The sequence below is a fragment of the Dipodomys merriami genome, unplaced genomic scaffold, assembly GCF_024711535.1.
Source record: "Dipodomys merriami isolate MVZ:Mamm:240054 unplaced genomic scaffold, mDipMer1.0.p SCAF_153, whole genome shotgun sequence".
NCBI classification, from domain to species: Eukaryota; Metazoa; Chordata; class Mammalia; order Rodentia; family Heteromyidae; genus Dipodomys; species Dipodomys merriami.
The window spans coordinates 2,640,905-2,760,747 of NW_027202860.1; the positions used below are offsets into that span (position 1 = coordinate 2,640,905).

The following is a 119,843-nucleotide window of genomic DNA, read 5'->3' on the forward strand; positions in this document are numbered from 1 at the left end:
CTTAGATATGAAATGATGAACGTTACACTATGAATGTAGTGATCTCTTAGGCTTCCAGATTACCAGGCCCACTACTCCACCCAAAATGTAATCCTTGTGTAGTCTGATTTCTTTTGCTTTATTTCCCTTACCCAATTATACTGATCTTTTGCATTTAGCTGACTTGCCTCAATCTTTATCCAAAGGAAAGAAGGTAGAGACTTACAGGAAAATGGCTTCTTTTGTGTCCTCCTCCCCTTGCCCTTTGTTTTATCCCCCTCCTAAGCTAAGAGTTAGGTCCTCTGGAAGGAGAGGGCTTCTGCTGTATCCAGGGGCACTATCTGTAACCTCTCAGAGGCTGGCTCAGTCTTTGGACCTACCAGTAACACAAATCCCCACTCCGCCTTTTACTTTTAATATCCCTCAAAACACCCATTTCAGACCTCTCTATGGATCTAGGACCCTTCAGAGAAGATGCCACAATCCTTCTAGATATCACTGTTGCTCTAGTTTGGATCTTGAATTCTTCCCATAGTCTTGTGTGTCAAAGGCTTGGGCCCCCAGTTAAAGGCTATTAGGAGATGACAGAAACGTTAAGAAGCAGGGCCTAGTGAGAGGTCATTAGGTTATTAGGCAGATGCCCATCTCTTTATCCTTTCTTTTCACTCCTGGCCATGAAATGAGTGGCTTTGCTCCTAACACATACTCCTACCATGTTGTATTAACTCACCACAGGCCCAAAAGCAACAGAGCCGATTAATTATGGGCTAAAACTTCCACTATCATGAGGAGAAATAAACCATTTCTCTTTATAAGTTGACTGTTTCAGATACTCACTATAATGAGAAAAAGCTGACTACTACAAACATCTAGCTTTAAAGCCTCTGCAGGAAGCCAGGGTCTGACCTTCCTCCTCTTCTCCAGCCTTCTCCTTTTCTTTTACCTGGCTTAAGCTTCCCTCTCCTCCCTTAGCTTTCATTAACTTGCAGGCTCTTGGCCATTCCTAGCAGACCACAATTATCTAATCAACAAAAAAGATTTGCCACTAACTCTGTTACTTGTGCAGAGACTCCAGACACAGGTGTTACGATTGGCATGTGTGTGGGAGATGGCTTTCTAATCTCCCTTTCTGAGATGCCTTTGTAAGGGCACTATACAACAAGTATCATTGTACAAGCACAGACTGCTGGCATGAGGTAGGTGTACTGTGGGACTGAAGCTGGGAGAAACACACACACCCGGTCCTCATGGCAAGTAGGTCATGGTTTCAGTTCTTCCTTGGCTCCAGTTTTAGTGCGCAGATACAAACAGCACCTACAGACCCAGAATCAAACTGAATGGAGAGGGAGGGATTTGCCTTTGAAAATGAGCAGCATAATCAGACCATCTGCCAAGCAGAGAGGTGAGAAAATAAATCCCCGTGGGATTGGACACAGAAATCACAGTGAGACAGCTCAAAACCTCAGTCATATGGCGGCTTCCTTCTGGCTGTGTGTGCAGAGCCTGCTTCTTGGTGACATAAGATGACCCTGATAACACTTGCATGCTTAGACCACCACCTCTGGCCCATGATTATTATCAGGCACATTTTAGATGGGGGAGAGTGGAGGAGAAAACTGAGCTAGGAGAGCAGGCTTTGGAGGAACCTCCCCGCACTGCGTGGGGACTCCCCCCTGCAATGTCAACCTGTCTCCCATCTTGACAGACCTAACCATGCTACTCTTGAAGGTTCTAGTTTCTTGTAATAGAAATTGAACTCCATTGTCTGGGAAGTGTCAGGCCTGTCCTTCTCCCACCTCTCCCGTTCGTTCTTACCATGGACCTCTAGGAGACTCCCAAGTATGTCACCTAAGCACTCAAGACCTCTCCTTAACCTGCCCCTCTTCAGACAGCTCCTTCTTTGCCTTCTTTGCCTCTTGTCCCTGGCTACTTGCCACCTATTCTTCTACATGCCCCAGTTAGTCTCTCTTCTCCCCTGTGCCAGGCTTCTGGGACTTCACCCCAAACCCTCATGAGCCACTTCCATTGCTTTAAGCTCCCCTTATCTGTCTCCTTCTCTCCAGGGTGAGCTCTGGGAGGCAGGGCTGTGACTCCTCCATTGTATCTCTAAGGTCTGCTCCAGTTAGGAATCCTCAAGGAGCAACCTACTTTTCTTCACTTCATACCCAAACAGAGAGAGAGAGATATGATTTGGCTAAGGTGTGTGTGTGTGTGTGTGTGTGTGTGTGTGTGTGTGTGTGTGTGTGTGTGTGTGTGTGTGTGTGTGTGTGTGTGTGTGTGTATGTGTAAATTGTTTAGAACAGTATCTGACACATAGGAAGTTTTATGCAAGCCTTTGATATCATTCTTAAGAGACTATTTAACCCCTTGAAGATATGGACTCTACATTCCCAGATCTCTACACAGTTCCTGGCACACAAGAGCAAAACAATCTCATGGAAAGACTCAGGAGTGATACAAAGCTGATCTCAAATCCTGGCTGTGTGATTTTGAATGAGTTACATGTTAACCATGAAGCTCAATCTCATTATCTGACAAGCTTACAAGTTGGATGTGAGATTTGGAATCCCTTATTAGGGATAAAGGATTTGTTTGTAAAGCCCTTATTAGCATCGTGTCTGGTCCCTGGTGGACACTGGATAAATGCAAACTCCAGTATTATTGCTGAATGAATGAGGTGACAGGGAGTGGTAGACAATTTGGGGCTGGAATTACATGAGTAAATCTTCAGGCACCCCATATCCCCAAGGCCAGGTCTAGTTATATAAACTACAGAGTCTAAGGAAAGATGAAAATGTGATTCCTTGTCTAAAAATTACCTAGAATTTCAGGACAGAACCAGTGGGATGTTAATCTTAGTCCAGACTCTCCTCCTCCTGCCTTTGAGTATGAACCATCTAGATTCCTAGCACAGTAGGAGAGTTACTGGGTCTGCTGTTGGAGACTGGCTGTCATGAGAACAAACTTGGCATGAGGGTTTCTGAGTTCTTGGCCTACTCTGAGGAGTGATTTTTAACAAAAGTGACATTAGGCACCAAAACTCTCTGGGCAGGGGCTCTTGTTTGAAACCAACACATCTCATATCCATGGCAAAAGTTTTGAGAGGTCTTCTAATGAAATTTTGGAAACTGCTGGACAAAGTGCCTGATACCTGTAATCCTAGCTACTCAGCAGGCTGAGATATGAGGACTGCAGTTCAAAGCCAGCTCAGGCAGCAAAGACCCTAAGACTCTTATCTCCAATTAGGCAGCAAAAAGGTAGAAGTGGAATTGTGACTCCAGTTGTAGAGTGCTAGCCCAAGGACAAAACTCAGGCCATGTGTTCAAGCCCTAGATCCTGCACAGGGAAGAGAGAGAGAGAGAGAGAGAGAGAGAGAGAGAGAGAGAGAGAGAGAGAGAGAGAGAGAGAGAGAGAGAGAGAGAGAGAGAGAGAGAGAGAGAGAGAGAGAGAGAGAGAGAGAGAGAGAGAGAGAGAGAGAGAGAGAGAGAGAGAGAGAGAGAAGAAAGAAAGAAAGAAAGAAAGAAAGAAAGAAAGAAAGAAAGAAAGAAAGAAAGAAAGAAAGAAAGAAAGGAAGGAAGGAAGGAAGGAAGGAGGTAGGGAGTGAGAAAGGAAGGAAAGAGAGGAAGGAAGAGAGAGAGAGGAAGGAAGGGAGACAGAGAAAGAAAAAAAAAACAGAAAGAATGTAGACTCTAATAATTTGGGGAATTTTGGAAACCTCATTGCAATTGATACCAGAGCAAGGACAACCTGGTACACTGGCCTCCGTGGTTTTGCAGTTAGCTGATTCACTCAGGAATTAGATGCTGAATAAATTTTTGGAAGACCCACAGAGCATAGACTCAGGCCTGCCACCCCTGACCCACCCCAGCACCTCAGGTTTATCCCTGTGGTACTGGTTCTAAAAAGCCTGGCGTTCCTGTTGTTGCCCAAAGACTGAAATTTGAAGAAACCACAGGAGGCTTTACAGCTGCCCAGCAGCCCTGAGGCAGGAAACTAGCTTCAAAATAGAGAATCCTCTGGAAACATTGGCTAGAGCTCAAGACCCTGCCACTATGCAAAGGACAAAGAACAGCTCCCATCTCCATGATGGCTTCCAAATCAAACACCAGGACATCTCATTGGCAGATTTGATCTATTCCCTAGTGCTCTACAGGCAAGGGAGTTCAGGAACAAGCTGCCAAACAAATTCCTGAACAAAAGAGCCAATCAGTGAACCAGTCAGGCTCATCAGAAACTCTCCCTAAAATCTTCTAATGTTTAACTCCCAAGTCTTTAATGCCCTCACTAAAGGTCAGCTCTCACATGACTGGATTTCAGAAAACTCCATGGCAAATTTTTCAGGTAGTCTTCTTCCTTTGAATGATGCAAGCATGCTCTAGGAATCCCAGCCACAAGCACCATTTTAACATGCCAACATATCAACAACAACCAAGGCTACCTGGAATAATGAGGAGGCAATTCAATTCCACAATGTCCTCCACCCTTGTCTTTGGGAATACTAGATAGATCACAGAGCCTGAGACTCAGGTATGAGGTATCTTGCTTCACAATGCTTATTTCCAAAATCTAAATGACTAAAAATAAAGGATAAATATTCACTTGGTTAAAAAAAAAACTTGTCTACAAAATAACACTGTAATGATAGGAATTTCTAGACATTTACCACTTGTAGAAACAAAAGAAACTCCAATGGGTTAGGACCTATTTTTAGCTGAGCTGTGAAAGCCAAGAAAGAATCTCAGGAATATTTGTGAAATTACTAGAGAATTCATTTGCACCACACACTGTTTTTAGGCAAGCATTTTTTAAAAATAAATGACTCATATGGCATGGGATGATAAATTCCCTCCAGGAACCTGACAGGTACATTTTCTGTCTCTCTGGATGATAATCTTGTAAGGAAGATAATTCTGGGGGTTTCTATCAATTAGAATACTTTTGGCTATATTTACAGACCGTTATAACTGAAAAGACTTAGACAATAAAGACATTACCTCTTACATCAAGAAGTCTGGAGACAGCAAGTTCTCAGCTTTGTTAATTCCATGCAATGAAGTCAATGAGGAGCTATTCTTCCTATTGTCCCACTCTTCTATCTCTGTGTCACCTGATCTTCTCAAGGTGACAAGATGGCTACTCATCACCAGTCTTCACTCACTGGCATCAGAAAGAAAGACAACTCCTCTTCTTATTTCTCTTTTTCTCAGAGGGAAAATCTTTCCCAGAAGTTCCCTAGAAGACTTTCTTTGCTAGATCTTTCATCAAGACCAAGCCACATAAGCACTCCTAGCCATGAGGAAGCCTAATGGCATTTTCTACCCCCATTGTGTATGATGTGCTCAACTAGAGACGAAACAGGTTGGGTAAGGCTTCTGGCTGAGCAAAGAAGCATTACTCCTGTATTTCACAGCTCTATCCTATAGTCACAAGTCAATGCTATGCATGCAAAAGGAGCTCAGCAGATACAAAGCTAAGAAATAAAGTATCCAAGAGCCAGTAAGGGCCAGTGCTCATTCAGCTCACTCTGTTTCCTTTGGTATCAATACAGTAAACTCCTGTAAAGGCACCATGAACCAGTTGCTATTCTCCTTTCATGGCCAGAAAACAGCTAGTGAGGCTAACGTGGAAAACAAGTAAGGGAACATTTCAGGTCTATCATCCTCTTGTTCATGGGAACATGAGGACTTGTCCAGGGAGCGGAAGCTTGGAGAAACCTGCAGAAGAACAGCTACCAACAAGCCAAAGCTGTCCCTACAGAGATGTGAGCCTTTCCTGTGCTTGACCTCAGATATGGAAATAGGAGAGCTTTGATCATGTTGCTGAGGAAATCAAGGAGAACACTCTTATTTAAAACAGGCACTTCAGGGGCTGGGAAGGTGGTTCAATGGTAGAGCGCTTGCCTTGCATGCCTGAGGCCCTGGGTTTGATTCCTCAGCACCACATAAGCAAGAAGAAAAAAGCCGGAAGTGGTGCTGTGGCTCAAGTGGTAGAGTGTTAGTCTTGAGCTGAAGAGCTGAGGGACAGCGCCCAGGCCCAGAGTTCAAGCCCCACGACCGACCAAAAACAAAAACAAAAAACAAAAAAAACAAAACAACAACAACAAAAAAAAAAAAACAGGCACTTCACACAGGTCCTTTCAGGGAACTAAAGCAAATGACTTTCAAGAGAAGAGAGCAATAGTTCAGAGCCACCAGGAGTCACCCTAAGAGCTCTATCCCCAGCATGGACTTATGCATATAATGTGGATAAGGAAGGACTTACTAAAATGTCACAGTTTCTTCAACTAGCAGTAAGGACAGATCCCTTCAAGGGTCCCAGTGGCCTGGTGGCCCCTGACTAGCATCCTTTCTGTATACCCCTTGCTTCTTCCAAGAAACCAGAGTGAAGTTGGAGACTTCACCAGAGAACAATCCACACAAGGAGACCAGAAATGGGCTTTACCACAGGTAGTTTTGAGGTGAATGCTGGGTGCTTCCATGAAGGCTTTCAGACCATTTGAGTTAGAAGGAATTCAAAGACTGTCTAAGTGAAACCGTGGCCCCTGAGAGAGACACACAGGTACTCTGGCTCATTGGAGAGGCTAATGAACCCATGCTCTATTCCTAATTAGTTGTATAATCATGGACAAGTTAATAACCTCCTGGAATGTTGGTTTCTTCATTGGTTCTCCTTCACTCAATAGAGTTAATAGCATTTACCACAGTGCTATGGAGGAGAGCATCAGCCAAGATGAGCAATGTGGGGGTGGGGCTTCCTAGTCCTGTGACCACACCCCTGTCCTACCTCCTCCCTCGGCCTGAGGAAAGCTGTGGTCTGGGCACTAGTACTGCATGGACACTTCTCCTCAATTCTGAGGCTGCTGGCTCAAAGCGAATAGGGGAACACCCTTAGGAGTGCCCATCTTGGCAGTGTGGCATCAGCCAAGAGCTGGATAATATGGGCTGGTGGTGAGTTAGAGTCCTTGAGGAACTCACTCCTATTCAGATGCACACATGTTTGGGGTTATCTCTTCTTTGTCCCCATTATAAATGGCAGACCCAGAGCCTTGGGAAAGATGACAGTCAGTGCTGCAAAACCTATGGTTTGCTTCTCCTGCCGCTTCCAACCCCACCCTGAGCCTTTATAAAGGAATCTGTACCTTCCAGATTCTATCACTCTGGAGCAGTTCTGTCCCTCAGGGATGAGGGAAACCATCCTCATCTGTCTCTTGCCTACTTCTAAAAGGTCCTGAACAAGGTATACCTGTATTCCAATTATGATGCCTAACTTCTTTTTTTTTTGGGGGGGGGGTCCAGTCATAAGCCTGAACTCTGGGCCTGGGCACTGTCCCTCAGCTCTTCAGCTCAAGGCTAGCACTCTACCACTTGAGCCACAGCACCACTTCCGGCTTTTTTCTTTTTGCTTATATTGTGCTGAGGAATCGAACCCAGGGCCTCACACATGCAAGGCAAGCGCTCTACTACTGAGCCACCTTCCCAGCCCCATGATGCCTAACTTCTATGAAGTTAATAGTATTCAAATAGACCAATAGAGCTGGAGGCATAACCCAGGAATGGAGCACATTTTTAGCATGCACAAGACCCTGAGTTCAGCCCAGCACTATTGACTGTAGAAAGAGAGAAGAAAGAAAGAAAGAAAGAAAGAAAAAGAAAGAAAGAAAGAAAGAAAGAAAGAAAGAAAGAAAGAAAGAAAGAAAGAAAGAAAGAAAGAAAGAAAGAAAGAGAGAGAAAGAGAGAGAGAAAGAAAGAAAGGAAGGAAGGAAGGAAGAGAGAAAGAGAGAGAGAAAGAAAGAAAGAAAGAAAGAGAGAGAGAGAAGAGAAAGAGGAAGGAAAGAAGGAAGAGACGAGAAGGAAGGAAGGAAGGAAGGAAGGAAAGGAAGGTCAGTCATGTGGGGAAGGACAAATAGCCCACATGGCCCTTCTGGAAGAGCATCCTAATGCAAATTATTGTTCATAGGGATGAGCTTTTCTGCCATATAGCTTCTGCACCAATGCGTAGGGCTCTTACATGTCCTAAGCATGGTACACTAATCAATACTAGCTACCCTACTTTTAGTTATCTGTTCCCTGCACATTTCTCATTTGAATTGGAAATAACTCCTGCAGAAGAAGCTTCCAGAACAAATAGAGATATGCAGAGCCTGTGGGGGAGCCCTGGGGTAGCAGCCAGGATTCCTGTTTATGCCTCCTCATGGGACCTCAGTGGGCAGCATGATGCCTCCAGACCCTCCCGAGCTGGATATGCAGACTGGATCTCCTCACAAGGGACTTGTGAAAAAATTACTTGAACCGCAGACGTAAATTCAAAGCCCTTTGTAAAGGGCCACATAAATAACTCCTCACTTAGGTGATTGTCATACGTATATGAAATGCTATAGATGGCAGAAAAGAAATGTTCACTTCAAGCAGACACCCATCTCCATGGCAGAAGCAGGTCACAAGGTGAGGCACCTGCCATGTACTGAGAATGAGTCAGTAGAGACCCTCTCTTTGTTCTTCATTTCCCTGTCATCTCAGATAAGACAGCAGGGGATAGGAGCATTCCTGGAGTACTAAGGATCTCCAGCAGCAAATCCCTTTAAAATATTTAAAATAGCATTGATACGGGATGTTTAGGTGGCTCTGATCTACTGATTACTGTCTTCAATTCTTTGAAAAGTGCAAGAGTATAAGACATATGCATTATTTTGTGTTGTCAGTTTTTTTTTTAACTCCTTTCATTGAGCACCTCTAGAGACTTCTGAAGAGGGAGTCATCTTCCACTAATAAGCTTGGTGCGTTAGTGAGATACCATTTAGTGAAATGGCTCAAGGCCAAATTCCCCCTTCCTACCCCTTCCTACTCCTCCCCTCTCTCTAAGATACAATATAAGATACACCTGGCACTGGTGATTCATGCCTGTAATCCTAGCTACTCAGGAGGCTGAGATCTGAGGATCAGGGTTCAAAGCTAGCCCAGGCAGGAAAGTCCATGAGACTCTCATCTCCAATAAACTATTCAGAAAAAGCCAGAAGTGGTGCTGTGGTTGAAGTGGTAGAGTGTCAGCCTTGAGCAAAAAGGAGTTCAGGGACAGTACTCATGCCCTAAGTTCAAGCCCCAGGACTGGAAAAAAAATGAGATTATATATCTTTCCTCCATTTTGATAGAGCAGTGTAGCTAGTCTTATTGTTGTTAGCATGTATAGATAGCTTTTATTCTTATTGCTATTAGAAATAGCTGGGGATGTTGGAGCATCACATAGGAATAAGGACACCAAATGGAAAGGAAAATTTTCAAAGGGTGTGCTGTCAGCCAAAAATCTGGCAGGCAAGCACACAGAGCAGGCAGGCTGCTCCCTTTTTTCCCTAACCCAGCAGACCATACCCCTCTACTCACATTGGCTGAGCTGTTCACAACCTATAGAACAATGAAGTGTAATTAACAGGATGTAACTAAAATTCAAGGAGCTTCTAACAAGATGTCTGCACTAAAGTCCTCAGAAAAAAAGGATATGTGTAACCAAAATGTAATTAACAAGGGCCCAGCCACCTGACTAAAGCAGGAATCCGACAGAAAAACCATTCTCTAAAGATTATCAGAAAGGAAACAAACTACTTTAATAGAAAAGGCACTTTATCTCACATTGTGAAAATATTTTTTTTCAGAAGTGCAATATGATTGTATAAAAGCACGCCGTCCTTAGGAATGAATTCTGGCTCTAAGCTGAAAGCAAACACTAAGTGCCATCTTGGTGACCTGCCAACTCTATTCCAAAGTGAGACAAACAATTCAGTCAGACCAAAGCTTTGACACAGTGATGACAAAATACACAAGAACCTAACAACATTTGATCCAAAGGTAAGTATTATGGGAATGAAACACAGCATAACTGCAAATACAGGAGAGATTTAAATCTGGTAAGAAAATATATGAACAAATTTTGTGCCAACAAAGCTAGAAATTTAGATAAGTGGAACTACTTCCTAAACAACTCACTTCACTGATTTAGAAAGAAATAGAAGGCAGACTTTCAGGTTTGAATAGTATATTGAACACAGGCATCTAATTTTCTTTTCCTCCCTAAGCCCTGCTAAAGCTATCATAAAGGATTATTTTTTTGAAGTTAAAAAGAAAACGTTGGAAATCAGGTATCCACATGGTGACTATAGTTAGCAGTCCTATAAAGAATGAGTGTGACTAAATACTAGTGGCTCATGCCTACAATCTTAACTACTCAGGAGGCTGAAATCTGAGGATAGCAGTTTAAAGTCAGCCAGGGCAGAAAAGTCTGTATTTTGATTTTGATGAATATTTCATTTTCATCAGGTTTCAGAAACATAAACTTCGGCTCAAATTGAGAAAGAATTTGCTACCTCTTCAAATGCCCACTTGTCTACTGAGTTAAATGTAGAATTAGAATTCAGAATAAGGCCTCTGCCAAGGTGAGACATGATCCCAAGGACTCAGGGCTGTTTGTCAAAAGGCATCAGAACTAAAGGACTATAGCAGTCTAACATTTATTAGTCAAGAATGATATAGACAAGAACTCTCCTCAACTAGATTAAGCTGATCTCTGGACTCTGTCCACAGGAAGTCCTTCATTGACCTACAGGGTGTAAGTGATCCATCCAGACTCAGATACTCTAAGATACCCTTTTCTCCTCCTTTCTGGGCCCATATATACTTCTTAGATGTCTGTGTACCAAATGGAATCACAGTTGACATCTTTGAAGCACCCATATCCCCCATTAAAAGCCACCATAGTTTTCAGTACTTTGGCTCAAGACCTAGAGCAGCCGGTGCTGCTTTAGCCACATCCACCCACTTTGACTCCCCTTATCACCAGTTCCCCTAGACCCCCCAGCTCTCCACTTTGGATGGACTCTGCTTTTTTAGCTGACCCCACAGTGATGGAGTTCCAGAACCACCTGCTCAAGTCAAGTCTTTGGCCTCCTCGAACCCAGTTTTCCTTGTTTTTTCCACACTGGCTCTCCTTCACTCCTAACACTTCCCCCCCCAACCCCGAAGCTGTACAGCCCTCCATGCGGCCCTCCCCCACTAAGAATGGGAAGCTGTCAGGGCATTCCATCAACAAGAGAGGGAGGGAGCAGCCTTGAAGGGAGACTGTCTCTGCCGTTGTCATTTCGTCCTCACAACTTGTAACTTATTTATCTTCCACTTTATTCCAGAAATGGGTTAAGAAGCCCTGGGAGACTACATAAAAGACCAAATAGCTTGAATGAGGCGCAGAAGTGAAAGAAGAAAGAGAAGTAACGGGGCACATAAAACCAGATTAAAGTGCAAAAAATGTGCTACGTAAATTCCTCCTTCTGTGTTGGGCTATAACTAGGTCTCTAAAACCTCTGCAGCCTGGCGGTTCTTGGAGGCTGCCCTTACCATGTCTGGTTCACAGGGTAGGGGAAGTAGATCAGAAGGGGAATAGTTCGTCCAGTGCTAAACAGCTGGATGGTGGAGGGTATGATTTGAAGCTCAGTTTGCCCGTATGGAAGATCAACCCCAAATCTTACATTTAGAGCAACCCCAGTGTCTCCAGTGTTGTCTAGGACCAGAGTTTCTTCCTGCCAGAGTTATCCATCAGCTTACCACGGCCCTCCTCCAGTAACAGTGATGTCACCTAGATGAGGAAGAAAGAGAACCCTTGGCTATTTTGACCTTGTCTCTCCCGGGAATGGAGGGAGAGGTCATGGCAGCAAGGGAAGCAAGTTTCTCTCCTAGCTCTGTCCTTAGTGAGAAGCAGAAACCAATCAACGTCTGGGATCAGGGGAGAAAAGGGGAAGCCCTTCAAGATGTCATACTCTTCTATGAGACTGCCTTGTTCCCTGTTTCACCCTGAAGGCAGCATGCAACTAATAGGCTTGTCATCTGGGGAGATAACATTAGCCTCATCATTACGTTTTCCTAAATAAGTCATTTTGAATTAATTACACTGCACTCTGAAAGAATTAGCTCTGGTTGACTTTTCCGTTCCTGCTGATTATTGACTTGGCAGAATTCATTAGGCCTGTAGATACACCGGAGTGTTTGTGTGTGCACTGGGTAGAGACGAGCTTGTCTTTCCTGACATGTTGGTGCTGGAGGTCCACATGCATCCTGGAAGGCTCTATTCTACAGTTGAGCAGCATGGCCTTGGGGCCATCTGTGGCTGCTCATGGGCCATGGCCTCTTAATACTAGACACTGGCCTTGATAATTACACGCCAGGTTATTAAGAGCCTGGTCACTGGTTGGTTTTGTACTTTGCTTCCCTCTTGAGGTCTGTTGGGAAATCATGTGAATTAGCATGTCAACTGCTTTCCTCTAGATTTGAAAGTGGTGCTGGTGGCTCACACCTATAACCCTAGCTATTCAAGAAGCTGAGATCTGAGCATCAAGATTCAAAGCCAGTTTGGTCAGGAAAGTCCATAAGACTCTAATCTCCAATTAATCACAGAAAAAGCCAGAAGTGAAGCTATAGCTCAAGTGATAGAGCTCTAGCCTTGAGTAAAAGGAGTTCAGTGATAGCACCCAGGCCCTGAGATCAAGTCACAGGACTGGCAGGGAAAGAAAGAAAAATAAAAGATAAAGAAATAATGAAAGAAAGAGAGAAAGGAAGGAAGGAAAGAAGGAAGGAAGGAAGGAAGGAGAGAAGGAAGGAAGGAGATAAGAAAGGAAGGAAGCAAGTAAGGAAAGAGAAGTGGGGAGTCATGTTTTAAGGAGAGGGCAGAAGAATCAAATTTTTGGGCCTGGCAGGAATGGGAAGTAAAAGAATCACATGGACAGTTACAAGCCTGGGGTCCACCCCATCCATCTCTCCAAACTTCAGATTTTTTCTGTGGCAAATGGGAATGCTGATACCTCTTTCTAGGGTCCATAGATAAATTTTAATGGAGTATTCACCACATGTCAGGACACTGTTCTAGACACATGAACCCATTCATTTAACCATGATCTATGAGCAACATACAATAATTATTATCTTTCTCAGATACAAAATCTTACAGACAGAAAGGTCAAATAACCAATTGTCCCCAAACCATACACACAGCTAGGAAGAGGCAGAGATAGATTCCGAAGCCACATGGTCACCTCCACAATCTTAGCTCTTCCTTTCCTTCTTGATTAAATGAGATAGCACATCAAACACATGGAGACAATTCTGACACTTAGAAAAACATTCAACAGTCATTAGCTCATATTATCATGAAGTATGCACTTTGCTGGGATGGAAAGACCAAATTTGATTGGATGGGACTCTGCTACCCAAGATCCTCACCCAAGATCATGGTCATGAACACTACTTCAGAGCCACACCTGCCATCAACACGACTAATCTTCCCAATGAATATGAGGTCTAGTGTACTGGAAAGGAAATCAGATATGATTTTCTAACTCAAATCCCTCCTGTTACAGCTGAGGAAACGAAGTCTTGCCAAAGTCATTGAACCAGTGAGAACAGAGACTGACAGTTTATAATTGTTCCTTCTAAGTAAACTCAATGTCCCACATATTTTTTAGAGATGGGAAATTCAGCCTGGGGCCCTCATGTAGGCTTGGCAGGTGCTCTCCCATGGAGCCACACACACATCCCAGTGTCTTATGCTCTTACTGCATATTGCTTTCCATACATTTGTATGTTGGTCTCCAAGGGTTCTGAATGAACAACAAAACAAAAGCATTTGTGGATGATAAATTGAACTTAGTAATCAGCATTCTTTAAATGTAGAAAAGAGCTCTGGATTCTATGCCTCCATCAGAAAGAATGACATTTCCCCATTTGTTAGGAAATGGAAAGGTTTGGAAAAAATTATATTAAGTGAAGTAAGCCAGGCCCAAAGAAGCATAGGTCCCATGGTTTCCCTTATTTGCAATATCTAGTATAGGTATGAGTCAAGCGGAAAAGGTCAGATAATGTGATGTTAGGAAAATGAACCCTTAAATATGTATTTTAATGTTTTCGTTTCTTTCATGCATGTGTTTCTAACGCATTTATAAGATTATTTCTTTGTTGCTTTGTATGTCCCTCCCCCACAGTGTAACCCCCGCTTTCACTATATTTGATGTCAGTATAACATGTGGAGGAGATGGGGACAAACAAGTCGTTTAAGGATTCAGGTGGACCTGTTGCAACAATGAGAAGTACAAAATGTCATGTCAAAACCAGCTTTACAATGTCGGTGTGGGGGGGGGAGGGGGGTATAATTGGGTGGGGGGAGGGGGGTAAAATTGGGTGGGGGGAGGGGGGAGGCGGGGAAGGGAAGTGAAGGGTAAACAAAGGAGGAGGCTGCAATGCTTGGTAAGAAATGTATGCATTATCCTGCCCATGTAATTGTAGCCCCTCTGTACAGTATGTTCTCAAATAAAATAAAATACAATTTAAAAAAAAAAAAAGAAAAGAAAAGAGCTCTGGGATGCAAAAAAAGGGTCACTGAGGACCTGGGGAAGGAGGGTAGGAGGATAGGAGAGTACTGAGACCTCTCAATTCACAGTCAGGTGAATCTCTGTGATTAAGGGAATAAGTCACTCTGTGTTCAGCATGGCCCAGTAGCTGCTACAAGGGGTCACTGGAAGAACCCTCCATGCAAGACCCACAACAGAAGTTCTCCTTCATGGGCACTGAGGTCCAGAGAATGTAAGAAACTTCCCTGACAATCCTGGACAGTCAATGGCAGAGCCGGGATGAGGTCCCATCATGACTCCAGCCCCTACAATTATGGTCATCTTTCCAGCCACTAAAGTGTAGTCTCTACCAGCCTTAGGACAGCCACTCAGCCTCTCTTATGGCTCAGAAGCTATCCCATGAAAAACCCAGAGACTCTAAGGCCAAGAGTCTATAGGCTGCTGGTCTCAAAGACACTAAGTTCAGGGGCATGAACACATCTTGAGTAGTTCCTGGAACATCTTTCAAGCCCCATTCAGCTTGGTCCCACCATATGGTTAGAAGTAGAACATAGAGAAGGATAACAAATTAAAGTTCTGCAGAATTCCAAATGGAGAATAGAAGTCAATAGAGCATCCTTACCCTGTCTAAGGGAAGAAGATCAGGCCTAAAGTCCTGGGGACGGCTGTGCTCTCTCTCTCTTCCAGAGTTCAAGGAAGACCAAGGATAAGTGAAAGATAAGAACAAGGCCAATGGAGTTCAGACTCTGCTGGTGGAAGAAACCTGGGGAAATGGGTCCATTAAAGAGAGACTGGCTTGACGACTCTGGGCACCAGGAACTCAGTGAAGGATTTCTCCCTCTGGAGAGTAATTACTGATGTTCGAGACAGCCTGCAAGACATGCCTTCCATGTGTGATTCCACACAAAGGTCTGCCCCATTCCAGAGTTTAAGGAAGTACCACCTTCTCCAGACACAGTAAGAAACAAAGGTAGAAAACCATCTTGTGCCTTGGACTGGAATGTGCCTAAGATAAACAGATGCGTTTAGTGGCTAAAGTCTAGTCCTTCAGACTTTTCTCTCTGGTCAGTCCTGGCCTTCTCTCTCTGCCAGACTAGAGGTTTTTGTTGTATAAGATATATGCACATTAGCATGTTGAGTTAATGGCTCAAGTGGTAGAGTACTTGCCTAGCAAGTGCATGGCCCTGAGTTCAATCTCCCCAAATATAATAACTTCTATATCCCAGGTCATTATGACTTTGCATTCCTCAGATTAATCCTCTTAATGAATTAGAATGAAATCCTTTCATCATTATATAATCATAGATGATTGAAATATTAACTACAATCAAGCAAACAAATGTCAGCTCCAGCCAAAAACATTGTCATCCTCCAGGATTCCTCCCTTCTGCTTGTATAGACCCTATGAACTCTCTTTTCAAAACATATCCAGAATCCAACCACTTCTTACTTTATTGCCTCCACAAATTTGTACTGGTCCATACTTGTCTTCCCAGGTTGTGCTGCTTCTCAATTCCATTCTCAACAGCCAGGCCTGTCCTTAAGAAAGTCCAGGCAAGTGCTTGTCACTCTAGTTTGATTTCCTCCAAAGACTTCTGTCCTACTCTATGCTGTTATTACAAAATATATGAAACTGAGTGGTTTATAAATAATAGGTGCTAGTGGCTCACACATATAATCCTAGCTACTCAAGAAGCTGAGATCTGAGGATCTTGGATGGAAGCCAGCCTGGGCAGGAAAGTCTGTGAGACTCTTTTCTCCAAGTAGCCACCAAAAAGCTAGAAGGAGAACTATGGCTCAAGTGGTAGAGCACTAACCTTGAGCAAAACAAACTCAGAGACAATGCCCAGACCCTGAATTCATGCCCCAGAACCAAGCACAGAAACACAACACACATTAATAATAATAATAATTTCAACTTATCCTTTTGCTTATAGGTGGTAGATTCCTGGGTTGCTACCCCCATGATACTCTGAAGTACTCTACCCACTCATCTCCTAGTTATAACTTTGTATCTAGTTAAGTCTGTTACATTAAATTCTTTCTGCTTGAATAACTAGTACAATTTCTGTCTACCCATAGATATGGCAAACATCCACATTCAGGATGAACACATACAGCCAACCTTACCTAACTAATCTGCCTGTAACCCAAGTACTGAGGAGTGGTCAGGGCTCCTCAACCTTCACAGCCTGGGTCAGTAACTCCTATTTCATACTCTTCTGTCCTACCTCACCTCAATGTCAAGATGGAGCACATGACTCCTGTGTCCTGACAGCTCTCTACCTGGCTCTGTCACTGCTCTGGTCACCTCTCAGTGATACCACACATTTTCCCACTTATCTCCCTCTTCAGATTGTGCTAATAGAGACAAGGTTCTTATTTTACTCTTCTTTGTTGCCCTACTACCTTGCATACCTCCCAGCACATAGTAGGTGCTTGATAAGGTTCAATGGGCTTAATAAGCATTTGATAACTCGGATATTCCAACATGCTTATGAAAGCCCTCATTTTATTTTAATTTTTTTATTTTTTGGTCTTGGGACTTGAACTCTGGCCCTGGGTGCAGTCCCTGAGCTTTTCAGTTCAAGGTGAGCACCCTACCACTTGAGCCACAGCACCACTTCCAGTTTTCTGGTGGTTAATTGGAAATAAGAGTCTTACAGATTTTCCTGCCCAGGCTGGCTATGAACCATGATCCTCAGATCTCAGCCTCCTAAGTAGCTAAGATTACAGGTGTGAGCCACCAATGCCCAGCCCATTTTCTTTTTTTAATTTAACTTAATTTTATTGTAAGGGTGATGTACAGAAAAAGCCCTCATTTTAACCTAACCTGTTATAATTTTAATAACTCTTTAATCATATGCACATATGGGGAATGAAGAGTAACACCAGGCTGACTGGGCAAAAGGAGCCAAGTATTCTCCATTTGCCCCAATGTCTGCTTGGCACAGTTCTGCAATCACACACACAAGTGGGGTAGGTTGGGAAGTAGAGTACGGGGTAGGACTGAAGAGACAAAGGCAAGGGGGAGAGGCAGGGCTTGCAGTGGTCTCAATCAGTGGACTCTAACACAGATTCACTAAGTGCGAGGTCCCAGTAGTGTTCAGCCCCATGCTTTTTGAAATGCTCAAGAGCCATGTTCTCTGTGGGGCACTGTTAAACTTCATCTCTCCAAAGCTCTGGTCCTTAGCTGTACCCTCCCAAACCAGTAGTCATTTGTTGGTTTTCTTCACAGCTTTCGGTATCCGGCTCTTCCTCATCTGCTCCCTTTGTGTTAGATGTCGGTTCTTCCTGCTTTATCTTATGCAGCATGAGATGTTTAAATGTCTTCTGGGCAATTGGGTCCCCTTCCACGACTACCATGTTGACATCCTTGTGCAGTACCAGCACCCCTGTCAGGTACAGTTGCCCAGCATTGGCCTCAATCTTGAACTTTTTGGATAGATTGCTCAGATTTTGAACTCTCTATACAAATATGTGTACCTTCTGTGAAATGTCTTCTTTTAAGCTTTTGAATTTTCACAACCTTCCTTTGTTGTGCAATAGGTTTTCAGACAGTATTGGCCTCTTCATGAGCTTTCTGTCTTTTTGACATCTGAGCTCTAACATGGGTTTCTACCTCTATGAGATCTTGAACAGTTTCTATTCTTAAGACTTGCATCAAATTAGAAATTCTCACATCAGGCCCAGCCTGATTCTCTCCTGGAGTTCCTTCTGTGCTTCCCTCCCCTCCTTGTTTGTCTCAGAAGTTTCTTCTGTTCCTTCTTGGTAAGATACACTCCCAGAGTAACTGGTGTATCATTGTCAACTGGAAGATTTAATTGGACAAGATGTTCAACAAGATTTGTGATTCCAAAATGATCCTCTCTCTTGGGATTTTCTTCTGTAAGGTCAAAGCCACTGGGGTTTATGTAAAAGTCCCACCACTCAATTTCAGGAATCTCTCCTTCCTTTAATTCTTTCTTAGGAGCAATGAAGATAAGTCTAGTTGAAGTAGTTGAAGTATACATTTTTTTTTAATCCAGGTGGCAGTAAGACAGAGAGAGAAAGAGAGAGAGAGAGAGAGAGAGAGAGAGAGAGAGAGAGAGAGAGAGAGAGTGAGTCAGAGAGAGTCTTTGCTTTAATCACAACCATGCAAATTGGAACTTGCAGATGTGCAGATGAGCTGGTCCCCGTGTGTCTCCCTCCCCATAATGTTGGGCTATAATTACGTTTGCAGGAAGTGTGCACGTTCTTATTTACATTTCGAAGTCAGTGTTGGCACAGTTGGCACAGTTCCCAAGGAAGCTTTCCTAGCTGAACCCGATGGAGACTGTGGTTCCCAGAAAGCAACTTTGCTCTGACACAAGGATCTTGTCAGCTGAGCTTGCTTTCTCCATCTCAACCTGTCCATTGCTTTTTCCCCTCTTCCTTCCCCTCTCTTCCTTCCTCTGCTCTCTCCTTTACCCTTCCCTCCCTAACTGCTAGTAGGGCATCCATTAGAATCGCTTGTGCAATAGATAACAACCCCATTATGGCTGCTAGAGCTTCCCCTGTGTAATTAGGAAGTGCATTGTTGTGTAATTCAGAAATTAATTAGCAGTAAATGCTCAGGAATGCAGGTGGAAGTGGGAACCTACTGTGCTCCATCAGCCATGCAGCTGGATTGCTTTCAAGAGCCTAGGGAGCATTTCTGGGCTCACAAAGAACACAGCCTGGACCTCTGAGATGCTAGGAGGCTGGTACTCTTCTTCACTGTTCATGATGACAATTCAGCTTCAAAGACCACATATGGGCCACATGTGAAAACTCATTAGTGCTGGACAGCAGTCACAAGAAATATCTCTCAGCTCCCCAAAGAGCTCTTTGGCTTCCAGCCCACAGAATGGGTGGGATCTGTGTTTCTAAGCGTGGAGTTGCAGGATCTCACCTTTGTGGAAAGAAGCCTGAAATTACTACCCATTAAAGTACCATTTTATTTAACCTAGAGAGAATCATGGATTGAAGGTAAGAATAAGCAAGGAAGCAGGCTGATCCCTGGGCCAAGCTGCTCTGAAACGTCCAGAAAGCTCAGGCCCTGCCCTTCCCAGTCCTCTTGCCTTCTCTCATGCTGTTCTCTCCCTTTCTCTCATTTATCAGGGCTCAAATAATATCTACACTATGCTTGATAACGAATATTTCCTGAACAAAACAAATGGATGAATATGCTTCCATCTGTCACAAGTAATGGGAGAAGTGAATTGAATAAAAATTCATTATATTCATGTATCAAAATAACCACAACAAGACACCTTTGTTCACATCATATACACTAATCAAAAAGAGAAATTCCACCCATCAAATTCCTCCCTACCCTACTTGAAACTTGTGTTTCCTGAGGTGACATTAACTTCTCTCTCTCTTCTTGGCTGGCCCTTTTTGTGCCTCTCTTACTTCACTTCTGTGATTGCTGGTTTACTATTGGTACTCAAGTATGAATCTGTCTCTCCCACTGGATGGCAAAGACTTACTTATTTGTTCCTCTTGCAACTCTCTGGGCAAGTGCTGAGTCTGACCTGTCGGCGGGGGGGTGGGGGGGTTAAGAAATGGTTATTGGTTGAATTATTGAGCAGAATTGAGAGGATAAGTTCATGCCTTGAGAGACCAACCCACTCTCCCTCCCTCCCTGTCCCCCCCACACACATTGGTGAGGAGCTTTACTCACAGTGGCTAGGAGGAGCCTGGGGATCAGGGTGGAGGGTCCTATGACCACTGGGCAAGACTACTATGCAAATCTATGCAGGAGCATCTGTAGTGTTCTGGAACAGACTCCCTAGTAATCCCTTGCAGAGCATAAGCAGGATTATTTCAGCTACAGGATGGTTTTGGCTTGAATTTCATTACCAGATCATTGCTCTCATCTCATTCCATTCAACAAGCCTAAATTGAAGGCTTACAATATGCACAGAACCATGTACAATCCTGGAGTGTTCCCATCTGCCTTGCTCGGCTTTTGCTAATGGAGCCATTCTCTCCAGCTGAAACTCAGAAGGAGAATCACTTTAGCTGGGTCCCTCTTCCCTGGGCCTGGTCCTTTAGGATCTAGGAAGACCAGAGGAGCACAACCCCACCCACACTGGGAAAAAGGAACATTTGGTGAGAAGGTTCTGAGAATGATAGTGAAACTAGGCTCCTCTGTCTTGAAACTGACCAGGATGGAAAGGAAGCCCAGAGGCAAACTTCAAACTACAAAAGGGACACTAACTCTGCCTCTAACAATAACTACAAAAAAACCCAATAATAACAACTGATCCTTATGGGACATGCGACACTGTTCTGTGTACTTTCTGGTATCTGCTGATCTTCACAACAATTCTGTAAGGTGTGAATTTATTATTATCCATTTTACAAATAAGGAAGCTGAGGCAGGGAAACCGGCAGACATGGCCTAAAACGTGTATAAGAAATCTGTTTTAAAGTGGAGACAGTGATTACGTATGAGCAAGGGAGTGAGTGAACGAGTGAGTGAATTAATGATGTGACATTCCAGCCCAGGGAGTCTAGACTGCAACCTTTGTCTTCTCTTCACTGTTTAGCTGTTCTTTTGATGTGTAAGATAATTTACTAAAGGTCTGCAGAGTAGTCTAGTGTTCTCTCTTGTGATTTTTCCATCGCAGTCAGCAGGTGGCTAAGTGTGAGCTGTCTGGCCTCCAGGGATGGCTATGACAGAGGCAGTCCTAGGGGAGTGGTCCTTGGGTTTCTCCTTTAAAGTGGTGCTGGGGCTGGAACCCAAGGCCTGATATACGATAGACAAACACTCTACCAATGAACTACATCTGAGCACAGGGCTTTTCTTGTTTTGCAAGCTGGGACTACAGGAGGGAACAAGAAGTAGTTGAGGAAGAAGGTTCAGGAGGGATTTCTGGAGCCAGGAAGGACATGCTTTCACCTAGAGAAAGGCTCAAGGAAATAAAAGACCTCGTGTGGGGGCTAGGTCAGGGGGTTTTCAATCCAGACAGTCCTGAGCCAATAGGTCCATCTAAGGATGGGCAGGCTTGGGTAGCAACTGAAGCAGAGTGAAAATTAGACACCCTTTTCTCATTTTCCAGTGTCCTGTAAACCATTCTGCATGGCCCTGGAGACAAGGGAGTAAGCTGAATAGAATGGGAACTCTGCGTGACATTTAATTAGACTGAGAAACAAGTAGAACAAATTCACAGTCAGTGTTCTTTTGAAAAAGTGCAAGTATTAATTATTAGATGGCATGGAAAAAGAGGAAGATTATTGTAGATTATGAAGTGCAAGGTGTTTTGATCTCCATTCTAATAAACCAACTGTAAGAAAAATAGATGTTTAAGTCACTCAATGAAGTTTGAATAAAGACTGGCTATTAGATGTGATTAAAGAATTACTGTTAACTAGGTTCTATAACAGTGCTGTAGCTATGTAACAAAATGTCCTTTCATAGGGAAGCATAAAATAAATAGATATCTGTGATTCACGCCAGCAAAAACTTCAACATTAAAAAATAAGGCAAAATAGTAAACATTGCTCAATCTATAGTAATATATAGAGTCCAGCATACTGTTGTTTTATTTATATCAGATTTAAATAAATATGAAATATATAAATTTATACAAAATTTAATTTCTTCATCCAAACATGGTGGCATGCACCTATAATCCCATCCCTTGGGAGATAGTGGCAGGAGGATCATGTGTTCAAGGCCAACTTAGGCTATATAGAAAGTTCCAGTCCATTCTGGAATATACTGCAAGCCCCTTTCTAAAACAAATTAAAATGGTGATAATAATAATACTGTCTATAGAAATGAATATCTATAGAATTTTGGGAATCCCAACATTAGGGAAGCTGAGGCAGGAAGATCAGCAGTTCAGCCTTAACTACTTAGGCAGACCTTATCTCAAAAGAGAGAGAGTGAGTGAGAGAGAAGAGAGAGAGACAGAGAGACACAGAGAGAGAGACGGGGATTATTGTTCAGTGATAGAACACTTCCCTAGCCTGTGCAAGGTCCTGTCTTCAATTCCCAGCACTTAAAAAAGTGACATTAAATTATAGGTGCTGCTGGATGGTAAAAGACAAAAAAAAATACTTGGATATGAAAAATTATACAGGACTCATGATATTCACACAGTGAGACCAGAGGAGGATATTCTTAGGAGAGGATCACAAAGGCTTAGTAACTAGGTGCATATGATCATATAAAATGGTATTTATTCAACTGAACTCCAAGAAATGGAAACAAGAGGGTTGTTTGTTGTTGTTATTTTGCTTTACTTTCTCCTTTGTCACTCTTTTTTATTTCTGTACCTTTGGTCTTCTATGTAAGTTTGTCTGCTTGGAGGAGGGTAAAGGGGAACACGGAAGTGGTGGGACAAGGGGTGAACCAATGCAGCGGTGATATCACTAGGTACTATATTGAAAATGAACTAGACAACTTGTCGGGGAGGAGGGTTGAGAGGTAAAACCTGGGAGAAAATGAGCAAAGAGGTGCCACTGTTCAAAAAGAAATGTAATCATTCCCTGACTTAGGTAACAGTAACTCCTCTATACACCAATAAAAGTAACAATAGAAAACAAATGAAAGTTTAAAAAAATAGCTGCTACAGGTATAACTCATTGGAAAGACCCTCACTCAGCATAAAGAGGCTCTGTGTTTGATTCCCAGCATCATAAAATAACTGAATTTATAATATGCAAGCATAAAAATAAGAAAAAGTGTCAGTGTAATCCAGGCTCTCTCCTGCTCTGCTCCAGAGTGTAAAGGCAGGGAGACACCATCAGCTTTCAGAATGGCTTAAGTAACTCTGTGGCTGGGACAACTTCACCTTATTTCCATCCCCCAGAGGGCCCCTCTATACTTAGTCAACTAGTGAACTACACGCAGACATCTTGCAACCTCCCAATGGTCACCCTGCCTCCCCTTCCCCCCACTGGTAAGCTCTTCATCTTGGTGGTTACCATGATCCTTCCCCAAGACTAGAGGCTCTGAGATGGAACGCACGCACGGCATGCTGCCCATCAGACACGACTGATGTGCAGAGTCTAGGATGCATTCTGCCTTCCTGCTTTGTGCTCATGAGATGATGCTGTAGATGGGGTTGCTTACTAAGAACAGACATTCTTCCCTACAAGTTTTTCAACCTGGAAAATTCCAAGATCAAACAGATTTGGTGTATGGTGAGGACCCATCTCCTAGCTCCCAGACATCTGTTTTTTTCTCTGGGCCCTCACATGGTAGAAAGGAAGCAGGAGCTTTCTGGGGCACTAGCCCTATTGCTGAGGTTCCACTCTCATGACCTAATCACTTCCCAAGGCTGCATCCCAAGGTTGAAGCATCACATTTAATAAATTAACTTGGAGAAGAGGACACAGACTTCATCTATAACACCTACTTTGCCTACTTTGTGACTTCACAGTCACAAAAAAAAACTAAGACTAGAGGAAAGGTAGCAGGTAAGTCCCCTTAAGTGGGTCTTTCTAATACTACCTTTTCTGAGGTTCAAAGGGAAGTAGGTGGTAATTTCCCCGCTATTATGTGAACTCTTGAGCCATACCTGTGACTTAAATGACATGGTTCATGCACAACAGGGAGAGTGTGTAATGACTGGGGGTTTCCAGGGGGAGAAGAACATTAAAGAAGTGGGGAATTGGAGAGACAGCCATGTCCTGGGGCCAGAGCTCAGAGTAGCTGAGGCTCACCTAAAACAGATATCTAAAGCTAGAAAGAAAGAAAGCAAGGAAAGAAGGAAAGAGGAAGGAAAGAAGGAAGGAAGAAAGGAAGGAAGGAAGGAAGGAAGGAAGGGAAAAGAAAGGAAAGGAAGGAAGGAAGGAAGGAAGGAAGGAAGGAAAGAAGGAAGGAAGGAAGGAAGGAAGGAAGGAAGGAAGGAAAGAAGAAAGGAAGGAAGGAAGGAACAAAGGAAGGAAGGAAGGAAGCCAAGCCATGCAGGACATCTAAGAAGCTGGGTCAGTTGGGCTCAAAGCACAAAGAAAGTCTGAGTGATTAAGTCTAGTGAAGCAAGGAAAGCCTGGCTGATGAAGGAGAAAGACTCTGTTCCTGAGGCCTGCTGCTCCAACTCACAAGAGCAGCTGGCATGGAGAGGAGCCAGGAGCCAGAGCAAGACCGCCCAGGTGGGGCGGGGGAGCCTCACTGCCAATTGACAGGGTGTGATGCATGCACAACCCTGCAGAGGCAGCCTGGTATATCCTCCTTCCAGAGCCTGTGGATGGGCTGTCTGCCTGATCCTCCCAGCCCAGTTCCAAGCTGCTTCTGTGATTGTGCATAATTACAAAAAGCTCTGCCTGGGCAGGTGGATGTGAGGAGAAAACGAATCCACAATTCTCAGCAGGCAAGGGAAACTCACCAAAATGGTTCTGTTGCTGTGGAAGTACACAGAATAGTAGGTACACACTCCAACTGCTTCTCATCTAAAGCAGATAGGTGCTTCGCTGTTACACATCTCAAAGGAGTCTAGGAGTTGCCTGGTGACCTGTGTTTCTTCACATTCTCTGATGAAGAAACAACAGATGCCCCCCTCCCCCCACCCTAGGGAGGACCAGAGTACAAGAGAAAGAATAACCCAGCCCTCAGGGATGTCTCTCCGTGCTGACCTAAGCTCCCCACTGAGCTGCTTTATTCTCACAAAAGTAGGGGAAATCTAGGGAGTTCCCAAGACTGTGCACAAATCAAACCTACTGACATGGGGTCAGCACACTGGGCCTTTGCTTCCTCTGCCCCTGGCATTGTGGAGTCCTGGCTTCAATGTGTCTACATAACAACAATGTCCCCACTGGATTCCTTACTTTCATACACTGCTGTGTTATCTGTGAGGAAACAGTGTAAACCATCCTCTACTGGAAAAACAAAGTGAAGCACCTGCTGTACAGAGCCTCTTGAGAGAAAACAGTGCTTACGGGTGTTATTGTTTGAATATGAGTGTGACTCCCAAAGGCACATCCATTAAAGGCTTGGTCCCAGGATGGTGTTATTAGGAGGTTGGGTGAGGCCTCATGGGAGATCTTTAAGTTATTGAGTTTGTGCCTCAGAAAGGATTGTGGCATAGTGGTACAAGCCTGTAGTCACAGTACCCAAGAGGCTGAGGCAAAAGGATCATAAACCAGCCTGGGCTACATAAAAAGACCTATGTAAAAAAAGTATGGGAGGGGCTGGGAAGGTGGCTCAGTGGTAGAGCGCTTGCCTTGCATGCATGAGGCCCTGGGTTCGATTCCTCAGCACCACATAAGCAAAAAGAAAAAAGCCAGAAGTGGCGCTGTGGCTCAAGTGGTAGAGCGCTAGCCTTGAGCTGAAGAGCTGAGGGACAGCGCCCAGGCCCAGATTTCAGGCCCCATGACCAGACCCCCCCCCAAAAAGTATGGGAATATCCCAAATAAACCCTTTACATTGTACAGTTAATGTATGCTTAAAATAGAAATGGAAATTCTTTTTTATTAGTATATATATTATATATATTATGATTAGCTCATGACTATAATCCTAGCTACTCAGGAAGCTGAGATCTGAGGATCACTGTTTGAAGTTAGTGTGGGCAGGAAAGTCTGTAAGCCTCTTAAAAATTTTTTTATTGGTGATATACAGAGGGATTACAGTTACATGTTTCAGGTAATGAATACATTTCCTTTTGAACAGTGTCACCTCCTCCCTCATTAAGACTTTTATCTCTAATGAATCACCAAGAAGCCAAAAGTAGCACTAAAGTGACAAAGCACTAGGCTTGAGCAAAAATGCTCAGGTACAGTGCCCACGGCCTGAGTTCAAACCCCAGGATTGCGCACACACACACACACACACACACACACACACACACTCACACACACACACACACAAACTTATAAAGAAAAGGATTGTGGGATTCCCCTCTCCCATACACACACCCATCCTCTCTGTGTCCTGGCTCAGATGTAATTGGTTTGCTCTATCACGTACCTCCACCAAAGATAATGGGAGACTCTCTGGTCTTTTTTTTTTTTTTTTTTTTTTGGGTCCGTCGTGGGGCTTGAACTCTGGGCCTGGGCGCTGTCCCTCAGCTCTTCAGCTCAAGGCTAGCGCTCTACCACTTGAGCCACAGTGCCACTTCCGGCTTTTTTCTTATATGGTGCTGAGGAATCGAACCCAGGGCCTCAGGCATGCAAGGCAAGCGCTCTACCACTGAGCCAACTTCCCAGCCGACTCTCTGGTCTTTACAACCTCTAGACTCGTGATCTAAATGAACGTCTCATCTTTCTAAATGTATTGTCTCATGCATTTCATTGCAGTGACAGGAAGTTGACAATACAAGGGGTAAGGAATAAACTGTGCCTAAAAGCACCATCTCTTAATGTGGGAAAAGAACAGGAAAAGGAAGTAAAAGCAAACTAGGATTGTTTAAGGGGAACCCTGTAGTTCTGGGGTCTTCAGCCTACTCTATGGTTCTATTGGAAAGGAGTGTGCAGAACAATTTTCCCCTGGATTCTAAGACATCCCCTCTCCCCCCCCCACACACACACACAAAGCAATGCTATTTCTGTAATAAGATATTTTATCATTAAATTATTACCTAAAGTAGATTTAAAATAACACAAAACTACAGGTTGTATATTGATTCTAATACAGGGGGCTCCCCCGTTAGGATGGTTCCTTTTACATTTTTGACTTACTAATATTGTGAAAGCAACACATGCAATAGGAAGCATACCTCGTCTTGGATTTGGATCTTTTCCTCAGCTAGCTGTAATAGTCTCTAGTGTCACTGAGCAACAGGGATGAGCCTCAACTTCTTCTCAGTCACCCAATCACAGCCAAGACTCCACAATACACTGTGTTGCCTGTGGTTCTTGGACACAAGCATTCAATAAGTTCCATGAGATATTCACTGCCACTCTCAAATAGGTTTGTGTCAGGTGACTTTGCCTGACTATATACTAATGTAAGCACTCTGAACATATTTAAGATATGCTGGAGAGACTGCACTGTTTCCTGAGTTAGGTCTTCTCAATGCATTTTTCTCTCTCGCTTTTTAAAATTTACTTTATTGTTATTAAGGTGATGAACAGAGGAATTACAATTACATGAGTCGGGCTTCCTAGCCTGCTTGCACAAACCAGGCCAGTGTCTCTGGGAACACTGATAGGCTGGAACCATATGAATAATCAGTCATTGCCAATTGAGAATCATTGCTCATAAGACTATCAAGAAAGGGGGGAAAGAGTCAAGCGAGGTGGTGGAGAATGTTGTCAATGTCCAAAACATTGGTCAGACCAACACGCAGCACAGCCACTGGAAAAGAGAGACAAGCGAGTTGGTGGTAGCTTCTAGACCGCAGGGATGCTGTCCCCATACACAGCCTCCTGTCCTGTGGTATCACTTTTCATATTTCCATCCTCCAGTAAGTGCCTTGCTTCACCATAGCAAGTCACATACATGACTGAAGTCACTAGTTCCTAAGCCAGAGCAACACTGAAATGTGACTTAGAAAAACATCAAGACCCAAAAGGGGTTTCCAAAATTAGATGCGTGTATACAGTTGACCCCAAACACCCACAAGTCCCTCATCTGTGCATGTAGACTGTCACAGGTTGAAAACATTCCGTGAAATAATTGCATCTGTACTGAATTGGAACAGGTCTTTTTTCTTGTCATTTATTCACCAAACAATACAGTGTAACAACTATTTGCATAGCATTAACATTGTATTAGGTATTATAAATAAGCCACAGGAGGATGTATGTAGGTTATATGCAAATACTATGTCATTTTATATAAGGGACTTGAGTATCTGTGGATTTTGATGTCTGAGGAAAGTCCTGGAAACCATTCTATGTAGATACTGAAGGACAATTGTATTCATATACATATATATTCATATCTATATGCATATGTAGTCTTATATTCTAATATATTATATCTTTGCCTGTATTCTCATATACATCTTATATGTGTATATATTCTTATAGACAATCAACATTTCATGTAGATGCATATATATATTCCTAGATATGTATATATTCTACATATACACTAATTTTAGGTTCCACACTATTGTTGAGATGTCTGCAGTAGCCCACAGATAGGATCCTAGAAAAGTATTTCTTAGATCACAGAAAGGGGATCAATAACACCACCATTCAAGAGAAAGAAAGAAAATGGTTGAGTTCAGACAGCCTGGTAGGGCTAGCAATAATCTGGTCCTCTAGCTCCCTTGCTTCAGAAGTAAATCAAAGGCCAATGCCTCTTCCCTGAGCTGGACCCATGGGACATGTCCCTGCCTCCTGCTGCCCCCTCCAGTCACTGTGGCCTCTACTGTCTAGAGCTACAGCCCTCCACAGAGAAATGACTGTGTATGTACAGCATTATGTGACTGTACACAGTCAAAACACTCCTTCCCTTTGTATCTTCATTCTACTTATTGCAATTTCATTATTTTGTTTCCTACATTCATCTACACGTCAACCCAAGACACCTGCTCCTAGAAGTCAGACATTTCAAATCACACTGACTCCCTGCAATTCCATCCAAATGAACGGAGGCTTGCATCTTTGATATTATTTCAAACATAGCTATAGCCTAGCTTACGATAGTAATAAATAAAATGTTCGACAGGCTGCCTGAAAGACAATCACATAATCCCTTCCCACCCCAGCCTACCTACAAGCATGGTATTTACACTGAAATAAGATAGTTAATAGGAAAAATCAAGGCTTAGCACCTATACATTCCAAGAATCTTGAAGCAATTTATCAAACTTCTGGTCATTTACCTCAGCTAGAGAGAGCTGAACAATGCCATCCTGGTCCTTGTCCAAAAGCTTGAACAGTTCTGAAACACCAGAGAAGGAAAGAAATTAATCAGATAAGTTCCTGGACTTTGGAACAATCGGGAAGCTACCTCTGCCTACCCATCCCCACCTGGGACTCTCCCATTTCTCCTAATGTGCCCTTCCTCACTCCAGCTCTTTCTTGGCCCCAGGGGCCTAAGACAGCAAGATCTAGATCTAGCAGCCAGGGTGAGGTTTTGTGGCAGCTGACATTGCCTCCCTGAACTCCTACCCCCTACAACATACACTTAAATGGAACAATCCAGTTGTCAGCACATATGGTCCCTTTGGCCTCTCCACCTCCACCGGTTTCCTGGGCAAAACTTGCAACTATTTTGATGGAGGATGGAGTAAGGATAATCCAGTCCCTAGCTCTGTCTCTTCCTACCTGATATTTTCCCTCCCATGAAATGAAACTTCTTCCCTCAATAAGCTATTGTTGATTCATTTCACTAATAAAAATAAGGAAAAGGTGAATAAAGATGAGCAGATTTAAAGAAGGAAATGAAACCCCTTCCCTCAATAAGCTATTGTTTATTCTAAGCATCCTAAGATGGAAGGTGATCACCTATTGCTTTCCAGACAATGTCCTAGCCCTTCCCTAAGCATGGATAAGTTCTAAATAGAGGTTCATGGCAGCACCGATGCAAATAGACACTAACAGCATGCAAGGACAGCATGGGGCTCATTCAACCTGGCCTAGTAACTGCACACAGCCAGTGCTCTGTAATCTGCTCAGCTGTGTTCCAAATCTCAAACACAAAGCAGCCTCAGTTTTCCTCAGCCTCCCACTGCCCCAACTTGCCCCCAGAGTCCCATCTATTGTTCTTTGGACTCTGGGTCTCCCAAAGGCAATGTCTGGTCCAGTCTGCTGGCCCTACCCCCTACCACTCCGACATTTTGCAGGGTGAGGATAAAGAAAACATTGGCTTACTGAAGAGGGTCTCCAGACGGATCATGCAAGCAATGAAGCCATCAAAGTCGATGAGGAGCTTGCTGCATGCATAGCGCATGGCAATGGTCTGCTGCACCTCGTTGTTGAGGGTGAAACCTGAGGCAAAGAGGACCAGGGTCACAGGCAGTGTAGAGGACTCAGCACTGTCCCCAATGACACCTCAAGGGAGTCATAGCAGGGGACTTCTGTGGCTCTATATAAATTTATAAACAGGGCCTAGCTATGGGGTTCGCAGAAGGTGTCCTGTCTTCTGGTCCCTCTTCTTATCTATGCCCCACCAGCTTATCTCTGACCCAGCACCAGCCCTGATTCAGCCCTGGCCACAGTGGCCACAGCAAGTAAAAGTAGAGAAAGCAAAGGCCTATGTGTTCATTGGGCCTTGCTTGGCCCCTTCAGAACCCCACCTCTGTAACTGCTGTCACCTTCTCAGTAAGGCAGAGTGCTTATCCTAAAATACTATGTTACAGAGGATCCAGTAGCTTCCTATCTTTCCTGAGTAGATACAGAGCTCAATAAAGCTCGCCCTTCTTTCCTTCCTTCCTTCCCTCTTTCCTTCCCTCCTTTCTTCCTTCCTTTCCTCCTTCCTTCCTTCTTTCCCTTCCTCCTTCCATCCTTCCATCTTTCTTTCCCTTTCCTTCTTTAAATCTGCTCATCTTTACTCACCTTTTCCTTATTTTTATTAGTGCTAATTTGCAGAAATAATAGATTTTATTATGACATTTTTATACATGTATATAATGTACTTTGATCATAGTCACCTTCTTATTATCCTCTCTTATTTACCTTCTTCCTGAAAGTCATTTCCTTCTTTTTCCCTTATAGACCCCCTTCCATTTTCATGTATTAAAAAAAATCTTGTTTCTGCATATAGGAGAAAGAACACAACATTTGTCTTTCTGTGTCTGGCTTATTTCTCTTAATATAATGATCTTCTCCAATTCCATCCATTTTCCTGTAATGACATAATTTTGCTGCTATTTATAGCTGAATAATACTCTATTATGTATATATGGACAATTGAGTATAAATGTGTATAATATGGATACACACACACACACACACACATATACAATTGAGTGTGTGTGTATGTGTGTCACAACTTTTTATCCACTCATCTCAATAAAATGTTGTTGCTAACTCACTGGTATCCAATATGAGGGAACTCCCACTGACAATCATTAGCAGTCATCATCATGAGAAGAACTATGTTAATTGGGCACTTCTGGGTCCTGACACTTTGACAACACGACATGTCCTCACCTGACATCTTGAGGGCTGTCCTCATCTCATGGGCATTGATGGTCCCTAAGTGGTTGTAATCCATTTCCTTATAGATCTCCTAAAGCCAGAGAGAAATTCTAGATGAGAAACAGTAGCTTGTAGCCCCCAGACACTATTTCTCTCCACTTTGCTTCCCTCAGAAGTCCAGGGATAAACTCAAAGTAGACTTCACTGACACTTTCCAGATATATTCCATAATAAAGAAGAGAGCTTGGGCTGAGATTTTCTGTGATTCCTTTGCCCTCTGAATGGGGCTTTCAGTGCAGGAGCTGGCAACAGTATCTCTCATTACCTTCTTGTTCCTCCCTGAGCAATGTATACAGGTTTTGATGGGGTTGACTATAATTAAAGGTCTGATTAGATTAGTGACTGAAATAGGCTATGAATGAGTGTCATAGAGAATTAGAATGGAAGAGAGGGGCCAAGGCTTGATGGATGCACATGGGGGAAAATACAATTACCAGATACTTCTGAATCTTCAGCCAGAGTGTCTTGAATTCCACAGGTCCCAAGGTACCTGTCCCATTGCTCTAAGTACGTTAAGGATCAGTATGATGGAGCCCAAAATCTACACAAGTTTCATGGACGTCTTTCTCTTGTGAGTTTTCATGAGTCCCTTAAGGTCTTAGTAAACATTCGATGCCTGTAGCAAGCAGGGTATTAGGAGTGGATGGTGGGAAACAAATTCAAATAAAGGTAAAAAGTCAAATGCTCAATAAGACTCTCCTTTGGAAGCCAAGCACAGGAGTAGGGACTAAAAGACAAGTTACCAGCCTAAAGACTGAGCAATACCATTAATTCATATTGAATGCCTTCATTGTCTTGGGTGATAGAATGGCTGGAGCTACATGACCTGTAAATTCATTTTTGTTTCTGTGACTGACTATTCAATAATGACACTTTGTTGGAAGGTCCACTGTTACCAGGAAAATCAACAGGAGGAAGCAAGAGAGATTGTCAGCCACATGGCCTACTCATAGGACATAATAAAACCAAAACTTATGGAAGGGTCATGTTGAATTTTCCATGTCCTGCTTGTTTTCTGCATGAATATTTATTCTTCTCTGGGATAACTGTAGGGATTTGGTTTTGAACTATCCTTACCCTCATAAAGCTAAGTCACTTTGAAATGCTACCCTTTTCTCAGCCATCAACTAATCAATAAAGGCAAGCATGATACAGCACATTAAATAATTCAATGTCAAATTCCAGCATCTCATTTTCATGAAAGTCACACAGGGTAGATATTGTTATTCCATTCCAGGAGAAGAAGTATATTCGAAGCATTGATTAGCTTCCCCTAATTTATACACTTAATAAGTAATGGAGTCAGTATTTGGACCTCTGTGTGTTCCAAAGTCTTCATGTCAGAATACCTGTGGTCTTCATTTCTAGATAATATTGCCCACAGAGAACAGACCTGTTGGATCAGAGTCTTTAGGACAGAAATATAGGCAAATGTACTTTCAGTCTCCATGGGTGAGGAATAATTGATGCATGCCATAGTACTTGCAACATCATTCATGAAAGAATCCAGTCATAAAGGACCACTTGTAATAGGAGTCTACTTATATGGTGTTCACAATAGAAAAGTATATAGAGGCCAGGCACTGGTGGCTCATACCTGTAATCCTAGCTATTCAAAAAGCTGAGATCTGAGGATTGAGGTTCAAAACCAGCCAGGGAGTAAAGTCTATGAGATTCTTATCTTCATTAATCTACCAAAAAAGCCAGAAATAGAGTTGTGGTAGTATGCTAGACTTGAGCAAAGGAATCTCAGGAATAGCACCCAGGCCCTGAATTCAAGACCTAGAACCTGCAAAAAAGAAAATAAAAGAAAAATATAGAGAAATAGAAAGTAGTTTCCAAGGGATGGGGAAGATGAAGGAAGATTGGTAATATAAATACAGGGTTTCTTTCTGGGATGATGAAAATGTCCTTACCAAGAAAAGCAATGAATTGTACACTTCAGGTGGGTACATTACTTGGTATAGGAATTATATCTTAAGGAAATTTGTTCTGCTGCTATATTATGACTCTGAGCCACTGTCCCTTACTATCTCCACTGTGAAACAAAATCTCCTTAGAGGTATCATCACAACCCTCTTGGAGCCATGAGAGACACAAATTCCTCCAGGTCCCCACTCATGAGTAGGGTGATAGCAAGGTTCTTCATTCCTCTCAAAAACTCTTACCCATTGCTACAGACTGTTTCTATCTTCCTACTTTCATATGTTGACCCCTAATCACAATGTGAGAGTGTTAAGGGTTGGACCCCTTGAGAAGTAATTGGGTCAAGAGTGAAATCTTTGTGGATGGAATTGTGTCCTTATAAAAGGGACCCCAGAGAACTCCCTTGACCCTTTCACCTTGGGAAGTTGTAGCCATGAACGAGGAAGCAGGTACAAAATATGCCCATGCCTTGATTCTAGACATCCTAGTCTCTAAAACTGTAAAGAATAAATTTTTTGCTACATGCAAGCCATGTATTTAATGGTACTCTGTTATAGAAAGCAGAGCAAACTAAATGGCCATGTTTCGGCAGGAAAGAAGAATTAAATTAGATCAGAAAGAATGTATATGTTTTATCATGTGTAGTCATTCTGAACTATTGGTGATACTTGTCCAAGGTCCATGCTAAGATTCTGAAACAAAGGCCAGACAGCAGAGGAGAGTCAGAAGGGGCTGAGGGAAAAGGGTGGAGGTGAGGGTGGTTCTTAGCAGGAGGATCACTGGGACTAACAGTGTAGAGGAGAAGGAAGAATACAAAGGCTGCATGCTTGCTTTCTCAAAATGATTTGACTTTAGACAAGCCACTTAAACATGGTAGGCCTCTTTTCTCTCCTGCAAAATAAGGGTATGATTCCTGATGTATGCTCAATAATTGTTTCTTTCCCTTCTCACATTCTCCCCCTTTTCTCAGGTACCAGAGGCTCATGCCTGAAATCCTAGCTACTCAGGAGGCTGAGATCTGAGGATCACAGTTCAAAGCCAGCCCAGGCAGAAAAGTCCATGAGACTCTTATCACCAATTAACCACCAGAAAACCTAAGTAGTACTGTGGCTCAAGTAGTATAGCACTTGCCTTGAGCTGAAGAGCTCAGGGACAGCGCCCAGGCCCAGAATTCAAACCCCATGACTCACACATACACACACACACACACACACCACACACACACACACACACACACACACACACACACACACACACACACACACACACACACACACATTTAAAGGATACATCCAACAGACTGATCATTTCCCAGCAAGTGTTGATACTGAATCCATCAAATTTTATGTCTGTTCCTGGACATTCAAGTACAAAAGAACATGTGAATCAGAATTGTTTGAAGATAGAGGAAATAGATGATTTCTACAATAGGAAAGCATCTAAGAGAACATGACTCCACTCAAAAGGAAGAGCACCATGGCAAGCTCAGGGCAGACATTACCAGTTTCCTGGTGCCCCAGATATGGTATGGACAAGTACCAGCATAGCAGTGCAACCTCTGAGCCTTCACTTTGCTGCTTAGGAACACAGCCTTGGAGAATTAATATTTCTGAACCTTAGTTTCCATTTCTATCTAAATGAGAATAAAAATAACAACAGTGTCAATATTTTCCCTAAGGACTGACTGATTGGGATTTAATTGAGACAATACACATGAAGTCTTAGCCCAGTACATGATAAAGTCTTTATAAAACGGCCAACTTGTATTGAACAAAGCAGTGTCCTAAGCTTTGTATATCTACTTTTCAGAATAACTTCATTTGACAGATGCTACTAGTATCCCCATTTTAAAGATAGAGAAATCAAAATCCAAGGATGTCACCTTATTAGCTCAAGGTCACATCACCAGTAATGGACAAAGCTGGGATTCAGACATAAGCCATGAGCCTCCACATCTGTGCTTTTCACAACACACAATAGCTCTATGACAGCTGTCATCCTTATTTGCTAAATTTCAGGTATCTCCCTGGAATTCTAGTCACCCCTGGCCTCAACCCTTACCTTCGGTACACCTAGGAACCAAGGTAGGTACCAAAGATACTGCGGCCTCTCCCATTTGCTCTGTTCTTCTTGTCAACAAGGACCAAGTCAGGTCCAAGACTCAGAACTCCCGAGGGCTACCCAACCATGTGTCCAGCTCCAAAGAGGGGAAATTAGGCCATGCCCATTTCCCCTATTGTCACTCCAGGACCTGCTGCAGTAGGTGAATGACAGCCTGAGGAACTGGAGGACTTAACCTGGCCCATCCCTGTACTAGAAGCAAGAGCAGCTTGGCACTAAGGCTTGAAGAGGAAGTATAAAGCCTTCCTCATGGGGCAGTTTGACCCCCAGGTAGCCCCTGAGGCTTGCTGGAGTCTGAAGACTTTGGGAGCCAAGTACAAGCTAAGACAGTCAATCATCCCTCCCACCTCACCTCCCTAAAGAAGAACTACAGACCTGCGACCTGCAGAGGTTCCTTCACAACTGACACTAGTCCTTTTGTACTAGTCCTTACACAAGTCATCTTTAGCCTAGCTTCATTACTCCCCTAAGAGGGCTACATTTTAAATCATGGTTTCTTGGTAGTGGGCAGTCTGGCTTATCTCCAGTGCCACCCTAACTTCTGCCCAGTACCCCCTTTCATAGCCTCTCCTGCTTTGCAGGCCAGAATGAGGACTCTTGGTGTCAGAGGCCAAAGCTACTTCTCACCTGAGTGCTTTTGACAACTTCAGTTGCCCCCCTGTTCAGCTTCACCCCATCATCTCTCAAAGATGCCCGTCAGCTTTCTGAGAGGCCCTCGGGGGACTTACGTTTGGATAACATGTCATTCAGAACTCTCTTGAGCTGATTGGCACCGATTTCAGACTCCTAGAAAAAGGAACCCAAATGCAAACATGTCAGGACTTAACCTTGCCTGTCCCTGGCCACACAGCTACTTCAAGACATTAATACAGTACTTCCTCCACGCTCAGATACCATGCCCACTGGCCCTGTGACTTTAAAGGCATGCGACATCTTGGGCTGGGGGTATGACTCAAGGGGTAAAGTGTTTGCCTAGTGTGCACATGACCCTGGGTTCAATTCCTAGTATCATGGGAAGGGAAAGAGAGAAAGCAGAAAGAGAGAAAGGGAAGGAAGGAGGGAGGGAGAGAGAGAGATGGAGAAAGGAAAGGAAAGGAAAGGAAAGGAAAGGAAAGGAAAGGAAAGGAAAGGAAAGGAAAGGAAAGGAAAGGAAAGGAAAGGAAAGGAAAGGAAAGGAAAGGAGGGAAGAAGGCAGACAAAAGGAGTAAAAAGAAAAGAGAGTGGGAGGGAAGGAGATGGAGATGGGGTAGGGAAAAGGAAGGAAGGAAAAGGCATATGGCACCTTGAAAAATTCAAATTCTCTGTTTCTTCTGAGGTCCGTAGTGCCCTGATGCCATGAATGCAGTGCCCAGCAGCACAGGAGCCTGCCCCGGGCTTTCTCTCAAGGGATTTTGCTCAGAGAACAAATTTCAACAAATAGCAATAATTGGAGCCACCCAGGTATGCCACACATTCAGTGTAAATCCTTCATACACCTCTGCATGCGAGCTACTGCAGATGAAGGATGGTGGGCAAACTGGGAAACACTTCATACCTTTGCCGTGTCACCTGCCATTTCCCTGATATGATGACTCGGGGTTCCTAGCTACCAAGTGCAGATCTGTGACGATCTCACTCCAGAATGCCAGATTTTCCCAGTGCACCTGTGGGGGTTGCTATTCCGTACAGGAGCCTACTCCGGACTGGGGTGGAGGCTTGGAGAGGGGTAGGAGAGCCCATATGTATTGGGGATAAACACCCACCCCAACCCTGAGAAAACATCCAGGCCCTGCCCCTAAACAGAAGATGGCCTTCAGGCCAAATGGCGAATGAGGTACAGAGAAGGAGCACTGGATTGAGCTGGGCTCCAATCTGCACTCCACCCCTTACTCACCCTTGGCCTTGGTCTAGTCTCTCCCCATTCTCTCATCCTGCCAGGACCCAGCACTGACAGAGGAGACCAGAGCTGCACCCAGACCCATCTCTCGCAAGGACCCCTGGCCTCATTCGGGCACAGGTTGGTCATAAAACCTATCATAACAGCCAAGGTCCCTCTGGGAAACCTCTGGTACAGGGTATTTGTGTCTTCCAGGAAAGAAGTTGAGATAGTAAGGGGACATCTGTACCTTAGCCCTGACCCTCTCAAGGCTGGGTGCCCTTGGCCAGCTCTTCAACTTCTCAGTGCCCTGTCACTTCAAGAGCAGAGCTCCAAGGTGACCGGTGCTGTCTCCTCCACAGTGAGGAGCAATAGAAAAGCAAGGTGAGCTTCAGCCACAGGCCACCAATAGGAACTTTACTTTTCTATCATTGGGGAGTGCTAAATAAAATACAGTCCCTTGTTCAGCTGAGGAGACAAGGCTTTATTAGCAAAAACACTGGCCTGCACCTTCACCTAAAACACACTGACTCACGTTTTCGGGTGCTCTCTCAACTGACTGGTAGTGCAGAAGAATTGTTCAAGGGCTCTCTTTTCTGCAAGGGTTTCTGATAGATCTGCTTCTATTGCTCTCCTTTTATTTTTCTTTTTGATCAAGGTCTTATCATATTAGCTAGGCTGGCCTTGAGGTTCAAGTAAGCTTTCTGCCTCAATCTCTCCAGTAGTGGGAACTATAGATATACACCACTATACCCGCTTCTATGTCAGCCTTAAGTCTAGAAAGTTCCCCAGAGCTTCCCTGGGGAGTAGACCCTCTTCAGGGTCCTTTTTGGCTCTTTATCAACCTCTATCTCCCCGGCCCAAAAGCAACACCAGTCAATATTTCTGGGGCCAGAAGAGTTATATTGAGTCCTGGGTGAACTCTGGCACATGGCTACCAAAATGAAACGCAATCAGCAGGCCAGGGGATGGAGGAGCAACAGGCAGCTCCCAGTACCCAGGTTGTGGGCTTATACCCAGGCCTAGGATTCCTCAGGATGAGCTACACAGGCACGTATCCAGCCCAGGTGCCTTTCCAATCCCTTGCCAGGTTAACTGAGCTGCCGTCCGCTAACGCTGGGCAATTCCACCTCTGAAGGATATCGATTTAGAGAGCTTTCTCTGCCCTGGCTTTCTAGTCAGAGGCTCCATCTATCAGGGCCAATTTACAAACAGAAAGGCTTCTGGCAGGATCCAGAAATTCAGCTTTTCTATTTTCTCAAGTCAGTCAACGCAGCAAGAAAAGTGGCTTCAGGGTGATGATTACTGTCTCCCAGAGGGGCAGGAAAGGCCCGCTATCTTCAGACAGGATGCAGTGACAAATGGCAGGCACCGACGTGGGGAAGGTAGAGAAAGCAGCCTCCCCCTCAGTAGTCCATGAGATGGAAGGGAACACAGGCGGCCACGGCCTAAGTGTGCTCTGGCCCAGTATGGAAGCTGCAGCTGTCCACCCTCCGCTCACCTTCCCTGCCAACTCCTCAAACAGGCTCCAGAACTGCTCATCTTGATCCACCTCACTGGCATGTGGCTAGGAGAAAGGGCAGTGACAAAGTTAAAATAGGAATTGTTAAATGAAAGACTCACACTTCATCCAACCATCCATTAGTATCTATTGGGCCCTGTACTATAGGCTACACGGAGGCTTAGGCGGGAAGGCAAGAGCTACCCAAGGTCCCAGCCTGGAGTCTTATAATCCATCAGGGATGCAGTTCCAGGGCTGGGTTCCTCTATGAATGTGAGGGGAAATAAGCCCTACCACCTCCATGTTTCTAATTTCAACCCTGAATCACTTTCAGAGAACAACAGAAACACCAACACAAAGGTGTCTCAAGTCTGGCTCCATAGACTTCCTACCAATGACCTTCACAAAGTCCATGAGCTCCAGAAATTGCATGAGAATCTGGGGTCATGTTTATATGCGTTCCCCTAGCTTGTATCAAATTCTCAAAGAACCACATGATTTTAAAAAGTAGCTAAGAATACAGATGCATAACTAGAATCAGGGCCGATATAGCAGAGTAGCCACTCATTGGATTCCCAAGGACTCTGAATATCCATTGCCTTAAATCTAATATTAAAATTAACTAGACCTATTTCGTTGGGTCATTTTGAACATCAAATGAGAGCAAATCTGTGTCAAAGTCTTTAGAAAATTATAAACCATTACACAGGTGCTTTTAGCCAGAGGCTTGTTGATATAACAAGGGACTTCAGCCAAAACAAAGCCATTTCTCCCCCCACCCCTGCAACTGTCACCACCAGAGAGGACAAAAAAGTCACAGCTTCCCAGATGGCTCAAAGAGTTTCCAGAAACCTGGATCAAGTTCTTCCAAAATCATCCCTAAGAGAAATCTGAAAGGCACAAGATTGCCCGAGGCTGCTTACTAACATAAGCAACTATTTAATGTAACTATAAGCTCAGCCACTGGGGTGCTTTGTGTGGCGTCTTCATCCAGAGATACACCAGTCTATTTGGGTGGACAGTAGAGGGATCTCAGGCCTGAACTCCATAAAAAGATAGTCCTTCCATATTCCTGAGTCCTGTGCCACAGCCTGCTGTCTAGACACAGTGTGGCAACAATATGCAGAAGCTTCACACAACACCAGAAGAAAAAGACACTACACACACACACACAGGCTTAGGAAATGTGTGGCTTTCCTCTTTTTTTCTCATATGCTCTTATTGTTTGTTTTCCAAAAGACTGGAGATCAATCCAAATACTGTATCTATTTCCCCCACTGATTATCCTGCCCTGGACACTCAAGCACACAGTGAGTGCTTTCTATGTGGGTTTCCTGACTAGCAGTAGGAGATGCTAAGTTCTCTTCTCCTCCAGGGGTGAGGATGCATTACACAAGTTGCATTCCAGTACTGATTCTAGCTCATCTTCATCAGGAAGAGCCAAGGCCTAGAAAATAATGTGGTCTAACAGATATAATGTTACCATCCCTTAATATATAAAGACCTCAAATACATTAAAAAAGAAACCCAAAAGAGCTACCATACAACAGTGTCAGAGCTGGACATACTAAAAGACTGCATACCTCATGTGGGTTTCCAGCTACAACATTTCCAATTTCCCTGAAATGTGAAGAAAGAAATAAACCAGACATGAAGCAATAAAAAGTTCAGCCAATGGCATAGTGTTTCTGGAAGTTTTTGACCATACTAGGAACTGACCTACTCACCCAAGATGTTCAGTTCCTAAAACCTGCATGAACGGACTCCCTCCCTTCACTCCCCAATTCTCACCTCGATCTGAATTTTTCATCAGAGACAAAAGCTTCAAGGGCAATAGAGTTCCAGTGAGTTCTAGAATGTTTAGCTTGCTAAACTCTGGGGAATCTTCTCACCACTTACCTCAGTTGCCACTTCTCTTTCCCTGAGAACCTTACTACAAGAACCCCTGTGGAAATGGCCTTCTAGAGAATAAGCCAGCACACAACTTAGCTCTTAAACACGTGGATGTATAGTGTGTGCTGCTGCGCATATGCAGTGTGCAGTGTGTGTAGAATGGGAGATAGGATATATGGTGGGGTAGATGATATTCTAGAACCTACATGGCAACTGGGTAGTGTGTGATGCATCTAGTGTATGTGTTTGTGTGGTATGGAGGTATATAAAACATTTATGAGTATGTATAGGTATACTATGTAAGGTATGTGGTGTGTATTACAGTATGTTTGTGGTATATATGTATATATATATGTATGGAGTGTAGTATGTGGTATGTGTGGTATGTGGTAGTGTGTGGGACATGTAATATCTGTGCATGATGTACATTGGATATGTATATTGTGTGGTGTGTGTATATTGCTTATATGTGGTTACACAGTATATATTGTATATGAGTTTGTTGCATGTGGTGTGTGTTGTATGTGTAGTGTGTTCCACGGATGGTATGTATGATGTGTGTGGTGTGCATGATGTGTGTGGTATGGTGTGTTCCTGGTGTGCAGTGTATGTGACAGTACTAATGGGGTGTGTGTGAGGGAAGGTGGTCAGTACCTCCCCCAGACCCTGTTTTCTGGCTCTTGTGCCCCCTGCTGGATGGTGGACCTCTTCTAACCAAGTGCATCTCCATGCCTTTTCTCCCAGCCTTGGCTTTTTATGTAAGGAACTTCCTTAATGAACTACAGAACAAAGTGAAGGGGGTAGCAGGGAAGGGATGGGGGACCTGTGGTGTTTCATAAGCTTCCCCTGGACAAATCAGCTACAAGCCAGGGGCCAGTCACTCAGGGACAGGGCCTAGTACCTCCATCTGGCCATTTCCCTCTGCTCTCTTTGAACTCAACAACCATCCCTAATAACAGAGTGAAAGTTGACGCACAGGGCCTTCGCCTTCTTCTCCGAGAAGACCCTCAAGCAGAAGTCACCATCCTTGAAGGGTTCAAAAGTAGATGGCACCACCAGATACTGCCCAGGTGGCAGCTGGGCCCTGCCCGATACCTCCCGCAGGTTGATGTAGGTGCTGGAACGGGTAGAGGGCTGGTGGCCCAGGAAGAAGTCCCAGCCCAGGTGAACATCTGTGTGACTCTCCAGCTGCACAAAGGAAAAGGCAGATCAATTTCTCCCCACACCCCAAATGGTAAAAGCCAAGCATTCCTATTTTTTCCTGTTTATTTAGGGATCTTCATTGTTACCACCATGCCGACAATCAAGAGGCCTTGGCTTCTCCTATGAAATCACTGTGTCAGTTATCAAGTGTCTTTTGAGCATTTTTGAGGCACTGACCTTGACATGTAACTTTGGCCAGATCCTTTGCCTTCCCAGTTAAATGAAGGGTTGAGCCCAGAGCTCTAATATGGGTTGTTTCTCTTTAGACATTTTCCTCATGATTCCAACAGACTCTTAAGCTGCAGCTGTCCCTACAGTTGTGACATTGACCTTCTCAGTACAGACCTAAGCCTGGTGAAATGACTGTCAATCTCCTGCAAAGGCTTCAGAAAGGTAACTTGCTCCGAAAGGTAACCAAAGTGGTTAAGCTGCTCTGAAGGAGGCAGGCAGCAGCTCAGAAGGAGATAAGCAAAGGAGGAAGCCATAGTCAGGTCCAGATCAAGGCCTCTCTTAGGGCCTTGACTCCGCTCTGAAAAAGGGGGAAGATGACCCCATCACTCATCTACTTGTGGGAAAAGAGGAAGCTATTGGTGTGGGACACAGGCTAATTAGTGATTGCAGCAGGCTTTAAAAACACAGGTGCCCACATTGTTATGGCTATAATGAGGCCTCCCTGTAGTACAATATCCCTACCATCCATCTCCATCACGATGCCTATGACAGGTGCTGCCAAGCTGTCAAGCCATGACTTCTGTGGGGCCTGGAGATAAAATTCCCATCCTAAAGTATTCACTGTCCACAAGTGGTCACCAGACCCTCTTTGGCTCATAGTTCTACTGATGAGAGAAAGAAAGCAAGACCATCTTTCTCCTCCCACTCCTCCCAGCCCTGATGATAGCAAAACAGAACCTATAGGGACACACTGAGGGCACCATGAAGTGCTTTTTGGAGTTCCACTGTGTGTGCATATAACCCCTCATATAAATGGAGTCTTTGTAATGGAAGCCACCATGGACTGGACTGAATCCAGGTTTTGCTTAAAATACTTTCTTATATTCTCTCAATAATAACATCCACTTGAGAGATAAGGGCAAGGTAGACCAGTTGCCTACAGCCTTGGCATACTGTACAGACTTAAGTCTGTAAATGGGTTGATTAACATATGCTATACCACTGACCAAGCCCGGAAACCTGGAAAAGTAGGGAAAAGCTACAGTTGGACAGATGCATGACTAAATGTTTAGTGCAATTGATTCCAGTTGCTGGAAGCCCCACAGAGTACAATGTTCTCAACCCTGGCCACAACTACAGTCATCTGGGTTGTTTATAGACCTATGATACCTGGGTCCTCCTACTCTGATGGTTCTGTTACAGTGAAACAGGGATACAGACTGGATTTGATATTCATTTTAAATACCCCCCAGGTTGCAGCCAAGAAGATAGCCACAGGGCTGGCATACACTGGGGCTTTACTTTCTGCTGGCTGTGCACTTATGGCCAGCCATGCAGCTCCCTACTCAGGAGAGCCAGAGAGGCTCCATTTTTAGTCAACTGAGATACAGGTAAGTGTGACCATGTAAGTGGGATAGTGATCCTATGACTCCCTAACCCAGTCAAACATTACTGAGGAGCACAAGAAAAATCAGGAGCCAAGAAGAGAAAACTGGTACTTCCTTTCCTAATCAGAACATCTTTTCTGATTTTAATCACCTTGTTCAGATCAGACCACTAGGAATATAGGTAGGGGAAACAATGGAACATGCTCCTCTCCTTTGGGGCCTGATAGATGAAACTTGGGCTGGTCTTCATCAATTGTCAGAGCTTCCAGCTCACCAGACTATGCAGCGTCCATAGGAAAACCAGCTTCCATCACAGGAAGCAGACGGTGCTGAGAGCCTGTCCCAAAGACCATCAACTTCTTTCTTACCAAGGGAAGACATCTTTCAGTGCAGGACTCACATACCTCTTTGGGAACCTGCAGGTAAGAAGGCAAAAGCAGGTTACCCAAGAGCTTTAGGTCCCCCGTTTGTGCTTGTGCATCCCTCCATGCCTAGCAGACAGATTGCAATCAAGTGTGAAGAGAAAGTTCATGCTAAGGAGAGAAAATAACATTTGTGAAACTAGGAGGTCACTGATGAGTTACAAGGCCATCTACAGGCCTGCTGAGTCCCGGTGATCCAGGAGTGGAAGACTCTACTTTTTTTCTTTATTTTCTAATTGGATAATCTTCCAAAATCCAAAATCCCTTCAGAGTGGGAGTTTAATTAAGAGCTAATGTCTTCTTATAAATCAATAAACTCCCAGATGGAGGACTTAGCAGAGGAAGGGATTTCACTTAACACGAGCCAATAATTGATTCTACCTTTGACCATGGTAAGTGATCAGAAAACAGGCATGTGACCCAAGCTGGGCCTATTAGGTGCTTCTCTAACATTGAAAAAAAAATTGAAACTCAGGAAAAGAGGCCCATCTTTCATGCTAGTGATATTAGGAGGTCAATCAATTTAGACTAGCAAAGTAGCATTGACAATTGTGATGAAATGTGGGAGAAAGTCCAAGTAGCAAGTGAGACCTCTGTCCCAATCATCCCTCTCCTGACCTTAAATTTGGTTACCTAAGATAGTCAGTTCTTCTTCACTAGCTTAGCTTGAGTAAGGCTCTCTTATTATAAGTAGAGATGTTGCCTCCTATAAGAGGTGAGCTCATACATGCCGAGTGGCAGCCCTACCATACCCACTATGTCCTTCTCCCTCCTCTGATCTGTCACAGAGCCTGTTTGAACCTGAAAAACAGGAAAGGCACGCTGGTAGTTTAAGTCAGTGGAAAACTGCCTATAACCCCAAGAAACAACTAAATTCAGGGAAGTTAAGATCCACTGGAATCCTTGTACCAGAGACAGAACAGTCCAGGATCACTGCCACTCCTCTAAATTTTGAGTTTAAATCAAATTTACCCATGCAGAGGACCTGGCTGGCTGGGTAAGCAAAGACTTGGCAGGAACCTTCCTCTCTGTGCAGGCCTAAAAGCCTTCCCTAGCTCAGCAGCTACTTACCTAACTACCTTGGCTGTCTTTCCATCAACAGCACAACCACCATCCTGTGGTCAATATGTTCTGAGTACACCCTTACCAAGAGTCACCAAGGAACCAGACAAGAGCAGAGTGGCAGGAAAGCAGGCCTTAGCGACTGCCCATGGAGAGATGGGAAGGGCAGTCAAGTACGAAATGTAGGATCCTAAGTGCAAATGACAGGCTGCCTGCCGGACAGAAGTCTGCTGTCACTACAGGAAGATAAAGGGGAGAGAAGGGAGGCCAGACAAAGAGAACACTTGAGCTTTCCGAGGTCATGGCTGCTTCTCAGTCAGTGACAGATTTTCAGTTTCCAACTGGACTCCAAGTCCAGACAGGTAGCGCTGAGGAGGGAGACATAGGGATATGAATGTGATAATGCAACTTCTTAGCTGCTTTCTATACCCTAGCTGTCCCCTATAACTTGTTATACTCTGGCTGCTGTCTGTATCCCACCTGTTTCCTACAGCTCAGATGTTCTCTATAGTCCTGTTGACTACAATCCCAGCTACTCCTCACATCCCAGCTTCTCCACCACTGTTCCAGCTACTCCCTACACCCCAGCTTCTCCCTAAAATTCCTGCTCTTCCATAGACTCCAGTGCTAGCTATTCCCTATACTCCCACGTCTCCTTACTACCCTAGCTACTCCCTATACCCAAGCTGCTCCTCATACCGTCAACTACTCTTGACAGCCCCAGCTACTGGCTACCTTCATTTCCTCAATTTAACTTTAAAACAGCTAGTATTCACAGATGTCATGTTCTGAATTATAAGCTCCTGGCCATCAGAAGAAGGACCACAGATCACACACACACACTGGAGTATTTTATAAGTAACTACAGTTTGATGCCTGTAAATCTAATACATTTTAGATATTATTTATGAACTCAAATACCATGCCACACAAAAGCTATCTCAAAAGAACGCTTTGTTGATCTGTCTATATAAGGTAGAACTCATGAATGAAGAACTGGTGCACTGCCCCTGAGCCAGCTGCACAGCTACCATGCCAGCCCACTGCCTCACTCCAAAACTGTCGCCTACTCTCAAGTGTCAAGAAACACATGGAACCCCCTTGGGATGGACTGCTTCCTTCCTCCACTTTTGAAATCTTGGTCATCTTCTGAATCTCTGGTCAAAGTCTCTCCCACATGGATCTGAGATACCCAGCCCCTATATCTGTCTCATCATGGCCTTCCTTGTGGTCAGGTGAGTGTGTCTAATGTCCCCATCTTGATCATGAGCACTCTGAGAACTGTGACTGTGGGACATTTATCTGTCCCGCTAACTCCCAGAGTCACACCTAGCACATAGTAGGTGCTGAGTAAAATTGATTGTAGTAATATCTATACACAAAAGTCTACCTCAGGTTTTTATGCCTGTAAGCTATGAGTCTATGTTGGACTAGATAGAATTGGAATTACTAAGCTGGACAATTGGGCCTTATTTATTTTGTTATTTTTTTCCTACCATAGAGTAGAAATTCCTTACCAATTTCTATTCTTGTTTATTTTTGTGCCGGTCTTGAGACTTGAACACAGGGCCTGGGCACTGTCCCTGAGTTTTTTAACTTAAGGCTAGTGCTCTCCCACTTGAGCCACAGCTCCATTTCCAGCTTTTATTGGTAGTTAGAGAGAAGACTCTCATAGATTTTTCTACTCAGGCTGACTCTGAAACATGATTCTCAGATATCAGCCTCCTGAGTAACTACAATTACAGGTGTGAGCTACCAGTGCCTGGTCCCCAACTCCTATTCTTTAACATAACACACACACACACACATGTGCACATGCGCACATGCACACACACTCACTTACTCTTTCCTCTCAAGCCCTAAGTTCAAGTCTATGATAAGCAAAGGAGCAGAAGGAAGATGGCAGAAGCTTGTCTTGATTTCTTTTTACAATGCTTCCTTTTCAGGGATTAATTTACACTGAAATGTTAAACCTCCAGCCAGCTTCCTGATTAAAACTGTATTTTTGCCTCAAGAAATTCATTCTTAATAAACTTTAAAAAAAAAAACCTCACCATGAAACCCTCTGTTATGAGTATTTGCCTGTAGAAAGAAGTAGACTCAAATATATTCCTGGCTAGGCTGTAAAGACCTGAAGGTCTCACTTTAACTCATAACTTACTTGTGAGACAAGTCATTGAGTGGGAACTTACTAGGAACAACTACCATATTGAGCCAGGGGCTTAAACCTGAGAGCAGAATTACTTGTGTTCCCCAATCCAGAGACACCAGGACCAAAAATGACTATGTAGCTTCCCTCACCCCATCTGATGCCCTGTGTATGCCAAGGGCCTCAAGGTTGTTCATGGAGACATGTATATTTGGTTCCCATATCCAGTCCCAGTCCCCTTGCCCACTCTGTATTGCCACAAATCACTCAAAGCTCCTGTCCCCCTGAGACACCTCTGTTTGAAAAGTCATCTATTCCATGCATTTGCATGGAGCTCTTGATGACAGGTAAAATGCAATGAATTGTACATATCTCACTGTTAACAGCAGAAACTCACATCAAAGGAATGACTCTCTAATTGTGGAATTCAGACCTCAGGATGGCCATTAGGAGAGGAATTTAGAGGAGCAAGGATAATGCTTGATCAGGAGTATTCAAGCAACAGGAAAGATGCACCCCAATAACGAGCCAAAGCCTTCAGACATGAGTACACGCTAGAGGAGGAACACAGCTCAGCAGTACCTGATAGACAGCATAGCCGATGCTGAGCATGCCCTGCCCCAGCCTCTTCTGTCGTCTGCGGTTCTTCTGCATCAGACCAAGTACCACTGTGCAGCGGGGTTCACCAATGCCCTCTTCTTGGTCCTCATCCACCTCATCCAAATGGATTTTGAACTGAGGATTGGTCCAGTATGTGGCTGGAAGTCCCCCGGTGATGCATTTCCCCATAGGGGAAAGAGAGGATGGGGAAGAACAAAAATAGAAGGGAAGAACCTCAATCATCCTAATAAAAGCATCTCTGGCTAGACTGTGCCTGCTGAGCAGACCTTGGAAAATGATCTACCTGTCTCCCTGTCACTCATACACACACACACACACACACACACACACACACACACACACACACACACACACACACACACACACACACACACACAGCCCATAGCACTTGGAAAGTTAGCACTTGCCCACCAAATGACCAATCAGGAGCCCAGACGTGCTCGACTGGAGCTTTTCAAGATCCCATAAGCCCAGGTATACCCTAGGCTGTGATAAGGAGTAACCTCTGAGACCTCCCAGACAAATGGGGCATTTGTTCCTGTTCTCAGCTGGACAGCACCAAGGAGGAAGAGGGCAATTGCATGTCCTGGGGACACAATCTCAAGAGAGTTTAGCTACCAAGGAAACCTCTGGTTGACAGGCTAGAAAGCTACGTGATTGGCATATGTTCTCTTTCAGAGAGTCTTCAGCTGGGATCCCAACCCCAGCATCCCTGAGAACAAATCCTCTGTCCACTACCCCAGGGCCTCACACAAGGATGTCAGTGTTTGACACTCAGGAGGAGATGCATTTCCTTTAAGACAAGTCATTTAATAATGCATGAGAAATCAGAATGATCGTGAAGCAGCATTCCTGCTGCACCACCTTTGGAAAGGCTCCTTTATTTCATGCCATCCTTTGAAAGACAATCTCTCCAAAGAGCAGAAACACAGAGATGTCAGAAGGAAGAGCTGAAGGCACACAGCAATTCTGACAGAGATGAGGAGCAAAGCCTGATGGAAGAAGATAGGCCTAACAGGTTGTTCCCTTCCAGAGCCTCAACAATTTCAATAATGATGTGCCCAGGTGGGGAGTGGGGGGGCTGAGGATGGGGAGGGAGGCGGGTAGAAAAGGTTGGGAAAGGGAATTGAAATTTTCATTTTGGGAGGGAGGAGAGTTGTTTTTGTTGTTATTTTATTTTGTTATTTTTTTTTTTACATCTTCTAAATAAGGGTTCCACTCTATGCAATAACCATCGCATTTACAGGTGACCAAGGGCAGTTGGTGGTTAACAATAAGATTGCTTATTCAATTTTACCTTCCCAGAATCTTCACTTCCAGATTTCTTTTTTTAAGTGTAAGGCTCAAGTATAGGATTTTAAAGCCAAATGTCTACAGATTCCAGGAGAGACAAGAGAATGTGGTAATCTTCTGTACTTACATCGTTACCCAAAGGCAAGAGCGTTCCATTTCTTCCTGACAGCTACTTGGCAGCACAGATGGGATTATGATTTGGTACATACAGGTACCTTGGCCTCCTCCCCCTACCGTTTTGAGCTCCCAGAATGATCCATGCAAATTTCCTCTGCATTTTCCAAGAGCTTGCTAATGATGAGCATATTTTAATTTCTCCCAAATGCCGCATTACAGCAATCCCTACATTTTTTTTGTTTATTTCTTAACAGTACCAGAGGAAGAGAATGGGCCATAAAGATAATACAACCCATTTGTATAACTCTGCACAGTTTACCAAGTGCTTCCCTGTGTGCTTCATATTACAATGCTCACTGAGACCCCATGAGCTGTAAGGTAGGAATTAAGTACCTTGTGTTGACGACCGGGAAACTGAAGCTTGGGCAAGGGAAATGTCTCTTGGGTCTCACAGCCTGCTAATCTAAGTATCAGGGCAGGACACAGGCTCCCCATTTCTGTCTGTCACAATCTGCTCCCTGCTGCTGGATAGGGGTGGAGAGGGACCTCATCCTGCACCCACACAGGATTTCAGGATGATTCAACTTCCGCAGTGCTGAGCACAGCCCTGCCATGAACGAGCGCTAAGAAGAGCATGGTAGGCCCTGCCCTTTGCCTATACACAAGTCTGAAACACAACTCTACAACAGAAAGCAAGCATAGCCCACACCTGAGAGTGTGGAGACGGGGAGGTGGAAAGTGGAGAGAGCAGATTTTACTTCCTCCTGAGAGACGTGGGGTCGTGCAACTGCTTCTTCAGGTGTTGTCTCAGTAGAGTCAACCTAGGAGGAGCCTATTGGGGTACATATTAGTGAACTTTCATGACCTCTACTCGCCTTTGATAAGGTGATGAGCTAAGGTTAGCACAGAGGCCAAGGCTTGCACCCAGGACTGAGCCCTGTGTGTGCCATCCCACCCCCCTCCCTCCTTGGCTCAGGTATGCACACAACGTAAAAGGGCTGCCATGCTGGGTGCAGTCTGTAGAAATAGCCAACCTTGTCCTCTAGCCCTCGATTTGCCCGCCACTCTGCCCCCAAGCTCAGCAGGATGATGTCAGCCAGGTGGGTCAGACAGGCCAAGGGAAGAACAGGAGCCGTTAGCCGGGTTAGTAAGACGCATGTCTCTTGGGAGTAGGGATGAAGTAGGTAGGTGAAGAAGGGGAGATTTGAACACAGGAGCTGAGATCAGGACTTAAGCGGTTAACTGCAATGCCACCGTCCTCCTTGTCCTTCCTCCTAGCCAGGGGAGGGAGGGAAAGCGGGGCCTCAAAAGTAGCATACAATGTCCCCCAGATCAAAAAGGACATGCCAGGCAGCCCTTCACTCACCTGGGTAGTTCTGGCAGCCCCCAGCAGTGGAGCCCCTAGTCCAGCGGCCATTGAAAAGCACCAGGTTCCATTTGTGCGCTTCCTCGCTGCTCAGAGAGTCTGGAGACAGGTTGCAGATCTCCAGGCGAGAGAATTGCTTCAAGAAGTCTGAAAATGACATCCTGGGGGTGAAAGGAAAGGGGCAGAGGAACCAGAAGCTGTCAGTCAAGGGAACTGGGCCAGAAGGATGACTCAAAGCACACCCGTGAGACATGGGAACAAACCCTGTGAGGAGCCTCAAAGCTGACTTGAATGAATCTTTTCTCACCCAATGACGCAAGCAGGCAGAAACTATCATCCAAATCCCACTCTATGATTAGCTTCTCAGATCCTCCAGAAACCTCCTCACATCTCTGAACTGTAACCTGAAGAAGACCCCAGGAGGTGATATGCATACAGCCCCTTCCTCTAGGCTGGGTTAAATCTAAGCCCAAAGAAGATCCTGGTCCTGGGATTCTCAAACATGTCCAGCTTAGAGAGGTCTAAGCTTTCCTATGTTCAAGATGTACCATGAATCTTCTTCCTGAGCACCTTTAGTACAAGAAGGTAACCTGGGTAGATGGTAAGGTAAATTTCAGGCCTAAAGTAATGGAAGTAGTATTCTGGGCTCATTAGAAAGGCATGTAGGTAGATGATTAGGCCACCATAAGTGCTCAGAAACTTGGTTTTCAGTATTGTAGACATAAATAGAAGGGTAGAATTATACCAGGACAAGAAAAGATGTAAGAGATCCTGTCACAAGAAGGGCAAAAGAGAAAGAGAGAGGGGGGGGGGGAACAGGGGAGAGAAGAATGGAAGTCCTCATGCCTGGGACTTGTTACATTTTTGGATGTCCCAGAGTCTGGCCACACACACACACACACACACACACACACACACACACACACACACACACACACACACACACACACACACACACACACACACACACACACACACACACACACACACACACACACACACACACAGCACCCAGACCAGTCTTGGCATGAAGCAGCATTAGCATCTCACCAGAACTCGCCATCCTCAGCCTTCTTGTCCAGCTCTTCCTTTCTCCTGGGATCTATGTAATTCCACTCAGGGGCACTGGGAAAATGAAGTCGAAGGTGGTCATTCCTGAGGAACAAGCTAAATGTCCCCCCTATACCCACAAAAAAAGCCAGAAATAAGATGCCTCCAAACCAGCAGTGGAAAGCAGGCTAGGCTGGGCATGTGGAACTTCCCAGGGGGATGAAGGGATGAGGCTGAGAACATGGGCACTGCAGGGTAACCCTGGATACGCAACAGAGACATCACAGACAGATCTCATTTTCACTTTGGGGGCAAGCTTTCCATTTCCAATTAAGATTCCCTGGCCCCTGACCACAGGAATGAGGAAGTTGAAAAGAGAAGACATAAGAGATCCTGTCACAAGAAGGGCAGGTACTCCAGCGCCAATTAGTAAGTTGTCATTTCTATTGGTTTGTTGGTGTGGGGAATATATTATGAGAGATTCTGACAAGCACTAGGTACTTGGACACAGTCCACCTCCTGAGCCTGCAAGAAAAACCACGAGGTTCAGTTTGATGGCAATTTCCTTGTGATAATGCCACCTGTAAGGCCTCCTGCTAGTAGCCTTTCCGTTGCAGTAGCCATGTCCATTGTTTAAATGCCATCTTGAGCTACCTGACCTTTGCGACATTAGCGTTTCCTGAAATACATGTACAGTGTCTAAATAATGGAGCTGTATTAAGCTTCCATCTTTAGAAAACTAAAAAGGCAAACCTTTCTCTGAACACTTTCAGTAAAGCCAAACCCTCCTTCCTCATCATAGAAGCTGGCACACCCAAATCCAGATTACCCAGCTAGAGCTGGCTTCTAAGAGCCCAAGGTTTAATGAAAATGTTCTTCGGGCTTTTTTTTAAAGTCATTGAAACATTGGTTTAATCAGAACTGAATCAGCATAAGCTTGTTCTAAACAAGGATTAGGGGACATTAGAGAATTTGAGCTCTAACCTAATCTTGGGTTTGATTGTTTTCAAAATAAACACCCTCCCTACCCCCCCACAAACACACCACATAATAGCTACTTGGGATGAGGATCATAGTTCAAGGTTAGCCCAGGCAAAAGTTAGTGAGATCCTAGCCTCAAAAAACAACCTGAGTATGGTGGTTCATGTATACAATCCCAGATCATACAAAGGCAGAGGTAGCTGACAAAGGTAAAAGGGCAAGACACTATCTGAATGATAAATAACAGTAAAAGGACTAAGAGCATGGCTAAAGTGACAAAGCACCTTGTCTGGTATGTGTGAGGAGTGTGTGGTCCTGAGTTTAATTCCCAATAGTTAAAAAAAACAATCTAGCCAGACATTAGCTGAACTTCCAGATTTGCATCTCAGACATTAAACACATTGCTTCTTCAGTATCCAGGATGTAAAAATCCTAGACTTCACTCTGTCTCCCCCACCAGGCTTTGTTTCCACACCTAAATTCTTCCCAGTCTATGAGGACCCTGCGTGGTCTCATCACAGAGAGGAGATAAAGCCCAACAAATCCTTTTGACAGTTGCACACATTGCTATCGGTGAAAAATAATGGCCAAAACCTGGGGTTTAAACTTTATTTGGCCATTTTATCCTTTTAGGAAAGTTTGCTGAATTGAGGTTTGGGGTTTTGCTCAATCTTAGGCAGTGGACTGAAAAGTCTTTCATACAGGTTCCATATCCACAGGTTCCAATGGCACAGCTTTTTTCTGACACAGACCAGAAGGTTTATGCAGGAGTTCCAGGCAGTAACAAGCAGTAATGATGCCATCACTCAATGTGATCAAGTTCTCTTCTGAGGCCTTGGTGATGTCACAGGATATGGATGAACAGAGCTTAAGCTTTTGACTGTTGAAAGCTAAAAGACTGGGAGAGAAGCAGTATTCCGGCCATTTTCATTAGGTGCCTGTTGGCCAATAAAACTAGTGCATTGCAACTTCAACCATGGTACCATGAACCTCCTCTGGGCCAGCTGTAGTAATTGGATGGAAACTACTTCATGCCCTCTCCATCCTCCCACATCTGGGCCCATCATTTCCAAGGTATAGGTGTCTCAGAACATCACCTCTGATTGAGTTAACCTCACCAGCACAGAAGGTATCCAATAATTTCCTCTATAGCAAATGATCAATAACCACCAGTCATGAGCTCATGGAGTGAGCTCCCATTCATGGCTGCCTACTGGAGTCCCAACCCATGATCTCAGTATCATGGAGAAGTTTGGTTTTTGTCAGAGGAAGCACTTTTGTCCAATGGGAGGAGAAGAGCCTGCGTAATGGGTTTGACCTTTGGACTACCACTGTGTGATTGATGGAAAAACAGGTGAACCCTCTGTGCTAAACAAAATTCAAAGAAATTGTCACATTTTCAAAGGCCAAAGAAAGCCAAAATTAAAGAGTATAACTAAATGGTTTTATTTTGCTTTGGAAGCATTTAATAACCTTTCCAGAATAGGCTGTGTAACCTGTGAACAGAAAGTACTGCAGAATCCACTGGATTGTAGTCCTCATCACCTCTCAGGAGCAGGGAGAACTGGGAAGGTAAAGAAAAACATACTCATCACTCCAGGCTCCCGACCACTCCACTTCACCCCATGGGTTCCTGAGTCTGATCAGCTTCTCCAGACGGCCATGGAAATCCACCTGCAAGTTCCACACACACACACACACAAAAAGCATCTGCCTTACATTCATGTCTCACCTGACAATATATGCACTCTATGTGTCTATAGAATTCTAGGAATTCTAGGTCCCTAAATGATAATACTTCTACTTTCTTTTTCCTTTTTTGCTTTTTTTGCTTGAACTCAGGGCCTGGGCACTATCCTTGTGTTCTGCTAAAGACTAGTGCTCTACCACTTTGAACCAGAGTTCTACTTCTGGTTTTTGAGTGGTTAATTAGAGATAAGAGTCTCGTCAGGAGCCAAGCATCAGTGGCTCACACCTGTAATCCTAGTTACTCAAGAGGCTGAGATCTGAGGATCATAGTTCAAAGCCAGCCTGGGCACAACAGTCCATGACATTCTTATCTCCAATAAACCACTCAGAAAACTGGAAGTGGAGCTGTGGCTCAAGTGGTAGAGGGCTTGCCTTGAGCCAAAGAGCTGAGGGACAGCGCCCAGGCCCAGAGTTCAAGCCCCATGAGCAACCAAAACAAAACAAAACAAAACAAAACGGGGTCTCACAGGGACTTTTCTGCCTGGGATGGCTTCAAACCTCAGATCTCAGATCTCAGCCTCCTGAATTACAGCATGAGCAACTGGTGCCCAGCTCACTTCTATTTTCTTTTAACCTATTTTTTTTCAGATTTTTATCCAGTGCTCTATTTTTCATAATTAGTTTGATTAACTGAAGAGTAAATCTAGTACAAAAACAAGTTTGTCAGCTTTAACTAGTATTTAGATTTCATACCCAACCATGTTTGACTTAATATTTTCCCCTGCTTAAGGCTGTTGCTTTACCATCTGAGCCACAACTCCACTTTCCAGCTTCTGGCTGATTAATTGAAGATGAGTGTCTTGCAAATTTTTCTTCCTGGGCTGGCTTTGAACCACAATTCTCAGACTTTAGCTTCCTGAGTAGCTACAATTACAGGCATGAGCCACTGATGTTCAGCAAGACTCAATTCTTAATGTCTGAGACAGTGTAATAAAAAACAAATGCCAGTATCCCAGCAATAAGCATGTATTGAGGATAGACTGAAGCCCAAGCATGTGCTAAGCACTTCGAATGCATTATTGCCTCATTTAAACCTCCTCATGCTGGGCGTTATTATTATCTTTATTTTACAGATCAAAAGTCAAGAGACTCTGGAACTTTCCTGATCATTCCACAATTACCTAGTGAGTACATGGTGAGTGCAGGATGGGAATCCAGACAGCTTAAACCTGTAAGGACCTACGCTGACTGCTACAGCTTAAATACAGCTTGTCCCTTCCCGGACTCATGTTGACATTTGCTCCCCACTGTGGCAGTGTTTGGAGGCAGAGCCTTCAAGACATCATTAGACTATAATGAAGAAATGAGGCCTTTCTAAGGGACTGGGTTAATTCTCATGGTAGTGAGTTCTCACTCTCTCAGAACTTGTTTCTCTTCCGAATGTGCCCACCTATCCTTCCAATTTTTGCCACATTATAAAATAGCATAAATCTTTCACAACCACTGAGGCTGGGAAGTCCAAGACTTAGTCTTGGACTTCCCAGCCTCCATACCCATGTGTTCAATAAACCTCTTTTCTTTGTAAACTACCCAGTCTTAGGTATTCTTTTATAGAAACAGAAAACAGGCTAGGATTTTTACCTTACCCTACAATTTATTGAACACCCAAGTATGAGCTGCCATCTACCTCTGTATACCTCTATACACATGCTTGCATTTCTATACACACCCAAACACAATGGTCTATTAGGATATTATCATCTTAATTTCCTTTATATAGTTCCCTATGACCTAGCTCAATGTTTTCACATGTATATTCGAGTTATATTTCTGGAACTGAATTGATTTTAAAACCACATTCATGAAACAGAGGTACATGAAATGAGTATTTCTGTCATTACAATAAACAGTAAGAGCTGGAATATCCATTGCATGTCTCTTCTCATTGGCCATTGGGAAACCCAAAGTAAAATCAATTTCCCAGTTGTAGCACTGCCTTTATCCCACTTGGATAAATTTTACCTTAGTTGTATGCTTTTATTGTATCTGTGCTTTTGATTGTAAACAACCTTAAATCCATTTGACTGAATATAGGAGATTAAAAATAATGAAAATATAGGGCATGCTTTTACTTGGGCTAAATAATTATCTACATACTTCTCATTATTGTATCTTATCCTGAAATTTGGAGAAGGAATTTACCATTCATTTTGGAGAGACTCCTATTAGTTTCTACTGCTTTCTCTGTACAGCATAATTTTACTGGGATATGTATAAAATGTAACCAACAAACTTTCCTGGCCATACCGTGGAAAAGACCTTGCACTTTATTAGACTCAGAGAGCTAGAGCTCAGAGGGGTTAGGTAACCCATCTCTGAGAAGCTGAGAATGAGCCCCATATCTGTCCATGGCTCTGTGCATTCAGAGACTGAACTCTGAACCTCTTAGTGATGATCTCCTCAGGAGTGCCCTGAATTTGTGGCATTAGCCCTTCCCCCTTCTCCTGCTAAATTTTACCTCTTCAATTCCAGTGACAGAGTATGCGTGACTTTTAACCAGCTTCTGGCTGGTGATAGCTTCTGCTTCCGCTGCACTGGAGACCTGGGTCAAAAAGGAAGTTCACTTAGCACAGCTGAACCTGACCTCGTTGGAACCAGCTCTATGATGCTTTACAAAGACATCACATGGGGCACCGGTGGCTCACACCTGTATTCCTAGCTACTCAAGAGGCTGAGATCTGAGGATCTCAGTTCAAAGCCAGTTAAGGCAGGAAAGCTAGTGAGACTCTTATCTTCAATTAACCACCAGAAAACTGGAAGTGACGCTGTGGCTCAAGTGGTAGAGCGCTCGCCTTGAGCTGAAGCATTTAGGCCGAATTCAAGCCCATGGCCAGCAGCAACAACAACAAAAAGACACATCACACAGAGTGGAGGGAGGGCTTTGCAAAGACACACTGCAGAGGTAAAGCAATAAACTACAAACAAACAGAGCCTTCTCCATTCAACCCTCTTTAATAGGCCAGACAGGTGCTAAGTGATTGCCAAGCCTGGAACATGGCTCAACCAACCAACCTTTAAAAAGGCCACCAGACATTTATTCTCTGAGCCTGGCCCCTGATACCTACTCAATGGAAGGAGATTATCTGAAATGACAGTAAGAGAAGAAAAGAGAGCAGTCAGAGGGACAGATAACAATAGACTTGTGGAGATGGTGGCCTCTGGCCTCTGGTCTCCACAACCACATTAGAGTTCCATCCCTTCCTATCAGGCCATGACTCTACCTGGTTTCAGAACCTCTTCCTTTTCTTTCAGGAAACTCTATATCCACTGAGTATTGTCAAACATCATGTTGGGTTTCCAAAAATCTCAAGATTATTTAGCAAAAAGAGGTATATTCTCAGAGCTGTATTCTCAGGGCAATTCTAGCTATACATTAGGAACTCTAACAGAAGGAAATTGGGACTCCTACAATGCAACTAATCCCAATCCCTACCCACTTGTGAGATCTTCACCAGCTCCCACATGCTGTAGACCATTATGTCACCCGATTTGCCTATCAAGTCTTAGACTGTGCTTACCAAAAGCCTTCTCAGGCCTGTTAATTCTGTCCCATCCCTCCCCTATCACACCTGAAAAGAGGGGACAAAGAATAATGTCCTGGCTCACATCGATGGAGCAGCCGAGCAGAGATCCTGCATGAAGGGCTTTGCGGATGATATGGTACAGATTGCCCGGTGCCTTCTTCAGATCATAAAACTCAGAGATGCCACCTGTGAAATCTTCGAACCCTTCTATTGTGGAGCCTCCAGCAAGAGCTTCATAAGAACCATTGAGCCTGTTGGAAAAGAAAGAAATATGCACTGCTCTCTGCCATTAGCAACCAAGGGACAATCCTACAATCTTATGGTCCAGAAGGTTGAGGAGAGCTTTTTGCTGATTTTGACTCTAAGCCTGGAACATGCTCAGGCTACTATTTTACATATCCAGCTCAGTATCTTACTAGATCAATTGCAGACACCCTTACACAACTGGCTTGGATTTCTGAGGGGTTACAGGCACAAGTAGGGATGAAGGGGCCTTCCCTCAAGGCTGAGAGACCTTGGCTGAGGCTTGCTTTAGAAACAGGACTAGAAAGGACCTGAATTACAGGGAAGAGATTCATAAACAACACTAATTCAAAGAATCAGAAAGTGCATCTTTGGATATTAAATGTCAAAAGGAAGAGACTTTGTTAAGTTTGGGATCGAAGCACATTTATTTTCTTCTTCATCATCAGTTTTTTTTATTTAATTTTATTTTATTTGTGAACATACTGTACAGAGGAGTTACAATTACATGGGCAGGATAATGCGTACATTTCTTACCAAGCATTGCAGCCTCCTCCTTTGTTTACCCTTCACATCCCTTCCCAGCCTCCCCCCCAATCCCAATCCTTCTCCTTCCCCCCCTTCCCCCCCCGCACCGACGTTGTAAAGCTCATTTTGGACATGACAATTTGTACTTCTCATTGTTGCAACAGGTCCACCTGTATCCTTAAACAACTGGTTTTTCCCCATCTCCTCCACAAGTTATACTGACATCAAATATAGTGAAAGCAGGGGTTATACTGTGGGGGAGGGACATACAAAGCAACAAAGAGATAATCTTATAAATGCGTTAGAAACACTGCATCCCCCTCTTTTGTGATTCTCAAAGCAGATCACCCTCCCATTAAGCTAACCAGGGAGGGGGATCTCAAAATCTTGGGTAAAGCAGAGCATTTTTCTGCCTGTTCGAACAAACTGACTTAAGAAACCAATCACCAGTTTTAAGAATTCACAATGTCCTAAGAATTGAGGCTGTGCTTTGAAAGGGGAAAAAGCTATGGCCTAGCGAGGCAGGTGAACTGCCTGCCATCCACGTATTCATTCACATAGCTAAGATCTTAAACTCCTAGCGTGGATTTTGCTATCTCTTCTTCTTGAAGGATGCTTTCTCTCCAACCTGTCCAGTAGTGAAAAATCTTGGTTATACCACCCTGAGTTGGGGTAGGGAGCCAGGTGTGGAAAGGGGCAAGGGAAAGCTTTCGGGGGGACCCTCAGTCACATAGCTCCCATCTTGCCCCCACTTACTTGGCATAGGCTTTCTCCAGCAGAGCGCTCCAAAATTCATTGCCCTCTTCAGAGTGGAGGAAGAGCAACTGTCCATTCTTGGTGGGCAACCTGTCATCAATGACCACCTCCACCCATTCTCCAAACTGCCAGAACTAGAGATGAGAAAGCACAGGGCTGTTCACCTGAGGAAAGATGGGGAAGCTCTTCACTGGCCCTCAGTGGGGTCTGTGTTGTCAGTGGCCACGTATTGGGTCTTTCGCAAACTTCAGGCTCCTTAGGGAAAGGATCTATGTCTCCTCGTCTGTGAACACAGAGCTGCCCCATGTACCAAGAAACAACTGATCCACTCTTTTTAGTTTATGGGTAAGAGAATATTCTCCCACATCACCCCCAAGGCAACACTGGGTGACTCAGACTCCCTCTTCTAATCCTAAAGTACAAAGTGTTTTCCTCACGGCCGTGTAGCCTGGAGGATACAGGAAAGGGATAGACACAAGGATGATGGGATGGATGTACTCCAGTGTGCAACAAAATCTCCTGGAGGGGTTGTTGAACACAGATTATCTGAAGTTTCAGATTCAGTAGACCTTAGGGTAGGCCTTAAGATAGGGAATGTAGTAACAAAGACCATAAACAAAGCCCAATACCTGGAAATGAAAGATGCCTGCATAGTTCTTTTGGAAGCTCTGGTCCTTGGGGACTACTCGATACAGCAGCTTCTCGTTCAGGGTGAGGGAGGCAATGGCTGCCAGAAGCCAACAGTCACCTGCAGAGCAGCACAGGGCACACACATTGGTCAGATCGGGCCTTCACTGTCTTGGTTCCTCCATGTCTGACTTCATCTTTTCTTGTTGCTATAACAAAATTCCTGAGGCTGAGTTACTTATAAAGAACACAAATTTACTTCTCACATCTCTAGAAATCAAGGTCAAGGCAACAACAGATTCGGTGTCTGGTGAAAACGTCTTTCTCTTTCCAAAGACTTCCCTATCTCTTGAAGCCTCTTTATAAGGGCACTAATCCCATTCAGGAAGGTAGAAGCTTTATGACTTACTCAGACCCTAAGGCCTCATCTCTTAATGCTATTGTATTGCATCTTGGTTTCTAACATATGGATCCAATACATGCATTCACACTATAGCAACACTGTTAATCAAGTGGGCAGATTCTCTTCCTCTTATGTATGAAATGCACAGGTAGCAATCATCTCCTGAGGATGCACATTTTTGCTGGGTTATTTGTGGGGGAGGGTCATTGTTGGTTGTTATTGTTGTTTATTTGATTAAGAAGTACAAATTCTCTACTCCTCCACTCCTTCCTGGCATGTCTGCTAGGCACTCAATCAATGGGGTCAAAATGGAGAAATTAGTCTCTTTGGTCTCTGCATTGGCAACTAATAAATCTGATTGAAGGAGCATGTGTGTTTGTGTGTGTTCCTTGCTCCTATGGCCTTAGATAAAAGTCATGGACTCAGTGTGATTTTCTTAGTGTATGGCTCCTTTGTGTTTCAGAGTTCACTGTGAGATCACAGTAAGAGTCTCTATGCTTTGTTGCTTATAATGCCCTGGAGGTACTCATTAACATCAAATCATCATAATATGAAGTGGAAGAAATAAAAGTCAAGAGAGGTTAAAACTCCTCAGTGTTGATCACTTTGAATATTCAACTAAATTCAGAAACAAACAGAAGATCTTCATCTGTGTGAATCAGACCTCACAGACCACTGCCACTGGATGCTGTTTCCTGGGATGTCATCGTCACGTGTTAGTGTCCATATGAATGAGTGACACAGGTACCAAGCACCACTGGCTTTAACCTCTGCTTAGGGGGTGCCATCTTAGACATGATATGACTTTGCTCACATTCAGGTCAGTGTTCTTGGCACAGCATCATCAAGGACCCAATGTCCTTGAGTGACCTTTACATCACATGAAGGAATATTTCCTCTTCCTGCCTAACATTGCCTCTTTCCAGTTTCACAGCATATCTCTCACCCTGAATCTACTAGGGTGTGGTGAAATCCCTGTTTCTCTTATTCATTTGCTTTGTATAACTCCAGAATCATGCCTGTGCATCCCCGCCTTCATCTTTCCCATTAAGAAGTCTGAACATTTTCCATGTGTCTTCAGATGGAAAGTCCTTTCAACATTTTACAGGCCACCCAAGGTCCTTATTTAACTCTATTTTCTTTTTGCCTTCTGGACAAAGTTGCATATATAATCCAGGTGTGAGCATATTATATTTTTCATTGGCCCAGTTGAGCAAATAGCAAACTAAGACCCAGGACCAACCTCTGAGGAATGCCATCACCTCCAATAGCTCTATCACCTTATCTTTCTCAACAAAGAGGCCCATGCTTTGGTCTCAAACTAATTTCTTTCTCCAACCATCACTGCCTCTCAAACACACACACACACACACACACACACACACACACACACTACAAATTTACTTTTTGAAAAATTTTTCTGATCCAGAAAGCATCTTGTTCAAGCTTAGCGGTGTGGCCCATGCCTGTCATCCTAGCTATTTAAGAGACTGAGGTCAGGAGGATCATCGTCCAAGGCCAGCCTCGATCCTTTAATTCATATTTGTCATCCCAGCTCTGTAGGAAGAGTGTCCAATATCATGATCCAGGTTGGCTTGGGCAAAACAAAAAAAAATCATTTTTCAAATGATGAAAACAAAAAGAGCTGGGGGAATGGGAATGATTCAAGCCCTTCCCAGAAAGGGCTAGGCCCTGAGATTAAACCCCAGGACCAATTACTCAATCAAAAAAAAGGAAAAGAAAGCAGACTATTCCTCACCTCCCTGGTCACCAGGCCCACATCACCAGTGAACACCATCCTTGGGTCACATCAGGTCTTCAACATGAGGTTCAAGATGACATAGAGCTAGGTGGTATAGATGGCAGCAAGCATAGACTAAGCTATTCCCAAAGAATGGGTAAAATAAGAGCTCCTGCTTCCTATTGGCTTCTCTCACCCCAGTTTTCCTATGAACACCTGTAATGACATGCGTTGCTTAGAAATGAAATAAAAACCCTTTGCAGGCAGGGCATCAAGATCCTTCATAATATGGCACCAACCTACATCTATCTCTTTCTCCTGCAATACCCCCAACATAAGTCTAATCCTCCAGTCAAAACTGAGTATGCACAACATGAGCCCTCACATTGTTTACTGTCACTCTTCGGGTGTTTGCAGAATCCTTGCTTCAGTATTGCCACCAACCTTCCCCTCCTCCATAAAGCTATCCAGACAATCACCCTTCCATCAGAAGTCACCTCTTATTTTGTGTGTCTGTCCTAAAGACCTCCTTTAACCTCTCTTACATACTTTTCACAAGCTTCCACAGACCACAGTCAGCACACAGCCTAGACTCTAAACTCCATTCACATTTCCACTCCTCTGTAGTACCTTCCTGGAGCCTCTCCCGGCCTGCCTCCCATCCTCAAGACTTCTCTTCCCTGAGGGAAGGGGGACAGTACTTCTCCAGGCCATTTGATAGAATCTGTCTCTCCTCTCCATTTCTCTGATTGATTCCTGCAGAGCAGAGATGTGGAATCCCTCATTTCAGTATCCTCAGTAGATGGCAGGCAAATGTCTAGGGCAGTACATTTTTTATAAATAGAAACAAATAAGCCAATGATGAAACAAATTAATGAGTCATTTTGTTCTTTCTCAAAACTCCAATACCACATTATCTATATTTTATGCCTAAATCTTCCAGGTCTAGGCCAAAGTAGGGTCCCATGAGGGCATGCAGTGGACCTGCTAGAGTCCTCCTCTGCCAACATCAGGGTCTTTGCTGTCTAAAGCTCTGTAGTGGGAGAGATAAACAGGCAGGATGAACTCAGATACACAGCCCTTTGGGAGTGGACAGGGTGACCACTCTGCCATGTCTCTGAATCAGGTGGCTTCTCAAGGGGACCAGAGTGGCTGCATATCCCTCATTACAGGTCCCTTCTGATGTGAATTTCTTGCTCCCAAGCTAAGCTCCTTCACAGCTCACTCAGAGCAAACCCTACATTATAATGAGGCCCGTCAACAAAATATCCATCAATTGCTGACATCAAATAGGTCTGACCAGCCAGGGAAGGGTTTAATTTTCTCTTCATCCTGCTTTACTCCTGACTTTTCACAGAGTCTACTCAGTCACTGCCACAAACCCAGAGGCTCTGAGGAGATGCCATGGGTGTGCAGACATTTGGATTCCTGCCAGAGAGTGTGTCTGTTGAAATGCTGTGACAAGTATGCTTTTTCTAGAGCACATGGACAAATGAATGTGATCCCTTTCTAAAAGCCCTCTTGAAAGGAGAGACATGGATTTTATTGTACAAAAATATTTTAGAAACTGTTACCTCAAAGCCTATGATGCATTTATGTGGGCTTTTCTCAATAAGGACATATAGCCTTGATCCTTGAGCACAGTTTTAGTTTACAAAAGCAGTCAAGAGGCTGTTGGACCCATATAAGATGGCAAGCAAAAATGAGTACAAAGACGCTGGCTGCTGGTGGCATGTACCTGTAATCTTAGTTGGGAAATTGAAGTCTGGATGGTCACAGTTCAAAGTCAACCCAAGCAGAAAAGTCTGTGAAACTCTATCCCTAAATAATCATCAAAAGGCTAGACTGAAGGCTTGGATCAAGTGTTAGAACACCAATTGCAAGCAAGAAAACCAAGTGAGAATACATGATCCTGAGTTCAAACTCCAATACTAGCACATACACAGAGGAGGGGAGAGGAGGGACTTTTACAACCTTTTCAGATAAATTGCAGTGAAATATGCTTCCCTTACTGGAAAAAAAATAAAGTAAGATATAGGTTAGAAACTTGCTTCTGGCATTTACAAGCTGTGTGAACTTGAGAAAAACACAGCCTCTGCACCTTGACTGAGTACCTATATGAAAGGAGTAATAACAGTATCTACTGAACAGGTATTGTTCAATCAAATGAGATCAATAAGAGCTAGAACACAATGGATAATAATTAAATTACAGTTCCTACTGCCAAAAAAAAAAGTCTGGGAAGTAGTAATCACTAGAGTAAGGAGCAAGCCTAACTGAGGAAGATAATACACAGATCTAAGAAAATGAGGACTGAAAGCTGACTATTGGATTTAGCAGTGTGGAGATCCTTAAGTATTGTAGCAGAGATACTCACTGACTGCCAAATTCAAGTGTTCCTCATCTATCTCAGCCCTGTTGCAGAGCTATGTGTCTCCTCCTGGCCTTATTGGCAATGAAGAATGAATTTGGCTCTTGGGACAAAGCATTTAGGATCCAGTACACACGCCTTTAGCTCTCTAGTCTCTGAAGCTGTGATCCAGATGTCTAGTGCAGAAATGGTGTGCACCCCATGTGTGCACTCATGTGTCATCTCAGCAGCACTCCCAGCACTCAACTGAGACTGAGTCATCCCAGGAAGTTCCAGTGTACCCTGATGGGTCAGGAAAAGAGACCACACAATACCTAAGTCGTAAGTCCAGAAGGTCAGTAAGGACCCAAAAAAAGACAGTGCCCAGCTGTCCAGACTAGCTGCCCCTTCCCCTCACTGCCAGGTTATTTTGGCCTTCCTTATATCCAGGCACCATCTTGGGGAGGTGGAAGAGTAATTGTTTAAGAGGTGAGGCGCCATCTGCCTTAGTCTGTTAGGGCTGGTATAACAAAACAGTATCTGCTTGGTGCCTTATAAGCAACACATCTGTTTCTCATAGCTCCAGAGGCTGGAAGTCCAAAGTTAGAATGTGGGTAAATGCAGTGTCTGTTGAGCTCTCTTTCTGGTTTGTAGAGGAGAATTTCTCACTGTAACTTCATAGGGTGGGAAGCACAACAGAGCTCTCCAGAACGTCTTTTGTAAGGGCACTAATCTCGTTGGTGAGGGCTCCATCCTCATGACCTAATCGCCTCCCCAAATCTTTACCTCCTAATACCATCACATTGGACTTCAACTGGACAGTCTAGAACACTATTCACATGGAGTAATTGAATAAGGAATTTTTTTTTTTTTTTTTTTTTTTTTTTTTTTTGTCGGTCGTGGGGCTTGAACTCTGGGCCTGGGAGCTGTCCCTCAGCTCTTCAGCTCAAGGCGAGCGCTCTACCACTTGAGCTACAGCGCCACTTCCGGTTTTCTGGTGGTTTATTGGAGATAGGAGTCTCACGGTCTCTCCTGCCCGGGCTGGCTTTGAACCGCAATCCTCAGATCTCAGCCTCCTGAGTAGCTAGGATTACAGGCGTGAGCCACCAGCGCCCGGCTTGAATAAGGAATTTTATCTGAAAGAAATGAGAGCCTGAAACAGACAGAGGCATGATACCTTTGATAGGCTAGTTTACAGTTCCCTCCCCTCCATGATTATGGAAATTGGGTCTCCCTAGCAAGCTGAAAATAGCTGTGAAAAATGAAGAATGTTTCACTGATTGTACATCTAAACACAATGTAAAGATTTTTGACCTTGTTAATAAACGGTTGTACTTTTTAAAACCCATTCTCAATATTTTAGCACAGCTGAAGCATCCTGTGCCTGCTTTTCCTTATAATAAGATTCAAGAAGCTTTTATGCACAGGGCATTTATTTAGCTCTGTGGTTACTGCTAAGCAATCACAGAAGCCTCCTTCTCACCCTCCTGTTGATGAACAGGCCTTCTCAAGCCCTTAGCATGTAATTTATACCATTTGGATGACATTGAAGCTTAGTTGGAAATCACCTTCTCTGGCTAGACTAGAAGCTGACTGGAGACAGATTGTGGGCTTCAGGCTTCTCACAAAGTACAAAGTGTTTACTGGATAAGTTCACTTCAAAGTAAATTTGTCAGACATGATTTACAAACTTATACTTTGACTACCAACATGAAAGTGTTATGATCCTGCCCATCTAGTCGCTGGTATTTCAAACAGGGAAAGAGAAGGCTGCTTATATTATGTAAGTCCAGAGTAAGACCTCGAACTTAAAGCTACTCTCTTGGTTGAATCTAACTCTTACAGTACAGAGGTAACTCAAACCCAGCTCTGTTGATATTTAGAAAAGCAAATACTTTTCTTGTGCAGGCTGTCTTCTGTGATGTGGATGTTGAACAGCGTCCCTGGCCTCTAGATATCAGTAGAAAACATCTTCCCCCATATGATAACGAAAAATGTGTCACTACCTAATATCCCATGTGTAAGGGAAGGGAAAGTGCACACACCTGTGTGTCTCTGTGTGTGTGCCCGCGTGCATGTGCACGAACACACACACACACACACACACACACACACACACACACACACACACACACACAAGAAATACAAATGGCCAAAAAAAACCATGAAGAAATTTTCAACATCCTTAACCATAAAACAACATGCAAAAAGAAAAATATTGACACTGAGACTCCATCTATTAAACAAACAACAAATGCTGGTGAAGATTAGGGAAAAGAAAACATTATCTTCTGTTGTTGGAAATATAAATCACTGTGACCAATAGGGAAATCAGTACTAGGATTCCTCAAGAAGCTAAAAATAGAGTTACTATATGATATCTTGGCTGTATATCAGAAGGAATACAAGTTAGCATACTCTAGAGGCAGCTGCACACTAGTTTATAGCAGCGCTGTTCACAATAGCCAACTTGTGAAATGAGCCTAGGTGCCCAACAATCACTTGATAGATAAAGAAAATGTGCTTCATGTACACAATAGAATGTTATTCAATAATAGGTAAGAATGAAATAATGTCATTTGAAAGAAAATGGATAGAACGTGGGATCATTATGTTAAGCAAGATAAGCCAAATTCAGAAAGACAAATTTTGATGTTTTCACCCAAGAATCCAGACAGAAGGAGAAGGAGGGGAGGAGGAGAAGGAGGAGGAGGAGGAGGAGGAGGAGGAGGAGGAGGAGGAGGAGGAGGAGGAGGAGGAGGAGGAGGAGGAAGAGGAGGAGGAGGGGTAGAGGGAGGAGGAGGGGGAGGAGGAGGAGGGGGAGGAGGAGGGGGAAGAAAGAGAGGCCATGATTATAAAATGGGGACTTCTTGGGATAGGAAAAAAGGAAAGAGTTACAAAAGGAATATAATTAAATATGTCTGTATATGTGTGTTGTGTGTATGCGTGTGTTTGTGTGCATGTTGCCATAGAACTCACCTAAAACTATTAAAAGGAGGCTATGATGGGGAGTTAAAAAATAATATAGGTGGGATAAATTCGATCAAAGTACATTATATGCATACATGTAAGTATCATAATGAAGCCCCTTTATACAACTAATTTACACTAATAAAATTTAAAAAATAATAAGTCTATGACACCAGACTATTGCTTTGCACTATAAATGTCACTGATTTTAGTGATCTTGGAATTTGTCTATCACTATTAACTGTTCGGAAGACCTACCTTCTGCTTCCCCTTCCTTTTCTCATGTCTGCTTATTTGGGCTAAAAGAAATCATGGCAGTCAAAGGCAGACTTGCCTAGTTCCTTAAGCTAGGCACATGTGCCAGAAGTGAGTTTCACCTCACTCAGCTCCCAACAATCATTCCTCTAAGGATCCCTGGCATACAGCATCTGACTCAGGACTACCTGAACTCTTGGCCTTCTACAGGCCCTTCAAGCCATATAATTACACCATTCCCTGTTCCTTCCCAATCACACTGATGGTGGCCCTCATTCCTGTAAACATAGACAAAGCTAGACATTACTAAGCCTAGGTGACATTAACTCAATTAGGTCCTTTACGTCCCCAGCCTGCAGGTCAGCCCCTACTCTGTGGCCATCTTTCACCCAAGGTCCAGCGGGCCCTGACATCTTGTTTCAGCTCTGCTACAGCCTTTTATAATCCTTAGGGCTCCTGTTGACTCTGCGATCATTCTAACCTGGCCCTCCAAGGCCTGTCGCCACCTGTTATTAGTGCTTGTACAAGAGTTCCCAAGTTCCTACCCATGAACATCATAAGCATTTGCCTCCATTTAAATTCCAGTCCTCCCAAGATCATTTGCTAAGTCACCCTCATCTCGTACCATCCTCCAACCATCTGCAGAAGACATGTGCTGTGGATTTCTCTCCCTTCAGACTTACGAAGTCACTTGAGATGTCTTCAACACTCATTAGCACTTAACCAGTGTCCTTGTGAGCTGGACAGTAAGGACACTGCAACAAGAGAGCTCATGAAAAACATGGTCCCTACCCTTGAGAAACCTACAAGCTTGGATGCATAGAAATAACACACACTTTGGGCTCAAGAGCCCGTGTTCACATCTTGCCTCCTCTAGAACCTACAGAAGTCACTGAGCTCCTGGTCTTCAGCTTTTCCAACTGTAAAGTGGGAAGTGGGTCTGCACCTCACAGCTTGATGTACAAGATCAATTGATATGGAACACAAAAAAGGGTTGTTTCAAAAGAAATGCTTAGATATATTGATTTATAATCAAGTACTATATCATGATATTCTGGTTGATATTCCATTTGATATGGAACAAGATGGTTCAGTATAGAGCAAAAGAACAATCTGTAGCAAGAGAAATGTTTAGATACATAGATTTATAATCAAGTACTGTATAATGGCATTCTGGCTGACCATGGGCTGCATATATAATAGGGTCTCATACAATTACAGTGGAACTGGAAAATTCCCATCACTTAGTAACACTGTAGGCACTGTAAGTCCTCATTTACCCATTACTCATGTGTTTGTGATAAGGCTGGTACAAACAAACCTACTACCTTTCCAGGTCTATAAAAACACAACACATGCGATCATGTGTAATACCTAACAGTTGGTAATGACAGCATATGACTGTGCTGCCAGTTGATGTGTTTATTCTATTATCATTTGATCCTTGGAGTGTACTCCTTCTATTTATTAAAAGCATGTATCATAAAGCAGCAGCACATGTTAAAGCAGCAGTAGCCCCACACATCTTGTGTTTACCTCATCTTTTGATGGCATCACGAGGCCCAGCCAAAGAACTGGCTTATAGCATTTGTTTTGTGTAACTTTAAGAGGCTGATATATCAAACCTTCTCCAGAAATTCTCTCTATTGCTAAGTGATGCATGACAGTCTGTATAGGTTCCAGTTGAATAGAGGGGCATATAAGATATAAAAGATACAGAGGAGTGTAAATGTAACCGCAGGTGTGGTATTTTTTCAATACCTCTTGAATATCTTGATTAATATTCCCCTGTAGGTGGCCAGCCTTTCTGTCCCAAGCCTCATCTGCTAGTGCAACTTCAGGGAAGTGAGACACTGAAGAAGAGTGACATGCGGGCTTCAGAACCCCACGCAAGGGTGAGTTGACCAAATAGACTGAGGTGAGCACAGGGGACTGAGGGCCTCTTGGCCTCCGCCCCAGCTGAGACTCAGAGAAAAATCCATATGGAAAGAAGCTCTACCCGGATCCAGGCAGCTCCATAGGGTTAAAAAATTTGGAAATATTGGAGAGACTGAGGAAAGCGATGACATTGTCCAAAAAGAAAATACATGCTTCACCTGACTTATTTAATTGCAACCGCTCTGTACATCACCTTTATAATAATAAAAAAAACTTTAAGTGGCAAGACATGACTGGACAGAGATGCCTTGCTGTCTCTTCAAAACCCCACTCAGTTCCCCTGTGGCCTGAACAGAAGAAGGGTAGGACAACTCCCGGGAGATGCCAGCAGGGAACACAAGAAGAAGGCCCATGGTAAGAACCTTGCCAACATTACCTTGGCAGACAGGGCCAGTCTACAGGTAACTACAGACCCACCCAGTGCCATCTTGGAATGAGAGCGAATGGGAGGATGTGAGAAGCCTGAGTTATCCCAAAGGGACTGAGTTATGCTGGAAACTGTTTCAACCATTGAATTGGGCACCGTTATAAGCTGGGCTGGACTAAATTTAGTTCCCTACTTCCTTGGCCAGGACTTCTGAGGAAGATCAAAGCAGTTTTAGATCTAAGACTGGCTCAGTACCAAAGAAGGGGCGGGTGGAGCTCAGCAGAGTTGTACTTAAGTAGCGTTAGTGAAGTCTCTCCAATGAGGGACCACATCTCTGTTCACTACGGGAAATTCCATGGTCTCCCTGTGTCCAGGACAAAGCAGGACCTTCATGGAATTGTAGGTGGAGCTTCTGCCAGAGCCTCTGGCTATCTACAGAGGTCTCCTACATCAAGGGGGCCAAAGGAAATGCTTCTGAAAGCCACAGCTCATAGCAGCAAACCTACCCCTATATGGGGATTGCTCTGTACTAAGTCATCACCCTGAAACCACTCTCTCAGTAAGTCAGGTTTAAATTTCCCTTTCTTTGTACTCCCTTTGAGCCTGCATCTGTCCTTGAGGTTAATAAACCCTGTTCATCTGAAAGCTGCCTTCCCATGATAGATCCCTTGAAAGTAGAATTTAAGTAGGTTAGGCCAATGGTTTCTGGACAAGGTGAGTTCCTACAAAATGAAGGAGAGAGAGAGATAAAAATCAGTTCTAGGTTCAGCCCTTCACCCACAAGGTTTTCTCTGGAATCACATAAATGACATCCTCATTAATATAATGCACAAAGCGAATGTCTTCCGCTGACTGAAACTTCCAGTGCTTGGCTGAGGTAAAGTGTATATGTAATAGCCATTTGCCAGGTAGATAAAGTGGAAGCTCTGAGCAATATAATGATCTCCTAAGGTCAGACAGTCAGTGCCAGAGTTAGTCCAGCCCGATGATGAGTTTGCTGCCTCTCCCATACCCTGCAGTGGGCTCTCAGAAGCTAATACAAATATGATAATACTATTTAAAATAGATAGCCGACAGCTGGGCACTGGTAGCTAATGCCTGTAATTCTAGCTACTCAAAAGGCTGAGATCTGAGGATCCTGGTTCAAAGCCAGCCTGAGGAAAGAAAGTCCGTGAGACTCTTATCTCCAACAGAAAACCAGAAGTGGAGCTGTGGTTCAAAGAGGTAGAGTGCTAGCCTTGAGCAAAAGAGCTCAGGGACAACACCCAAGACTGAGTTCAAGCCCTATGACCTACTGTGTGTGTGTGTGTGTGTGTGTGTGTGTGTGTGTGTTGTGTTGTGTTATATGATAGATATAGATATGGATATAGATATAGATATATCACCATTAGAAATCCATGTCCCCCTTCCAAGGGGAGAGGAAAATTTCAGGAATGATGTCTCCTCCTTCAGTCCCTGCATAACTTCTCAGCTCCCCTCATCCTCACTACCCACCTGCTTCCAAACACACCTTCTCCACATTCGCTTGTTAACACTGAATTCACCCTCTCATCTACCTCAACTAATAGCACCTAATTACAGGTCAATCACTAGAATAGTCACTACTTCTTAGAGGTACGAAGATAAAAATTAGATGTGTTGTACTTAGCTCAGTGGCTGCCACATAACCTTCGACAAACTTCTTTATTATTAGCTATTATCACCCAACACACAATTAACTAAAAACGCAGGGGGATCTAAGCAAGAAACTCGGCAGACATTCATTGAGTGTCTACTACCTATAGGAAAGCAAAACCTGTACTAGCAGTAGGAAGTTATCCATGTGTCCTCCATGCCACCATGGCTCTCTCTCGCCCAGCCACCTGCCCCTACTCCAGGTTTCCCCCCTTTCACATAGACAACCACTGGTTTCTCCATTGTAAAAATCGGAGAATCATTCTTTTCCCTTATCCTAGCCATATCCAACCAAGTCCCAAATGCTTTAGTCTCCAACACCACTGCCGTTGCCTCCTCTCCCACTGAGATTATGTGACCCTTCTTTCTTCAAATATTCATTGTCCAGGGGCTAAAATTAAAAGATTGCAGAAAGAAGCACAATTATGACACAAAAATATTGATGAGTTTGCACTCAAACATCCATTCCTATTTAACATTGGTAAATCTCATAACTACCAGCCACACTAGCCAAATACACCGTGGGCATTGGTTATGAAGGGATTGCTACAACTTTTTTTTCTTTTTTCTTGTATGACTTAACCCAGACATGTGGTAGAGAAGGAAATTCATGTATTTCTGGAATATAAATTGATAATATGTTTAAAGACTAAAAAGATGTGTTATTTAATTTTTATTGACAGTGATTAGTTGTACAAGGGTGTTTAATTTTAACAAAGTCCATTCATGCCTACAATGTTCTTGATCATAATTACCCCTCTACCTTTCTCCTTCCTCCCCCTCCCCCTTCAAAACCAGTCTCATCAAATTGCCTTATTCTATTTTCATACATGTAAATAAAATATTTTGTTTATATTCATAATCCTTCTTCCTTTACCATTTGTCTGCTCCCTCCCAGTAATGTCTACATCCCAAATAATAAGTGTTTCAACTTCCTAATATTTGTTTTGTTAAAGTGCATGTTAGTTGTTCAGAGGTTTTCTTCACAGTTTCTCATACATGCATGCAGTATATTTTTGCCAGATTGATTATATAAATGTATGTGTGTATACATATACACACATATGTGATACCATATATACTCAAATGAATATATGTATATCATAGGTCTATCATCCACATATGAGAAAGAAAAATATGCATTCTTTGTCCTTCTGCCCTTGATTATATCATTTAAGATGATGGTTTCCATGTCCATCCATTTCCCTACAAATGGCAGAGCTTCACTCTTCCTAAGGCAGAATAATATTGTGTATATATGCCACTTTTCTTGATCCATTCCTCATTTATAAGACATCTGGTTTGTTTCCATAGGAGGCTATTGTGAATAGTGCTGCATTGAACATGAGTAGCTTATGTTCCTTTAGATAAATGCTCATGGATGGTATTGGTGGAGCAGATGGTGGTTCTATTTTTAGCATTTGTGAAGAAGCACCAAACTGATTTCCATAATGGTTGCATGAGCTTACAATCCTATCAACAGTGTGTTGGTATGATCTTTTCCACATCCTCACCAACATTTGTTTTTCTTAGTGTTATTGATGATGGCCATTCTGACTGGAGTGAGGAAGAATCTCACTGACTCTTTGATTTTAATTTTCCTTATTATCAGGAATGTTGAGCATGTCTTCATATTTGTTGACCATTTATACTTCTTTCAAGAGGTGTCTGTTCAGTTTATTTGCCTATTTATTAATTGGGTAGCTGATTCTTTAGGGTTTTAGATTTTGAGGGGGGAGTCCAGTTGTGGGGCCTGAACTCTGGGCCTGGGTGCTGTCCCTCAGCTCTTCAGCTCAAGGCTAGCGCTCTACCACTTGAGCCACAGCACCACTTCCGGCTTTTTTCTTTTTACTTATGTGGTGCTGAGGAATCGAACCCAGGGCCTCAGGCATGCAAGGCAAGCGCTCTACCACTGAGCTACCTTCCCAGCCCGGGTTTTAGATTTTTTTAAGCTCTCTGTATATCCTGGTTATTAGATCTTTGCAGATATAATGTTGGCAACGATCTTTTTCCATTCTGTAGGCTACCTTTTCAGCTTAGTGACTATTCCTTCACTGTGCAGAAGCTTTTTAGCTTGATGCAATCCCATTTGTCAATCCTTTCTTATTTGCTGAGCCACTGTAGTTCTAGTCAGGAAGTATCTGCCTATGCCAATTATGTTCTAGTCTTCCCTACTCGTTCATGTAGTAGTTTCAAGTCTTATATTGGCATCATTAATCCACTTTGAATTGATAATAATACAGGATGAGGAACAGATCCACCTTGAGCCTTCTGAATGTGAATATCCTGTTTTTCCAACAAATTTGTTGAAGAAGCTATTTTTTCCCAAGATATCTTTAGTTCCTGTGTCAAAGGACAGATGACTGTAGGTTTATGGGTTCCTTTCTGGTTCTTCTAGTCTGTTCCATTGCCCTTCAGGTCTGTTTTAGTGCTAGTATCAAACTATTTTTGTTGCTATGGCTCTATAGTATAGCTTGAAGTCTGGGATTATGATACCTCCAGCATTATCCCCTGTCAGGATTGCTTTGGCTATTCAGGTTCTTTTGTACTTCCTGTATAAATTTTAAATTGATTTCTCTGTCTATGTGAAGTATAACATTGGTATCTTGATGGGTTTTGCGTTGAATTTATAAATTAATTTTAGCTGTATTGCTACATAAAGCGCTTTCCATCTTTTTTTAGTATCATCTTCAATTTATTTCACCAAGGATTTATAGTTTTCATTGTAGACGTCCTTTCACCTTGGTTAGTTTTATTTTTAGGTTTGGGGTTTTTTTGAGGCTAGATAAAGCAAAGTTATTCTCCTAATAGTTCTCTCATCATGTTCAGTACAGTATTGGTATACAGAAAAGTTACTAGTTTTTGTATGTTTGTTTTATAAACTGCTACATTGCCAAAAGTGTTTATCAGCTCTAGGAGCTTGGAGTGGACTTGTGGTCCTCTACAAATAAGGATAGTTTGACTTCTTCCTTCCTTTTTGGATCTTTTATTTTTTGCTCTTTCTTATTGCTCTAGCTATAAATTCCAGTATTATAGTGAATAAGAGTAGAGAGCATAGGCATACCTTTCTTATTCCTGATTTTGGAGGAAATGATCCTCGGTTTTCACCATTTATCTTTGATGTTGGCTAGAAGTTTGTCACATACATAGCCTTTATTAGATTGAAGTACATTCCTTCTATTCCTACTTATTCAGTGATTTTTATCATAAAATGATGCTGAATTTTGTCAAAGGCATCTTCAGCATCAAATGAGGTGGTCATATGATTCTTGTCCTGGATTCTGTTTCTAAGTGCTGTACTATATTTATTGAGTTATACATGTTGGCCTTATCTTGCATGCCTGCAATGAAACTTACTTGACTGTGGTATAAAATCTTTTTTTGTTAGTTGATGGATTTTGTTAGCAAGTATTTTATTGAAGATATTTTCATCAAAGAGATTGGTCTATAGTTCTCTTTTTTTCTGTTGTGTCCCTATGTGGTTTGGGCATGAGTAATTCTGGCTTCATAGAACAAGTTTGGTAGTGACACCTCCTTTTCTATTTCATGGAAAAGTTTGAGAAGTATTGATGTTAGTTCTTCTTTAAAGGTCCGATAGAATTCAACTGGGAAACTGCTGGGCCTTGGGCTTTTCTTTGTTGGGAAATTCTTTATTATCGTCTTAATTTCATTGATTGTTACAGATCACTTTAAGTGTCTTATTTTCTTTTGGTTCAATATTGGTACATTGAAGCTATTTAGAAATGCATCCATTTCTAATATAATTTCCAGGTTATTTGAATAAAGGAATATAAAGTATTCCCTCATAAGTGTCTGAATTTAGCTCTTAATTATTATAATACCCCATTTTAACCCTAATTTTATTTACTTGCATGATTTATCTTCTTTTGATCGGACTTGAGTTCATCAATTTTTAGTATCTTTTCAAAAAACCAATTTTTCATTTCATTGATTTATTTCCTAATCTTTGTTATTTCTTTCCATCTACTGGTTTATGGTTTAATTTTTTCTTGTTTGTTTTAAAGTGCTTAAGGTGTATCTTTAGAGTAACAATTTGAGATCTCTCTGTTTTATTGGTATAGGTGCTCATAACTATAAACTTTCTTCTTAGAACTGCCTTTCTGTATCCCAAAGATTCAGGTAGGTTGTGTTTTCATTGGATTCTAGAACCTTTGGATTTCCTTTTGTCTCTTCAATGACCCACTCATCAGTCAGCAATGACTGTTGTTCAATCTCTATGAGTTTGAATATTTTCTTTAATTTATTTTGGTGTTAATCTTTAATTTTATTCCATTATAGGTTAATAGAATACAGGGGCTGTGTCTATTTTCTTATATTTTCTGAGACTTGCTTTATGTCCTAGAATATGATCTGTTTGGAGAAAGTTCCATGGGCTGTGAGAAGAATGTTCTGTAGATGTCTATTAGGTCCAATTGGTCTATGGTGACAAAAATCTGAGGTTGCTTTGTTTTTTGCCTAGATGACCTAGCTTTTGGGGAGATTGGGGCATTGACGTCTCCCACTATTATTGTGTTATGCATCTAAGTATGTTTTTAAGTCCAATAATAGTGTTTGTTTAACAACAAACACTATCAAACAAAAACTTTGATATTGTTTTACTGTTAGTAACCCCTCCAAACGTTGTGTGGAAATTCAAGCCTTAATACAAAGTATTAGGAGGAGACTGAGTAATCATACATACACATGCACACACACACACACACACACACACACACACACACACACACACACACACACACACACACCCCACACACACTCAAGATTATCTGACCTTTTAAATGTGTCTGACAGAAGGAATCCCCCCTCCCCTTTATTTCCTCCCATCTTCCACCAGAACTCATTTGTTCCCTCCAGAGGACACAACAACCAGGTACTATTTTTGAGATGAGACAGCAAACCTGAAATACCTTGATTCTGGACTTCCCAGCCTTCAGAGCTGTAAAAAAAATAAATTTCCATGACTTACATATTGCTCAGTGTCTGTTATTTTGTTATAGCAGCATAAAATGGACTGAGACGATAACATTGAACATTTTGCTATAATCTCAAGATTTCATGAAGTTGATGAAAGTGATATTAGAGATGTGCTTCCACGTTATTAACGAAGGAGAACTTGGCAAAGTTAAAACAATATGGATGAGGAAGAGAGTATGACACAGCTCTAGCAAGATTAATATTCGAAAAGGAAATGGTCTAAGCACCCACCCACCATTTGAGAAAGCCCTTAAGAAAACTCAAAGAGCCTTTGCACATTTTCATGATTCTGCATGATAGTCAAGCAAGAAGTAGAGGAAGCTTTGTCCCTCTGTCTTGTAATATTTTCAGACAAAGCACCTCTCAGAAAGTAATCAACTGATTTATCCTTGTTCTAAAAGCTACCTCATAGCTACAATTATCACATGCGTGGTAGAATATAAGACATTGTCCATCATTTTTGTATCAGGTAATATAGCATATGCCTTGCAAATGTAAAGCTCTGAGTTCAATCCCAAGTACCATTAATTAATTAATTAACTAATTAATTCATTAATTTTCTCGTATCATTTTTCAAAGTAATATACTAAATCTTTTGAAAAATAGGTAACTGGATATGTATGTAGTTTCAAAATATCCTCTACAACTTGCTTTCTAGTTACAAAGGAGTAGATGGCTGAAACTGTGAAGAACTGATCAACACCACCTTGATCCAGTAGTCAGAGCAAACACATGATATTATCAATATTGAGAAGAAGAGATACCATGTGCTTCAAGTCATGGTGCATTGAAAGGGTCAAATGCTACCTAACTGCTATTTTTAGATGAAGTCCATACTAACTAAATCTTTTTAAAGAAACATTTACTAAGAAATAAGGAAGGAGGAGGAGGAGGAGGAGGAGGAGGAGGAGGAGGAGGAGAAGAAGAAGGAGAAGAAGAAGGAGAAGAAGAGGAAGAGGAAGAGGAAGAGGAGGAGGAAGAAGAGGAGGAAGAAGAGGAGGAAGAAGAGGAAGAGGAAGAGGAAGAGGAAGAGGAAGAAGAAGAGGAAGAAGAAGAGGAAGAAGAAGAGGAAGAAGAAGAAGAAGAAGAGGAAGAAGAGAGGAAGAGGAGGAAGAGGAGGAAGGAAGAGGAGGAGAGGAGGAAGAGGAGGAAGAGGAGGAAGAGAAGAGGAAGAAGAGGAAGAGGAAGAGGAGGAAGAGGAAGAAGGAGGAAGAAGAGGAAGAAGAAGAAGAAGAAGAAGAAGAAGAAGAAGAAGAAGAAGAAGAAGAAGAAGAAGAAGAAGAAGAAGAAGAAGAAGAGAAGAAGAAGAAGAGGAAGAGGAAGAGGAAGAAGAGGAGGAAGAGGAGGAAGAGAGGAAGAAGAGGAAGAAGAAGAAGAAGAGAAGAAGAGAAGAAGAAGAAGAAAGAAGAAGAAGAAGAAGAAGAGAAGAAGAGAAGAAGAGGAAGAAGAGGAAGAAGAGGAAGAGAAGAGGAAGAAGAAGGAAGAAGAAGAAGAAGAGAAGAAGAAGAAGAAGAAGAAGAAGAAGAGAGGAAGAGGGAAGGAAGAGGAGGAAGAGGAGGAAGAAGAAGGAAGAAGAGGAGAAGGAGAGAGGAGGAAGAGGAAGAGGAGGAAGAAGAAGAAGAAGAAGAAGAAGGAAGAAGAAGAAGAGAAGAAGAAGAAGAAGAAGAAGAAGAAGAAGAGAGAGGAGGAGGAGGAGGGAGGAGGAGGAGGAGGAGGAGGAGGAGGAGGAGGAGGAGGAGGGGAGGAGGAGGAGGAGGAGGAGGAGGAGGAGGAGGAGGAGGAGGAGGATGTGAGAGAGAAGGAAAGAAAGAAGCAAGGAAGAAAAGAAAATCTATTTTGCTTTGTTGTCCTGGTTATCCTCAAATAATGAGAGCTCTGCCTGAGGTTCCTATATTCCACACACCCTGGATTAAAATGATCTTTCATGTATGTCCTTAGGCATAGAGTCCAGGATTCAAGGTGCTATGGAATCTAGTCACTACTCCACACTTACTGCCTCCTTGCTTGGCCCCTTCTTTCTGGGGGTTGGGCAAGACCTTTATTCAGATCCCCATTGCCTGGTGCCCTCTCTCTCTCTCTCATTTCTACAAGGAAAGGAGAGACAGTGCCTACCTGTTTACCCACTGTCTCTTGTCGCAGGAAGAGCCTTTATAAATATGTAAATAAATGCAGAGTTATAATAGTTCTTCCTGATTCTGTCAAATAGATTCTGTCAGATAAGCCACATGTTTCTTTCCTTTTAGAAGCATCTCAACGCCAGCCTGAATCTACCACTGTTCGATGCCTTCTACTGTGACTGTAAATGAAGAATCTAGAGGCCCTTTCTGAATACCATCGGGTTTTATGGTTGCATTATAGCAAACTATCATTGTTCTAGAAGCAAGATTTCAGAGTACATCAGTTTTATGCATTACATGTCTAGGAAATCTTGAGAGCCTAAGGTGTCATGTTCTAGGTCAGGTGCAAAGACTTAGAATCACCTTTAGAAGAAAGATACAATATCAAAGATTAGACCCAAGTCTTACTGCTAGTTTTCTGAGCAATGGCAGTGTGACTCACTTACTTAAAGCAACTATAATTTTATGTCCTCAAAATAACGGTGACAGTACTACATGTAATAATAAAGTACACTAAATGATCCATTTCTGTTGCCCCCCACAGGTCGCCTCGCACCTCCAACTCCTGGTTCCCATGGTGACCCAGGAGGGGCCTCGCAGATGTGACTGCAGATCCCACCCCAGTGCGGGCAGCTCCGCCAGGAGAGCAGCTATAACACATCATGACATTTGCCCAGGGACAATTTTGAACTGGGGGGGGTCTGCTTTGTTCAGGAACTACAGAGCACCCCCAGGGAGTTAATGAACTTAAAATGAAAGGAGCAAAAAAGAACATGAATAAAAGTTTGGCAGGCCATCTCTGAATCAGAACCATCTTGCTTTACATGTTTTGAATGGAGAAGAAAAGAAAAAGAAAGAGGAAAGAGGAGAGGAGGATAAGACAGAACCAAGGGAGGGTAGGGAAGGGAAGGGAAGGAAAAAAGGAGAGAAGAGGGGGGAGGGGAGGGCGAGGAAAGAACAGGAGAGTTGAGTTCACAGCCAAGAGAACTTGTTTTAATTATGTCATAATTTCCTAATTATGTTAGTATTTCCTCAGGTTGTGTAGGTAGCCCTCCACATCAATGCTAACCTGATTCCTGTTATTGTTTAAGAAACTAAGAAAGTAGACTCAATGGCATAAAGCTAGGGAATTTCTATCTTTCCCTGCCCCTATTCCCAAGGTTTATATCAAACTTTAATGCGGTTTTGAGGGGAAGAACTATCTGTTAGATTATAAAAATGGAATTGATTCACCAGAGAGAGAGAAATCACTATGTAAACACATACAGGCCTTATGTAAATATAACTCAGAGCCAAGTTCAAGGGAAAGGGGTTGGCTTGCTTACTGGGTTTAATTATAATACTCTTTGGATTAAAAAAAAGACAAAATGTCAGAAGCCAGGTGTAATGGAGGGAAAAAATGAAAAGAAAAGTGGTAAGATTCAATTATCAGATCCAGGCATAACTGAAATCCATATAGTGAGACACAAAAATGGAGCATTCCATGTGTGTTGGGTATGGTGTTAAAATGGCTAGAAAGTTCATAATGCCCTTAAGTGCTAGGAATATTTAGTGCTAGGAATGTCCATCTGAGTTCTTGAAGTATGCATAAATATTAAACACAGGGTAATGGAAATTTCCCACAGCAAGCTAAGGAGACTTTTTAACCCCAAACATGCTGGGATGAAGGGAAGTCAACTAAGATATAAAAATGCAAGAAAACCTTTTAAAGTATTGTGGATAGAAAACATGGTGTTTTTAGGCTGGGAAAATATCCTGAATGTGGTTTGTAAGAGCAGAAAGAATGCAAGGAGAGAGGAAAGAATGTCTTTGAGGGATCAGTGGAGGCAACTCTAATTAGCAGGGAAAATACAGAGAAAATCATATCAGCCAGCAGCCCATGCAGGTATGCTGAAGGTGCATCCACTAACAATTTTCATTATGAGCTGAGCAGACATAGTGGTGTAGACCTGTAATCCTAGCAATCAGGAAACTGGGTAGACACATCTCAAGTCTGAGGTCAGCCTGAGCTTTGTAGTGAACATATACCAAATATGATAGCAGGCCCCAAGGATCCAACAACAGAAAGAAAATCTTTGAAGTCATGGAGTGCATATTTTAGTGGAAAAAAGGCAATAAATAAATGTATGTGCCAAATGAGGATAAATGTCATGAAGAAAATAAAGTAGAAGCCAGGCACTGGTGGCTCACTCCTATAGTCCTAGCTACTCAGGAGGCTAAGATCTGAGGATTGAGGTTCAAACCAGCCCAAGCAAGAAAGCCCATTAGACTCTTACCACCAATTAATCACCAAAAATCTGGCAGGGACAAGGCCTAGGCCCTGAGTTTAAGCGCCAGCCCCCCTCCTCCTCCCACCATACACAAATACACAAAATCAGCCTCCCTATGGAATTCAATTTGTAGAACCAAACCTAGGATTGCTAAGTGAGACAGAAGTCAAAGTAACAGTCCCCTGGCCTAGGGCTACCACCTTTTCCCAAGGTTAACAGGATAGCTCCTGGAGAGCCAGAGACTCACCTCTACCTTCTCCTACAAAGAAATTGCTGGGATCTTCTACAATTTGAACAGGTAAAATTGAATGGGAGCCCACTGACAAAATCCCCTTCTGTGAAAGAAATGTCTGCCCAGTAGACAAACAACTGCTTGACATTCTTACAGGATGGAACTCTTAACTTATCCTGTGATGGCTCCCTGTGGCAAGTCAGGATACACTCTCAAAAATAGTGCTTCTGAGTGTGTAAGATTTTAAAACATGACTATAGAAAAATAATATAACTGTTTCACTGCTTATATCTGTACCAGAAGGAAATGAGCTAGTGAGGGTTAGTGGAACAGACAATGAAGAATTCTTTCATGCTCTTAACATACTGCTCAATATGCAAGTCCTCTTGTGACACACCGTCTTCAATTCACACTAAAGTATAAAGGTTGTCCGGAGTGCCTTGGTTCTGAGTAGAAAGGACAAAGGTAATTTTGGAACAGAACTTGAGCATACCAAGTCCTCTCAAAAGAGAACAGAGAGACAAGAGATGGGGAGGGGAGGAAAGGGAGCACTGAAGGAAGGAAAACATCCCATTAGCAAGTCAAACTTTCCCCACATCACAATTAAGCCCACTGGGTCACACAGAGCTGCATGTTCAGTGTTCCCTGCCTCCCAGAAGTCTGACCCCACACTCTCTGGAATCGATGAGCAGATTTGGCCCTTTACGTTCTCTGAGGCTTCCCTGATTGCTTATTAAAAGTAAGCATCCTGTTCTAGTGAATTGATTTACTTCGCTCCAGTTCTTGAAGGATGCTACAGATCAAAAGGTGTCTGGAAAAGCACTCTTAAGGATGCTGACACTACTCCCAATTACTGACAAGCATGTGTGCCAGGCCCTGTTCCAGGAGTCCAGGCCCTGCTCCATAGGGGAGCGCCGGCTTATAGAGGAAAATCAATGTGAAGGATGCATACAAGAAGGCAATGAATTTAGGTCAGTGGTATTGGTTCTTTGTCTTTAGGGATATGTGAAATAGTCTAGTCACTCTCCTTTCAAAACAGGAATACACAGAGTCTAAAACGCTACTCGATAAATATAACAAAAGAAGGAAAAGCATCAGTTCCACAGAGGTGAAGAGAAAAATGAGGTCAATAGAAAATAAGTGAGTCAGAAGAGATAAGATAAGCACACGTAAGCACAAACACACTGAGCATAAGACTCAGAGGGAAAAGTAAAGAAGGCAGGATAGAGGGGGAAATCTCGATACTTACCAAGCCTTTCAAAGTGGAACACAGCTCCCTTAAGGAAAATAAACCACTCAAAGGGCTGGCCTGGGGATTTAACTCAGTGATAGAGCACTTGCCTATCATGCAAGAGGTCCAAGATTTGATACCCTAATGAGAAGAGGGGAAAAAAAGAACTATGGGGGGAAGGAGAGAGAAAGAGAGAGAAGAGAGAAGGAATGAAGGCAGGCAAGCCAACTAATACATAAAAAGCTTGGATAAACCTTGCAGTGTGTTATTCTGAAAATAATCTAATTTCTATCTGCATTCATCAAACTTCACTTACCAGAGACTAAGATCTTCTACTTTTGTAGAAGACATGTAGCCTTGGGACCCACTGGCACCTAAAGGCATTTCAAGTTCTGTTGCATTTTTACATCCGTAGATACAAATGAGACTACATCGTAGCATTTCCCTGCCTGCCGATAAGCAAAGGTAAGACCTGGAGCCCAGCTGGCAGGTAGACTTAGCAGTTACTGCTGTGCTTCAAGATATAGGCCAGCTCTGAGAATACCAGGAAGGACCATAGGACCTAGTGAACAACAAGCAAAGGCTTCTCTCTGCGCCTTTCTCCACAGCCACCATCAAGGGTCCATTTGGGGTCTGTTTCTAGAACATTATTGAGGTGCTGCTGACTGCAGCACCTCTACACACCTTTGTATTCCTACTCAGCAGTGTCAGCGAGCTGTGAACAGAGCGATGCAGATGAGTGGTTTGCATGAAACTTTTCAGGATACATTTACTCTAGATGCCTAATCCAGCCTGATTATCAAGAGAAGAACTCATAAGCAAGAAAGAAAAACACAAGCAGCCTCAGATTTAGGCTATACTCAAGCATCTTAATAATGATGTAAGGCAGAGAGTGTAGGTCCACAGATCAAAAGTGTACCAGGGGCCTGCTAAGGCCTGGCTCACCGAGTAGCAGAATTTCCCATCAAGTGGGAAGCTCTCAGTTCAAACTCTGGTACCAACACACACACAAAAAAAAGTGTACAAAACCTGGTATGGTAATGCATGACTATAATCCCAGAACTCAGGAAGCTAAGGCAGGAGGATCTTAAATTCCAGATTAGTTTGGCCAACCCAGTCCTTTTTTTCTCTCTCTCTCATCCAAACAAAACAAAGCAAAAAGAACAAAGGTCTTTATAGAGCAATATGAAAAGATATTTGATAAAGTGAAACAATAGCAAATAGTAGTGCAAGCATTATGTATAGTATGCTGCTTCAATGTAAGAAAGGGATAGAAATTAGAATATATGTGTAGATTTACATGAATTTGCATAAAGCAGCACTGAAGGAATGTTTGAAAAGTAGTTACAAGGCAGCACACAATGAAACAGATGGAGACCAGAAGGAGACAGGTGAGAAGTATATTTTTCACTAGGTACATTTTGGTTGTTTTAATTTTTCATACTCTAAATAATAAAATAATAATACAGAACTCTGTGGAGAAAAAAAGACACCTTTACCTTTTTCATTATATAGCTCATTGCTAAAAATAATGCTAAAATTAAAAACCTGGAGTCGCCATCATGGAGCCGAGTTGAACTCTGAAAAGCCAACAAAGCATGAACCAACCATTAATCCAATCCCTGCCCTGACTCAATAATTGCTGCTAGTTGAGGCCCCTTTTTCTTCCAGAACCCACCTTGTGTCCAGTGGAGTCCCCGCCCCTTAATTGTAATCCATGCATTGTTCAGGGCCAGACTTAGCTCAGATCTCACAGGCCACACAAGTGGCTGCCACTCAGCCATGTCTTTGGAATGAGTTGTGAGCTTCCAATTCTCTGCCTGCTGACATTTGATCTGCTGAGCTTGGTTCAGACTCTGTCCAAGTACCAGGTCCTTCTCAGGTGCTCAAACAGCCCATTTCGGCTCCACTCATTAAAAACTACCACAATGGTGGCTGCTTCACTGGTTTAGATGTGAGCTGGATTCTGAGAATTAGGCTCATTTCCTGCTCTTCTGGCCTTGGTCTCCATCGATCATGCATACTCTCCATGGTAACACACTTCCCCCGCCCCTTCTGGAGAACCCTCAAATCTCTTCACTTAAAACTTTTCAAAGGACAATCCCTCCACATCAATCAATGAAAAGGCACTCATTAAAAACCTTTCCTGAAGTTAGAACATCTCTCACAAGGAGCTATTAAAGGCAAACATTCAAAGTTGTGTTTCCCTGGGATGCGTGCTAAATGAGGTGAACTGTTTAGCTTGAAGTAAAAGGGCACTACACACTCACCCAGAACATGAAAGGTCAGATTGCTACCCTTCTGTGAGCCCTTAGAGCGTGAGAGATGAAGGGTGTGGTTTATCAGGGCAGGTCACACACCCCAAATTGTTCTCTGTGATTTGCAGCCATACTCTGTGAGCTCTGACTAGGGGAACATTTGCTATACTAGTTAGAAGACAGAACATTGGAAGTACTTAAAATAAAATACAATTTTCAAAGTCATAATGGTTTTCAATAGGCTGAAGAGAGAAGGTTTTTCTCGGCTGAAAAAGGGGGAAAGAAAAGGAAGGGATGCTTCCTAAGAAATAAAAGATTATGGGGTGAGCATGAATGCTTAGGTTTCTATTTGTTGGCTGATTTTTGCCAGTTAAATTCCATTTATTCCTTGCCTTCATCTCCAGCCCTATTTTTTTGTTTCTATTAGTATCTATTAATTGTATAAGAGGGGGTGCATTGTGACAACTCCATGGGTGCATACATAGTACCATGATCAAACTCACCCCTCTGTCACTCTCCCGCATCTCTCCTCTCCCCTTCTTAAAACAATTTCAACAGGTTTCATTGTTCTAATTACATACATGCATATTAAGTACTTCAACCATGCAGTGGTAAGTAATCAGCGATGGGAGCCCAGCAAAGCCAATTCAGGGTCATGTTGTACCATACAATGTAAAGCATTGCCCAACTCAATGCAGAAACTCCCATTTGTGAGAGAGTTAAGGGATCAGCAAAGTCAATCTGACATCAAGGATGTCACACTTGTGACCACTGAGTCTTAGACTTATAAAAATTAAATTATTTCCTAAGCTCAATTCCACTTGACTTGAAAAAGAATATGATAACTTTAGAAATGATGAAGGCAAGTTGGGCACCTGTGGCTCATGCCTGTAATCCTAGCTACTCAAAAGGCTGAGATCTGACAATCACGGCTCAAAGCCAGCCCAGGCAGAAAAGACCTTGAGACTTTTACCTCCAATAAACCACTAGAAAACCGGAAGTGGTGCTGTGGCTCAAGCGGTAGAGCGCTCACCTTGAGCTAAAGAGTGCAGGAATAGCTCTCAGGCCCAGAGTTCAAGCCCCATCACCGACAAAAAGAAATGATGAAGGATTTTTTTTCTCCTTTGTTTGTTAAATTCAGGGCCTCATACTTGCTAAGTACCACTCTACCACTGAGCTATATCCTCAACCCCCTTAAACGAAGGTTCTTGATTCCAGGATCCCTGTTTTATGAAAGAATGTTTGACTAGAAAGATAATATTTTTATTGTCTTACTAATTATAAAGCTGTCTACTCTGACCATGTACAATTATATAGACACAGTCAATTCATAGGGACCTGTGTCTGCTTAAGGGCAACTACAAAAAACACCATACATTATAGTCTATAATTATCTGCTCTGTGTATCTAGTCCTGGCTCCTCACTCCAGCATGAAGGGGTCTGAATGAGCTGGCAAGAAGGAGAACCAAAAGTTAGTTGTAGTATTCAGATCCGTAGTACCCAATGCAGCCTCAAAACCACAATCTTACCTGGGCAAACCACCTTTGGAATTTAGGTTAGTCAAGTCTAACATCATAATCTGATGTTGCTCATGACACATTCTGGCCTGCCCTCTCCCAAAACAAATAGGACTCACCCCAGTTACTCACCGAGACCACCCTGACGGATGTCTGTACGTGTGGCTCCACCAACGATAAACTGAGGGTTTGGACACAATTCCTGAAAGTAAGTTAAGACAAAACACAAGTCATGAGATGCCCCAGTGATGACAGAGGCTGTCTGGGTGAAGGAATATCAGAGTTACAGAATTCAGAGCTGGAAAAAAAAACCCTAGGAGGTAAGCTTATCACAAAAGCATTTTATTACAGAGTCACTAATGTGGGTCTCTTAAGCCTAGAGACCTGGCCAGAATCACACAACTAGGACTTCCCAGAGCCCAGAGCCCCTTCTTGGCTAATATTTTTATTACTCTGTGAGTGTGAAAAGGTGGTAGGGTGTGGGGGAGGTAGGAGAAAGGCAAAAGCTGAGATAATAATCCAATGAAATATGATTCAGACAACACCCCTATTTACACAGAAAGATGATTAGAGTAATGTTTGGCAAAATGCTATGCACCCTGTGGACACTCATTAAATACTTGATTAAGGGATAATGACCCCATGGCTGATGGGATCATGGAGGTGTCAGGAAGCAGAGAAGTCAACTCTGAGAGGCACATGTCTGACCTGCACTTCCTCCACTCACCTGCCTCCAACTGGGATCTACCCACAGGTAAGGTCACACCCCAGACTCAGATGCTTGAGAGAGAGAGAGAGAGAGAGAGAGAGAGAGAGAGAGAGAGAGAGAGAGAGAGAGAGAGAGAGAGAGAGAGAGAGAGAGAGAGAGAGAGAGAGAGAGAGAGAGAGAGAGAGAGTTACTGGCATTTGAACTCAGGGATTTATATTGCTAGGCAAGTGCTTTACCAGTTGAGCCATGCCCAGCCCTTACCTCTTTTTTTCTTTGTCTAGCCAACAAAGATTTATTGAGTCTCCATTCCACACCTGGTACTGCTTACACCTTAGCAGTCAGGGAAGAGAGGAATACAACAACAACAACAAAAAACAGAAAGAAAGGTGGGAGAGAGGGAAAAAAGAGAAGAGGTGGGAAAGGATGGAAGGAAGGAAGGAGAGGGGGAGAGAGGGAGGAAAGAGAAAAAGAAGGAAGGGAGGAAGGGAGGAAGGAAGGAAGGAAGGAAGGAAGGAAGGAAGGAAGGAAGGAAGGAAGGAAGGAAGGAAGGAAAGAAGGAAGGAAGGAAAGAAGGAAGGAAGGAAGGAAGGAGGGAGGGAGGGAGGGAGGGAGGGAGGGAAGGAAGGGAGCAAGGGAAGGAAGGAAGGAGAGAGAGAAAGAGAGAGGGGGAGGGAGAGAAATTCTCTGGAATTTCCAGTTCAGCTACTGGTTACCATCACCAGCAGGTGCTGGTAAGGGATATTTATGGAGCTTCAGCTACTCAGGGAGAAACAAGTGAACCTACACAGAGAAGTTTAGAGCTCCTGTTCTTTCTCCATCCTCTCCTTAACTTCCCAATAATTCAACCCTTCATGTGCCTCTCATCTTGAGTCTTTATTATGCATTGGGCATGGCCTCACTCCTATCTCTCTGTATTCCTCCTGAGGATCCATACCCTACTTAATTGGGGAAAAAAAAGAAAAGTACACTCTAGACAGAGAAGCATATCACTGAGGAGGCTGCATCAGGCCCTCTAGCATGTTCCTCACATCTTCAGAACTGGGCGAGGTATTGACCCAGCATAATGGGAGGGGGAGCAAGGGAAGCTGAGTTGCAGGTGCTAAGAGCACTCCCAGATCTACACCGGAATGCAGCTCTTGGCCAACACAAGTGGACAAATACTGTCCTGTGATTTCAAATCACAAATAAAACTCATCTTGAGAACCCAGGTTTGACCCCAAGACCTTCACTGGGAAAACTTATCTTCCAAATGTTAGCACAGGTCAACCCTTTCGTTTAGCAGCAGCTTGAAGAATAAGTAGTTACAGTTGTACCACTCCTGAGTTAAATATACAAGAGGATGAAAGCCAGTTTTAATTGAGATACTGTGCACTCATGGTTAGCACGTACTATTTATAATAGCAAAGTTATGGAATCAGCCTAAATGCCAATCAATGGATGGATGAAGAACAATGTGGCATATATGCACAGTGGCGTCCTACGCAGCCATAAAGAATGAAATTCTGTCTTTTGCAAGAAAATGTATGATTAAATAAGCCAGATTCAGAACAATGATAGCATATTTTCTCTCTTATATGGAATCTGGCGCGGGCGGGGAGGGGGGGGATCAGAGAACCATTAGAGTACAGAAGAGGAAAAGGAGATGGGGGAAATAAGAAAGAACAGTATTATGAATGTATAGAAATTTCTATAGTTAATATAGACTAATGAGCTGGACACTGGTGGCTAACACCTGTAATCCTAGCTACTCAGGAGGCTGAGATCTGAGGATCACAGTTCAAAGCCGTCCTGGGCAGGAAAGTCTGTGAGTTTCTTATCTCCAATAAACCACTAGAAAATGGAAATGGCGCTGTGGCTCAAGTGGTAGAGCACTCGCCTTGAGCTGAAGAGCTGAGGGAGAGCACCCACATCCAGAGTTCAAGCCCCATAACCAACAACAACAGAGAGAGAGAGAGAGAGAGAGAGAGAGAGAGAGAGAGAGAGAGAGACTATTGAAAAATAATCAGAGTGGCAGGTGCCCATGGCTCATACCTGAAATCATAGTTACTCAGGAGGCTAAGATCTGAGGATCACAGTTTGAAGCTCAGGCAGAAAAGTCCATGAGACTCCTATCTCCAATTAACCACCAAAAAGCTGGAAGTAGAGTTGTGATTCAAGTGGTGGAGTACCAGTCTTAAGTGAAAAAGCTAAGGACAGTATTTAGGCTCTAAGTTTAAATCCCAGGATATATTCTCTCTCTCTCTCTCTCTCTCTCTCTCTCTCTCTCTCTCTCTCTCTCTCTCTCTCTCTCTCTCTCTCTGTCTCACACATACACACGCACACAGTTAAGTCAAAATGGTAAATTTCTTGTTTTCTATATTTTACCATAATTGTTGTAAATATATACATACAAACCGTGAGAGAACTTGTAGTGCCCTGCCCTCCCCCATCTGTTTACAGGGCCTTTAGAGGCTTCTTGGTGAGAAAAGTCAAAATTAGGGATAGGCTCATTTCCTCAGGATCTGAGGCACATTCTCCAGTAGAGATAGAACGAGAATGCTTACTGACTCAGGAGTCTATTTAACGATCTACAAGACTGCAGGGGACAAGGCTGTGTCCTCTGGTGAATCTTTGTGAAACGCCAGCTTGAGTGTGGCTGAAAGCAACCCTGAGATCACAGGGCACGGAGAGGTTACGTTTTGACACAGATTTATTTAACAGGCATTCGAAAACTCCAACAAGGAGTCTTTCAGTTCCATGTTAATCAGCTTCCATGCCTTAACCTCTGAATTTTATCACCCCTGTTGACAGGCACAAATCAGCCCATACTCTAAAATTACCTGTGTAGGCAGTAAGACCATGTAAAGGCAGGGGTGAGGGAGAAGGAGCAATGTGGTTGAGGTTATAAGCTCTACAAATGTCAAAGGAAGTAGAGAAACTAGCCAAATGTTAACTGATACCTAAATTAGATCATGCAATGACCCACCGGTCTTGATGAAACATGGACGTTCCATGACCTTAGGAAATCGTGTACCTTTCAGCAAAGATGTTAGCATAGCTTACCCAGGGCTGACGCTGCCTAGCACTGATTTGTTGCCACATATAATTGCCTGGCCCTATACAATGATAACTACCATGTATTCTGTGCCCCTGCCATGCTGGCCATTATACCGTGGGATTTATCTCTAGTTCTCATGCTAACTGAAAAATACTAGCAGTACCACTTTCCAGATGAGAAAATTGAGGCTCACTGAAATTAAGCTATCACCTAAAGCCACTGCATCAGAACCAGTATTCATGTTAAACTTGCCCCATTCCAAAGCTTTGCATGCTCTTTGTCTAAAAATAGAAAAGCAGTCTGAAATATAGGATCCAAAAATATAATCTACCACCAAGATTACTTCAACTTCTTCCTTCACTTGATAACTCTCCATCTTGTGTGACACCCAGCCATAAGCCCACCTCCTTACCGTGGGTCGCTTCCAGACGATGCCTTGAGTTTGCGGGGAGCCTGGGCCAAGATCCTTGTAGCCCAAGGCTGATGGACACGCAGGGAATTCTGGGTCTTTAAATAGGACCCCTGAGTCCAAGCACTGTTTCTTCAATGCTTCAAAATCCTGGCTCAAGTATTTCACAGCTTTCTGGTGGGTGCCAAGGCCTTCAGCAGCTGCGCGCTGCTTCAATGCTCTAGCTGCCAGGGCTGCCATAATAGCTGTGGGCTCTGTGGGGGTGGCTAGGAAGGCAGGACCGCTCTGAACTTTGACACTTGTCCCACTGGGAGGGGAGCTAAGAGGTAGCATGAGGCAGGTGGAACAGGTAAACATTTCACCGGAGGCTTTCTTCCAAAGGAAAGTGAGTCATCGCCAGGACCACATATGTACTCAAGGAGCAAATGAGTTTGCCACACCTTCTCCTGCTGCTTTTCACACTCTGGATCCTGGGAACCTTAGCCTAAGAAATCCATTAGGACCTAGGTCATGTCCTGCCTCTTCAAGGCCTGCTCAGGCTGCATTGGCTGAGTTGAGATAGTTTGTTGAGGCTAAAATTCACCAAGGAACTAGAGAAATAGTCATGAGCAAAAGGAGGACCAGTGGCTAGAGAAGTCTCTTTTCCTGCTAGGAAACTTGAGCTCCATATTTTCTAGAAGGGCAAAAAACATAAGAGAAGAGTGATTCATGAAGTTGATTCTTAGTAAGCTCAATTAGAGGTTGTTCCACTCATGAATGGAGATTAGGCCTCTGACTGAGTTTCTATCCTGGCTCCACCAGTAATTAGCTCTGCCACCTTGAACAAGTTCTTTAACCTTTTTTCTCCCCTCTTAATTTCCTCATCTGTAAAATGGCAGATAATCAGAGAACTGACCTCATGTGGTCATTTGGAAGAATGATGAGGTCATAGATGGAATTTGCATAGAACAGTCCAACAAAAGTTTTCAGTAGATGTCAGACAGCATTATTCCTCAGAGCCAGGGGGCAAAAAAAAAACAAAACAAAACAATAATAGCCTGGGAGTCAGGAGTCTTGGTTCTTGTTTCAGAAGTGAATTTCAGGCTATGTGATCTTAGATAAGAGACATGTCTCTGGGTTCCAATTTCCTATGCTTGTCTACCCTAAGAATGTGGGTGGGTTAATGATTTGAACATTGGTAGGTGTGGTCTCTGGAAAATAAATCCCCAAAAATACCAAGTGCTAATCTTTAGAACTTGTAAATATTACCTTATTTGAAAAAATGACTATTTGCTGATATAATTAAATGAAGGATCTTTTTTTAAATATGTTTTTATTGTAGAAATACTGTACAGAGGGCTACAGTTACATGAGTAAGGTAATGAGTACATTTCCCATCGAGCATTGTTGCCTCCTCCTTTGTTTTCCCCTACCGTACCTAACCTCCCCATCTCTCCAATTTCTCCCTCCCCCCTCCACCAAGTTGTAAAGTTCGTTTTCAACATAGTGTCTTGTACATCTCATTGTTACAATGGGTCAACCTGTATCCTTATTTCAGCATTTTGTTACTTCCCTTCCCCTCCCCAGATTAGAAAAATGTATATACAAGATGCAGGACACCAGAAGCAAATGCAGTGAAAACAGGGGTTATACCGTGGTGGGAAGAACATACAGAAGAAACAAAAAAATCACATAGTACATTTTAAATACATTAAAAACGTAGCAAGAAAGAAAAAACCAGTTGTGTCCCTATCTTGGTTCATTTCACTTAACATCATCTTATCTGGTCATATGTACATAGCTTTTGACCTTTTCTGCTTGTCCTAGGCTTATCTAGTTATTGCAAATAAGGGAAACCATGGAAGTGAAGCACCTCTACGATGTAAACTTTAAAAACCTAAAAAAAAAAGAAATTAAAGCAGAACTTAGGAAGTGGAAAAACTTCCCATGCTCCTGGATTGGAAGAATTAACATCATGAAAATGGCAATATTTCCAAAGGCTATCTACAAATTCAATGTGATACCTATCAATATTCCAACCTCATTCTTCAAAGAAATAGAAGAAGCAACCCAAAAATTCATATGGAACAATAAAAGACCCCGAATAGCAAAAACAATCCTTAGCAGAAAGAACAGTGCTGGAGAAATATCAATACCAAATTTCAAACTATACTACAAAGCCATAGTAATCAAAACACCTCGGTACTGGCACAAGAACAGATCTGAGGACCAATGGAATAGAACTGAAGACCCAGAAATGAATCCACCTAAAAAGCCACCTAATCTTCAATAAACGAGCTAAAGGAGCTAAAAAAAAATAGAATGGAAGAAAGACAGCCTCTTCAGTAAATGGTGCTGGCAAAATTGGTTAAACACCTGTAGAAAACTAAAGCTAGATCCTTATATATCACCCTGTACCAGAATCAACTCCAAATGGATCAAAGACTTCAAAGTCAAAGCAGACACCCTGAAAACATTACAGGAAGAAGGAAGAGAAACTATAGGGCTCCTTGGCAAAGGCCTAAATTTTCTTAATAAAGACCCAGAAACACAACAAATCAAAGAAAGTTTGGACAAGTGGGATTGCATGAAACTGCAGAGTTTCTACATGGCAAAGGACATAGCTAGCAAGATCAATAGAAAGCCTACAGACTGGCAGATCTTCACTAGCCATACAACGGACAGGGGTCTCATATCTAAAATATACTTAGAACTCAAAAAACTAAATCCCCCTACAACAAATCCTCAAAGAAACAACTGCCCGATAAATAAGTGGGCTAAAGACTTAAAGAGAAACTTCTCTGAAGAGGAAATAAGAATGGCCAATAGACACATGAAGAAATGCTTAACTTCTCTATCCATAAAAGAAATGCAAATCAAAACAACAGTGAGATTCTTCCTCACCCCAGTTAAGAAACCTAATAACAGCAGATGCTGGAGGGGATGTGGACAGAAGGGAACCCTACTGCATTGTTGGTGGGAGTGTAAACTTGTTCGACCACTTCGGAAAGCAGTATAGAGGTTCCTCAAAAGACTCCACATAGAGCTCCCCTATGACCCAGAAATCCCACTTCTGGGCATTTACCCAAACAAGCACAGACAAGGCCATACTAAACATGTTTATCGCAGCATTATTTACCATAGCTAAGATGCCCCTCAGGAGATGAATGGATCAAGAAAATGTGTATATATACAATGGAATACTACACCTCCATCAGAAAGAATGCTATCACCCCATTTGTTAGGAAATGGAAAGACTTGGAAAAAATTATATTAAGTGAAGTAAGCCAGGCTCAAAGAAACATAGGTCCCATGGTTCGCCTTACTTGTAAATGAAGGATCTTAACATGGGGAGATTATCCTGGCCCTAAGAAGAAGGCGGAAGAGATCTGGTGCTAATGGCTCACACCTATAAATCCCAGCTGAGATCTAAGAATCTCATTTCAGAGTCAGCCCAGGTTAGACAAATCCAAGAAACTCTTCTTTCCAATTGACCAAGAGAAAGCTAGAACTAGAAGTGTGGCTCAAGTGGTTGAGCTCCAGCCAGGAGATTAAAAACCTAAATGAGAGCACGAGGCCTAGAGATCAAACCCCACACAAGCATGAGGTCATTCCTCCATAGTGAGAGGAATGCCCGCAGCCACCAAGAGCTGAAGGCACAAGGCCTCTATTCTTCCTCTTGTTTCTCTGAAGGCAGAGAAGCCCTGCCCGGGCCTTAGTGTCAGCCCAATAGAACTGATTTGGGACTTCAAGCTCCTAGAATAGGAAGAGCATATATTTCTTTTCTTTTCTAGGTCCTAGACTGGGACTCAAACTTTGTACCTGTGACTTTATTCATTGGCCAGCATTCTATCAACTGAACCACACCTCCAACCCCTATTTCTGCTGTTTTAAGCCGCCATATTTGTTACAGCAACCACAGTTTGCATAAAGCAGTTTCCATAGTCCCTTCCCCCAAGCACTTGCTTAAAATGTTGACTCCTTACTAGATCCAACTACTGCTCTCATCCCCAAAATACAGATTTCCAGTCCTATAGATCTGAGATGAAAGCCCGGAGCCCCATAGAAGATTCTTTAAAAAGACCACACACTAGAGGTCATAGACCAGCTGACTTACAAGGCCTAAACCAGTAGTAATCTGTGTACTCCGCACTTAGCTCAGTGGTGGGTCTGGGCCAGCAGAAAACAGGGTCTTCTCCCCAGGTACAAGAGGGGAAAATGTAGTTACCTAAATTTCATCAAAAAGAAAAGGTCAGAATGACCTTCAGAGGCTCAAGCTAGTATCTGAAGGGCTTGGTCTAGCCCCTACCCCCTTGGAGATTTCTCTTTATTCCCTCAATGTCCTTTTTCCCTCACTAAGTCCCTTCCCTTTGTGTACCCTCCCATAGCAGCCCTCAGCACCCTCCCTGCACTAACCCCTGAGATCTGTGAACTAACACCCCTCTATTACATCAGGCTCTGAATTCTGTAAGTTCACATTTGTTCTGCTCATCATTAAATCCCCGGATCCTAGAAAGCTCCTAGAACACAGTAGGGCCTCAGTAAATGTGAAAAAGGAAGGAACACCTGTCCATCAAAGATGTCCAGTGTCTGGACATAATTCAATCAGATATCATTGTCCTTACACCCCTACGGAGTCATTACTTCATCACTAAGGACCTTATGGGATTGTTTTCCCTGACTGTTTCTTCAAGACGCCTCCCCAAAACATTCCCTCTAGGCTCAAAAAAGAAAAACAAACAACAACAACAAAAAAAAAACAAGAACGAGTCCTTCCTCCTCCAATGGCAGCCTAAGTACAGCTGATAATTTTCCCTTCTCCACCAGGGAATTCCTCTGGGATTAGCAATCTCCTTTCTTCCAAACCCCACCTTCCTAAATTGTCTACCTTCTGCATCCAGATGCTTTGCAAACCAGCCCTTCCTCATCTAGCAGGCAGGTCTGAGCTGCTGCAAATAGAGACCTCATTTGCCCAGTCACGGAAAAACAGTGAATGGAGGAGGGAGGCCTCTGCTCACCGGCCCCTTGTGAGCAGCCAGCCAGCATCTACCTGTTATCAGCAGGCCATCTGGGAGGAAGCAGGCTGACACCCCCGCCGCCCCCCACTGTCTATCCACCTGGCCAGATTTCTCTCCTGCCTCATGCTGTAGACACCTACAAGAGCCAGCAGCAGCTCCCTGCCAGGAAGCCTCGGGATCCATTACAGAGGTGACAGGGCCATGCAGACACATGCCTGGCAGCACCTATACAATAAGAACAACTCCTGGCAAACAGCCCAGGTGAATGGCGCTTCCTTCTCAGCACCCATCCACTGAGCCAGAATGCTGAACTTTCCTCCCAGACAATCCCTCCCTGGCTAGAAGGAGCCAGGCCTAAGCATCCCCTCAGCAAGAAAGAGAAATTGCCCTGATATTATCCAAAGTCCAAAGAGGATTCTCGGGCAATTAAAGTTTGCAAAGCTGGGTGCTGGTGGCTCACACCAGTAATCTTAGCTACTCAGGAGGCTGAGATCTGAGGATGGTGGTCCAAAGCCAGCCCAGGCAGGAAAGTCTGTGAGATTCTTATCTCAAATTAACCCTAGACATCTGGAAGTGGCGTTGTGGCTCAAAGTGGTAGAACAATAGCCTTGAGCAGAAGAGTTCAGGGACAGCTCCTAGGCCCTGAGTTCAAGCCTCACAACCAACAAAAAGTACATAGATAGATAGATAGATAGATAGATAGATAGATAGATAGATAGATAGATAGATAGATAGATAGATAAAGAAATTTTGCAAAGCTTTAGAAAAGGGATGGGTGGACGCTGGCAGAGTTCTGCCTCCTGAGCCTTCCGTGTTCCGAATGCTAAGGCAAACAGGGTTGGCACCAAGTGTCAAGGGTATTACAGAGTCTCAGACATTGCTGGTAGGAATGTAATCTGGTTTGGCTGTTTTGGAAAACAGTCTGGTCAAGATGCTAAACAGAGCAACTCCCAGCAGCAACTCCCACATTCCACAGGACATTGAAACAAAATTAAAAACACAGGACCACACAAAAACCTGTATGCATGCATGCATAGCAGCATTACTTACGGTAGTTAAAAAGCTGAAACAACCCAATGTACACCAACAAATGAATGAATAAACAAAAATGTGGTATACACATGCAATGGAATAGTATTTAGCTATTAAAAAGAGTGAAATAGCTGGGCATGATGGTGCATGCCTGTAATCCTAGCATTTGGCAGGATGATCTTAAGGTCAAGGCAAGAGTCTGGGCTACATATGTAGAGAGATCCTTTCAAAAACTCAATGGCTAAGGATGTGGCTCATGGTAGAGTGCTTGCCTACCATTCGTTGCACAAGGTCCCAGGTTCAATCTTAGCAAAACACAACCTCTCCTTTCTCTCTCTCTCTCTCTCTCTCTCTCTCTCTCTCTCTCTCTCTCTCTCTCTCTCTCTCTCTCTCTCTCTCTCTCTCTCTCTCTGTCTATCGCTCTCGTTCTCTCTGACTTATATAGATGAAGTTTGGAAATGTTTTGCAAATTAAATGAAGCTAATCACAAAATGCCATTGTATGGTTCCACTATGTTAGTCACTTTTGTATTTCTGTGACAAAATGTCTGACATAAATGGCTTAAAGAAGGAGTTATTGTCTTTCTGTGATGTCAGAAGCCAGCGTGCTATACAGCAGAGGCAAGGGTCACAGTTCCTGCTGCTTCTTGCTCAGACCAGCTGCTGGTGCTGGTTCTGATGCTGCCTTGCCTCTATCTCAGCACTGGCCCTGGCTCCACCACGGTGGCGATCTGCTGGCGCCCATCAGCCATCAATGCTGACTTCATGCAGCTGCCAGCGGCTTCCAGCTCCACTGTCACTGCTGCCACCTCCATGGCCATCTCTTTTTTTCCTCACGTTGCCAATTCAGCTCCTCTACTAACAATGAAGGTCAAAAATAGGCAAGAAAGCCTGGCACCAGTGGCTCACACCTATAATCCTAGCTACTCAGGAGGCTGAGATTGGAGAATCACAGTTCAAAGCCAGCCTGGGCAGGAGTGTTTGTGAGACTCTTGTCTCTAATTAACCAGCCACAAGTTGGAAGTGGACAGCATCCAGGCCCTAAGTTCGACCTCCAGTACTGGCACATAAAAAAAGTAGGCAAGGAAAGCCCACTCCAAGAAGCTTTTACTGGGCCACACCAGAGAGTGTTTACTGGCTAACTCTTGTGAGGTGAGCAGCATGTTTATATGCCCAGAAAAGGAGGAACAGGATGACCAAGAATGCACCAATCATACCTTCACAGAATTGAAGGGTTAGGTTTGAACCAGTCACAGGTCTTGTGCTCAAAACCAGGGTTGGGCTCCCCCTCTGTCCTGGGTGGAAGTGGCTGTAGGGTCTCCTATAAAACTGAGGCTTGTACAGGTTGTAAGTTCAATGCAAACTGTTTGCTGAGGCAGTGCCATGGGAGACAGCGTCATGCTTTAGCAGTAAGCTGTGGTCATGGTGTAGCCTTCGGAGATGTCTGTGGGGCTGGGTGGGTGCTGGTGGCTCATGCCTGTAATCCTAACTATACAGGAGGCTGAGATCTGAGCATTGCGGTTCAAACCCAGCCTAAGCAGGAAAGTCTGTGAGACTCTTAACTCCAATTAATCACCAAGAAAACCAGAAGTGGTGCTGTGGCTCAGAATGGTAGAGCACTAACCTTAAGCAAAAGAGGTCAGGGACAGTGCCCAGGTCCTGAGTACAAGCCCTATAACCAACAATAACAACAACAACAACAACAAGGTATCTATAGGGTGTTCAGTGTGTGTGCTTAGCTTGGAATTAGTCCATTGCTTGTCCTGTGCCCCAGGCAGCTAAGAGATGGGAGAAGGGGAAGGTCTAGCAACTGTCAAATAGAGAGTTAAACCTCCACAGTCCAGAACACTTCAACACATTTAGAGGAAAAATGAACCATTAAAGGGGAGCTTGCAATAAAGGCTTTTCATCGGCAGTGTTTTAACAATATTTAGCAGTGCTCAAGCGATACTTAACTCCTGCCCCAGTGCCCAGGGAAAGGTAGATGCCTACCATCTGTCTTACCTTGGGTTGGAGAGAGATTGAACGATTAAGCCCAGGATGGGAATAGTTGTAGAAATTTACATGCACATAGATATCAAGGATGCTTATTTCATGCATAATTCCCTGAAAATGTTTTCAAATCTGGTTTTAACCAAGACAACCTAAGAAAGATAGACAAAAGTGCTAAGAACATAATCAGAGATATAGCCAGAGTTGAGAAGGTGGCTCAGTGGTAGAGTGCTCACCTTGTATGCATGAGGTCCTGGGTTTGATTTCTCAGTACCACATAACCAGAAAAAGCCAGACATAGTGCTGTGGCTCAAGTGGTAGAGCTGAGGGACCACGACCAACAAGAAAGAGAGAAAGAGAGAGAGAGAGAGAGAGAGAGAGAGAGAGAGAGAGAGAGAGAGAGAGAGAGAGAGAGAGTAGAGCCAGTAAGAGCCCAAAACTGAGAGTCCAGAGGTCCTGGACCCTAGCCTCTGCTCTACCCCTTTCTCAGGTCAAATGGAGGAATCACTTGTACTCCCTTGATCATCTGCACAGAGAGTGGGGGAAGCTCAGAGCACGCTCCATCTATGCCCTGCTATGCATTCAATCGCGTTAACACTTCCCTTGGAGCAGTGGGCTGAGCCAGGCCGTTCGCCTAGAACTGACCAGCCCTCATCCAGGGACATAAGGGACACCTTGCTTGGTGGCATGCGCACAGACTTTTACACACACCACCTCCTGTTTCCTGCACAAGGGTCACTATTATCACTCATGCTTCCATGGATGAGAACCCCAGCCTGAGCACACCATTCATGAGAAGTGGATGCATCTCCCTCACCTTCCAGCAGCAGGACCAGAAACACTAGGGACAGCGCCTGCTTCCTGTGGCAGCCATCACAGGGATATGGCATGCAGATCAGCTGAGATTCTGACTAGCTAACATGAGACCACAAGCAGCAACAGTCAGCCCTAACACACGTAAAAGGTATCAAAGCCAAGGTGCCTTGCTCCAGCAGCCAGTGGTCTCTGCTGCCCCCTAGAACCCAGTTGCCAGCCAACAGGCCAGTATATGCACTTCAAACCAAGTGCCTTAGTAACATTACTTTTGTAGCAATCCCCTTTTCCTGTTTCAGTCTTCAGAGAGCAGAGTGCTAGCTGCTTTTATTCTGAAAACACCTACAAAGCATCCTTTAATATTTCTTCTACATATGTAGAAGACTAGGGGTTCTGAAAACTGACAAAGAGGGGCTGGGAATGTGGCTTAGTAGTAGAGCACTTGCCTAGCATACATGAAGTTCTGGGTTCGATTCCTCAATACCACATATACAGAAAAGGCCTGAAGTGGTACTGTGGCTCAAGTAGTAGAGGGCTAGCCTTGAGCAAAAGAAGCTCAGGGACAGTGCCCAGGTCCTGAGTTCAAGCCCCAGGACTGGCAAAAAACAAAAACAAATTTAAAAAACTGACAAATGGAAAGCCTGATGCATTTCTGTCTTTTCTGTCCTAGAATGCATTTCAATTAAATAGTTGATAAACTAAGGAATGTTCTTCTTTACTGAGGAATTGCAGCTAGCAGGAGAATGAGTGAGAGGAGTTAACATTGTATGATGTTTAATGAAAGAATGGATCTAGGTAGCTGCCCCCTGGTGGATGGTCTCACAATGAGATGAACAGCCATGATCAAGGCTGTACCACCTAAGCCCAGTTCCCAGTCTGTGTATCTGTGCCCGGGATGCTATTGCCTCACCATATGATATAATAGCATGCACAACACAGGCCACCTCTGGGGAAAGCTGTCCTCTTTTCAAAAGCAAATTGAATCTAATCAAAGCTCCAGACCTTGCTGCCAGCTTAGAGAAAATAGGAGGTTACACAGGGTTTCTCAAATCACAAAGCATTGCAGCTATTCTCAGGAAAAGAACAGCACATAATAGATACCTAGTTAACTTACTGGGGAAAGAGGATAATAAAATAAAAATAGCTCATCCAAAAGGAAACACAAAATAATGAAGAGGAAAAAGAACACAGAACCAGAAGAACAAATAAAAACAAGAAGAAGGCAGATTTAACTAGTAATATATCAATATTTCCATTCAGGTTAAATGAGGACATTCTAGAAATAAAAAAAATATCCTGGGAGCATGGCTTAGCAGCACAGCACCTACCTAGCAAGTGTGAAGCTTTGAGTTCAAGCCCCTGTATCACAAAACAAATTATAGGAATAGAATAATAAATTTTCAGACAACAACAAAGTGATGTGTGTTTATTATAAAGAAAGGGAAAAGTTGCTGGGCACTGGTGGCTCATGCCTATAATCCTAGCTACTCTTGAGGTTGACAATTGAGGATTATGATTCAAAGCCAGCCCAGGCAGGAAAATCCATGAGACTTCTATCTCCAATTAACTACCAAAATTCTGGAACCAGTGCTAAGGTTCAAAGTAATACACCATTAGCCTTGAATAAAAACTGAAGAATGGTACCCGGGCCCTGAGTTCAAGCCCCAGGATGAATGGAACCCTAAATAAAGGTAATAGAGGGGCTGGGAAGGTGGCTCAGTGGTAGAGCGCATGCCAGAGGCCCTGGGTTCAATTCCTCAGCACCACATAAGCAAAAAGAAAAAAGCCAGAAGTGGCACTGTGGCTCAAGTGGTAGAGAGCCAGCCTTGAGCTGAAGAGCTGAGGGACAGCGCCCAGGCCCAGAGTTCAGGCCCCATGACCGGACCCAAAAAAACAAACAAACAAACAAAATAAAGGTAATAGAACAAGAAAAGAAATGGAAAAGATCAAATCAAAAGACAAGGGAAAATTGCTCACAAACACTTATCAAACTAGCTGTATCAATAATGTTACATAAAAACCCTACTTTGAGACAACAAATAAATAAGGAAATACTACTAGAAATAAGGAGAAATATTTCAGAATAAGAAAAGATTAGTTCATTGGTAGAATATAGTAATTAGCTTCAAACTGTATACTCACAACCACATAACTTCAAATACATAAAGCAAATCTTGGCAGGACAAAGGAAAAATATGCAGCCTTAGTGTGAGATTGTAATACAATATACTTACTCTAAGTGATAGAACAAGCAGACAAAAGTATCAGCAAGGACACTGAGGATTTGAACACTGTACCTAAAAGCTTCATTCACATGTGTAGCATACTGAGACTAAGAGCAGCAAACTGCTGCTCTAGGATTAGGTTCAGTATGGAGGAAAGATAATTAGAGAAAGAAGAAAGGCGGTGACCCATACTGTGAAGGTTTTGAGCCTGGGCCTTCCATCCACAGTCTCCATGGTAGTCACAGAACTGCCCAATTCTTTCCTATCAAGCAGTTAATGTTGGGGCCATTTTCATTCTATAGATCCACAGGTAAGTACACAGCTCTCCCATTGGCACCAGTGGGGCCATTCATGGTGAGCACTCTGTTTTGGTGGTACTAGAGTTTAAACTCAGGGCCTTGAGCTTGCCAGGTTTGAGTCTTAAACCATGATTTCCCTGATCTCTGCCTCCCAAGCAGCTAGTACTACAGGGATGAGCCACGACATTCAGCTTAATAGCACTTTTCCCCTGGGATCTGAGCAAGGTAGTCACATTTTCATTTTGTACTGAGTCCTGTAAAATATGCAGATTGCATAGCCAGCCCTCAGGGCGCCCTCCTGCCAACTTCATTAACCCATGAGGAAAGTGTGGCCACTACCTGTTACTTGTAGTTTAGTATGAATGAGTATCAGATACTTCCACACAAGAAAATGTGTTTTAAGTTTAATGTTTTTAAAGTTTAAATGTTTTTTTAAATTAAAAAAAAAAAAGATTTGCTATGAGACTGGGTTCCAGTGTTTCATGTCTGTAATCCTAGCTACTCAGAGGCTAAGATCTGAGATCACAGTTCAAAGCCATCCTGGGCAGAAAACTCCCCCTGAGACTCATATCTCCAATTAACCACTCAAAAAGTGGCAGTGTGGCACAAGTGATAGGACACTAATGAGGCTCAGAGACTGCACCCAGGCCATGAGTTCAAGCCCCTCAACCAACAACAACAACAAAAAAAGAATTTACTAGGAGCACTGGAAAAGATACCACTAAGTTAGAAACAAAAGTAATAAAATCAGGGGCAGAGTCTGGCAAACTAATTACAAATTTTGCTAAGAGTTATGCTTTGCTAAAATTCTGATCCTAACAGGATGCAAATCACGCAGTCAGCTATTAAAAAATGAGAGCAAAGCCCACAGTCCAACAATCAAAAATTAAGATGTCATGTATATGTCATAAAAATCTTATCACCAGCAGTGTGCTAAAACCATTATATAAAATTGAATATTCAGTGACATCATGTAACCTCTTGTTTAAAACTGGCTTTGAATAAGGCAGCTCTAGAAAATTAGAATTTCTTCTTCTTACCAGGGATCCTCTAGAGAAGTCTCCATTTCTTAGAATTCTAAATAAAGAAAAACCTATCTGAAGTTAATTAAAGTGTGTTGATCTGGCCACTGTCATTTTCTATGGGGGAAGGAAATAACTAATGTGTAGTAATGACAGAATCAAAAAAAAAAAAGGTCAGTCAAAATGCAAGTCATTAGAAACTTGAAAGTATAACTCTTAGGGGATGAGTAAAACACAACTTAAAAAAAAAAAGTTCTGGTGCCTGATGCTGCTGGCTCATATCTGTAATCCTAGCTACTCAGGAGGCTCATATCTGAGGATTTCATATCTGAAACCAGCCTGGGCAGAAAAGTTGCTGAGGCTTTTACTTCCAATTAGCCACCAAAGGGCCAGAAGCAGATCTGTGGGTCAAGTGGTAGAGCACCAACTTTAAGCAAAAAAGCACAGACACAGCACCTAGGCCTTGAGTTCAAGCCTCAGGACCAGCACACACACACACACACACACACACACACACACACACACACACACACACACATGTTTATATGCTGGCAGTGTGTCTCCGTGATAGAGTACCTGCCTAGCAAGCACAAGTCCTATAGTTCCAACTCCAGTAGCACCACCAACACACACACACACACACACACACACACACACACACACATGCACACGCACACACACATCTGTTACATGTTTATTTGTTATTTCTCTGTGCAGGACTGTTGTGTGTAAAAAGTACCAACTCATTCCCATATGACAAGAACCTCCACTGTTAACAAATGCAGAGAGAATCTATTACACACCAGAGGAGAAACAAATCTAAGAGACTCCACCTTTCACAGCCTTTTGTCCAGGTACCCTCAAAGACAGAAGGAACTGTCAGCCAGGGGCTGCGGGGGGGGGGGGGGGGGGGGAGAAGGCAGGTGGAGAAGGGACTCAGCATCAGAGCACTTATGTGTCATGTGCAAGACCCCACGTTTGCATGCCAGCATTGCCAAATATTCAGCCCTAGATAGTAATTCTTATTTTCACAGTGAGGCAGGTTATCAATTCTGGAGCTAATTTCTATGTGCTCTAGGATTAGGAAAATTGATAATAATATCAAAAATGGAAGCCCTATTTCTCATTGTTGGAGAAAAGAATTACAAGAAATGAAAAGAGAAAAAGTTATCTGTGTTTATTTGGAATCACAGGTCAGCTTAAAGTCATGTAGCAGCAGAATATAATTTTTAGAAGTTTATCTTGATTTTTATCTATTCACTACCATAAGCATAAAGCGAGTATGAGTGTATTATACCTAATTCACGTATCGAATTAATCAAAGAACTAGAATAGCAAAACTGGTAAAAGAGAATTTGAGATGAAATATTATAGACACCAAAGAATATTAAAATCAAATTTCAGGGTTATGAACAAAACTGGTTCGTGTCATATAGGATAAGAAAACTAGCGCCTTGGGTATTTGGGAAATGTTTTCCTTTGTTTTGTTGTTGAGTTTCATTTTATTTTTTGTTCATTTGCCTTTTACCTGAAATTGTTTGTATTTGTACTAGATTAAAAGTGCATATTAAGGTATACCTTTATAGTGTCTTGGCCCTACTCAATAGTGGATAACAAACAAAACAAAGAATTCCAGTATTCAACTGGAAAGTAAGAAACCCCTAAGTGAGCCTGTCAGCTAGAGATGGGACCGCATCCTCTTTACATAGAGGACAGATTTCCCTGGCTCAGGGGCTATAAACATGACAACTTCTACTACCTATTTATGAATCCAAGTCAGAAAAATATATACTAAATCCCTAACTTCAACACAACAAATATGTTACAGTAAACTTAGGGCCACTAACCAACCTTGGTCCTTGCATCTGGAAAGGGAGAAATTAACCATAATAAAGGCAATAACAAAGCTTATTGGAAAAAGAAATATGACAGAGTAAAAGACCACACGGCATAAACATGCCACAAGGAAGACAACACTTCAGCCCATCTCTGCCATCTTTCAAGCTCAGCCTTGAGTTAAAGAGGAAGAATTGGAGCCCTTGAAGATGGGTTTCTGATTAGTGGATATCCTTTCTGTTACCTGTAAAGTTGAGGTGCCAAAATTTTACTGCCCTGCCTTTCTTTCCTCCTTCTTACTTCCTTATTCTTTGGTAGCCCCCACACCCTTTTCATGTTGGAGTTTATCAGCGTATCAAGCTATCTACAAGCTGTATTAAATGGTCATGATGACCTGACTGCATGCTTTTCTACTAACACAGGACACACCGGGTGAAAAAGAGGTAGCAGCTCTCTTTGGTGGATGTCTTCCAGGAGAGAATTTATACCATTTTACAATAACACCACTTAGATCTTTGGTTTCCAGAAGCCATGTACAACTAAAATTAACCAAAGATCCTTAAAGAGTTTGCACTGAAAATATTATAAGAGGAATTTGGAATATCTTTATTCCAAGAATGATGAGAACATGTCCCCAGGGCAGAGGGTCTGGCTTGCGAGGACTTTCCCCTGGCAAAGCCTGAAGCAAGGTAGCCATCAAAACGAATAATTATGGTTAATTCATTATTATCCACTGAATGAACTAAAGCTCTCTGTGCCTTTATCTAGATAAATGACTGAGAGAGAAGGGAGCTGCTCTTCACAGTAATTGTCAATAAAGGAAGAAGATATAAGAAGATTTTAAGAAGCACTGTTTTGTGATTATCATAGTAAGGGTACAGACAAGAAATATCAATGAAGGCTAAAACTGGTAGGAGAAAAGTTTGATGAGGAAAAGTATATCCATAGAGTCTCAAAATGTTTCCCAATGAATTATTGATTAATTGCAGAGGAAAAGATGTCCTAATCCTATAATGGGGAAACTGGAAGGCGCCGTTCTCCCTTAGTAATCAAAATTAACCTCAGTAGAAACGAAACAAGTCAATTGCATGAGCCCCTGACGTAATGTCTTGCGAAGGGTACATCAAGTCTATGATGTTGTTGCCAAAATTGCGTACTCTGATTCTAATCATTGAAAACAGCAGACAAGCCCAAATTGAGGGGATTAGAGCAAACTAGCTACATTGTGTCTTCCCAAAGTGACAAAGTCATGAATTATAGAAAAAGGTTGAGAAAGTGCTGTGAGCTAAAGAAATCTAAGAAAGGTGTCATGTCTAAATGTATTTACTGACCCTGCAGCACATCATTGCCCAGGGAAACTGTTCTGGCAGCTGTATAAGACATTTCTGAACAATTAATACAATTAAAATATAAGCTGTGAATTAGATACTGAAATAGAAATATGTCAATGTTGAATCGTCTGTCTATAACATATCCTTAACTAAGGATAAATAGGCACAAATGTTTGCAACTGATTTTCAGGTGGTTCCAAATAATATGTTGTTCATGTACTCATATAAACATATATGTGCATATGCAGTGATGTATGTATATATCATATACATGAAATATATGCTATGTGGACAGATGACAGATAATAGTAGATAAGTAGATGATACATACATATGTAGATACATAGCTAGGTGCATAAATATATAGATACATACGTACATAGGTAGATACATAATACTTATATTGATATGCATAGATGCATGATAGATGCATACAAACATAATAGATTGATAGATAAAAGGGAGGAGAAGAAAAATGAAGCAAAAGTTAACAATTGGTGAATCTGTACAAATTATATATTATATATAATTTATAAATTGCAATTTATATAATTTATAAAATATAAATATATAAATATATTTTTGTTATTCCTCTTATCAGTTTTCCATAATTTGGGTATTTATTCTATTAGTCTGTTTTCATTACTATTATAAATACTTGAGCTGAATAAATTTAAAAGAAGTTTGTTTTCTCTCACAGTTCTGAAGTGTAAGGTCTAGGGGGTCTCTTCCTGTGATGGCTTTCTTTCCAGTAGAGTGCAAATACGGCACAGACACAGGTATCATATAGCATGAGTCAGAGAAATTGTGTGAATCTGAACCAGTCTTTCCTTTAAAGGAGCAGTGCTGTATTGGACCACATGATGGAGCCAACGCAACATGAAAGAATTCTTCCAAGCTGCCATTTTGTCCTCAGCACGGGACTGGTTGTGACATGGCCCCCCATTGCTCACCGTGGACACCATGGTTTTGTGTGAAGACTTCCCTATAGGCTTGTGCTTATTCAGGAAATGTTGGTGATCTGTACAATTCTCTATATTCAAAGAAATCACCTCAGCTTCACAACAGGGGTAGCCATTGCCTGTTGGTGCAGAAGTGAATGTGACCATGTGAGGAGAGGCTGAGAGAAGCCACAGGGCACCATTATCTATCAATAAATAAATAAAATAAAATAAAATAAAGCAAAATCCTTTCCCAGGGCCTGTCTTGGATGGTAGACAGGTGCTGAGCACTGAGGGGAGCAGGAAGTCTGCAGCCTGAGCTCAGTTCTGCCGCTAGGAAGGAGTCTCTGCCTCTGTCATGCATGCCACAGGGCTAGGTGCCCTCTTCAGCAGAGCTGCCTGGATCCCAGCCCCTTCCCTGCCCCACCTGACCACACTCACTTCGTTAACCATGTAGTGTACTGCCACACCTCCCCCTACCCATTACCCTCATAGGGCCGTACACCAACAGGTCCCTCTACACCTCTCAAGATCCACTCTGGTCTCTGTCAAAGATTCCTTGATTAGCTATTGCTTAGTCAGGCCTTTGAGCTTTCTACACACTTTCTTATAAAACCTACTTTTAGCAAAGAACCCCGATGAATCTGATTATCCTTGCTATCTAACGGTATTCATCCTCCATCCCCCATGTGATATCTTTGCACCTTGGCTTGTCTTCAACAAGAATGCTGTTATGTTTCTTCTTAATACTTTCCATTTACCAATCCCAACTCTGCTTCTTGGCTATCAATTTCTATTTAACTATGTTATAGCCACTTGACCTAACTTCTCACTCCCATTGAAAAAAAAAAAAAAACTATCTCATTGCTATAGTCTGTACTTATCATGATGGTCCAGAATAGTCTGCCTTATCATACTTTAACAATGATCACTGAATACTTTTCTCCTTAAACCCTTCCCTCATCACATTACAAGCACAACCCTTAGCACCTCACTCAACTCCATGCCCCTTACAAGAGTCTCAAAAAGCCAAGAGAATGCCCACGTTTTCCCTGATTGCCAAGACTTTATAGTCAAATACCCATCAGTGTCATCAGAGGTAGCGATATGGTAGAGAAACTGTTCTGATTGTGATGGCCAGTCTAGACGCATGTGGAACTTCCTAAAGATTTCCTCAATCTCTCTCCTCATCCCTCTGTACCAGTACAGCCACACACCTCAGAGAGTGAGAGGAAGGAGACAAGAGGAAATGCTTGTATTTTTTTTAATTGACCAGTCTCCTATAAATACAAGTGCCCCAGCCCACGGGAGCAATGCTCTGGCTCTTTATAAGGAGAAGAATGTGTTTCACCCACTCTAAACACAGATTATGGAATAATCATGTAAAGAATATTAAATCTGATTTTATATAATGTCTCAATCCAGAAGCCCTTGAAGTATCTAAGAAGCATTCCCCTACACACACACACACACACACACACACACACACACACACACACACACACACACACACACACACACACACACCACACCCTGACAACAGTGATACAGACATTTAAAATGCCAATAAGCTTGATATGACAAGCTTTATCACAATTATCTTTTATCCAATAAACCCTTATAAAGTAACTGACAGATGGCAATTTGTCAAAATCACAAAGGTAAATAAGTACATAGTATCATATAGTATCATATTTTATCACATCATAATGGAATAAAACAATAAATTAATCACAAAAGAGACTACAGAAGCCAGGCATTGGTGTCTCACACCTATAATCCTAGCTACTCAAGAGGTGAGATTTGAGGATCAAGGTTCAAACCCAGCCCAGGCAGACAAATTTTCAAGACTTTTATTCCCAGTTGACTTGCAAAAAGCTAGTACTGGAGGTGTAGGTCAAGTGGTAAAGCAAAAAGGCCAAGGAAGAGTTCAAGACCCTGAATTCAAATCAGTGCCAACACAAAATGAGAGAGAATCAAAGATGGGGGGGAGGGAGAGAGTGAAAGGGGGGTAGAGACTAAATGAACCACAAACACAAATTAAACAATCTATATTAATCAGTCAGTGAAAAATTGAAGAAATCCAGAAGGAAAGGGTATACATTTTTCTAGAACCAAATGAAAATTGAAGCACAACTTACCAGAACCTTTGAGATAGAGAAAAATCAATTCTAAGAGAGAATTGTATAGCAATGAGTACCTACATTAAAAAATCAGAAAGATAGCTGGGTGCTGGTGGCTCACGCCTGTAATCCCAGCTCCTCAGGAGGCTGAGATCTGAGGATTACGGTTCAAAGCCAGCCTGGGCAGGAAAGTCTGTGAGACTCTTACCTCCAATAAACCACTCAGAAAACCAGAAGTGGTGCTGTGGCTAAAGCAGTAGAGCACTTACCTTGAGCTGAAGCCCAAGCCCAGAATTCAAGCCCCATGACCAATAAAAAAAAAAATCAGAAAGATAAAGGAGAGTTATAGAGGGGTTATGCTGATCAGGATACATTGTGTGCATGTGTGGAAACATTACAATGGACCTCCCCCATGCATAACTAATACATGCTAATAAAAATATTTTTTAAAAAAATCAGAACCACCTAAGATAAATAATCTAGACTCATCTAAGATAATCATTCTAATCTTACCTAAATATCTTAGAAAAACAAATTAAACCTAAAATTAGTAGAAAGAAATAATGAAAAGGATGGAAATTAATAAAATGGGGAATATAATAAACATTTCAAAAGATCAGTGAAACAGGGTCTTGTTCTTTGAAGAGATAGACAAGATTGATATGCCCTGGGAAAGTTAAGTAAAAGGCAAAGAAGACCCTCATCAATAAAATTACAGATGAAAACTGGGATATTACAACAGATATCACTTAAATCCAGAGGATCATTAGGGATCATTTTTTAAAACATTTTAGAAAACCTAGAAGAAATGGGTAAATTTCTAGACACATATGATCTACCAAAATTGAACCAAAAGGACATAAGAAAAATAATAAGATTAAATAATAACATTAAAGCAGTTGGGGAAAGTTTGCAAACAAAGAAAAGCTCTGAATTGGATAGATTCACTGATGAATTCTACCAAGAGAAGAACTAACATTAATATTCTCAAACTAGTCCATGAAATAGAAAGGAAAGGAACATCACCAAACTTATTCTATGAGGATATTACTCTGACAACCAAGACTATAAAAACACAACAAGAAAAAAGAAAACACAGGACTGGGAAGGTGGCTGAGTGGTAGATTGCTTGCCTTGCGTGCATGAGGCCCTGGGTTTGATTCCTCAGCACCACATAAAGCAGAAAAAGCCAGAAGTGGTGCTGTGGCTCAAGTGGTAGAGTGCTAGCCTTGAGCTGAAGAACTGAGGTACAGTGCCCAGGCCCAGAATTCAGGCCCAAGACAGACAAAAAAAAAAAAAAAAAGAAAGAAAAGAAAAGAAAAAAGAAAACACAGCTGGACACCAGTGGTACATGCCTGTAATCCTAGCTATTCAGGAGGTTGATATCTGAGGACTGAGGTTCAAAGCCAGCCCAGGTAGGAAAAACTGTGAGACTCTTATCTCCAATTAACCACCAGAAAACCAGAAGTGACACCACGCTCAAAGTGGCAGAGCTCTAGCCTTGAATGAAAAAGCGCAGGGACAGCCCCCAGACCCTGAGTTTAAGCCCCATGACCGAAAGAAAGAGAAAGAAAGAAAGAAAGAAAGAAAGAAAGAAAGAAAGAAAGAAAGAAAGAAAGAAAGAAAGAAAGAAAGGAAGGAAGGAAGGAAGGAAGGAAGGAAGGAAGGAAGGAAGGAAGGAAGGGACCGAAAGAAAGAGAAAGAAAGAAAGAAAGAAAGAAAGAAAGAAAGAAAGAAAGAAAGAAAGAAAGAAAGAAAGAAAGAAAGAAAGAAAGAAGAAAGAAAGAAAGAAAGAAAGGAAGGAAGGAAGGAAGGAAGGAAGGAAGGAAGGAAGGAAGGAAGGGACCGAAAGAAAGAGAAAGAAAGAAAGAAAGAAAGAAAGAAAGAAAGAAAGAAAGAAAGAAAGAAAGAAAGAAAGAAAGGAAGGAAGGAAGGAAGGAAGGAAGGAAGGAAGGAAGGAAAGAAAAGAAAAGAGAAAAACAACACTACGCCAACTTTCTTGATGAATAGAACTGCAAAAAAAAAAAAAGTTCAGTAAAGTACATACAAACCAAATTTAATAACCCATGAAAAAGTTCATATAGCTGGGTGCTGGAGACTCATACCTGTAATCCTAGCTGCTGAGGGGACTGACATCTGGTGGATTTTGGTTTGAGCTGGCCTGGGCAGAAAGTCTGAGAGATTCTATTTCATTTAACCAGTGAAATGCTGGAACTGGAGACTGGCTCAAATGATAACATCAGTAGCTATTAGCAAAAATGCCAAGTAAGAATATGAGGTCCTGTGTTCAAGCCAAAATATCAGCACACACATGTACACACACAAAACACACATACACACACACATCATATTCCATGATCAAAATGAGCAAATTGGTTTCATTCCAGGGATTCAAGGATGGTTCAACATGTGCGAGTCAGTATGTATAACATAGTAACTAAATAGAATCAAGGACAAAAATCGTATGATCATCTAAATAGATGCCAAAAAGAAAGCATTTGACAAAATTCAACATCTCTTAATAAAAGCTTTGAAGAAATGAAGAATAGTAGAATTATGCCTCAACATAATAAAAGTTACATATGGCAAACTAATCACCAACATTATCCTTAATGAAGAAAAACAAAGCATATCTTCTAAAACCAAGGAGACAAGTGTATCTTCTTTCTCTCCTCTATTAAATATAGTATTTGGTTTCTTATGCAGAGAAGTAAGGCAAGAGAAAAAATAAAAAGAATAATAAACCAGAAAAGAAGTCAAATCCTATACTTAAAAGACACTCAAGATTCCATCAGAAAGCTACTTGATGAGCACGCCAACAGGATACAAAGTCAACATCTAAAACCAGTAGTGTTTTTTATATGGCAATAATAAACATGCTAAACAAGAAGTCAGGAAAAAAAATCCTTCACAATAGCCAAAAAAAAGACGAAAAAACCTAAGCAAGGAGGTAAAAGACATCTTCAATGAAAACTATAAAATAAAATGCTGAAGAAAGAAATTAAAGAAGATACTTAAAGATGGAAAGATCTCCCAGGTTCAAAGATTGGCCAAATTAATGTTATAAAAAAAAAAAATGACTGAGCCTGGCACCGGTGGCTCACGCCCGTAATCCTAGCTACTTGGGAGGCTGAGATCTGAGGGCCATGGTTCAAAGCCAACCCGGGCAGGAAAAGCTCTTATCTCCAATAAAAACCACCTGAAAAACTGGAAGTGGCGCTATGGCTCAAGGGGTAGAGTGCTCGCCTTGAGCTGACGAGCTGAGGGATAGCGCTCAAGCCCAGAGTTCAAGCTCCATGACCACCACCACCAACAACAACAAAAGGACTGTATTGCTGAAAGCAATCTACAGATTCAATAAAATGTCCATCAAATGTCCAACATCATCCTTCACAGAACTAGATGAAATAATCGTAAATTTTGTATAAAAGGACAACACGGAGTAGTCAAAGAAATCTGAGCAACAAGCCACAGTTGATTTAAAGTTCTACAACAGAGCCATAGCAACAAAACAGCACAGTACTAGCACAAAACCAGATGCATAGACCACAAAGAAACCCACACAGCTACAGCCATATGATTCACATTAAAGTCCATGCATGTCTTAACATAACTTGAATTTTTGATCAGTCAGTCCCTAGATTGCTGGAGAGGGGTGGGGAGCAGCTGCTGTGAGTATGATTCGGGAAGTTGTGTCTCCCTCACCCCACCCCCAGCATTAACGGGTCATGGCAGAAAACTGGGTCTCTGACACTCCCATCATCCAGGCAGACTGGGCAGAGCCTGTGGACCTGTGGCAGGAGTGAAGCTCCAGCTAGCACCAGCACCTGCTGGACCCTAGCCCTTCCTTCTCTGGCCCCAGCTTCTCAGCCGCAGGGGCTGAATTAGATGGAAGGGGAAGGCTCTGCCCTCCATTTCCATTTGGTTCCTCTGCTTTTGTGATTCTCACACTTGCCGTTAAGTGTAGCGTAATCTCTGTGCTCTGAGTCAGTGGTGGCCACATTGCTAAGTTGTGACTCACATCTAGAGTCTTGATCTGAGCCCTTCTTGGAATATTCCCTTTTTTGGCACCCAGTAGGGTTTACATCATGTCTTTTAAGAGCCTCTCTTGAGCTGAGGAAGAGCTTGGTTTCAGGCTGCCTTGGGTGAGCTCTGTACTTGACCAGCCAGCCTACCTCCTGGAAAGGCTGATGTGAAGAATTATCTCTCCAGGATTTTAAATGGACATCATCACACTTCCATTAGCTGTGCCTGAAAACCCAAACTAATATTCTAAGAAGTGAGTGTGTCTCAGTCTAGATAGAAAACTCTCCCAGGTGTTTTGAAGAACAAGGGAGGGAAGGGAATGAAAAGAAGGAAAGGGGGAGAAGGGAAGGGAAGAAGAGGGCAAAGGAGAGAGAGAAATGGGAGGCCCACTTCCCAGTGGCTTCCTCTCAGCTAGTGGAAGCCTGCTGGTTATTTTCCCTCGTGTCCTGGTTACATTTACAAGTGGCCCCTGTTATTGGAAGTTAGGCACATAGGAGATGTTGACTTAGGCAGATTTTGAGACAGGAAAAGCAACCGCATCTACACAAACATCTAGGTGAAGGACATGAGACTAGTGAAAGAGGTAGAGAAAAAGCAACTGGGAAGCTGGGAGAAAAAGTAGGAGAGGCCGTATCCCTGGAAGAGAATGAGGAGAGGAGTATAAAGGAAACTGTCAGAGGGCCACGGGACCTGGATGATCCTCTTCCGCATGACGCAGAGAAGTCATCAGGGACTGTGAGCCTGCAGTTTCTAGCGTGCTGACTAATGAGGGTCGGAATGGCCATATTCACCCTGCAAGGGCTTTGCCCCTTGTCCAAGGCAGAGGTGCCAGCAGCAGCTTTGCATTCAAATTCCAATTCCACTGTTCACTGACTGAATGGCCCTGGGAAGTCACCAAATCTCTTGGTGTCTCAGTTTCATCTTTTGTAAATGTAGAAATTATGGCAAGACTTATCTCACTGGGTTGTAAGGATTAAGAAAATGAATGTGTGCAAAGCATTTAAGATCAGAATGTGTTAGACAAGTGTTCTACCGCTTGAGCCCCCAACCCTATGTTGCTATTTTTTTTCAATAGGCTCTCTCCCCCTCCCGCTCTCCCTTCCTCTCTCCCTTCCTCTCTCTCTCTCTCTCTCTCTCTCTCTCTCTCTCTCTCTCTCTCTCTCTCTCTCTCTCTCTCTCTCTCTCTCTCTCTCTCTCTCTCTCTCTCTTTCATGTGGTATGTGTGTGCCAGACCCTAGACACTGTCCCTGAGATTTCCTGCTCAAGCCTCTACCACTTGAGCCAGAGCTCCATTTCCAACTACTTTTTAGTTAGATAAAGTGTCTCACAGACTTTCCTGCAGGCCTTAGCTCTCAGCCTCCTGGGTAGTTAGGATTATGGGTATGAGTCACTGGCACTCAGTGTTTTTTCTTGCCTAGGCTGGCCTTGGATCATGACCCTTCTAAGTAGCTAGCTTTATAGGCATGAACTATCAGAGCTGGCTTTTTTGTGGAGATAGTGATCTCAATAAACTTTTATCCAGGCTGGCCTTTAACTACAATCCTCTGATCTTTGCCTCCCAAGTAATCTCTCTCTCTCTCTCTCTCTCTCTCTCTCTCTCTCTCTCTCTCTCTCTCTCTCTCTCTCTCTCTCTCTCTCTCTCTTTCTCTCCCCCTTCCCACAGCTGTAAGAAAGATTTTCATCATGGTCTTGCTGGCTTTCCCTACCTCTTGCCCACTTTGTTCTCATGGAAATTACTCCCAGGTTAGTGTTTTAAAGATGACAAGGAACTTCACACATGGAAATATAACTTATCATTAGCTAAGTGGTCGTTAGGAGGAACCCCAATGCAATAAGAATCCCTCCTAGAGAGCTGGGGAAGGTCTGTCAGCTGCAGCTCTAGCCCCTGGTGGGGGTGTGTGTGTCAATGTCCTAAACTGCAAGATTGGAATCATATATAAAGGACTCAGGAAATGTCTAGCCTAAAGATGTGTCTCGGGAGTTTTCCTCTCTCCTATACCCAGTACCTCCCCACTTTTGCAGCACAGGGAGAAGACAATCAATTCATCTCTTCAGCCCCTAGAAATCATTCCCTTCAGAAACCCCTTTCTCCTTAGTGGTGTCTGAGGCCAGTACCATACACTATAGACACAAGGAAGGAATAAGCCCTGTGCCACTCAGAATGAAAGCTGGGTGCCAGTGGCTCATGCCTGTAATCTGAGCTACTCAGGAGGCTGAGGTCTGAGAATTGTGTCTCAAAGTCAGCCCTGGCAGGAAAGCTCGTGAGACTCTTATCTCCAATTAACCACCAGACAACCAGAAGTGGTGCTGTGGCTCAAGTGGTAGAGCACTAGCCTTGAGCTAAAGAGCTGAGGGACAGTGCCCAGGCCCAGAGTTCAAACCCATGACCAACCAAAAAAAAAAAAAGCAATCTCCTTGAGTATTAGTTACTTTCCCATAGCTGTGACCAAAAGACCTTGGAGAATGATTCAAGGGAGGAATTCTTTCTTCTAGTTTCAGAGATTTTAGGCCATGGTTGACTGGCTTCATTACTTTGTGCCTAAGGTGAGACTGAACACTATGGAGTGGGTAGAGGAGCTGTTCACCTCATAGTGGTCAAGAAGCAGGGGGGGGGAGGGTTGGGGGAGGAGAAGGATGGGGGGAGAAATGGAGGAGGAAGAATCAGGTATAACCTGTTTTATTTAATTGTGAAAATGTCGTACAGAGGAGTTACAATTACATGTGCAAGGTAATGAGTACATTTCTTATCAAGCATTGTTGCCACCTCCTTTGTTTCCCCTTTCCATCCCTTCCCATCTCCCACCCCCCTCCCACCCCCCAACCAGGTCCCCCCCTCCAACCTTTAAAAGTGCACCTTGCTTCTACTACCAAATGACCTTCTCCAACTAGGCCCTATCTAGTAAGTTTCCACTGCCTTCCAAATTAGCACCACAGCTGAAGACGGACTGTTCAACACATGATATGGGAGATTATTTCATATTCAAGCTGCAACATCTTGCAAACAAAACTGAGTGTTTTTTCCTCCCCGCTCCCCAGTGCTGCAGATGGAACACAGGGTTTTCTGAATGTCAGGCAAGTGGTCTACCACTGAGCTACACTGCAATCCCAATCTTTTTTTATATCACTGTGGAATTCTCTCTGACATTCAGACTCAGATCGCAGGCCCAAAACAGAGGGGAAGAAAGCACATGCTTTCCTCATCCTCCCCTGCCAGGAATGAGGCCCTGGGACTGTGCTCTGGGTCTCAGAGCCAGACTTAGACTTGCTCTGCCTCCTGTACTATCCCTGGCCCCCACTGTTTCATCCCTAAAACAAGGAGCAGTTCCCTAGGCCAGCTTCAAAGGCTGGCCCTGCAGAGAAAGAGGAGAAAGTAATCAAAGAAAGAGGAGACTGTGCTGGCTCTGGAGAGATAACATTGTGAGAGGAGCTTTGGGAAGCGTGAATAGTGCTTACTCAGGCTCAAAACTGATCCAGCTGGTGAGGGCAGTCAGCGCTCTGCATATTCACAGATCAATTAAAGTGGTTTTGGACAGGCTTAGGCCTTTGGGGATCAGAGTTCTATGAGCACAGTCGCTTGAGAAGCTGGCTAGGGCTGCAACCAAGGCTGTACCACAGAGAGAGAGAGTGCTGGTCTAGCCAGAAGAGGAAGTTCTGGGTGAGCTAGGATGCTCTGCTGCTCCAGAGCCAGGCAAAGCCTCTGTTGTGACTTCAATGATATTCTAGAGATAGCCCAGGCATTTGTTGCTGAAAGGACTTGGGAAATGGACCATCTCTGGCTGCTAAGGAAGATTCCTCCAGTGTGGAGCTATGCATCAAGAGATGGGCAGAAGTTAGCTCTGCCACACAGAGCAGTACACAGCTTTCCTCCAAGAGCCCAGAGCCCAGAAAAAAATCAGGGTGGGGTCAATGGAAACCAGACCGTGGACTGTGGAACAAATTAGCAGCCTCGCAGAAAGGGCTTCGTAGTGATGTTTTCATAAACATTCACACCAGAGATCCATGAGCTAGAAGTGATAGGCTGTTTCCTCATCTCATCGGGGTGTACAGAAAACAACCCAGTGGCAGGCAGAATACCTGTGTCAGCCCCAGTGTTGCAATCTGAAGAAGAAAGTCATATAGAAAGAACTTCAGGTTTACACAGGGAGAGGTTTTAATCCGAAAGAGTCTCGTAAAGGGTAAGCCTACTCAAAATACATTGGATGCATCTGTGAAATTTCTCTCATGAAATTGTAAGAAGTGTGAGGCTAGTGACTGATATGGGCTCAAGGCTTTATTGGGGGACAGACCTGGCAGGCTGCTCCTAGCAGGAATGGAGGTAGCAGCAGTGGACGGTGTGGTGGAATTCAAACAAAATTTTAGGGGGCTGTCACATGGGTCAATCACCTGGGTCATATTAGGTGGACTGTGGGAACGGGAGGGAGGTGTTCAATGGGCTATGGGATTGGGGGCAGAGTCACACACTGAGGAGAATAATGAGACCGTTGCAACTGGGGTGGGAATCTGTACATCACACAAAGAAAACAGCACAACATCAGGAAAATAAAAACAGATTTTTGTTAAACAGGTAGGGACACAGGACAGGGCCTTAATCAGCAAGTTAACTCCAAGACCTCAGAGAAATCCCACCCCCTCCTATTAATAATTTTCTAAAATAGAGAGAGCTAGACACGACTGCAGTAGGGATAATGCTCCCCTTTTAGGAATCTACAAAAAACTCAAAATGAACCAGAAAACGACTTTCTTCTTTATGCAAATAAAGCTAAAGCACGTATGGAGGGGAAAACTAAGCAAAATACAGGAAAATGGCCACTGGTGCCAGACAGGAAAAGGCCTGGATGTGTTACCAATTCTCAGGAGAAGGGGTGATGATGGACAGAGGCACACATACACCTTGTGCATGCTTGGACTTAAGGCCAAGCAGAGTTCAGGGATCAATAGGAAAGAAAGAAACCTGAATAAGATTTGGTCAAACCCAACTGAGGAAAGAATAGATAATGGCTGGAGATTAACACTAGTGAAGGTAATCATCATAATTCATAAAAATATCAAAACCCAAGGTAACCAGGAAGGGTTTTTTTTTTTTGGGGGGGGGGTCTGGTCGTGGGGCCTGAACTCTGGGCCTGGGTGCAATCCCTCAGCTCTTCAGCTCAAGGCTAGCGCTCTACCACTTGAACCACAGCGCGATTTCTGGCTTTTTTCTTTTTGCTTATGGTGTGCTGAGGAATCGAACCCAGGGCCTCATGCATGCAAGGCAAGCGCTCTACCACTGAGCCACCTTCCCAGCCCCAACTGGAAAGTTTTATAAACCAAGATTTTTTTCTTTTCGTTTTTGGTCGGTCATGGGCTTATTAAACTCTGGGCCTGGACCCTGTCCCTCAGCTCTTCAGCTCAAAGCTAGTGCTCTACCACCTGAGCCACAGCGCCACTTCCAGTTTTCTAAGTGGTTTATTGGAGATAAGAGTCTCATGGCCTTTCCTGCCCCAGCTGGCTTTGATTTGTGATCGTTGGTCTCAGCCTCCTGGAGTAGCTAGTCCTGAGTAGCTAGAATTACAGGCGTGAGCCACCATGCCCAGCTAAATCAAGATTTTTCACATCAGCATATCTGCATTATTGATTCTTTGTTGCTGCTGTTGTGGTGTATGAAGACAGAGTCTTCCTATGTAGTCCAGAATGGCCTCAGGCTTTCAATCCTCCTACTTTAGCCTCATGAGTGTGGAGATTACAGGCATGAATTACCATGCCCAGCTCACCTTTCTTTTTGTAGAGAGCTGTCCTGGAGTTTGTAAGATGTTTAGTAGCATTTCTTGCTTCTGTTTAATTGTAACTGTAGCACCCATCCACTACTGTGATGGTAAGACAAAAGTCTGTATAGGTAGTTAAATTTCCTTCCTCTGGTTGGGGGACAATTTGCCCCTTGTTGAGAATTGCTGCTCTAAACATGCACAGTTTTTCTAGAAACTCCAAGTGTCCATTATTAGCATAAGGAAGGAAGGGAAGTGGTCTCTTCCAGTCGGTGCTCTGGACACACCCAATTCCTCTTTGTGTAAGCTGTCAATCAGATGCCAACTCCACACACCAGAGTGCTCGAGTTAGCCCCAAACACAGGCACTATTTTAAAGGCTTTTCCAACATGAACTTAATCCTGCGTGTTAAAATTGAGTTCCAGATACCCAACGCGTCTCTGTGCTCCCCAGGCAATACTGTATATGAGAACTACATATGTTGCAAACGTATTTCTTTGTGAGCGTGAAAATCCACGTTGACTGAGATCCCTGGCCCTGTGATCGGGGAGCTGGCTGGTAACCGGGAGGCCTTTCTGGCTTGGAATCCCTGATCTGCCTACGGTTCGCTGTGCCCCAGTGGATGGAGCCATTTAGCCTCTCTGAGGCTCAGCTTTCTCATCTGAAAGATGGTGACAATGAAGAGCCCCCTCTTCACCGACTTGATGGGAGGATTAAAGACGTGCGTTCACGGTGGGCAGAGCTCGCAGGGCGATCAGGACAACTAGTCCAAATCCACGGTAACCGCTTTAATGTCCCGACCTCTCTGCCCGGCCGATCGCCCACTGACTCAACCCCCAGCTGCTCCCTTTAGTCACGGCTGGGTTCGGCCCAGCCTGTCTCCCCCATGCGCCCCAAGGGAGGTGAGCAGTCCGGTTTTGGGGTCTTTGAGCCCCAACCTTTGCACCCCGACGCCGGAACGTGGCGCCATCCCGGGACCGGTCCGCAGGGGGCAGCACGGTCCCCGCCGCCGCCCCGCTGCGGCCTGGGCGTGAGCTC

At 43.2% G+C, this 119,843-nt stretch overlaps 1 protein-coding gene and 1 pseudogene across 1 annotated transcript; both read right to left on the reverse strand.

The window, feature by feature from the left end:
* Positions 1 to 17,394: 17,394 nt before the first annotated feature.
* On the reverse strand, positions 17,395 to 18,366 carry LOC138827275 (U4/U6 small nuclear ribonucleoprotein Prp3 pseudogene; annotated as a pseudogene).
* Positions 18,367 to 27,384: 9,018 nt separating this feature from the next.
* On the reverse strand, positions 27,385 to 90,668 carry LOC138827267 (calpain-8). Its single transcript, XM_070022750.1, has 21 exons — positions 90,432 to 90,668; positions 86,406 to 86,475; positions 59,957 to 60,075; positions 59,328 to 59,461; positions 57,883 to 58,051; positions 56,735 to 56,818; positions 54,116 to 54,201; positions 51,547 to 51,621; positions 50,497 to 50,657; positions 47,682 to 47,857; positions 43,871 to 43,882; positions 41,681 to 41,892; positions 40,395 to 40,431; positions 38,812 to 38,877; positions 36,184 to 36,241; positions 34,625 to 34,689; positions 31,843 to 31,911; positions 31,361 to 31,439; positions 30,080 to 30,196; positions 29,089 to 29,147; positions 27,385 to 27,608 (listed from the first exon to the last, which is right to left on the reverse strand). The coding sequence occupies exons 1-21, from the start codon at positions 90,666 to 90,668 to the stop codon at positions 27,585 to 27,587; spliced, it is 2,109 nt and encodes a 702-aa protein (XP_069878851.1). The 3' UTR covers positions 27,385 to 27,584.
* Between the last annotated feature and the right edge of the window lie 29,175 nt (positions 90,669 to 119,843).

Bases quoted from the DNA above. Each gene is read 5' to 3' on its own strand.
- LOC138827267 (XM_070022750.1), bottom strand. From the start codon at position 90,668: ATGGCAGCCCTGGCAGCTAGAGCATTGAAGCAGCGCGCAGCTGCTGAA. The intron at 47,858-50,496 runs GTGAGTGAAGGG...GGGGACTTCCAG, and splicing joins GGGCTGCCAGAACTACCCAG to CCACATACTGGACCAATCCT. The intron at 30,197-31,360 runs GTGAGGACATGT...TCTTTGCCTCAG, and splicing joins GACAGCCCTCAAGATGTCAG to GTTTCACCCTCAACAACGAG.